The following is a 144179-nucleotide window of genomic DNA, read 5'->3' as shown; positions in this document are numbered from 1 at the left end:
ATGGAAACGCTTGTCCTCATTTTTTATGTATTTGAGCACTGCAGTACTATCTGTCCAGAAAGTTGACTGATCCAGTGGCAGCTCCAACTCTTTTCTCAACGCCTGATCTACACGCACGGCCAGAACAGCAGCTGTAAGCTCCAGACAGGGAATGGTTATCTGCTTTAGAGGGGTGATTCTTGCTTTACCAAGTAAGAAAGAAACATGGACCCTGCTCTTGCTGTTTTCAATCCTGAGGTAAGTGACAGTGCCAAATCCGTCTTGACTAGCATCTGAAAAATTATGCAGCTGCGCCTTGATGGGCTGTCCGAAGTCTTTGGGCTTAATGCATCTCTCAACTTTGAACAATGCCAACCTTTTCAGATCTTCCAGCCATCTTATCCATTGATGGCCAATGTCTGCAGGTATCAATCAATCAATCAAATTTTATTTGTATAGTGCCAAATCATAACCAGAGTTATCTCGAGACACTTTACAGAAAGAGCAGGTCTAGACCGACTCTTTGTTATGTAGGTATGTTGTTATCCCATCCACAACGCCTCCAACAGAGCTCTTGCAACATGACTTTGACTGGCAGCGTTATTGGCGCAAGAAACCCCAGGGGATCATAAACTGAACTAATTATGGACACGTTCCTCGCCTGCTCTGTGGTTGTTCTTTCATCACCATTTTGAATTTAAACGTGTCTGACTCCACACACCATTGTAGCCCAAGAGCTCTTTCTTCTGGAAGCTCATCTCTATCCAGGTACAGTTCTTTCCAATCCTTAGCTCTGTGCTCCTCTTCAATTGTTTGCAGTACTGCCCGGCTATTACTGATCCACTTTGTCAGAGTGAAGCCTGCCTTTTGGCAGATTCCAGTGAGAGCTTGAACCATGGCGACTGCCTCTCCTTTCGAAGGCAGACTCTTTTAACAATCATCAACATAAAAATTTCTTCTGACCACAAATTCTGGTGAGAAGTGAGCATGATTGTCCTCTGCTGTCTTCCTGAGTGCATAACAAGCACAACTTGGGGAGGAGACGGCTCCTAACAAATGAACTGCCATTAGATACTCCTCCGGCTCTTGGCTCACATTGCCTTCAGGCCACCACAAGAAGAGAAGGAAATCTTTATCCTCTTCAGCCACTCTGACCTGGTAAAACATAGATTGAATGTCTCCCATAAACGCCACTGTCTCCTGTCTGAACCTGGTGAGGACTCAAAACAACGAACTAGTGAGGTTTGGGCCTTGTAGAAGCTGACTGTTGAGTGAGGTTCCCTTAAACTCAGCTGAACAGTCAAACACAGCACGCAATGTACCCTTTTTGGGATGACGTACGCCACGGTGAGGAATATACCAGAGCTTTCCATTTTCACCCTCCAGTTGATGTTGAGGCACTTTCTCCGCATAGCCCTTCTTAATAACATCAGTGAGGAAGCTGGTGTATTCCTTGTGAAATAGTTCATCTTTTCTGAACTTTTAATCCTAGCAGCCTTTGTATAACCATAGAGCGATTATTAGGAAGAGTGAGTTGGTCCTTTCTGAAGGGCATTTTCAGGCTGTAATGTCTGTCCTGAAACTGTGCTGACTCATCTACAATCTTTAAGAACCTGATGTCCTCCCTTGACATTGCTGTTTCCTCTGAACTTCTTTCGTTGAAATCATGATTGTACTGGTTGCTCAGCATTTCCTCCAGCTTACAGACAGATATCCTATTAACAGTAGCCACTGTGAACCCCATTTTAGGCCTGCTGCTCTCCCCTACTCGAAAGGGACCATTAACCACCCAGCCAAGTACAGTTAGTACTGCATATGGGCCATCCTCATGGCTGTTAACAACCTCCCAGGGTTCCAATACCTTGGGGGCATTGGTACCAATCAACAGGTCAACGTTAGCATCAATGCAGGGAATCTACACATCAGAGAGGTATGGCCACTTTCGCAATTCTTCCTGTGTGACGATGTTGCTGGTGATCACAGGCATTTTATTTTATGTGAGGACCTCCGGGAGACTGTAGAAGTTATTACTGCCAAGGCCAGCCACCTCCAAACCATTCAGGGCACTAGTAGAGACAACCTTTTCCTGTCCCATAGTGCGTAAAAGGAAACTGGTTTTTCTACCAGTAATGTTCAGCCTTTGCATAAGGTGTTCTGAGCAGAAGGTAGCTGTACTGCCAGGATCGAGGAATGCATAGGTTTGTATTACCTTGTTTCCTGTGATGGATTTAACCTGAGTTGGCAAGATGGACAAAATACTATCTTCCTTTCCGGCCCCTGTATGTCCACAAGTTTCTGAAACAGGTGATTTAACATGTACTGTTTCCTTAGAGTGCTCACTTTCTGTGCTGGCTCCTGACCTTCCAGCGATATGAAGCAGGGTAGGATGATTCTGGCCACAATCTTTTCAAGTTAAGCGCCTGTCGCAATCCTTGCTTCTGTGTCAATTACACAGGCAGCCGAAACACATCCCCTTTTCCTTTAAGAAATTAATTTTGTCCCGATGCTTCTTCCCTTTCAGCTTTGGACACTCTTCCAGTCTGTGAATGGAATCAGAAATGATCTTAACTTGGCGTTCGATAAATGAGACCAGATCTTTAAAGCAAGCTCTGCGATTATACCTCTCCAGTACCTCGTGTGCTTTTGTTCTCCATTTTTCTCTGTATTTAAATGGCAACTTTGTCATGATTGCTCTCATGTTAGTTGGCATGTCCAGCTCTTGCATATATTGAAGTTCCTCCATTACGTTGCAACAACCTCTCAGAAATAGAGAAAAGGCTTGAAGGGCTCTCACATCCTCTGCTCTCACCGCAGACCAGGCCAGAGCCTTCTCTATATAAGCTGCAGCAATCCTGTACTCGTTCCCAAAGTGCTCCTGAAGAAGCTCTTTAGCCAGTTGATAACCTCTGTCAGGAATCATGTGCTGACAACTCCTAACCAGTTCTCTAGGCTGACCTCTTGTAAACTGCTCCAAAAAATAGAGGCAGTCCGCTTTGTTAGCCTTTGATTCCACGCTGTGCTCAAAAGCTCTGATGAAGGTCCCCATCGAATACTGGAATGTCTTGAGACGGTATAGGGACATTAAGCGTTGTTGTTGAAACAGAGCTGCTGTTATTTCATTCTGTCGGTGCCTTAATGATCTATAGGACTCCTTGCACTGGTACAGCATATACATGTTGTTGCTCAACTGATGCTATACTGCGCTGTTCCATGCGTTTGATGCCTTTTGTCCTCAGGGTGTGTATTCAATGCACTTGAGTCCTTATGAGGTGCAGAGAGGCTGCTTGCGGCAGGATTGAGTACTTTAAAACTTTTTTGTTCCTCATTTTCTTTGCAAATAAGAATTCATTCCTTTAAAGCTGCCGCTCGAGCAAGAAGTGCGGCCTTTTCTGCCTCTGTTTTAATGCGGGCTGAGGCTGTAGTTTTACCACTGCATGTACTTTTTTACTTTTGACAGATTGTGTCTCATAAACATTTCCCCCTTCAACAGATGCAGCAGCGGCCGCCTTTGCGGCAGCAGCCCCATCTGATTTACCGTTCATTATGTCCTCGTTCATAGTTAATTTTCACAGCGAAGCGCACGTCCGAAATGAAAGCAACGAGAAAATGTTCAGCTTTATTTCACGGATCATCAATGTTATTTGGCAACCAATGCACTGGGATTACGCTCGCAAAGTTGTGTGCACACCATTTTTAATATGGCCATAAAGCTGGTAGCGCTACACATACCTTTCAAAGCTGTGGGCGCCGTGATGTCCTGATGAATGAATCAGCTGATGATCGGTGTATTTCCAAACGTCCTTCAGGCAGGCAGACAAAGGCAGGAAATCCACTTCTAGCATTGTATCTTCCTCTGTGAGACGATGGCTTCCTTTCCAGACTAAACTAACTGAAGCAGAGTTCTTCGACTTAAATGTAGGGACTTGATCTTTCAACATAACAAAAGACCTAAGCCACTAGGGGGCTGTTACCGGGAAATTCTAGTTGACGCGTCGTCTGTGGCGTTTCCAATGAGATGAATCCAAACGTCCAGTCGTGCTCACACGTATTTATTTTGTGCTGCAATAATCCCGTTAAAACGATACACTTTCATTACCCTACAGTACACACACTTATATTGTTAATAACTTGTATGCAAACAACAAAAGGCTCAGAGTTAGGACACTAAACAGCGGGCAATAAACTGTGTGCCTCTCCCGGTAAGCAGCACACCTGTCGAGTAATCAACTCTTCTTCTAATTATGTCTTACATGAGCCATTGTCTATATGCGCCACCTACTGTGGCGACCAGGGACAACATGCTACAACACAGACACAAAAAATGGCTCTAACATGTCCTGAAAATATCGAAAGTCTTTGTAGCTTTTTGGTTCTTCACATTTTCAATTAAGGTGCCATACTGTTTGAGTTCAACCAAATAACGATGAAAACAGGGTTTGGAGCCAGTGTAGAGGTCTTCACGGGTCAAAAATTTCATGCCCGAACCCTAAGAGACCTGTAATTGTGCGCTACGGAACCGAAACGGACCCACCTATTATTTGAAAGTTGGGAACCGGACCCGTGAAGAACCGAGAAATGCTGGACCCGGACCCATCTGTTATTTGAAAGCTGGGGTCCAAGATCCATTCGGGTATTACACATAATGTTGAACAGACCTGGAACCGAGGATTTTAGAACAAAGCCCGACCCGGACCCGTTTGACCACGTTATACGTGGACCCAAACCAGTCCGGGTCCTGGGGTTCCGGTAGAACCGTGAAGACCTCTAATTTGAGTGCAAAGCGTTTAAATTCTACAAATTGTGTTTGAATTATGCATAGCGACTGCCCTCTACAGGTTGAAACCCAGCTACTGCAATTGAATGTTTCTATTGGCTGATCATGCTCGCCTGTGACGTATGTGGTCGCTGCTTTCGTCACCAAACCATATAAAACATCCATCACCTGATTCAGCAAACTGTGGGGAGTCAAGTGGTCTGAGAGAATTGCGCAGATTGATTATATTGAGTAGTTAGATTGTGCTGTTAGCATAGGTTATTTTGGTGTTAATTTCAGAGGTGTGAGTTTATAGTATTTAATTAGTAAGTTAGCAGTTTATGTAGTAGTTACTTAGGTTGTTAGATTTTTCCAATTTTAGCTAGCTTGTAACTTTAGTTGTAGGTTAGCTTGAGCTCGTAGTGTTTTTTTTTTTTTTTTTGTTACCTACCTGTTAGCTAGTGGCCAGAATGGGTCGGCAGTGTTACTTCCCCGGCTGCAATAGCACCTCTGGATTGCACTTTTTTCCAGCAGACTTCGAAATGAGGCGCCGTTGTGCATGTATTGGGCCTACCGGACCGTGAACTCCCGCCCAGAGTTGGGTTGTGCAACCGTCACTTTTCCAGAGAGTGTTTCTCCAATCTCATGGAGGTGGATATGGGTTTTTCTAAAGTGGATATGCAGAAAGCCGATGCTGTGCCCAGTGGTGTAGTGCAGGGTATACGTGGGTATACGGCGTATACCCACTTTTTTTCAGTCAGCATTGCGTATACCCACTTCTCAATCCCCTCTGATGCGCAACATTCATGTATGCAAGCCAAATTGCCCAATTATCTTTCATAGGATGGTGGCATGCATGACCCACCCTAAGCTGTCTCTCATTGGCCAGTACTCATTATGCAGGTCTGATGAGCCAATCAGAGGCAGAGTAGGGCGGGTGGTACCAAATTTCCTCGCGAATCTACACCAGCCAGCAGCTCAGCTAATCTTAGCGATGCTAGCAGCTCAGTTAGCCCAGACTCTGGGAGCGCGCTCGGTCCGTCCCCCACCCCAGTCGCAGAGGATGCCCATGCCGCCTCTTCACCCACAGCTAAGGATGCCGGTACAACGACTGATGAAGACGTCAACTACGGTGGGTGGGCGCTTTCTTATTGCTGAAGCTTAAAAATCAAGATTACTGGGGTGACTTTCTACATTTGAATAGCTTGTGGTCTTTGTTTACCTTGTTACATTTAGGCTATAGCCTGTCAATCAATCACGTTTGTTGTTTTTCTGTAGACATCAATAATGACTGGCCAGACCTGTGGACTGCCAAGCTAAAAGACGATTTTAAGTCAAAGAACCCCTGGTTGGGATCCAAAAACAAAAAACTGGGTAAGTTTAAGTAGATTGTTAGTTTGGGTAGCTTCTGAAACAGCGGACACAGAGAAATATTGTGTGTGCGTGTGTGTGTGTGTGTATGTTTTGGGGGGGTAATGCACACACTCTGGATACAGTAGTTACATTATTTGTTTATGGACAGGATGTCTGGTCTGTAGCAGTGTCTCCATTGGGATCAACAAAGAGCAAGGAGTATCACTTTTAAGAGAGTGGATGAACTTTGAAATTCAAGTGTCATGCCAGGAAAGCAGAACAACAAGTCTGTCAGTGATGAGAAATAAGGTGAGGAAACATGCTTTGTCCAAGGCACACAATCAAGCTGTGGAGGTGGCAGAACGACAAAAAGAAGCAGCCATTCAAAATGCAATGGAGGTTATGACTGAGTCCTACATGAAGGAAACCGAAGCGGTGTTTTGTACAGCCTACCATTAGGCAAAAAAACCCAGACCATTTTCTGATCATGAGAGCCTCATTGAACTGCGGGAACTGAATGGTGTAAAGATGGGCTGAATACTCCGTTCACGTTACAGTGCAACACAAATAATACAACATGTTGCCAGTGAGATGAGTAAAATTGTCAATAGCATAATAGCATCATCAAGTAAGTTAGCTGTCCTAATTTATGAGGCCTCTTCTTCAAGTCACAAAGCTGTGATGAGTTTCTGTTAAAGCGTCAATTGAAGAAGAAAGAAAGAAGCTAGAAAATCAGAGAGCAGATGGTATAGTACAGGGTTTACTCACCTGTTTAACTAATGCAGGTGTAACCAAGTTAGGTCTAGAGGAGGAGCTCTGCCTGACTGATTATTATGGAGATGACCAACAACGCCACCTTGGGACTCTCACCCAAAGAACATTCGATGGGTAACACCTGACCCCCCCCTTTAACATGAGGGTTCCCCTTTTGTAAGAACCATAACCCAAAGAAAAATACACAGGCACGTTTGACAAATGAATACAAAGGCGTGGTTTACAAATATAAATTCAATCTTTATTTTCTTTCAGCAAAAAATATTAGTTTAAAACACAATTATATTTAATCTAGCCAATAAATAACATCAGGCCATGCAAACAGTCTATTCAGGGGGAAGCAATGCTGCCAGAAAGGGGCGCAGCTGTACCAGCACCGGAACCCCTGCAATTCCAGTGCCCCTTTGTTTATCTCATCTAAATAAGGAAAAACAAGAAACACTACAATGGGCAAACTAAAAGAAGAAAGAACCAAGGCACACAACTAATGAGATACAACAGAAGAAGAAAGCCCTGATACAACAGGTCCGGCGCCGATACCCCTACTGCCCCTTGCCACAACGTGAAGACTACTGAGCAGGTTAGATCTAAGCAGCACACGAGCAACCGCGTCAACAGAATAATACTGAGCAAAATATAACTGAAGACAAAGCAATGCTTTAACTCATGGAAACAAAAATGTTGAATTAAAGGCAACAAAAACCTTAACTAAAGGCAACAAAAACTTTAACTAAAGGCAACAAGAGCTTTAACTAAAGGCAACAACAGCTTTAACTAAAGGCAACAAAAGCTGCAACTAAAGGCAACAAAAGCTTTAACTAAAGGCAACAAAAGGCAAGACAACAGTGGCCGTCTGCAACCAAAAGAAAATAGAACATGTTAATACTTTGACTGACCAACATGACACCAAAATTATAATTAATATAAACAAAAATAAACAATAAGGGGTTACCTCGGCTGTCCGCAGCGCTACAGCGGCATCGCTCCCTAGGCTCGCCACCCCGACATTTCACAACACCCCCGCTCACCGACACAGCAACCAGTCAACCGCCGGCCTGGAATAAAGTTAAAATCACAATCTACACAAATACAGACAGCATGAAACTCAGCACGGCCCATACCTGCCCTGGAAACGGAAGTACTGCAGAGGGTGAGGGGAGCAAAGACAGCGTATTTTATCCCCAGAAACTGAGTGAAAAGCCACAGGTGATTGGTTCCCCCCTTAACCTGACACACTCCGGGGCGCACCCTACCAATCAGCCGGTTACATCCTACCCCCCCTTATTTTATTCAGCAACCCGCTGATAAAGCACACATACAGAGTCAGACTATGACCATGGTCGAAAGATATCTGTAACCAGACTGCCAGAACCCAATACCTGAGAGGTCGTAGCCCTACTTGCCTCACCCCGCACCGGTTGTGGGAGACGATGGACGTTGGAGTGCTGTCCTGCTGTTTTCCTGGCTGACTTTCGTGGGACAGCTACACTGGTGCTAGGCCCTCCCTGTGGTGGGGTGTGAAGAGCAGATTCCGTTACTGCAACTGGGGGCCGCCTTACTGGTGTACTCCGGGAAGGTGTACGACGAACCGGAGTTGGCTGTGGGTGCACTGGTGCCTTTAGAACCACCCAAAGTCCATCATCACCCCCAGTCTCCTCATCATCGCCGTCCTCATCCTCCTCACTCCTTGCCCCAATTGCCACTTCCGGTAAGCTTAGCTGTCGAACCTGAATGTATCCAGGAGAAAGGGTTCGGGCCAGCTTCAACATTGCCTTTAGTTAAAGTTTTTGTTGCCTTTAGTTAAGGTTTTTGTTGCCTTTAATTGAACATCTTTGTTTCCATGAGTTAAAGCGTTGCTTTGTCTTCAGTTATATTTTGCTCAGTATTATTCTGTTGACGTGGTTGCTCGTGTGCTGCTTAGATCTGACCTGCTCAGTAGTCTTCACGTTGTGGCAAGGGGCAGTAGGGGTATCGGCGCCAGACCTGTTGTATCAGGGCTTTCTTCTTCTGTTGTATCTCATTAGTTGTGTGCCTTGGTTCTTTCTTCTTTTAGTTTGCCCATTGTAGTGTTTCTTGTTTTTCCTTATTTAGATGAGATAAACAAAGGGGCACTGGAATTGCAGGGGTTCCGGTGCTGGTACAGCTGCGCTCCCTTCTGGCAGCATTGCTTCCCCCTGAATAGACTGTTTGCATGGCCTGATGTTATTTATTGGCTAGATTAAATATAATTGTGTTTTAAACTAATATTTTTTGCTGAAAGAAAATAAAGATTGAATTTATATTTGTAAACCACGCCTTTGCATTCATTTGTCAAACGTGCCTGTATATTTTTCTTTGGGTTATGGTTCTTACAAAAGGGGAACCCTCATGTTAAAGGGGGGGGTCAGGTGTTATCCACCGAAAGTTCTTTGGGTGAGAGTTCCAAGGTGGCGTTGTTGGTCATCTCCATAATAATCAGTCAGGCAGAGCTCCTCCTCTAGACCTAACTCGGTTACAATTTTCTGGCATTAAGTTGGCAGGTGCAGAGGGTGAGGGGAGCAGGGTATTTTATCCCCAGAAACTGAGTGAAAAGCCACAGGTGATTGGTTCCCCCCTTAACCTGACACACTCCGGAGCGCACCCTACCAATCAGCCAGTTACACAGGCTTTACAGAAGAGTGGCTTCAGGAAAACTGGGTAACATTTGTATCTGATAGAGCCAGTGTCATGTTAGGAAAGAAGTCAGGAGTAGCAACCAGGTTGACCTTGAGATTCCCAAGGCTTTTTCTATGGCACTGTATGAACCATAGACTTGAACTTGCTGCGTCAGATGCAGTTGATGAGGTAACAGGGGTCAATCACTTTAAAGCTTTTATGCAGATGCTATATTCTCTGTATAGTATGTCAAACAAAAATGAATGTGAACTCAAAGATGCAGCAGCTGAAGTAGGCTCACAACTTCTTCGCATTGGCAGAGTCTTGGATGTACACTGGGTGGCCAGTAGCTTTCGGACTGTTCGCGCTGTTTGGACATCCCTGGGAGCTCTTGTGCAGCACTTTAAGAATGATTGTTCTGATGAGACGAGGTCCACCAAAGAAAAGCAAATGTACAGAGGCTTACTAGACCGTGTTCAAAGTCCTGAATTTATTTGTGACCTTGGGCTTATGTATGACACTCTCCATGAACTAAGTGTCCTGTCACAGGAGCTTCAAGCTCGTTCCATAACTCTCCTCAGAGCAGAGCATGTGCTGAAACGCACAATTAGACTGATACAGTCATTCAAAGAGAGTCCAGGTGAGAAATATGGTGAGGCTTTAGAAGCAAAAGAGACTGGGGAGTATCGGTCTATAACCCTGAAAACAAATGCAAAACTGAAGTCAATCAATCCAGGCCAGTTCTTACAAAGCCTTGTGAACAATCTTGAGCAACGCTTGTCTTTCGAAGATGAAACCATCGAGGACTTCAGCATCCTTGATCAGAGTAAATGGCCATCAAAGCCCAGCATCTGCCATGGTGAAGGAGAAGTTAAACGACTGTTCAAGCGATTTAACTTGTGTACAGACCAAGCACTGAATGGGATGCGGGACCTACTGGAAGAGCCCACTAGTGAGCCCAAGGATCTAAAACCACTCATTAACTGCATAAGAAACATTCCCTGTCAGCACAGCAGAGTGTGAGAGGAACTTTATCCTTATGAACAAGATAAGCACAGATAAGAGGGCTGTCCTACTGGTCTCAAACATATCAAACTTGGTGATGATTAATATCAACGGACCCCCTACTTCCATGTTTGATCCTAGAAATTATACAAGGACCTGGTTGAAGAGCCACTGTGATGCTTCTTCTGTGCGTTCTAGACAGTGCATTGTGAAATCCCCCGCAGAAAGAAAGTCTGTCTGGAATATACTGTAGTATGAGCACTTATTTAGAAACCCAGCACTGGGTTGAGAGAGTCACTGTAGTTGTCATGGATATGTTGTAAATGCATATATTTTTGCACATTGTTAATTAGATATTGTTGTTTTGTAACATATTGTTTTGAATATATTGTTGAAATATTTGAATGATTATATTCAATATTTGTGGTGATATTTATATATATATATATCTAAAGATGTATGCTAAAATAGTGTTCAGCTGTTGAAAAACAAATAATTTATTTCAGTTATAAGACTGTGCACTTTTGAGTTTATCTAATTGGTTTTGATGTCTGGAATAGGATGATTTGTGTTTTTTTTATTTAAGGTGAAACATGAACAAGGATGCCCAAATTCAGTTTTAATAAGTTTTTTATTTAAAAAATAAACAAATCTCTGAAAGACCATGTTTGCCTCTGAATATATTTTATATTCATTTATTATTCTGTGTAGGACCAGTAATATCTGCAAACTGCTCCTGGTCAAGTAATTATAATAGTGGCAGACTCTGGCCTACACTATCTGTTGCAAATCAGCTGTTCCAAGAGTGTTTACAAAAGAAACTACTGGCCTGTATGGACTACTGGCAAGGTGAGAGAATAGTTGTCCAATTTTCAGGTGTGGATGGAGTAAGGAATGAGGAACAGTTCACTCAAAATGCATAATTATGTAGTTGTCTCTCACTAGTCTGTGGGGCAGTATTGGGTCAGTAATTTCATTATTTCATAATCCTTATTCCCTGAGGTCAAGCAGCAGAAATTATATGACAATGTGCAAATACTACTGGACCATTTTTGGGTAAACTAAATGGAGTAGTCTTACATGTCACTGTTTATAAAACCGGGGCGTCTAGCCTTTGCTGAATTGGCTGCTCAAAAACAGGGCATGAATTAAGAGTATACCCACTTCTCCAGGGACCACTACACCAATGGCTGTGCCTGACGTTCTCCCAGTGCTGACAACAGGACGACCGTCACAGCAGCTACACCTGCCGCCGACGGTGTACCAGATTAACTGGTGTCGGTCACAGATGTGTGTGGGCGTGGCTTATGAGTCTGTTGTATACAAACGAGGAAATAAATTACTCTACTCCTTCGCTGCTATATTTCATTAATTAATCAGTGTCTTTCGAGACATTGTGTGAACGCGTCAAAATAACTCAAACTCAATACATCTAAAGCAGAGGTACTCAATTAAACTTGAAAGAGGGCCAGTTAGAGATTTTTTTTCTCAGTCAAAGCACGACATCATAATGTCTAACCTGCGTTATGATTCAGTACCGTACATTTATACATTTTGAACGTCTGAAGACTGGTGAACATGAAGCCTAACAGGAGAAGCAAAGGTGAGCCATAATGGGCAGCATTGCATATGATGTGCCTCTCCACGTTTCTGTCATGTCATTTAAACAATGTCATTAAAATCCTAATGATCTTTTCAAATGTATCGAACCGATGAGTATTAAATGTATTATAATAAAATTGATAAAACTGTCAAGACTGCACATCCTTTTCAATTGATCAGATTTTTTTAGATGTGACAGTTTTGGAACTTAGCCAGTTGATTGGTTGGTATAAGCCTACTTTTAATAGCATTTCAGCTGGTGCTCCCACGTTTTACTTTGTGTTGCTAGCTGCTGCTCATTGGACATGAAGTTAAATGTAAAGTCCTCTCTCTGTGCACAGCTACTCAGGCCACAACTCCTAACAGGAGTGTGTCGTGTGACAAGGGCACTCTCATGGCAATCCCTGAGGTTCCAAGGGCAAGCTCCACCCCAGTCAAAAGACCAAGGTGTGAGGTGTCAGCTGATGACTCAAGCTATCAGCTAGATGGCACAGACACCACCATTACAAGGTAAAGGATTAGTTCACAACACTACTGCTGTTTCTGCCATGGTTTACAGTGTCAGCCATTATTGTTGCATTATTATATTCTATTATATAGGACTGTGCTGTATCATTATCAATGTAAAATTACAATACAAGTTCAAATTTTACTTTGACATGCAGTTTTGCATGTTATCAAGACTACGGACGATAGTTTACTGATGTTTGCATGCAATTAAGTTTATTTTATAGACATACAGTACTGTGCAAAAGTTTTTGGCATGTGTGAAAAAATGCTGTAAACTAAGAATGCTTTCAAAAAAATAAATAATGATTGTTTATTTTTATCAATTTACAAAATGATAAGTGAGCGAACAAAAGAAAAGTCTAAATCAAATCAATATTTGGTGTTACAACCCTTTGCTTTCAAACCTGCATCAATTCTTCCAGGTACACTTGCACACAGTTGCTGAAGGAACTCGGCTGGTAGGTTGTTCCAAACATCTTGGAGAACTAACCACAGATCTTCTGTGGATGTAGGCTTCCTCAAATCCTTCTGTCTCTTCAAGTAATCCCAGACAGACTCCATGATGTTGAGATCAGGGCTCTGTGGGGGCCATACCATCACTTCCAGGACTTCTTGTTCTTCTTCACGCTGAAGATAGTTCTTAATGACATTGGCTGTATGTTTGGGGTTGTTGTCCTGCTGCAGAATACATTTGGGGCCAATCATACGCCTCCCTGATGGTATTGCATGATGGATAAGTATCTGCCTGTATTTCTCAGCATTGAGGACACCATTAATCCTGACCAAATCTCCAACTCCATTTGCAGAAATGCAGCCCCAAACTTGTAAGGAACCACCACCATGCTTCACTATAGCCTGCAGAAACTCATTATTGTACCGCTCTCCAGCCCTTCGGCGAACAAACTAATTTTGACTCATCAGTCCAGAGCACCTGCTGCCATTTCTCTGCACCCCAGTTCCTATGTTTTCGTGCATAGTTGAGTCGCTTGGCCTTGTTTCCATGTCGGAGGCTTTTTGGCTGCAGCTCTTCCATGAAGACCACTTCTGGCCAGACTTCTCTGGACAGTAGATGGGTGTACCTGGGTCCCACTGGTTTCTGCCAGTTCTAAGCTGATGGCACTGCTGGACATCTTCCAATTTTGAAGGGAAATAAGCTTGATGTGTTTTTCATCTGCTGCACTAAGTTACCTTGGCCGACCACTGCGTCTACAATCCTCAACGTTGCCCGTTTCTTTGTGCTTCTTCAAAAGAGCTTGAACAGCACATCTTAAACCCCAGTGTGCTTTGAAATCTTTGTCTGGGAGAGACCTTGCTGATGTAGTAGAACTACCTTGTGTCTTGTTGCTGTGCTCAGTCTCGCCATGGTGTCTGACCTGTGACATGGAACTGTCTTCCACAACCTCACCTTGGTAGCAGAGTTTGGCTGTTCCTCAGCCAGTTTTAAGCCTCCTACACAGCTGTTTCTGTTTCAGTTAATGACTGTGTTTCAACCTATATGTGAAATTGATGATCATTAGCACCTGATTGGTATAATGGGTTGATCATTCAATCCTACAAAATCCCTGACTTTGTGCAAGTGTACCTATAAGAATTGATGCAGGTTTGAAGGCAAAGGGTTGTAACACCAAATATTGATTTGATTTAGACTTTTCTTTTGTTCGCTCACTTATCATTTTGTAAATTGATAAAAATAAACAATCATTATTTATTTTTTTGAAAGCATTCTTAGTTTACAGCATTTTTTCACACCTGCCTAAAACGTTTGGGCAGTACTGTATATATATTGAATTGAGTCCATCAACAGTAAGGGCAATAAATATTCCATAACAAAGTTGCTGTTACCCTTCAAATACTACTGAAATATATTATGATTAAATTGCAACAGCTAATACAATAGATTTTACATTTTCAACACAGTAACCCAACAGCAAAATTAAGTTTTACGTGCCATTCCCCAAGAGGAAAAACCTTCGACTTTGGCTCATGTCTAGTTTATTTACTCAACTTTTTGTTAAAAGTAGGTGCATTTTCACTCTAATAATGTATGATTAAAAATGTTTTATCTGTCTTTCCATGTTTCTCTTCTTCATAGTATCTCAAATGACTCGCCACCTCATACAATGACCAAGTACATTGTCTATGAAGACAATATAATAGAGCTGTTCAGAAAATGTCCTATTTGCACCCAGAGCTGTGACATCTCTCAAACTCTCTAACCCTAACAGAAACCAGGAAGACGTCATCAGAGACACCATAGCTGGTGGAGATGTGACAGTGGTGACATGCGTGCTGACTCACCAGGTGATAATTTACTTTGATGAGTATGTATGGTGATTATTGTCAGCTAAGGCATAGAAAGAAATTTAAAAATATACACAGTATATATAGTTCTCTCTTATATTTTAACGACATTCTGCCAAGTATGGGAGCTATACTATGATTGATCTCAAAGCGAACAAGATCATGAACATTCAACTAGTCCAGGTAAAACACTGATACACTGAAAAACTGTTGGAAATAGGAATTCATATTCTTTTGTGTAAACTGTGAAGAGCCCATGTCTATTTTCTGTTGTATCGGCAGAGCAATGAAGTTGGAAACAGTTTACAGATGGAGAAGGAGGGCTTTGAGCGAAGTCTATCTCCCATGGAGCCTAAAGGAGTCCCAATCAAGGCCATTGTCACCGACAGACATACAGGGGTACAGAAGTTCTTGCAGGAACAAAGACCAGACATTACCCACTACTTTGACCCTTGGCATATGGGAAAGGGTATGTATTTGAATTGAAACATAATAACAAAAAATACATAGATTTCCTTTTACAATTTGTGTTTGTAAATTTTCTGTTTTGTGCCCAGGGATTGGGGAAAAAAATGGACGTGTTGGCAAAAAACAGGAGAACTCAGGATGTTGCCTTGTGGGGCAAGAGTGTGGTAAACCGCCTTTACTGGTTGGCATCAATCTCAGCATCAGGACCCATGTCACCCATGTGTTTCTGAAGGAGCGTATTGAAGCCCAAATTGCGCCGGCGCTGGGGGTCGCCATATTGAATATGCCAGAGCTGGCTAATCCAGGGGCGGGCAAAGAGGCGGAGCGCGAATGCACGGGGACCTTTGGCTGAGGATTATGGGTGGGCCACTTGAATCATTGCTGCCGAAACCACACGCCCATTTAGCTTGAAGCTACAACCTCAACCTGCCAAATGTCTGTGTGAGTTGGTTTGGCTGGGGTGGACTGAGGTGGAAAGGCCTGCTACCCTTTTTCTCCAACTCCCTGCGAGGAAGGCTCCAGACAACCTCCTTATCCATGTGGGCAGCAATGACATGGGGGAGGTCAGCAGTGTCATGCTGATCAACCTAATGAAGGAGGACCTCCAACATCTTCATGCTCAGCACCCTGACATGAAAATGATCTTCTCTGTACTGACACAACGATGCAGGTGGAGGCAATGCACGGAAATTTCTCAACAGTGTTATGACTACATTTGTTAGGGAATTAAATGGTAATATAATTGAGCACCCTCACATTAGACATGACAGTCCTGGGCTATATTTGAAAGATGGAGTTCATTACACACCTAGGGGTAATGATACCTTGAATAAAGTCAGTTACTATATGAAAATGAGAGTATACATTATTCATGGTCATCTTAAAGGTGCAGTAATTTCAGACATTAATACAATTAAATTCCTATATGATATGTTAGATATAAATAGTTGTCACATAGAATTATTGAAAGAGTGGAACGTTCGCCTCCTTTTATGCATTTTTTTTAATGCATTTTTATTTTTTTATGCATTTTTATTCATCTCCTTTCATGCATGTGTTTGTTATGGTTGTATGGTAAACATTTCATTAAATACTAGCAGGTCGTATTGCTAATATAGATACAAAAAAGGAGATCAGTATGATGATGTTAATTAGTCATGTTTTTGTTTACTTCAGGTTGTGCTCTATGCAGCGCTACAAAATCAACTGGAATTCTCACAGAAAAAAGACTGTCCATATCTGAGGAGTGGGTGTCTTTTAAGATCCAGTCCTCAGGCTCAAACGAAAACAGACCAACAGCTCTGGCCACCTTGAGGAACAAGATTCAACGACATGAAACATCCAGGGCACACGAAATAGCTCAGGAGCTCACTCAAAAGGGTACACAGGACCTACTCGGAAATATGGTGAGAGCTGTGTCAGAGAGTGTGACAGTTGAGACAGATGCTGTATTCAGAACAGCATACTATCTTGCTAAGATGAACTGACCTTTCAGTGACCATGACAATCTGCCTGAGCTTCAGGAAAAAAATGGTGTCAACATGGGCACTAGTCTGCACTCAAGGTACACAACAACACACAGCTAAAGAGATGAAAAAAAAATTGTTCACAGTATTGTGTCTTCTTCGAGCAAGTTGTCTGTTCTTATTGATAAGGCTACATCTCTCAGCCACAAATCTGCCATGATTGTCAACGTGAAAGCCTCTGTAGATGGAGCTACTCCCGAATTTCTGTTTATGGAGCTCGTTGAGCTGGAAAGCCAAAGAGCAGAGGGTATAGAGGAAGCTTTGTTGAACTGTTTGGACACTGCAGGCTTCAGTGAAGAGTGGCTTCAAAATAACTGGGTCTCATTTGTTTCTGATGGAGCCAGTGTCATGCTAGGCAAGAGATCTGGTGTGGCAACCAGGCTGACTGCAAGTTACCCTCCCACCGTTAAGAACTGGCTGTATCAAATGCTGTGGATGAGGTTCAGGCAGTTAACCACTTCATAGTGTTCATGGAGAAGATCCACAATCTCTACAGTCAGTCCACTAAAAATTAACGGGAACTTAGGGAACAGCACAAGAAGTGGGCACACAAGTCTTGAGTGTTAAGTGTACGATGGGTGGCCAGCAGCTTCCGTTCTGTAAAGGCTGTCTGGAGGTCATATGAAGCACTCAACAGACACTTTGAAAATGCAGCAGGAGACCAAACAAGATCAAACAAAGATAGGCAAACTTACAGAGGCCTGGCACGTCATTTGCAAAGCAGCAAATTTCTGTGTGACCTTGGACTCATGTATGATGCACTGTCTGAACTTGCAAACCTTTCGCAGCAACTCCAGGCCACTTCAATTACTCTTCTGAGAGCAGACCAGCTTCTGAAGCGCACCATCCGAGTTCTGGCATCATTCAAAGACTCTCCAGGAGAGAAATCAGAGGAAGCTTTGAAAGCACATGCTTTGGGACATTTTGGATCATTTTCCCCGGAGTCAAATGCAAAGCTCACATCAATCAATGCAAAGCAGTTCCTACAAAATCTATCAACAACATCGAGAAGCGCCTCTCATTGGAGGGTGAAATCTTCATGATCTCAGTGTTCTGGACACAAGCAACTGGCCATTATCACCCTGCATAAGGCATGGTGAGTCACAAGTTAAACGACGGCGGTTCAATCTTTCTGACAAGCAAGCAGTTAATGGTATGAGAGATTTCCTTGAGCACCCAGATAGTGAGCCTGAAAGCCTAAAACCACTCATACAATGCATACAGACCATCCCATGCAGCACTGCTGAGTGTGAAAGGGGTTACAGTCTCATGAACAATATATGCACGGACAAGAGATCTACACTGTTGTTGTCTAATGTAAGTCATTTGATGATGATCAGCATCAATGGGCCCCCTGTAAGTCTTTTTTAACCAAGGAAGTATGTCACAACATGGCTGAGAAGCCACCACTCTGCCACACAAACAAGGAGGAAATGCACACCTCAGAAGCCTGAGTACAAACATATTTGGAAAGTTTTGTAGACTACCAGGCATTTAAGCTGATACACCACATTGCCTTGACAATGGTTTTGGAAGTTAAATGAACATACTGTTTAAAAATGTGTAATTGTTCTTGTGAAGCTGGACCACTTTTTTGTGTCCATTGAGTGTTTGTGTCAGAACTGCCGGAATGTTCATTGTTAATTAGCGGTGGGACAAAATATCTAGTATATGTTATTTAATAAATTGACATGTTGATAACGCATAACCAGTATTTCAGAATGCTTTAAATTATGTGTGGATGCATACTGTATGCAAATGAGCGTGGTGGTGCTTATGAGGGGTCGCTTCGGGATGGGTGTGTACAAATCTGGGAGGGGAAAAACCAGAGTATACCCATTACAATAAATTAGACTACACCACTGGGCATAGGGTAGGGTAGGAATGTAGCATAAGGCACTGCACAGCAGAAATTTGTGCATGGGGCGTGGGTGGATGGAGTCAGTTGGTAAGGTGTCTGAGATGGAAGGTGGTAAGACTGTAGACCCTCCAATGGCCCTGCATAATCCACTACCGAATTTACACCCTGTGAGTAGTAAGCAGGCTGACCTAATGTAAGTGAACAGTTTTGTAGGTTTCTTTTCCCTAGTCGATCGCCTGACTGATTCTCTGGGTTGCTCGTTGGGGGTCTACTATTACTACTCAAAATCAGGAGGAGATCTTCCTCTGGCTGTGTCATTACCTGCCCTTCTTCTCTAGGTGCAGCTATGTTCCTGTTTCTTGTTTGGGAAGTTTCCTTTGAAAACTTAAAAGTAAGTGTCCTTCCATCCGTCTTTTGCCCCTCCCCAGAGGATGCCTGTAGCCAATAGTATGTCCTCAGCTGATCACTGTCATCAGAGTCTGTCTCACGGTTACATCTCCCATCTGGGGTCTCTCTGGACCTTTGTTTCTCTTTCCCTCTTAGTGGTACCCTGAACAGCTTGTGGTGGCGGGTCTGCTGGCAGGTCATTAACCAAGTGAAGTAGGTTCCGATGTAGGGTTCTGGTGAGTTGAGGGTTCGGAGTACTTCTGGACACACTCAATACACAGAACCATCGTTCATTCTCTCCTCAACAACATAGACAGTCTCCTCATAGTATGACCACAGTTTTCCTGGCCCACCTCTTTCCTTTAAGTTGCGGACCAACACCCAATCACCAGGTTGCAGAATCACTCCTCTTAAATGACCGTCATAGTAGCTCTTCCCACGGGCACTTGACTGTTTGCTGTTGTCAGATGCGAGCTCGTAAGCTTCAGCCATTCTCTTGGCCCACTTCTCAGCGTACTCGCAGGGGGAGTTTGTCTCATCTTGTGATGGAAGACCGAAGAGCAGGTCGATAGGGAGCTGGGGGTGACGACCATAGAGGAGATAAAATGGACATGCACAACTTGCGGCAGATGTTCCTTCCATTGCTCCTTCTCCTTTTCCTCTAGTATCCTCAACATCTTTAGCAGAGTCCTATTGAACCATTCAACATCGTTTCTGGCCTGATCAAGTACCTTTTCAACTCCTGAGTGGCCCATATTGTCATGGAGATGGTCCAGGGCAAGTTTTCTGTATTTTGGTGGTAAGATTAGCTGGGATCTTTGGCTTGTCTTTCTGGAAAGTAACCCATTTCCCCACTCATGCATCAACCTCTTTGTGGGACCACTCATCTCCCGTCTAACCTCATCAGTCACCACCTGGTGGCATTCTTTTAGTCAAGTTGCACATATCACTTCCCCAGTCAGCTCCTCTGTACAGCTGGCTATTTACTTGCTGATGTCAAGGGGGCAGCGTGAGAGGGTGTCCACATCAATGTTTGCCCTGCCTGTTGAATCTGAAATCCACCAGTTCTCCAACCCACTTATAGCCAGCAGCATTTAGCTTTGCCGTGCTCATTATGTAGGTTAGAGGTTGGGGTCAGTATATATTGAAAAGTGGGGGGCATATCACTACCCCCGGAACTTTTCGCACTATGCCCACTTACCGCCTACAGATTATGACCTCTACCTTCCCCACCTCCTCAACGACCCCCTCCCCTCACACCACAGCAACAACCCTCTCTATCATAGAGAGAGATGTTAACAGGATTTTTAAGAGACAGAACCCACGCAAAGCAGCTGGACCAGACTCTGTTTCCCCCTCCACCCTGAAGCACTGTGCCGATCAGCTGTCTCCAGTGTTCAGACATTTTCAATACCTCACTAGAGACCTGCCATGTGTCAGCCTGCTTAAAGGCCTCCACCATCATTCCTGTCCCCAAAAAGGCAAGGACCACAGAACTTAATAACTACAGACCTATCGCCCTGACCTCTGTGGTAATTAAGTCCCTTGAGCACCTGCTGCTCTCACACCTTAAGGACACCCCTCCTGGACCCCCTGCAGTTCGCCTACAGTCAACATGGCCCTCCACTTCATCCTCCAGCATCTGGACTCAGCAGGAACCTATGCCAGGATCCTGTTTGTGGATTTCAGCTCTGCTTTCAATACGGCTCTGCTTCAGGACAAGCTCTTCCAGCTGAACGTGCCCGACTCCACCTGCAGGTGGATCACAGACTTCCTGTCTGACAGGAGGCAGCACGTGAAGCTGGGGAAACACGTCTCTGACTCCAGGACCATCAGCACTGGCTCCCCTCAAGGCTGCGTTCTTTCCCCTCTGCTATTCTCCCTTACACCAACAGCTGCACCTCCAGCCATCAGTCCATCAAGCTCCTGAAGCTCGCGGACGACACCACCCTCATGGACTCATCTCTGGTGGGGACGAGTCTGTCTACAGGTGGGAGATTGACCATCTGGTGACCTGGTTGGGTGAGAACAACCTGGAGCTTAATGCTCTGAAGACAGCGGAGATGGTTGTGGACTGTAGAAAGAAAGCAGCCACACCCACCCCCATCATTATGCTAATGTTAGTCCCTCTCAGCTTGATCAGTTTGTTGATAATACTGCAGGTTTGCTGAGAAGTACTCTAGACTCGATTGCCCCCTTAAAAAAGAAGATTATCAAACGACAGAGGCTAGCTCATGGTATGACTCAGAAACTCGTAACTTGAAGCAAATGTTGCGTAAATTTGAAAGAATGTGGCGATCCACCAAAACAGAAGAGTCTCATTTAATCTGGCAAAATAGTCTTAATGAATACAGGAAGGCCCTACGGCATGCTCGAGGTGTCTACTACTCCTCTTTCATAGAAGAAAATAAAAACAATCCCAGGTACCTTTTCAGCACTGTCGCCAGGCTGACAGAGAGTCACAGCTCCACTGAGCCAAGTATTCCTATGGCCCTCAGCAGTGATGATTTCATGAGCTTCTTTAATGACAAAATCCTAAAGATTAGAGACAAAATTTGTAACCTCCTGCCGTTAACTGGTGCAGATGTATCTTTGGAAACTGCTCAAAAACCTGATGTTTACCTTGACTGTTTTTCTCCAATTGACCTTCCTGAGCTAAATTCTCTGATATCTTCGTCTAAACCATCAACCTGTCTTTTAGACCCGATTCCTCCCAAGCTGCTTAAGGAAGTCTTTCCCTCAATTAGCACTTCTTTACTAGATATGATCAATATGTCTTTATCGACTGGCTATGTACCCCAGTCTTTTAAACTAGCTGTGATTAAGCCACTTCTTAAAAAGCCTAACCTAGATTCAGGCACCTTAGCTAACTATAGACCTATATCTAACCTTCCTTTTATTTCAAATATCCTTGAGAAAGCAGTCACTAATCAATTATGTGACTTTCTTCATAACAACAGTTTATTTGAGGACTTTCAGTCAGGATTTAGAGTCCACCATAGCACTGAGACAGCACTTGTGCAAGAGAGGCCCAACATGAATCACCATGAGTAGCACTTAGCAATATTCGGCACATTGGCAAGGAAAAACTTCCATTCAACAGGCAGTAACCTCGAGCAGAACCAGACTCATGTTGAACAGCCGTCTGCCTCGACTGGATGGGCCGAAAATGGGATAGAAGGAGATGCAGGATAGAGACAGGCAAAGAGAGAAACAACAACATATGTTCTTGTTACAACAACAACATATGTCCTTGTTACATGAACAACAACAGACACATACTTATGGTTACAATGCCAATAATAGTGGTAGACTAGTGTGAAGATAGCAAAATAAATAAATTAGCGAGAGAAGCAGAGTAATGATAAAGGCTGTAGTAATCGTAATTGTAACAGTTGAAGTCAACAGGTCTACTATTAGCATTAGCAGCAACAATAATGATACTATGGGGAAGACTGATGTTAGTAGTTGTTGCAGTCGAGCAGATCCACAGCAGCAGGTGGTCTGCAGCAACGATCTCCAGGAACCTTCAAGACAAGGGAGCACAAGAACTCCCGGGAAGAAATATGGTTAGTAATGTTAATGGGACCAGAAGATACAGAGTTAATGAGCTGCATTAATATGACAGAGAGAGAGGGCTCTGTTGTACAGTGCATAAGCATGCCTAATTGGCCGGAGTGAGGAAGAGTCCTGCGGAAAAGTTGGAAATGTGTCAGATGAAAAGGAAACAAGCTGAGGGCAGAGAGCCAGAGTTGGGGGAGGGGATCTCCAGCAGGTGGTGGCACAAGTCTGCCACTTGTGACACACTTTAACTAATTAGGCAGAGACCTGACAATGGGGAAAAAACGTGCCAAAGCCCAGCAAGGGAGGGGTTCAGAGTATATAAGACCGAGCGGCTAACCTGTGGGTAGTCTCATCCGGATGGACTGGGGTTTATTTGTTTGTATTTATATGGGAATAAACTCTTTTTGCATCAGATTCTGCCAGTCTCTAGAGTTTGCTTGTTTGAGTTTTTTGAAGACTTTGATTATATTTTTAAGAGTTTTTCAACCATGTTTTATTATCTATTGGAGATTGAAATTCAATTGCTGACAAGAGGGTTCAAGGAACTTTTTTGCCACAACATTTGGCAAGCCAGTCCAGGAGTTGTGCAGACGTTTGGGGCAGAACCTGGTGGTGTCCTGCATTTTAGCACAATTGGCCAACAAACAAACAGAGGTTAGCAAGTTATTTCTGCATAATTTGGACTCTTTTTTGTATTTTAAATTCCTTACGTTGCAATGGAAGCAGTGGGAGATCTTTGATTGAAATCATATTCCTTGTTGTATCACTTGAATGGTCAGTTAAACTACAGGACAGGCTTTTATGGCCCTGAGCAGACTGTGTTTTGGCTGTAGTGGATAAGGTTTTATATTTGTATGTTTGTGGCCTAACTCTTCATAACTAACCAGCATCTGTTGGTACTCAATCTGTTGTTTGTCTGTATTAGCTTCATCTGTGTCAGCTGTGTTTAATGGTGACAGTACAGGCACCTGGACAACAGGAGCTACTGGCTCCTGTTTACGTTTCTTAACTATCTCATCAATAGTGTCTTCCAAAAACAATAACTGTGACACACTACTATCTTCAAGTTCAAGCAAAGTTTTGCAGCACATGAATTCAGCGATATGAATTCAGCAATATACTCAAAACAATGTTCCTCGTCACTCTGATCTAACCTAGACTGGTCCAGCTCTGGTGTGACATCAATGTTGTTTGCCGGTTGTGAAGCTTATTCTTGATTACCCAAACCAGTGATTTCCTGTTATGGGCATCCATGATGTTCACTTTGTTGTCAGCTGTGACGTGTTGAACAAGCCGCTTTGACCACCTAGTGCTGTGCCCTCCAGGCCAGGATCCCCGTCTGCCCTGCGCTTTGGTCACCTGCTGCCTCTGAGCTGCTCACTCGTGGTCCCCTGGTTGTGGCCACACGTCACACTGCCTTTGTCTGGTTCATAGATGAAGGGCTCAGCTTGCCTGAATGGTGCTGCTGATCACGGACGAGCCTCCAAATCTGTAACACCTCCCGGACACGGGTCAGTGTTAATAGGTTAAGTATCCTAAAAAAGAAGGCATACGTGCTGCTGTTCAGTATGGCTGCTCATATGAGAATGTTTATTTAACAAAGATTCACATTATTTATTCAGTGCAATATCAGTAAGTCTATTTTCTGTTTAGTGTATACATAACATAAAGCCACATTTCTTTAAGAAAATAAACAATAGAAATATACACAAGCCTAACTGTTACCAAAATCAATGAATCAGTTACTTCCTAATGTGTACCAAATTATGATTGTACAACATGCATATCTGTATTATATGTACATTCTATACTTATGACATTACCTTAATCTCTTAATGTACATCTACATTAATGTATAAATGTAAACCCTTTCAGTTTACAGTATTACAGAGAGACTAGACAACTGCTACTGGGTTAGAATCAATTTGGCATCAAATCAGGGGCATGCCCATTCATGTTTAATTAATGTCAGAGACAACTAACAGAGGCAAATTAGCTCATCTATAAATGTGAACAACACACATTTTTATCACACACTAATTTCATTAACTTTAAGGTTTAGGGCGGTCTCTCTTCTTCCGCAGCAGCTGCATCAAGGTGTTCAGGCTGAGAGGGAAAGCGCGTGGCGTAGAGAAGATGCGGAGGATCAAGATTTAGGAGAGTAGGATCGAGATTCAGGAGAGCAGACGGACAATAGACTCTCGGTTATCCTTCCGAACGCCATTGCAAGTAAGTAGAACTTTGAACTAAAGATAACTTGAATGGTGACGCTTGGACTGTGGCACTGTTATTTTAATCATCGTGTTGGTGGCGTCACGGTTTGGGTAAAAAATAAAATGGTAAAGGACCCAGGTGCAGATATATACTTAGATATATGATTTAAGTAATGGAGTCATTTGCCATTTGGTTACGAAGCACAATGCCAGATCCATGCAGTGTAGTGTTGTTAGAGCTAGTTGGCTAACCTTAGCATGCTCGCTAACGTTATGACAACCAAAATACCATCTGAGTGTGTATGTCAGTGCTGTCAGTCTGTCTTGACAAATAACTTTGCCAGCTAACATGATACTAACTTAGGTACTACGACAAAGTACCTTGATTTTGGACAACATGATACCGGTCAACATGGGCCGGTCAATGAACACATCTCCCCAGTGAAAAGTAAACAGAGCCGGTGAGTTTCGAGATGGAGCATGCTCAGTTTTGTGTGTCTTTGGCGAAAACCCTGGATGCTCGTTCACGCGTGAGTGTCCGCGCAAGCACGTACAAGAAAGTTGACTGCAGTTCACTCAACAGTTGACCATGTCACTAGGAATGAGGATTTTTGGAAACATTATTAAACATTTAACATTATTTTTATTGGTTTTTTAACACTGTGAAAAAGAAACAATATACACTGAACAAACAAATTTAAGGCAACACTTTTGTTTTTGCTCCCATTTTTCAAATATTGTTCACAAATTTGTCTAAATCTGTGTTAGTGAGCACTTCTCCTTTGCTGAGATAATCCATCCACCTCACAGGTGTGGCATATCAAGATGCTGATTAGACAGCATGATTATTGCACAGGTGTGCCTTAGGCTGGCCACAATAAAAGGCCACTCTAAAATGTGCAGTTTTATCACACAGCACAATGCCACAGATGTCGCAAGTTTTGAGGGAGCGTGCAATTGGCATGCTGACTGCAGGAATGTCCACCAGAGCTGTTGCCCGTGAATTGAATGTTCATTTCTCTACCATAAGCCGTCTCCAAAGGCGTTTCAGAGAATTTGGCAGTGCATCCAACCGGCCTCACAACCGCAGACCACGTGTAACCACACCAGCCCAGGACCTCCACATCCAGCATCTTCACCTCCAAGATCGTCTGAGACCAACCACCCAGACAGCTGCTGCAACAATCGGTTTGCATAACCAAAGAATTTCTGCACAAACTGTCAGAAACCGTCTCAGGGAAGCTCATGCTTATCCGGGTCTCGACCTGACTGCAGTTCGTCGTCGTAACCGACTTGAGTGGGCAAATTCTTACATTCAATGGCGTCTGGCACTTTGGTGAGGTGTTCTCTTCACGGATGAATCCCGGTTTTCACTGTACAGGGTGGCGACGAGGACATGTGAACCGACGCGTGTTGTCGGGGTAAAGAGTTTTCCTGTGTTTGCCTCGTGGGAGCCCCGAGCTAACGCTAATGCTAGCTGCAAGTGTCCCGCCAGCGTTTTTCCGACTGAGGGGAGAGGAGGGGACCGGGGACCAGCGACACCGGCCAAAATCAAAAACGGAGTGCCATAACCGGGAGCCTAAAGTAAGATGGCTGGAGTTATCGGCTCAATTGGCCCCTTTGATGAGAGTGTTGAGCAATGGAGCTCATACACGGACGGTTTGACTATTTTGTCGCAGCAAATGGAATAGTTGATGGCAAGATCGTACCCACTTTTCTGAGTGTGATTGGCCCAAAGACTTTTACCCTGCTTCAAAACATCCGACAGCCAGAGAAACCAGGGAGTAAACCGTATAAAGAAATTGTGGACATTCTGACCAAACATCTCTCCCCCAAACCTCTGGTAATCGCCGAAAGATTCAGATTTCACCGACGACATCAGGAAGAGGGTGAGTCTGTCACTATGTTCATGGCAGCTTTACGTAGACTGGCTGAACACTGTGAGTTTGGTGAAACTCTAAGTGATGCGTTAAGGGACAGGCTTGTATGTGGACTGAAAAACGAAGCAGCACAAAAAAGATTGCTTACAGAAAGTGATTTGACTCTTGAAAAGGCCATTAATATAAGTGTGTCGATTGAAATGGCATCTAAAGAAGCCCAGCAGCTGCATGTTAGGGCGACAGTTCACAAACTCAGCGACAACCAAGATGTGCAAGGGCCATGTTTCCGCTGTGGTAAATCTGGCCATCTTGCATCTGCATGGCGCCATAATGTGTCGTGTGTGGTTAAAGGCAATCCGTCTCAACTGGCAAGAGGTGAGAAAAATGTCAGTGACAGTGATCAAATGACAGTTCTACACAGCTTCAGACGATACTGGAAAAGCATAAATAGGTCTTTTGTGATGAACTGGGCTGCATGGAAAATATTACAGTGAAGCTACATGTCAAACCTGATACTAAACCTGTGTTTTTGAAAGCGAGACCAGTACTGTACGCCATCAGATCGAAGGTGAAAGCTGATTTGGAGGCTTTGGTCAAAAATGGAGTCTTGGAGCCTGTAACGACTAGTGAGTGGGCTACACCCATAGTTCCGGTGCAAAAGAAAAACGGTGGAATCCGGACATGTGGGGACTTTAAGGTAACCGTCAACCCTGCCTTAATAGCAGAACAGTACCCACTTCCTCTGATCGACGACTTATTTGCTGGGTTGAGTGGAGGTCAAAAATTCAGCAAAATAGATCTCAATCAGGCATACCTGCAAATGCAGGTCGATGAACAGTCACGTGAGATGCTGACTATCAACACACACAAAGGGCTTTTCAGATACTGCAGACTGCCTTTTGGTATCACTTCTGCCCCAGCTCTGTTTCAGCGAGCTATGGACCAGATCCTTAGTGGTCTAGCAGGAGTGCAGTGCTATTTAGATGACATCTTGTGTACAGGAGCAACCGATGAAGATCACCTGCGTAACCTGGATGCTACTCTTCAAAGATTGAGAGAGTATGGGCTAAGAGTTCGCAAAGACAAATGCGACTTCTTTCACCCATCTGTGGAATACCTCGGACATGTGATTGATGCTAGGACTTCATACAGCACCATCCAAAATCACAGCCATCGTGGAGGCACCTCCACCTCAAAACATCAGCCAGCTGCGATCCTTTTTAGGATTTTTGAACTATTATGGACATTTTATTCCTAATCTAGCATCAATCAATCAATCAAATTTTATTTGTATAGCGCCAAATCATAACCAGGGTTATCTCGAGACACTTTACAGAAAGAGCAGGTCTAGACCGACTCTTTGTTAAGTTATTTAAAGAGAGGCCCAACATCAATCCACCATGAGTAGCACTTAGCAATTCGGAACATTGGCAAGGAAAAACTTCCTTTTAACAGGCAGAAACCTCGAGCAGAACCAGACTCATGCTGAACAGCCATCTGCCTCGACTGGATGGGCCGAAAATGGGATAGAAGGAGATGCAGGATAGAGACAGGTAAAGAGAGAAACAACAACATATGTTCTTGTTACCACAACAACATATGTCCTTGTTACATGAACAACAACAGACACATACTTATGGTTGCAATGCCAATAATAGTGGTAGACTAGGGTGAAGATTGGCTAAATAAATAAATAAATAAATAAATTAGCGAGAGAAGCAGAGTAATGATAAAGGCTGAGGTAATCGTAATTGTAACAGTTGAAGTCAACAGGTCTACTATTAGCATTAGCAGCAACAATAATGATACTATGGGGAAGGCTGATGTTAGTAGTTGTTGCAGTCGAGCAGGTCCACAGCAGCAGGTGGTCTGCAGCAACGATCCTCAGGAACCTTCAAGACAAGGGAGCACAAGAACTCCCGGGAAGATATGTGGTTAGTAATGTTAATGGACCAGAAGATACAGAGTTAATGAGCTGCATTAAAATGACAGAGAGAGAGAGAGAGAGTCAGAGAGTCAGAGAGAGAGAGAGAGAGAAGCTTGGTGTGTCAGATCCCCCCGGCAGTCTAAACCTATAGCAGCATAACTATGGGCTAGTCCAAGCCTGAACCAGCCCTAACTATAAGCTTTATCAAAGAGGAAAGTTTTAAGTCTACTCTTAAAAGAAGAGAGGGTGTCTGCCTCCCGGACCTTGACTGGTAGATTGTTCCAGAGGAGGGGGGCCTGGTAATTGAAGGCTCTACCTCCAACACTACTCTGCAGCATCACTGCTACAGCCACTAGCAGCATCACTGCTACAGCCACTGCACGAGCTGTTATGCCAGGACAAGACATGGAAATGGACAGCCAGCTGTTAAGAGGCTTTTGAGAAAGCCAAGGGCGCGTTGACTACATCAGAGGTGCTGACTCACTTCAACCCATCACTCCCAATTCAGCTCGCTTGTGATGCGTCCCCATATGGAGTGGGGGCAGTAATATCTCATATACTGCCAAATGATGAGGAAAAGCTGATCGCTTTCCCCTCGAGAACCTTGAACAAGGCAGAGTCTAACTATGCTCAATTGGAAAGAGAGGCACTGAGCATTGTTTTTGGGGTGAGGAAATTTCACCAGTACTTGTATGGGAGGAAGTTCACACTCCTAACGGATCATCGACCTCTCACGACCATCCTGGGACCACACACTGGGATATCATCTCTTGCTGCATCAAGACTGCAGAGGTGGGCTTTGCTACTATCTGCTCACACTTACGACATCAAATATTGTAAGTCAGACTTCCACTGCAACGCTGACGGGTTGTCCAGACTCCCTGTCCTAGTCACGAGGCCCGATTCAAAAACTGTTTCAGCTGTGCAGATCAAAAAAGTGACTCGCAACGACCCAGAGCTGTCAGAGGTCATGGACATTATTGTCAAAGGCCGACCTGCTGGTGATGCGGTGCGCCTGAAACCTTACATGGGAAGGAGGTTGGAGCTTTCTGTTCAGTCGGGATGCCTGCTATGGGGGAGGCGTGTGATAATTCCACTGTCACTTTGAGCAAAAATGTTGCAAAAGCTTCATGCAGGACATAGTGGAATAGTCAAGATGAAGGAAATAGCGAGAAGCTATTTTTGGTGGCCAGGCATGGACAAACAAATCGAGGAAATGGCTACATCTTGTTCAGCTTGTCACAAAACCAGAAACAACCCGCCATTAGCTCCCCTTCATCCGTGGGAATTTCCCAAAGAACCATGGCAGCGTGTCCACATTGACTTCGCAGGGCCAGTGGAAGACAGAATGTTCTTGGTTGCTATTGATGCACACAGCAAATGGCCTGAGGTGGCTATAATGAGATCTACCACCACAGAAAGGACCATCGAAAAGCTAGGAGAGATGTTCTGTCGGTTTGGATCTCCTGTTCAACTAATCTCTGACAATGGACCCCAGCTTGTGTCGCAGGAAATGTCTGTATTTCTACAAGCAAATGGTGTGCAGCATGTCACCTCAGCTCCTTATCATCCTGCCACAAACGGCCTTGCTGAAAGGTTTGTTCAGACTCTGAAACGTGCCCTGAAGGCATCACAAGGACATGGGACATTACATCAAAGACTACATAATTTTCTGCTGAACTACAGAAACACTCCTCACAGCACTACAAAGACATCTCCTGCAAACCTAATGCTCAAGAGAGACCTGCGCACGACCTTCGACCTGTTGAAGCCTTCAGCAGTAAAAGACACGGTTCGAGGCCAACAGGAAAAACAGATACTACGCAGAGAACTCAGACTGGGCCAGTCTCCTACACCATCCAGACGGGTGACAGTGTCTGGCGGAGACATGCGGATCAGCTCCTGTCTGCGTCACCAGTGTCAGCAGAGCTGTCTGCTGAAGATAGGACAGATGGACGACCCTTCAGTTCCTCTCCACACCCAAGTAAGACATCCAGAGCCAGAGACATCTGTCCCAGCTGCAAATGTGACTCCAGATGAAACTGAGACACATGTGCAGTTGAACCCTAAAGACAGTTTGCCTTCAGTGGACAATAAGACTGATGCTCCTGCAGAGCGCAGGTATCCTGAAAGAGAGCGGCGACCCCCTGCACGCTTGAGTCTTTAGAATAGTTCATCAACTATCCCAAACCATCAGGGGCAGAATAATCCCCTTGGGATCAGTTGAGGGATAGAGGCAGTCTACCCTCATCCCTGAGTTAGAGTTCAAAACATATGCCTGTGATGTGTGTTTGAAAGAAAAAAAGAATGGGGGAAAATGCTTAGTTGTGACATGAGTTGATTATATTAAGTCATGTGTTGAAATAATATTGGATACCAGAAATAATGTTTATGTTTATGTTCTTTAAAAGGGAGCTAATTTTTTCTGTTGTTTTCCTAAAAGGACATCTGTTGTAAGAAGGTAGGAGATGTTATGTATTTGCAGCTACTAGGGTCGTAAGGGACTCAGGGAATTATGGGTAATGCGGTTGTTGTCATGTATCCTCCTGGAGCAGTGGGAACACGGCTGTATGTCCGGTGTGAACCACAATAAAAAGTTTACCGTTCACCTGCGTCTGTATCATTGTTAATGACAGTGAAGACATAACACCATTCATCCACAACCATCACCTCATGTTGCAGCATGATAATGCACGGCCCCATGTTGCAAGGATCTGTACATAATTCCTGGAAGCTGAAAACATCCCAGTTCTTGCATGGCCAGCATCCTCACCGGACGTGTCACCCACTGAGCATGTTTGGGATGCTCTGGATCGGCGTATACGACAGCGTGTTCCAGTTCCTGCCAACATCCAGCAACTTCGCACAGCCATTGAAAAGGAGTGGACCAACTTCCCACAGGCCATAATCAACAACCTGATCAACTCTATGCGAAGGAGATGTGTTGCACTGCGTGAGGCACATGGTGGTCACACCAGATACTGACTGGTTTTCTGACCCCCCCGGACCCCCCAATACAGTAAAACTGCACATTTTAGAGTGGCCTTTTATTGTGGCCAGCCTAAGGCACACCTGCGCAATAATCATGCTGTCTAATCAGCATCTTGATATGCCACACCTGTGAGGTGGATGGATTATCACGGCAAAGGAGAAGTGCTCACTAACACAGATTTAGACACATTTGTGAACAATATTTGAGAGAAATAGGCCTTTTGTGTACATAGAAAAAGTCTTAGATCTTTGAGTTCAGCTCATGAAGAATGGGAGCAAAAACAAAAGTGTTGCATTTATATTTTTATTTAGTATATATATAGAATGTAAAAAAAGTGGTAAACACAGAACATTCAGGGGAAGAAATAAAAAAGGTGTTAAGTGTAGAACACACAACAAAAGAAAGGAACGATAAATAATAATCAAATAAAAATAAAAATAATATAAAAAGGATATATATACATATGCATACATATTCACACATAAATAATAATAAAAATATATACAGATATAAGGTACCCATGCGATATATATCAAATTGAATACATAAAATGAGTAGATATTAAAAATAGATTATACCAATGCATTTATAAGAGGCTGAGTGTTTTGGGTGCTGTGTTTCTAGTTTCCACAAATTTACTTAACTTCCCTCTGATCATATAGGTTAATTTCTCCAAGGCAAGGCAAGACAACATCTCTCATAGACACATCAAAGGTGTAGGACCATCCATACTTTTCCACTTCAGTGCTATCACTCTCCTAGCCTGAAGCAAGCACATGTCAATCAGGGGAGCAGCCTTAAGGCCTGTTGTGAAGTTATGGTAAAATGGTAAATGGTAAATGGACTGTACTTATATAGCGCTTTTCTAGTCTTTGCGACCACTCAAAGCTGCTTTTACACTACATATCACATTCACCTATTCACACACTGATGGCAGAGGCTGCTACGTAAAGTGCCCAACTGTCAATCAGATATCACATTCATACCCGTTGGCTATGCCACCGGGAGCAATTCGGGGTTCAGTGTCTTGCCCAAAGACATTTCGACATGTAGCCTGAGGGATCTGTGGATCGAACCTCCGACCTTCCGATTGAAAGACGACCGACTCTATCACTGAGCCACAGCCGCAGTTATCAGGATCAATACCTAATATACAGAGTTTTGCCTCAAGGGGGATTTTTACAGCAGTTATACAGGAGACTAAGTTGACTATGTCCCCCCAGAACAATTGAATTTGAATTTGAAGTTTCACAGGTGGCAGATATGTTCTAAAAAGCCATTTATATTAAATCATCTCTCCATGCATTAAGTCTCAAAAGGGAATTGTGCTTTGACTTGGACCGCAACATGATATGAATTACCGGCGGCTGACCTTGAGTGTAGTCAGGGTAGTATGGCTGACATTGATGGTTCCACTAAGGAGTTGATCTGTGATCTTATAAAGCTCCTCAACTGCAGATATTTAAAGAGGTGAGTTCTGAGGATGGCGTGTCTATGAACCAGCTAGTCAAACTGCATTAGTTTTACCTCTATATATAAGTCTGCTATTTTACTTATGCCCTTGTCAACCCATTGTTTGAATCCACCATCAGCTTTACCAGGGACAAAGTTGGCATTACCCCATATTGGAGAGAACAGTGAGAATTTGGGTGTATCCCCTATATAAGCATGTGCCTCATGCCAAACAGACAGGGCATTTTTAACAAAGGGGTTTTTGTCTTCAGTTTTTTTACATGAGCAGAGTAAAGATACAACTGGAGGGGTAGATCTGATGTTGCAGTGCGTTCAAAATCTAGCCTTGCTAGAGGGTCAGAGGAGGAAAAGCAGAACATTGCTGTGCGCAGCACCGCCGCCCAGTAATACAACTGGAAGTTAGGTGCCTGAAGGCCCACTCCATCATAACTATTACAAAGGACCACATCGCTGACATAATAAGAATAAGAATGTTTCCATGTGCTCTGCCAATCAAGTAGAGAAAGTTCCATGACCTCCGGTCAATGAAACACGTCATGCCTGTCGAGTGTCATCACTTCTTTGACAGTTTGCCACATTAATAGGCATCACTCAAGAACCCAGCAAAGAAGAGCTGGAGGGAGAAGTGAGGAGCACACGCCTCCTCAGCATTATGTTTAGTTATGTTATGTTATGTTTAGTTAGTTTGTTAGTTATGCTTTATTGTTGACACAGTTTAAGGTTTAAAATTGCTTAAGTCACAAAGGCATGTTCAGAAATTTGCCTAAGTCATTTATTTCTTCTTATGTTACATAATTGACAGACATTGTCATAAACTTTGAGTAAAATTATTATTAAATATATATTTATTTGTATATTTATATAATATTGTATAATATATTTATACATAAATAAATAATAGATTATTAATTAATTAATTAATTATTTAGAAATGAATAAATAATACATAATTAATTCATTAATTATTTATAAATAAATAAATAGTTCAGTTTTTTGTTTTCTGTAAAACTTTAAAAAATGACTTAGGCCATTATTTTAAGAGGCTGTCGATATAAAGCTCGAGAACAGCTTTCTAAGTTTGCAAAAAAAATGTTTGTGAAAGCGGGAGAGGGATTGATTGGAATAGATAGAGAAATTTAGGAATGATAGACATTTTAAGAATAGTAACACGGCCTAACATGGAGATGGGCATTAACATCCACCTATTCAAGGATTCAGTTACAGACTATACTAAGGGATCATAGTTAAGGGGGACAATATCCTCAAATTCTGGCACAATTTTAATTCCCAGGTACATAAAACCCTCCTGTGTAACTGAGAAGGGGGGAGTATCTCCAGGTTTTGTCTCTCTTCTTTGTTCAAAAATAGTATGGTGGATTTGGAGTTATTAACCCTATAACCTGAAATTCTCCAAAGGATTTGATTAGACCAACACGTGTTTGGATAGATTTTACCAGATTGGACAAAAGAATAACAACATCAACCGTGAAAAGCGAGATGACATGCTCTGAATCCCCAATTTTTATACCCCAAATTTTGGGATGCTGCCAGACAGCCACTGGCTTAGTGGTTCGATAGCAAATACAGGAGATAGTGGGCAGCCCTGTTGTGTGCCTCTGTGTAGGCTAAAGGATTGGGATATCAGATTGTTAGTTAATATCTCAACTAACGGATCTGTATACAGGAGCTTCAACCACTTACGATATTTTCCACCTAAGCCAAACCTTGCCAAAACTTCCATCAATCCTTTCAAAAGCCTTTTCGGCGTCAATCAACAAGTCTGCATTATCATTAGCATTACGCCTTTCATGTAATATATTCAATACTCTACATACATTATGGAATGCTTGACGCCCTGCAACAAAACCATTCTGAACGTGGACCATACTTCTCTAGCCGTCATGCAAAGGTCTTACACAGTATTTTGGGGCCAATTCATTCTTATCTTGTCTGTCATAGTTGGGATATCTAACTTGCAGTTGTGTATTTTATGGGTATTCGGATGATAAAGGGATTTGTAAAATGTTAAAAGGAGGAGTTTATTTCAACCGAATCAGATGTGTAGTTCCATTTTGTCATTTGATTATATTTATTGCTCTATCTGACTGCATTTTTTAAATTCTCCATGCGAGCAGCTTGCCAGATTTTTCACCTTGGTCATAGTAAGACTGGTTCAAACAGAGGAGATTTGCAGCTGTTTTACTAGTGGTGAGCTCATTGTACCTAGCTCTCAGCAAAAGTAAATTCTTTATAGTGGGTCTTTGACTTGGAACTTGTATAACTTATCATTGCATCTATAATGTAAGCCTTAAATGCCTCCCATCGTACGGCTGCACAATGGGAGGCATTTAAGGCCTCCCTTTGTTCACCCTGAATTAGTCATCGATACTGTCACAAAGAAATTCGATACATTTTGGGTCTCGAAGCCATTTTGTCTAGAGGCGCCACTGGGGGGGGAGCAAGCCTTGGTATATCAAGGGTTAATGAAATGGGAGCACGATCAGATAACACTAACTGTCATAATCACAGTCATGCACACATGGTAATAACCTCCGGGAGATTAGAAAGTAATCAATACGAGATAATGTCTTATAAGTACTTGAATAACATGAAAATTCCAGAAATTTCTGTTTAGATATCGATTTTTACAGACTCCAATTAAGTTGAGATCATTAATAGAATGGAGCAAGACCAAGAAGATGAGAACCATCAACGCCTGAGGAGTGGTCATGCAATGGGTCCAGCACAGTTAGAGTTTCCACCTATTATGTATTGTCCAGAAGTAGAGGATACAGTAAGAAATAGATTTCTAAGTTGGTTCGCTAATATTCTTCATTGTAAAATATTGTATCTGCCTGCCGGGTCAGTTACTTCATGGCTAAGCCGAAATTATTTGTGGATCAAAATAAGGACCCTTCTGGCTTGGGAAGCAAATGGGGCTGCAAAAACTTGCCCAGGCCATCTTTTTTTTATTTGAATAATGTCAATCAAATGTGTTTCCTGCAGAAAGATGATCTGAGACTGAAGTAGTCCAATTCTGCCTGGCGCATGTTTTAGTTTCACAATCTTATTCAATCCTCTGACATTCTAGGATGTGATCTTAATCTCTGATCCTCCTGCCATTTTGCACAAAGCCAAATATGTAATACAGCACCCTAAGAAAATAAACACTTCTGTTCTTTTTATCAAAGAAAAGCAAAACAAAGTAAAGGGGGAAAAAAAAGAACAATAATCCCCTATGCACGGGAAACAAAGGAAATTCCACATAGACTTCCCCACTGAAATACATGAATGTGAACCGCTTGGTAACCATAAACTCTGGTTGTTCTACATGCCAGATCCTTGAAGTGAGGAGCTGGGAAACGTGGCTTGAAGAGTCTCATTCTCCTGCGGCCTCCTAAATTTATTAAGTATTTAGACCACTTTGCCAATCTTTTGGGAACATAACGTACCGCAACACAGACAGCAAGGCAGACAGTCAAAAGGAACGGACAATGGACTCAATGACTAGTATCCACAAGAAATCATCCACAAACGCAAACAGCTAGGAAGGTAAGAGAGCAGTAATATCAGTGGACAAATTATACATTGACGGATAGTTATTCAAAGATAATGGCATTATCCCCTGGCTCTTCTAACCGCCCCGATCAATAAAGTTATTGCTGTTGTTATTGTTATATTTGACCTTTCTAGTTCTCTAGTTAGGCTCAAAACTGTTTACTAGTAAACTAGTAAGAGCCAAAATGTCAACTAGTAAGAGTAAAGTGAGAAAAAAACTAAAACAAAAAGAGAGTGTTTTTGACCCAACTTAATAGTGGAAGACATTGGCCCTCATTTATCAAACGAACGTACGGCAGAAAACCGTGCGTACAACCATTTCCACGCAAGCTTCGGTATTTATCAATTTGGACGTGAGCGGAAGCTACGATCAGATCTCACGTCAGGTCTGAGCTCGTGTACGCAAATCTGAGTCTGTGGATTTGCGGTGCAGCACAGCAAAATCTGGCTGAGTCTGAAAGTAATTATTAAACAAACCTCAGCTGTCATCTAAGCATACGCAGCCACATATTCAGAACAGATCAAAGCGGATTCTTAAAACGAATAAAACAAAATGATTATTTTTTAAAAGCCCACGTTTTTAGTGATACCACTTTTTTTGTAAAATAAAAAAAATATGATAGGCTAAATAGCCTAAACATGACAACTAATTATTCAACATTAAAATTTGAAATAATAAATACAAGCAGAAATCCGTGTTTGCAAATTAACTCAAAATAGCCTTTGGTAAAATTGTGCAATTGTTTTTGAGCGCAGGTTCAACAGTGCGCACACGCGCACGGGTCACAGTGGAGCGCTGCTTCGGGTTGCTCAAGGGCAGGTGGCTCTGTCTTGGACCAGCGGGGGGAACGCTGCTGTATACCCCAGAGAAAGTGTGCAACATTATTTTGGCCTGTTCAGGTTTGCACAACATTGCATTAGTAAATGGAGTGCCTTTTGATGTGCCGGCGCACCCAGAGGAGCCAATGCCCAGGGAACCGTGGCAGCACAGCCTCCACTGGGGGCTATACGGAGGAGACAGGACCTCATTAATCGCTTTTAAAATGTAAAGTATACCTCAAACTTTTGCAAACGCGCTGCAGTATTTAATCAGTAATGTGATGAAGTATCCTAGGTGAAATTGGCTAAAGGCATACTAATCACAGACAATGGACAACATTTAGTCATTTAAACATTTTATTAAGGCTTTTTTAGGGTTTCGTTAATTTCTTTTAATGTGTTATTTATTGCCTCAAGTGTGCCGACAACTGAGGCAGCGCAGCACGGGGGGCAGAGGGCACGCGCTCGTTCTCGGCAGCCTGACTCTGTGGGTCTGGCTCAGTGGGACCGCTCTGGGGAGGAGACCTGGCCGACATAATGCTGATGCCTGGCTCTGAAACATTTAGACATACAATAGAAATGTATACCCATGTAACATGTGTAAGCCTAATTATTTGTAAGAAATTTGTAAGTTATTGAAAATTTAATCAAACCTCACCCGGAGTCCATTCCTGTACGGCAACGATGTTGACTGCCTCCGTTATCCTCTTTTATGAGCTCCTTTAATTCCAGTTTTCAGACTGCCAAAAAGCACATCTTTGTTTTGCTCCACCTCAGATGTGAGGATGCCGATTAACATCTCGGAAAAGTTTCTTTCTTGCCAGTGTTTCTTCTCTCCATGTTTGACCTCAGTGGGCGAGGCCTCCGAACCAGGAATATTTAAGGGCGTAACATGTTAATGACGATCAAATTCAGCCGCCGCATTTATCAAGACCCAGTCATTCGTACGCTGGGATTGGTCAGATACGAACGTTTCATAAATCACACGTGTGTCCTGTCATAAGACCAATTCTGCGCTCAGATCTGCACCCCTTTTCACGCAAGATTGATAAATGAGGGCCAATGTGTCTCAATAGTTTACTGGTTACCAACAAAACTGCTTAATTGTCGGCATGTGTGTACAACTAGTTGAACTAGTGACATGATAAAACTTCACTAGTTAACATGTATGATAGTTGCAACACTACACTAGTTAACTAGTCACATGCAGATGTAGAATTATCGTTTAGGTTGAAAAAAAGACTTAGATTAGATTCAATCTAATTAAATCTGGCAAGGAAATTCAGACAATAAGAGAAACACATACTGAGATACAAGTGAACAAATCACAGAAACACATTCAGAATAAATTCATCGTTCAGTCCTTTAGGAGCAGTGTTTGGAGAGTGTGAATCCAGTGTGCTTCACGCTGTTTAAGAAGTTTGTCATGGTCACCCCCTCTGAGAGAAAGGATGACTTGTTCGATCCCATGTATTTTGCAGTGAGAGCTTTCAAAGCCAAGCTGTGCCTTTGGGTGAGTCAGATGCAGCCAGGAAACTTGGGTTACTTTTAATGCTGCTAAATAATGACAAGCCACGTCTCCTCCACTCTATTCTCAACTTTTGCTGATGAACTGAGCGGACCTGGCAGAGTTCACACAGCTATTTGCCAACTTTGGAGCTCAGAAATTTAAATTTGAACAGTTCAGTAATCTGTTTGTAATTGACGTGGAAAGAGCACCTGTAAACATCCAAATGGAGCTGACAGAATTCTGAAACAATGCCCCAAGCTCCACCTACAAGCTTCTTGAATGCTTTGCATGTTTGGAAGCACATACCTGTGTAAGCAACTGATGCACACCTACGCTCCATCCTGAGAGTGTCCACAGCTCAGAACCAGACCCCAAACATGAACGAACCTGCAGCCAAGAAAAGATGCTAAGCATCTGGCTCAGGCAAATGGGCATAAGAGAAGAGTGCACTTAAATATATTTTTTCTTTTTGCACCTTTTCTTGTAATCACAAGGTAGGCTGCTTATGGTTGAAATATTTGCACATTTTCACCAGATTGATCACATTTTAAATATTCTTATTTTCTTGATGGTGTTGTGAATAAAAAAACGAATATTTATAGTTTTTTGGGCTGTTTTTGATGCATGTGAAATCTAAGAACTGGGTGTGCCAAATGTATTTTATACAACATGTGAGTAGGTCAGATTGCTGTACACCTCCACAAATATTTAACAATACATAATTCTCCACTCCACTACAACATCATAACAGAGTAAAGTGCCAAATTACATTTATTTTCTCTACAACACTAAGAAGTAGTGATACACGGGTCAAACCTCAAATACCAAGTAGGTTATGTGACAAAACAGTGGTAGGGTAAAAGTTAACAAGTCTTAATTTAATAGCAGATCATCCTACTACTGTGTGCAGGGGAGTAAGAGACACACTGGCAGCTTTTCTGCTCCAGCGCCACGCACGGCGTACAGTGCTACTATTGTGCTGCTATAGTGCATAAAATGAGTGACTTGCAGGACGGTATGGGTGAAGGAGGTAACCTAGTTGAATTACGTACTTATGCGTTGTGCAGCTTCTCAAAAACATGACCAAATATTACTTGTGCTCTCCAACATAGCCAACACAGTAAAAAATATAACCATACATTACTCAGGATTGCCACTTTGGGCTGGACATGAAGCTGAGTTTTCTTGAGGAAATTAAGCAAGGAGCTGTTTCATTGCACTTTTTACAATATGGCTAACGTTAGTCTCCCACGATGTTCGCTGGGGTCACAGTCAGGTCAGCAGCTTTTTGCTGTTTAGTTGGCAGGTGTTTCATGATGGCGGATGTTGTTTTTTGAGGAAATATAAAATATAAATATATTCAAAATTATCAAATATCATAATTAGTCACTAAAAGTCTACATTTGGAACAAACATGTTATAAAGACTATAACTAAATGTATTCTGCATCTGACTTTTGGGTCAATCAATGGTGGAGCCACGGGTGTGCCAGGGTGTGCACACCCGTGGCTCCACCATTGATACGTAGGCCTCTAGGGATTTTCTTGTTTCGCCAGTATTCGCACAAAGTTGAGCCGTGCATAGTCAGGCGTGCTTCTTTCAAATGCAGTCTCTCCAGCTTAATTTTTAGATCCTCAGAGGACTCCACGCTCTCCATTTGGACAGCAGGGAATAAAATCCTTTCCGAGTCCTCATTGGAAAATTCAAATGTCACTGCACAGTTATGCGTAAGTGCATTGATTTCTTGAAAGGAGCTCATGGTGAGAATTGGAAAACAGTCTTGTTTATTTAAGCAAGCAGAGTGCTGAAGACAAAAGGCAGGTACGCTGTGATACAATGTTGAAAAATGCTTCACACATCCGTTTCAAAACAGGCGCATAGAGGAACCGGTAAAACAAAAAATTGCAAACTCCTGCACACCGTCTAACTTGCAGAAATAATATTTAATTGCAACATTTCAGTACTAGACCTTCATCAGGCAAACAATTTGTCAAAAAGGGCAGGACAATTTTAATAGGGAGTGGCTTCAAGCCTGCAACCAATCCAACTCATCCTATCAGGTCAGAGTCAATCAACACAAAAATTAGAGTCATCTACCAAAACAGAGGTAATGTATCCTAATTTGTATTTGAATACATTAAAGGGACGTTGAGGGTCCTCAAGGTAAATATAGAAAACAAACATTGTAATCGTAGTAAAAGGACAGCTGAAATCAGAAATGTAAACAGCCTATACCATACAGTAAGAAAATGGTAAATTATAATTTAGGTTGAAAAAAAAAAAGAGTCAGAATTAATGTTTTTATATTGTAAGAACCCTATCCGGCCTGTGATATACACTGCCTAAGATACACAAATCTATGACCAACCCTCCAGGCTAGTGGCAGAGACAGACTCCCTTTGGTCTCCAATGTCTGCGTTTGTGGACTTTTTCATAAAACCCTATGTCCAAACATCACCCCATGAATGGGGATTGGAGGCTTTAGAGAACACACACTTATCTGAGATCATTAAATGGTACAGATACATTGATGACATCTTTTGCATTTTTGGCTGACCGCCGGGTCAGCCCTGCACATGGGTCTGTATGTGAGTGAGTAAGTGAGTGAGTGATGGTACTTTAAGAGCCATAGACATGACAGAGTCAACTGTTACAATTACGATTACCTCAGCCTTTATCATTACTCTGCTTCTCTCGCTAATTTATTTATTTATTTATTTATTTAGCCAATCTTCACACTAGTCTACCACTATTATTGGCATTGCAACCATAAGTATGTGTCTGTTGTTGTTCATGTAACAAGGACATATGTTGTTGTGGTAACAAGAACATATGTTGTTGTTTCTCTCTTTGCCTGTCTCTATCCTGCATCTCCTTCTATCCCATTTTCGGCCCATCCAGTCGAGGCAGATGGCTGTTCAACATGAGTCTGGTTCTGCTCGAGGTTTCTGCCTGTTAAAAGGAAGTTTTTCCTTGCCAATGTGCCGAATTGCTAAGTGCTACTCATGGTGGATTGATGTTGGGCCTCTCTTTAAATAACTTAACAAAGAGTCGGTCTAGACCTGCTCTTTCTGTAAAGTGTCTCGAGATAACCCTGGTTATGATTTGGCGCTATACAAATAAAATTTGATTGATTGATTGATTGATTGATTGATTGAGAGTACATGGCTCTGCGGAATAGGCGTGGCTGCTCCATGTCCACAGCGCGCATATCCAGGGGTAGCTTCTGGTCCTTGTTTTAAAGGTTTCCGTGGGTTGGTCTTAACACAAAACAATCTTATTTACATGACAAACGGCACGTTAATTAACACAGCGAAAACGACCGTATGAGCCGAGACGGAGAGCGCGCGAGGGGGAGAGAGGGAGAGATCGCACCCAAGTTATGTCTGTAACATGATGTTATTTATTTATTTGTACTAACATATATACTTATGGCCTGCGGGAGACTTATGACTACATTTTTATTTCAAAGAAAATTAAGCAGGAACCGCAAGAAGGAGCCTGTGAGTGACTCTATCGATCAAATAACTTCCTTGAAAATGAAGAATTCCAGATTGGGCTTTTATTTTGAAAAAGCAGTGTTTGCCCATCTTTACTCTTCATGCCTGTGACTTTTACTATAAAGGAAGAGAAGTTAATATTGCTGTCAGAGATCAATAGGACTCATCACAATTCAGCCACATACTAGGTTTTGACCTAGTCTTGTTAATAGAAGCCCTGAAGAGCTGGCAGACTTTGTTACTCTGTTGAACACTTTCGACAGTAACCTAGAGTTCACATTAACTACAGTGACAAAAGGGTAACTTTTTTTGGAAATGTGGGTTAAAAAAGACAATGACTCCTTTATCACCACACTGTACCAGAAGGACTCTGACAAAAACACCATGTTGCTGGCCATTAGTTTTCACCCCACTCCTCTTAAAAAGGGCCTCCCTATCAGTCAATTTTACCGACTGAGGAGGATCTGTCACTACACGGAGGACCATAAAGAAAAGGCTGTGGAAATGAAAGATAGATTTGAACAGCGAGGATACTCAGAAGAACCATGGATTGACTATATGTATGAACTAGCCCTCAAAAAATGAGCATGGATCTACTAAAAAAGAGTGCCTAAAGGGAAAAGAAATTCTCTGACTTGCATTACTGAACACTTGAACCCACTCAAGAACCAACAGGTCTGTTTTTAATAAACACTGGCACATCCTAAAGTCTGACCACAAACTTTCGACTATCTTTAAAGATCCTCCGTTATTTGTAAATAAAAGAGGCAAGAACATTAAGGATCACGTTGTCCGCACCAATTTCCAACACACGGAGAAATCCAGTCAACACACATAAACACACCTTCATCCCCTTTCACATGGAAACTACCGCTGTGGTAGCTGTGCTCAATGTAACAATACAATGAAGACTGATGATTTGTCTCATCCACACAGTCAAAAAATTCCCCATTAACAGCGTCATCACATGTTCATCAACCTTACGTCATCTACCTGATCCGCTGTCCCTGTGGTCTCATCTATGTGGGAAAAACTACGAGAAAACTAAAATAAAGGTCAGTGAGCACAAAGGACCATATGTAGAAATGACAAGAGACTACCCCATTGCGGTACATTTTAATGACACACACCATGACATCTCGTCACTCCGTTTCTAGGGGATCGAACAAGTCAGCCTTTCTCTTCAACCTAAATGATCATTTACCCTTTTCTTACTGTAAAGCCTAGGCTGTTTACATTTCTAATTTCAGCTGCCCTTTTTTGACAGTTTTTTCGATTGACTATGATTACTGTTTGTTTTCTATATTTACCCTGAGGACCCTTAACATCAGTTAAATTTGAATGTTGAATATACAAATTAGGATACATTACCACTGTTTTGCGTAGATGACTCTGTGTTATCTTTACACTCAGCAATGACAAGGATTCATTATTTAATTTTTGTGTTGATTGACTCTGACCTGATAGGATGAGTTGGATTGGTTGCAGGCTTGCAGCCACTCCCAATTAAAGCTGTCCTGCCCTTTTTGACACATTTTTTGCCCGATGAAGGTCTAGTACCGAAATGTTGCAAACAAATATTATTTCTGCAAGTTAGACGGTGTGCATTTTTTTGTTTGACCTGTTCCTCTCCTACACACCTATTTTGAAACGGATGTGCGAAGCATTTTTCAACAACTTAAAGTGACATAAAAAGTTGATGTGCTAATGTTACTAAAACATTGGAAACTTAACTTTTATTTGCTTTATTTCTAAATGGCACAAAAATGAGATAGCCTCAACTATTTTTTTTTGTTGAAAAGTATAATGGTATGCCATTTCCCAACATGGGGCATGATGGGTTAAGGCAGAATGAAAACAAAGGTTGCCTTTTAATAATTATGGACATGATGACAAAAGGCTGAGCAGGTTGTAGTGTGGCCGTTCTTTGTGACAACAGAGGACAGACTGCAAGATGTATTCCAAAAGTTAAAATCAACAATAGTAAAATGGAAACTGCAAGCCACTTTTGCAAAGAAATAAAACAATTGTATCTTAAATTTCAGTTCTCTCACTTTTCTTTCAACTTAACAAGATGCTCCCAGATTGCATTGCAGTTTACAGTATGAGACTGGGTGACATTAAGACAGTTGAATACTGTTCAGATTTTCACATGAATCATGGGTTTTAAACTTATGGAAAGGCTTCCAACATGGTAAAAAGCACAAGAATAAAGCTTAGTTGCTCACAACATGGACATTCTTTCCTAAGATACACAAAGAACATGCAATACTAATCACATCAATGCGTTGCCCGAGTTACTTGCATAGACCCACCAATAAAACTGTAATTTAAAATGAATATTCAGGGGCGCTGGTTTGGCTCGGTTGGTAGAGCAGGCGTCCCATGTATAGAGGCTACAGTCCTCGTCGCACTGATCGCAGGTTCGACTCCCGGTCTGCCGATCCATTTGGTGCATGTCATCCCCCACTCTCTGCTCCCCACATTTCCTGTCTGTCTTCAGCTATCCTATGAATAAAGGCAAAAAAAGCCAAAAAAATAATCTAAAAAAATAAATGAATATTCAGTATACAAGAAACACTGCATGTCTGATTTGAAATATTAACAAATATCTGGTTCTAAAACAATTTAAGTTTTCAGCAAAATGTTATCTGTCAAGCTATAAAATATATAACTTGAAGTTAACAGAACCCCCCCCCCCCCCCCCCGATTAAGATTATACTGAATTCCTTGAAATTCTGCAAAGTCCTTTAATGCATCTCACTTTGAAATATACTACTTTTGCTCAGAGTATTTGAAGTGAAACATATCATTTTCTGCCTCTTTTCAATGACTGCACTTGGGGACTTCGCACCCCAAAGCACAAAGCTCAAAATGCGGTGTTGTTGCCCCTATCTTGTTAATGTGATAAAATAACCCCACACAAAAACAAAATAAATTTTTTGACAAGATCAATAAGGTTGCAAGAAAGTGTTTATTTGTTAAGTTTACAGTAAATCAGAGCTATTCAGAGAACTGCACCCATTCCTACTTGAAGCACTAACATGGCATCCCTCATAATTGATATGCTGCCAGTTAAAACACTTGGGATGTGTGCAGGCAACACATCGCTACGGTGATTGGAAAGGAACTAATATATTTTAGGAAACTATTCTAATTGTAGCTGATGGTTAAAATGTTTCGACCTCAACATGTGTCTTGTCTTACATCATTTTTTACAATGAGAGAGGGACTTTTACCTAACAAGAAGATACCCTGTGTGACCCAAACACCTGTTGCGTCACACTGGCTTATTTCTTATTTTTCAAAATGATCTTATTTTTCAAAATAAGAGCTTTACTAATTTAGAACTACAGAATACATAAAGCTTCATTAAACATAATTGATGTGATTAATACCTTTATACATGACACAAGACGTGTGCCAAAGGTCAGTTCACATTAAGGATTAGAAATGACAGTGGGCTTTAAAGCTGTAGTGGTTCAATACATTACCACTGAGAAGCTGCCAAAAACTGTCTAATACAAGATAAAAAGAAAAAAACATTAAAAAACCATAACAGAAATATCTCTAACAAAAATGAAAACGTAATTTTTTCAATATTTCAACAGAGCAAATTGAACCCTGCATACACACACATTGTATACATATATATATATACACATAAATATACATATACTGTATGTATGTGTATATCTATATATATACACACACATATCTATATATATACATATACTGTATATATATGTGTATATATATATATGCCTGCTTCGCTCAAGGTTTCTGCAATTTAAAAGGAAGCTTTTCCTTGCCACTGTTGCCAAATGTTGCAAAGTACTGCTCATGGGAGATTCACGTTGGGTCCCTCTCTCTAAATAATACAACAAAGACTATGGTCTAGACCGGCATTTTTGTAAAGTGTCTTGAGATAACTTTGGCTATGATTTGGTGCTATATAAATAATAATCGATTGATTCCTCAAACCATTTCTGCATTGTAGCAGGGCACATTATCCTCCTGAAGGAGGCCACTGCCGTTAGGGAATACTGTTTTCATGAAGTGGTGTGCTTGGTCTGCAACAATGTATAGATAGGTGCTACGTTTCAGCAACATCCACACAAATGGCAGGACCCAAGGTTTGTCAGCAGAACATTGTTCAAAACATCACACTGCCTCTGCCGGCTTGCCTTCTTCCCATAGTGCATCCTGGTGCTATGGCTTCACCAAGTAAGCAACCTACCTTACCCGGCCATTCACATGATGTAAAAGACAACGTGATTCATCAGACCAGGCTTCCTCTATTGCTCTGTGGTCAAGTTCTGATGCTCACGTGGACATTGTAGACGCTTTCGGCATATGCATAGGCATATTTCGGATATGGATAAGCATGGCCACCCTTACTGGTCTGCGGCTATGCAGCCCAACATGCAACAATCTGCGATGCACGGTGTGTTCTGACACCTTTCAATCAGAACCAGCATGAACTTTTTCAGCAATTTGAGCTAAAGTAGCTCTTCTGTTGTATTGGACCACATGGGCCAGCCTTAGCTTCCCTTGCGCATCAAAGAGCCTTGTTGACCCTAACCATGTTCCAGGTTCACCAGTTTTCTTTCCTTGGACCACGTTTGATAGCTATTGACCATTGCAGAGCGGGAACACCCCATAAGAGCAGCAGTTTTTGAGATGTGCTGACCCAGTTGTTGCTATCACTATTTGTCCCTTGTTAAAGTTACTCACATTCTTATTTATTTCTCATTTTTTCTGTTTCCAACACATCAACTTCAAGGACAAAATGTTTACTTTCTGCCTAACATATCCCATCCACAGCAAGGTGCCATTGTAATGAGATAATCAATGTTATTCACTTCACTTATAAGTGGTCATGTTATGGCTATTGGTGTATATATATTTACACACACACAGAGGAAAAAACAAACCAAAAAAAATTTATCAGCAGGGAAAACAAAAGCAAGCAGTAAATAAGCAGTATTTTCTCCTTTTTGTACTACACATAAGCTATATTAATAGGTATTTGCAAATATTAATGCAAGTTATTAGTTATTGTCCCACACTGGGACATGTGTGTGGCAGAAGATTTAAACATGCACTGTTTCAGTGGTCCCTCTAAGCCTTTACAGGAAAATAGGGCAACAACACTCAGCACATGGAAAGACAGACCATATCACTTCCTTACACTGCAGTATCCACATTAGGAACCTCTTTAACGAGGATGGATCCGTTAGTTTTAGGGTATAATTTTTGTATGGAGTATTTTGAAATATAATTTAATAAAATGTTCTGTTGTTTTTCCCTTATGTTTCCCTACGAGTAAATCTACAGTCCTGTTAGAAATTATACTCATGATTAGCACTATAGCCAATCTGACTGTTGGTATATATTTAATGCTACGATATTTCCTGCAGCATTTTAAACTACAGCTGTAGATGGAAAGCTGTGTTATTGCAGAAATAGCCCTGCAGCCTTGAAGCTAAAAAAGCTTATAACTGTATATTTATGTGTACCTGCAATGTTCTTACTGTTAAAGCATTCACACTGGCTATAAGCAGGCTAGAATAAGACCATAACGTAATCAAAGAATTAGCAGTATTTTAGCGTTATTGCTGTAGCTAGCTTACAGCGATTGCAAGCTGTCAGCATTAGTACTAGCAGTACTACAACAGTACTCCAGAAGGATAGGCAAACAATATACCAACAGATGTTACAGGTTACTACAAGCTGTAACTGCCTATCGGACATTACTTGTAATACAAAATGTACTATGAGCATGTTAATACTCAAAGCTATTGGACATTATGATTTGGATGAACATGGTCTATCAGCTCTAGGAAGTGGCTGTGTAGTGAGAGAGCAGGCTTAGAGGGAGCACTGATCAATTCACTGGTGTCACATCAGTATGTCCAGGTCGTCGCTGTGGTCGTCCTCCTCCGTCACTCGCAGCGACAGCACCTCCTCATTTAGAAACAGTCCACTCAGACGCTCCTTGCGGGCCTGTCGCTGCTCTTTCAACTGCCGCTTCCGGAGTGCTTTCTGCTGAAGCTTACGTTGTTTCGAACGTTTCTGAAAAAAGATAGTAGTTGTAGTAATATAATACAGCAAAAATGAAATACAATGAATGAGTTACAGTATGTGATAGGGTTAGAAAAAGTGTTCCCAAGGCAAATGTTCTCTTAGAAGTTCAAAAGTAAAAAGAGTAATTGTATTTGCCTGGCACATAAAATCACCCATAATATAGATATTGTCTCTATTTTCACACAAACATGTCCATGTGTCTTACTTTAGAGTCTCGAATACGTTCTGCAGCACTGGAAAGGTTGCCGTCACTGTAAGCTCTGCTAATGTTGGCAACACTGCTTCCACTACAGACGGATGCTGTACCACCTGGAATGTAAGGAAATGAGTATTGAGTTCAGGAAGATCTTAAACATTTAAACTGAGCTGAAAATCGGACCTGGAGTTAGAATTTCTTAACATTTGAAAAACAAAAGAACCTTTCAGACACTGTTCAATGAAGACAGTAGAGGTTACATTGCCTCATGGCCGCAGATTTCTCTATGACACTATTACTGCTAGCCAACCAGGTAGCATCTTACCTGCTACAGAGTTCGAGGCTGTAGAGCCAGTAGAGGAGCTAGCAGAGCTGACCATGCTGGCATTACTGCTGCTGGCTCCACTTATGCCGCCCGTGCTGGCACTGCTGTGACTGCTCCTTTTCCAGCCCTCTCTGGTGCTGCTGGCCCGCTGCCTTGGGCTGTGCTCTCTGATGTAGTTACGCACCTGATGACATCACACAGGTCAAAAGCATGTACTTTCCACATGCTTGATCACCATCGTTCTTTCCCTGTTTTGATAGTGTATTAGCAAGAATACACTGCAATACACAACAGGTGATTTAAGATCATTAACTAAATATGTTAATATGTTAATATGTCCTTTAAACCTGCAAAACAATGGGACCCATGTCGATTTAGCTATCCTACTACCCATTCCCTGAAAGTTGAATATGCAGTTGTACTGGACACATTTTTCAACTTTCATTGGAAAATTCAATAGCAGAACAGCTATAAGATACTTCTTTTTTACATAATGGCTTCAAATAAGCATAATACCTTTATGTTTAAAGTCAATCTGCATTTTCGGTGTAAAGTGTATTACAAATACACTTAAAAAGTGTGAAAAATAAAATAAAACCTTGGCAAAAAGGCAGCCAATTAAAATCTTTGCTTCCATCACAGTAATCCAGGTTTGTTCTTTAGATGTTGCACGGTTACAATTTTATATCGTTAAGATTTTGCAGTTTGTGCTCAGGTTTCTACCTCTTAAATATTTAAAAGACAAAAGTCTTACTTTATCGTCACTATTTTAATTGTTAATGACAATCTTAAAGTTGCTTGACTCCAACTGCTATAATTAATATTATCAGTCTTCCCCATTATCACCATTATTGTTGCTAATGGCTATAATAAACCTGTTGACTTTCAACTGTTACAATTATTAGTATCTATATTTTTGTCTTTTACCATTTCTAAGCTGTTCTTGCTAATATTATGTCATATTTGCTCAAACTGTCACTTTAAATGCAGTAGTACATGAGAGAGATAATCTGTATAAAAAAAACATGATGGCATTTGCAAGAATCCAATGCTCCGAAAACACAACAACCAATCAGAGCTGAGCAGTCTCTCAGGCTGCTGTCAATCACACGCTGCGCAGCACCACTCCTACATGCATGCTCACACGGTCAAGCTCAATTTTATTCAGTCTTCACAGCGGCATTTCCGCTCCAGTGAGAATGTGCAGCAAAAGGATTAAAAAGCGATGCTGAGTTAGACAGTTCTGCTCGACAGGTAATTACCCTAGCCTCATTTCTGCTGTAATTGTTTTCAAAAAATGTTTCCAAATTGCTAAGATTTGTGCGGTTACTGTGAAGTTGTGTTACATTGGTGTTGCAGTCAGACTAATATTAGCTTGTTCCTAATGTGGCTGCTGTTCAGCGTTGTTTCATGGTGGTGTGGCTGAAAATATCTCTGTGAAGTGTCCAGGCGGTGTTACCGTTTCAGACTTTCTCCTGATAGTTCTGTGTGCCTGTGCTCTCACGGCTAAATGTGCTCAACATCAGTGAGTTACTGCTTAGTTGGCGCTGTTTTTTCCACAGTCTCTGTTAGCAAACTAAGTGCTGGTGGTTTTGCCAAATAGAATTTGCTGTAGATTACCGTTCAAAGTGATTTCCGCTGGTTTGATGTGTATCTGCTTCGATTGTGTTGGTTGTGTAATACGGCTGCGGTTGTTGTCATTTCATGTTTTTACTGTTGTGTCCGCCATATTGTATATCTGGCTTCTTTAGTTGCTGTGATTACTAGCCTGCGCGTGCATGACAGGCTACTCTGCGGGGAGGGCTTTGGAGAAATTTGAAGCCAAGTCCACTCTCTTCTCCATCTTACCTACTGCAGCTTTAAGTCTGTATAATCTGTTGTTGTTGTAGTTGATGTAACAAGAACATATGTTGTTGTTGCTCTCTTTGCCTGTCTCTATCCTGCATCTCCCTCTATCCCACTTTTTGGCCCATCCAGTCGAGGTAGATTCAACTTGAGTCTGGTTCTGCTCGAGGTTTCTGCCTGTTAAAAGGAAGTTTTACCTTGCCACTGCTGCCAAATGTTGTTAAGTACTGCTCATGGTGGGTTCATGTTGGGTCTCTCTCTAAACAATATTTAAAAAGAGAGTATGTCTAGACCTGCTCTTTTTGTGAAGTGTCTTGAGATGACTTTGGCTATGATTTGGCGCTATATAAATAAAATTTGATTGATTGATTGACTATAATAACATCTAAGTTATTAATATATTCACATATATTTTATCTCACAGCAATTACATGTCCCAGGTCTGTTATCCACTTGTACTTTTTTGTCAAGTCTGGTTTGTGGTCTTTTAATTTGAGCTAAAGATAACACCTATCTTTCTAAACATTTATTAAAATACTTGAAATAATATTAACCCTATTTCTCAAGATTATTTCTATTTAGACATTTTATTTCTACTTTATTCTACACCTGATTATGGAATGTACTCTCAAACTACTTTAATTGACTATTTCTGCTCAGGCTCTTCCCTACCTCGGGAAAAAAATATCCGTCAGAGCACTCTGTGTATGGAGCAGATAGGAGACATCACTTGATACCTCAGTCAAATAACAAACCATGGAAGTCACATTGCTTGAAACCACATTCGGTGCAATACAGGAAAGACATCCATCTCTTTCTGTGTTTCCCTGCAGAGCATGTGTGATTCTTGTGTTCAAGTTCATTAACTTAATAATGGGATGCCAAATATGCTTAAGAAACTTTATGAAGTAAAGTCTCTATATGGGAAACACTATATAATACTGTATAACATGAAATACAACTAATACTACCTATAACTACTACTATTGCAACAAATGGCAAACTCACAGTATGGATCATATGGTTTGACTCATCGACATCTGGTCATCTGGTCTGTTCTTACATTTGTAGAGTGGATTACCAAGGCTGCTTTTTGCATCACTTAATTGCTGTTCTAAGGTCCCGATCACACAGAGCGCGTTTTGCATGTTGTAAAACGTGCAGCGCGGTTAAGGCAACCACCAAATCATTAGCTGTCATTAACCTAACCGTTATTTTGTGAACTGACAGAAGGCCCACCCCTACATTCTTCCGATTGGACAATGAGAAAAAACACCAACAACGTTGGGCGCTTTTCTGCTTGGAGTTTGTTGAGTTCTGTCATCTGTATGTATGATTTATTCCATTATTCCTTTATTCCATTCCATTATTCCGCTGTTGTATAGCATGTATCGGTTGAGACCATGAAGGAGAAAGTAAGAAAAAAGAGGGCGACTACTGAATGTACAGTACCATGCTACGATGGGTGTTTGGGTGAATTAAACACACATCGTAGCATGGGTTTATTACAATTTGTACGGTTCATTGAACATCCTTGTGTCCTATTATACGTTGGCCAACATAACATTGCAGAGCTGCCGATGCCCTTCGACATGTGGATGCAGATTTTCAACAACTACTTGCTTGTAATTAATTTAACGGGGAAAGCTTGGCCGTAAGCTGGCAAGAGGGCTACTTTACTACATGCCAGATACAGGTGACACTTTCCCTCCGCTGTCGCTGCATTAGAGAGACACTTTACACCCAAGTTAACGTTGTTGTAGAATGACATAGCTTCAGAAAACGGACACAAGCTCCCCATTAGACTATTGCACAGTATGTGTTCGCACTGCTTAACCTTGCTTCAAAATGTGGATTTGATGATTAAACGGACAAAATTATCTGTGACCAACTGATAGAACATATCAGTCCATCTTCGGGGAAAGGCTAATGCTCGCACCGGATTTGACACTGGATGAACCAGTTACAACTGCAACATAATTCCATGCATTCCAAGAGGTCCTCGCACTGCATGCAGTGCTCGGGCCCTAATTAAAGCCGGTGATGAACGGGCACTCGCACCTTTATGCCAGTTGGGTTGTGTTGCGTCTGCGGGGTGTGCTGCAACCATGGGGTGAGCTTCAGCCACGCAGTGTGCATGAAGCAAAGGATGTGCTGCAGCGACAGACTGCAGGCTTATATGTTGATCTGTTCAGGCTGAGACTGTCATCATTCATGTGAAATTTGGAGCTGATTGAACATTGTATATGAGAATTACTACTGGGTCTTACCAGTAGGTGGTGCTATGAGTATGAGTGAAATTAATATTTAGATCTGTTCAGGCTGGGACTGGCACAAGACTTTTGAAATTTGGAGGAGATAAGACAATGTATATGAGACCTACTACTGCCTCTTTCCATTAGGTGGCGCTATGATTATGCCTGATATTTATATTCAGGTGTGATCAGGGCAGCACCCTCATCCAACCTGTCAAACTTGGAGCAGATTGAACAATGTATATGGGAGTTGATACAATCTGTCACCAGTGGGTGGCGCTATAGCTCTGACAAAGAAATTTGTATGTAGACGTGTTCCGGGCAGGACTGTTATCCAGCACATCATGGCAAAGCTTGCATTCGCTGTGCCACCCAGGACACGCATGTAGTTGTGTTCATGCTGGGAGTCTTATCATACATTGAAATATGTAAAACATTGAACGTTGTATATGGGAGTTACACTGATTTTCTGTTTTTGGCATTTTGCCCAAAAAACATCAAACTTTGACCCCCAGCCAGGGCCACACCTCTTGACGAAAACTCAAGCCTTTAAAAACTTTGAGTCTTCACTGTGTTGTCAATAGGCTGACCGAGTTTTAAGAGGATAGGTCCTAGTCCCTAGCAGGAGTTTGTCAAGGTAAGGACCCTGTGAATATGAATAATTAGGCCAAAAATGACCATAAAATACAAAATGGCTGACTTACTGTTGGGGTTAGGGTATGTCCATAATAGACTTTTCTGTAGGTCCATGATACATTTGTGTACAAAATTTGGTGCAAGTAGGTGAACCCTGCTGGAGGGGCTGAACTTTAGGGGGCGCTAGGGAGCCATTTTGCCACGCCCTTTAAAAGCACCACTCCACCGATCAAGCCAAAACAACGCCCCGTTTTGGGGCATGTTAAAGCCGCCAAATAATGCGATTACTTTATGCAAAACTATTCCTTGCATTCCAATAGTACTCACTCCATTCAGTGCTCGGGCCCCAACAAGTGGAATCTGCTGTTCAACAGGCTAAAATGATTGCAGCAGATGAAAGTGTTACAGTGCAAGCAGTAGAGCCACATTCATATACCTCCAAAAAGAAATACAAACAGTAGTCGCCCAAATAAGTCTCCAAATTCCATCACTACATAATTTTGTAGAGGTGTGGTTCTGACAAACATGTGGCTAATTTTCCTGCAGCCAAGGCAATTTGCAAATCCTGTCATAAAGTTGGACATTTTGCCCAAGTTTGTCACTCACTTAAAACCAGTGATGAACGTGAGGTAGAGCTGCCTGAACTGACAGTGCTTTACCCAAGCACCAGAGTCACTTTTGTGCAAAATTAATGTCAGTACACATTTCCTTTGCCAATGAGCTTGAACTAGTTGTGGATACAGGCTCTGCAGTGTCTATTTTGCCCCAGCTATGACAAGTGCTTCAGTGACACACTGCTGCTTCCACCTGCTAGCCAGTACAGTCAACAGTGTGCAACACGAGACAACGTAAGCTGGGAAATGGGGATGGATAATGCCAACAAACGGCACCCACAACAACACCAACACAAACTACACACAAGAATAAAAAACAAAAACAAGTTTTATCTAGTGAAGCCTGTCTGACCAAACAAGAATGTGATCAACGTCAGGTGGAGTCAACATCGGCAGGGCATGCGAATCATGGAGACCTTCGATTGCTTTTGGGGATCAAGACAGACCCGCTTATTGTTGTCATAGAAACAAAACCTGCATGCAGGTTCTCCACCGGTTGCAGCGTTTTTTCTCTCACAGCACAGGTGCTTCACCCAGCTCTCTCCAGCCGCCCTGCCCTGCCTGGTTAATGTTCGCTAATGCTTTTGATTATTTGCTGGTTCGCCGGCGTAATTTGCCGCTTGGCTACGAAGCACAATGCCGGAGTCATGCAGTGTATTTATGTTAGAGCTAGTTGCCTAACCTTAGCATGCTCGCTAATGTTATGACTACCAAAATACTATTGGAGTTTGTATGTCAGTGTTGTCAGTCAAGCTACCGTTAGCTTGTCTGCTATCGCAGACGATTTGCCAGTTAGGCAACGTAGCAAAACACCGTCGAGTAGATAACATCAGCTAAATCACGCAGACTCCCGGGGCTGATCTGGCTGGTAGTTGAGTAATTTGCCGTTTGGTTACAAAGCACACTACCAGATCCATGCATTGCAGTTATGTTAGAGCTAGTGGCTAACCTTAGCATGCTCGCTAACGTTATGACAACCAAAATACTATCTGAGTGTGTATGTCAGTGCTGTCAGTCTAGCTTGACAAATAACTTCGCCACCTAACATGATGAACTTAGGTATTATGACAAACAGTGTTGATTTTGGACAACATGGTGCAGGTCAACATGATGCCGGACAATATGCCGGATGCCGGATGCCTTTGTTTTGACTATGATGTCACCTACAGACCAGGTTCCCAGAACTACACTGCCGATTGCCTCTCACGTCTCCCATTGCCTGCGCCTGACTCCACCCAAGATGCAGAACCTGTGATGGTGGCACAAATTTCCGCTACACTGTGGCTGATTTCGACAATGCCTGCTCCACTTGTCCTAAACTGTCAGCCCTGCGCTCACAAGTGGAAAGTGGTTGGCCCGCCTCCATTAAAGCGATAATTGATATACTGGCTCCATACTACAAGATCAGTTATCTCAGTCAAAGATAACTACATCCTCAGAGGCCTGAGACTCATTGCCCCACTCTCCCTGCGGCAAGCCCTGATCACACTTGCTCATGAGAGTCATCAAGGGGTCGTCCGCACAAAGCAACACCTGTGGGACCTGGATTGGTGGCCAAAAATAGACTCAGAAGTTCAGTCTTGCATAGCTTCATGTATACAGTGCCAGTCTACTGATAAAACAGCCAGAACTCCCCTGCCCCTCTGCAACCTGTCCCTCTGCCTGATGGGCCATGGAAGAAACTTGGTCTTGTTATTGTTGGACCTTTTGACACAGCTGTTCCTGCCTGCAGATATGCCATTACCCTGACAGACTATTATTCCAAGTGGCCTGAGCTTGCGTTTTCACATACTCCTACCACTGCTGATGTTATTCACTTCCTGTTGTTTACATTTTTAAAGTGCCCTCTGTAAAGCTGTCTTATTTGTATTATTCTGTGCTAATTTTACCACGGAAATGTTGATATGTTTGACTACAGTCTTGCCTTATTGTGGAACAGTTAAATTTTTTTCATCTGTTCTTAATGGTGTCACTGTCATAAAGCAAGTATCGGTTGAGACTGTGAAGGAGAGAGTAAGAAAAGAGATGGCGACTACTGAATGTACAGTACCATGCTACGATGGGTGAATTAAACGGTTCATTGAACATCCTTGTGTCCTTTTATACGCATGCCAGCATAAGAGAGCAGAAGTTTTTTCAACTTGAGGCACATGAATATCCAACTTCAACAATTCCGCTGCTTATGTGTTGTAGAAGCTCCATTTGACTGCAACTCTGTGTCGAGATTTAGGGAAGTTGATGTTTTCACACATAAACTCCAGAAAATGACATGACAAGGACATGTTCCAGAGTTGCCCTTTCACACATGTACCACACTGTTAAGTCTAAAACAAAGGTGTTTGGTCAAAAATAAAGGACAATATTTCATTGTCAGCATAGACGCAAGGATAAAAGGCCTCAATCGTCCAAAGGGGATCTGTTTGAAGCAGTGTTGGGATTCACTGCATCTCCAATATTGGCATGTGTTCATTTATGGACTTTAAACTGCCTCTTCAAAATGACAGCTGACAGACACGTCTGTAAAACCGGAAGACCTCCATTGTTCTTGGTTCAGAAGCTCAGAGTTTATAAGCTCAGAAACTCTTAACTGCCTTCCAAGAAGCAGCCTGGTTGAGCAACAGGATCGTTGGCCTAACAAGCTGCAACACAGCACAGCAATGGCTTTCTTTCCATGTTCTGGTACTGTAACATCTGTGCAAAGCTAGAATAACTGACAGTCCCAAGCTAAGCAGGAATGTTTAATGTATTGTTGTTGTAGTTGTAGTTGAGGTTACTTATGATTACACAAAGACATAGTCTGCATGCTAAATTAACCTCTCTCTTTTCTGACCCGGCACTCTTCAGACTTAGACACATACAATATTTTGGATTGACCTTCTGACCAGACTAAACAGCGAGGTTCTTTTTCTGGGTCTAGACCCTTCCTATGTGCTCAATGCAAGTTGGTTGAGACAAAGGACATTGTCAAAGCCAACATATGGTTAAGATATGAGGGAATGAGCTCACATCAACCATCTTGAAAGCACAGAATGGCTGTGATCAAGCAGCAAATTTACCTGTTGAAGGTACAAACCTGGAGGGGAATGAAGTGCACCTGACACTCCTGGAAAAGCGGATAAATGAGGCAATCAGAGTCATGTCAGCCTGGGAGCGATGGTTACTCATGGAAGCAAGGAAGGATTTTGACGACCAGATTTCATGAGCTTCTTTAATGACAAAATCCTAAAGATTAGAGACAAAATTTGTAACCTCCTGCCGTTAACTGGTGCAGATGTATCTTTGGAAACTGCTCAAAAACCTGATGTTTACCTTGACTGTTTTTCTCCAATTGACCTTCCTGAGCTAAATTCTCTGATATCTTCGTCTAAACCATCAACCTGTCTTTTAGACCCGATTCCAACCAAGCTGCTTAAGGAAGTCTTTCCCTCAATTAGCACTTCTTTACTAGATATGATCAATATGTCTTTATCGACTGGCTATGTACCCCAGTCTTTTAAACTAGCTGTAATTAAGCCACTTCTTAAAAAGCCTACCCTAGATTCAGGCACCTTAGCTAACTATAGACCTATATCTAACCTTCCTTTTATCTCAAAGATCCTTGAGAAAGCAGTCGCTAATCAATTATGTGACTTTCTTCATAACAACAGTTTATTTGAGGACTTTCAGTCAGGATTTAGAGTCCACCATAGCACTGAGACAGCACTTGTGCGAGTTTCAAATGATCTACTTACTGCTTCAGACAGAGGACTTCTCTCTGTACTCGTCCTGTTAGATCTTAGTGCCGCTTTCGACACGATAGACCATCACATCCTGTTACAGAGACTAGAACATTTAATTGGCATTACAGGATCTGCACTAAGTTGGTTTAAATCTTATTTATCAGATCGATCTCAGTTTGTTAATGTTCATGATGTGTCCTCTATGCACACCAAAGTTAGTCATGGAGTTCCACAAGGTTCTGTGCTCAGACCGATTCTTTTTACCTTATATATGCTTCCTCTGGGTAATATCATGAGGAAACACTGCATTAATTTTCATTGTTATGCAGATGATACTCAATTATACTTATCTATGAAGCCAGACGAAACCAATCAGCTATCTAAACTAGAAGCATGCCTTAGGACATAAAGATCTGGATGACTAGAAACTTTCTGCTACTTAATTCAGACAAAACTGAAGTTATTGTGCTCGGCCCAAAACACCTTAGAGACTCTTTCTCTAATGATATAGCTGCCCTAGATGGCATCAGTCTGGCATCCAGCACTACTGTTAGGAATCTGGGAGTTCTATTTGATCAGGATATGTCCTTCATCTCCCACATAAAACAAATATCAAGGACAGCCTTCTTTCACCTTCGCAACATAGCAAAAATCAGACGCATCTTGTCTCAAAACGATGCAGAAAAACTAGTCCATGCATTCGTTACTTCCAGGTTGGATTATTGTAACTCGTTACTATCAGGCTGCCCTAATAAGTCACTAAAAACTCTGCAGCTGGTACAAAATGCTGCAGCACGTGTGCTGACAAGAACTAGGAAGAGAGATCACACCTCTCCTGTATTAGCCTCTCTGCACTGGCTTCCTGTAAAATCTAGAATAGAATTTAAAATCCTTCTTCTTACTTACAAAGCTCTTAATGGTCAGGCACCAACATATCTTAAAGAGCTCATAGTGCCATATTACCCCTCTAGAACATTGCGCTCCCAGGATGCAGGCCTGCTTGTGGTACCTAAAGTGTCTAAGAGTAGTGTTGGAGGTAGAGCCTTCAATTACCAGGCCCCCCTCTTCTGGAACAATCTACCAGTCAAGGTCCGGGAGGCAGACACCCTCTCTTCTTTTAAGAGTAGACTTAAAACTTTCCTCTTTGATAAAGGTTATAGTTAGGGCTGGCTCAGGCTTGGACTAGCCCATAGTTATGCTGCTATAGGTTTAGACTGCCGGGGGGATCTGACACACCAAGCTTCTCTCTCTCTCTCTCTCTCTCTCTGACTCTCTGACTCTCTCTCTCTGACTCTCTCTTTCTCTCTCTCTCTCTCTCTCTGTCATATTAATGCAGCTCATTAACTCTGTATCTTCTGGTCCCATTAACATTACTAACCACATATCTTCCCGGGAGTTCTTGTGCTCCCTTGTCTTGAAGGTTCCTGGGGATCGTTGCTGCAGACCACCTGCTGCTGTGGACCTGCTCGACTGCAACAACTACTAACATCAGCCTTCCCCATAGTATCATTATTGTTGCTGCTAATGCTAATAGTAGACCTGTTGACTTCAACTGTTACAATTACGATTACCTCAGCCTTTATCATTACTCTGCTTCTCTCGCTAATTTATTTATTTATTTAGCCAATCTTCACCCTAGTCTACTTATTGGCATTGTAACCATAAGTATGTGTCTGTTGTTGTTCATGTAACAAGGACATATGTTGTTGTGGTAACAAGAACATATGTTGTTGTTGCTCTCTTTGCCTGTCTCTATCCTGCATCTCCTTCTATCCCATTTTCGGCCCATCCAGTCGAGGCAGATGGCTGTTCAACATGAGTCTGGTTCTGCTCCGAGGTTTCTGCCTGTTAAAAGGAAGTTTTTCCTTGCCAATGTGCCGAATTGCTAAGTGCTACTCATGGTGGATTGATGTTGGGCCTCTCTTTAAATAACTTAACAAAGAGTCGGTCTAGACCTGCTCTTTCTGTAAAGTGTCTCGAGATAACCCTGGTTATGATTTGGCGCTATACAAATAAAATTTGATTGATTGATTGATTGATTGATAAAGGACCTGAAAGAAACTGACAACAGACTATGGAAATAGAGCAACCATTGCCATAGAAATCCTTGATGAGCTTGATAAAATACCTCTTTTGAAGGGAAACCAGCCAAGGAAAGTCATCAAACTCATACAGTCTGTGGAAAAAGCCCTGTCAGATCTCACAGACCTTGGAAACTCTGAAAAATAACCCACCAGAAAGTTACCAGACTTCATCAAAAGAGACTGGCTAGTCTTTATGGTTGGACCAAGCGTCAATGTCACATCAGACAACCACGTTGAATGCTCCTAGCATTCCTTCAAAATCAGAAAGACATTCTTGGAAGGCTTGAACAGCTAAGGACTGTGGACAAGATGGAAAAACCAGACCTCCCAGAAAAGAAATATGAAAAAAATGCCTCCAAAGAACTACAAAGAAAGGAGATACAGCTGATGTTTGTGTTGTGTGCGGCGAGGAAAGGCACAAAGACAAAATCTTTTTCTGTAGAAAGTTCAGAGGGCTGAAGCTACTTGAAAAGAAAGCTGCATTGAAAGAACTGGGAGCCTGCGAAAAGATATCTTGGATGTCATGATGATGATGGTGGATACTGCAGAGACACCTGTGCAGAAACAAAGACTGTAACAGAAAACATCTCAGACCATCACTTTCGCTTCCCAAAAGGAGAAATCTAAAAGGGGAGCTGAGGAAGAGAGTGGAAAAGTCATGAGTAGGAAGAGCAAGCTAACAGAAACAGGAAGAGTTCTTGTCTGAACTTTCCTCAGAGCTTGCAGACAGATGCAGAAAAGCCTTCACCAATAGCATCTGCAAAACTGCACAGATAATCAGCATGGACCATTCTGAGCTTCTGGAGAAAGGTGGCTCAAAGGAAATTCCTGTCATTATGATGCTGCTGAGGTCACTGCCAATGCAGATCAGAAGGTTGGGACTCTGACTGACCTTGCAATCCAGCCTGTTATAACTAAGCTGTACATCATCATATCGGCACCACATTTTATGTGCTTGATAAATGTCCCGGCCTGAACACATCTATAGTTAAAATGTATGAAATAGTGAAAGCCACCTACTGGCTACAGGAAGTCACTGTAGGGCGGCTGTGACTCAGTGGTAGAGTCGGTCGTCCTTCAATCGGAAGGTCGGAGGTTCGATCCCCAGCTCCGTCAGGCTACATGTCGAAGTGTCCTTGGGCAAGACACTGAACCCCAAATTGCTCCCGGTGGCATAGCCAACGGGTATGAATGTGTTATCTGATTGACAGTTGGGCACTTTACGTAGCAGCCTCTGCCATCAGTGTGTGAATGGGTGAATGTGATATGTAGTGTAAAAGCAGCTTTGAGTGGTCGCAAAGACTAGAAAAGCGCTATATAAGTACAGTCCATTTACCATTTACCATTTACCGTGGCTATATTTTCATGTACAATTCCAATCAGGTTGGTTGTAGCCCATTCATTTTTTTTTTTTTTTTACTTTATTGCCATTGACAACAGGCAATTAACATCACAGAATAAAATTACCTTGAGATTGGGCTTCACTGGACATACTTGCACATGGCAACAAAAATAAAACACTGTACAGTGATAAAGCACAAACGCATCTATCCAGAACATACTGTATATACAAGTACAGAAAAACTCATACATATTCATACATACATGCACATTGTGCACCCACACAAGCATATATACACACACACACACACACACCCGGGACCCGGACGGGTTCAGGTCCATGTATTATCGGGTCCGGGTCGGGCTTTGTTCTATAATCCTCGGTTCCGGGTCTGTTCAACATTATGTGGAATACCTGAATTGATCCGGGAAGACCCGGCCGTGATTAGAAAGTGTTCATGATTAAAGTGCTGTGTGTGTCTGTGTGTGTATTTTAACTTGCAACAATGTGTCATTCGCATGAGAACGTGCGGGAATTAAAGTGGAAAAAACATAAGAAAAAGCAACAACGAGTTGAGTGACGTTTCACGTGACTGCAGGTTCAGGGAAAAGTTGAAGCCAAAGCGAGCAATGATGGACACCTTCCTCGCTGATGTGGACAAAAAAACAAAAAGAAAATGAATATAAAGAGGTAAAACCTTGTTTATATAAATTGTGGACAAAGACGAGAAGAAATTATGCGCAGTTACGTGTAACACGTGTGTGGCTTCTAAACGAGCCGCGCGTTTGTCATCTATCTGAATGACAGCAAGTGGACTTTTAATGTGAGATAACTAGTGGATTCATATATATATATATATATATATATACATATCTCTTTTTTTATCAACACTACATGGATAGCAGGAAACCTGGATGTGTTCTATGAACTTTCTTGGCGGAGGATGCACAGGGGAGAAGGCTGCGTCACACAGGTAGGACAGAAAGTTTTGTTTTGACAGCTGACTAATGGTAACTTGTTAATATTAATAAGCTGTGAAGTTGGTGCTGATCGGGTCTGGTGGTCGGGTCCTAGATAACTCCGTTTGGGCCCCAGCTTTCAAATAACAGACGGGTCCGGGCCCGGCATTTCTCGGTTCTTCACGGGTCCGGGTCCCAACTTTCAAATAATACATGGGTCTGGTTCGGTTCCGGATCGCACAATAACGGGTCTCTTAGGGTTCGGGGGATGAGACTTTATCCAACTGGTGGTAATCATTTTCTTTGCAACCATCAACAAATTAGAAATGCTGGTCTCAACTCTGGTTTGTCAGGTTTTCAACCTGATTCTAGGTCTCCTATTTTGCCAGATAAATTGTGATATTCATTTTTCTAACCACTTAAATGTGGATTGTGGTACTAGGACAGGGAGGGATTGAAAAAGGAAGAGTATTCTTGGTAAAATATTCATTCTCACCGACTCTATCCTGCCAAAAATTGAAAGGGGCAGCACCTCCCATCTTTTTAGCTCCTTATTAATTTCTTTTAACAGTTTTACGTGATTTGAGGACAATAATTGTGAAGGATGATCAACACCAAGATATCTTTCCCAATGCGATCTGGGCAGAGGAGGGTGACTGTTCCTTCGGGGGAATCACTAAGTGTCGGTGCATCTCGTCCAGCTTGCGGTGCGGTCGCTGCTCTGTGTGCAGGTTTTTTACTCCCGCCTTGTAATTAAGTTCCATCCATTGTATTTAGAATTCGAGTTATCTTCCTAACATGGATTATTTTTAACTCCACAAAATAAATAAGCTTGTGCTGAGGTCACTCAGCTCCGTTGAAAAGTGCCTTGACATCTGTGCTCGATAGCACCACTGGGTCTCTCCCTGGACTCCCCCTGGCGTCGGTCCATCTGCGGCGGGACAGCTCCCTCTCCATCTGCTACCGCTCGTCCACCCGAACCTGGATGTCAAGCTCCTGAAGCACCGGTAGAGCATCAGTGAGGGTCGGGTAGGTCCATAAATATTTTTAGTAGGGCTGTCAAAGTTAACGCGTTAATAACACACTAACGCACATTCCCTTTAACGGCAATGTTAAAGCGCGATTGACGCACACACGTTCTATTAGCATGACCCTCCGCCCGCACAGGTCCCGCGGCACAATGTATGTAGCCGCTACATACATTGTGCCTCGGGACCTGGGAGCTGCAGCGGGGTTTTTTTGTTTGGCTGTGAGTGATCGGTGGGCCCTTTCTATTTGTAGATTCACTTTGGGCATTGGTTGAAGAACTTCTTGAATCAGCTCTTTCACAAAAGCCTTCACATCTTTTCCCTCACTGCAGGTCTTCACACCGGGCTGTCAGGTCAATCTCCCTCTGCAGCAGATACAGGATTGCTCTCTCATGTGTCCTCTCGGTGTCCTCTGCAGCACTAACGCGGGCCTCCACCTCCGTTGTTCTTTTCTGTAGTTTTGTCATTTCGCCTTTGAAATCTTGCATTGAAGATTCCAGCTTTGTTAGCGTGAGTCTGGTCTGGTTATGGCCTTCTAAATTTTCTTTTCTCTTTTTCTCCAGTTCGGCTAGTATTTTGGATTCACCGTGGTTGCTAGCATTATCTTCGCCACTTACGGCAGTTTGAGGTTGGTGATTCAAGTTTTTGTTTTTATCCTTCAAGTTCTCATGTTTACTTGAGCTTTTACCTCTGCTTGACGACGCCATTCTTGTTTTGTGAGTTAAAACCCAGTAATTGGTAGTTTTATTAGGTTAGATTAGGTAAGTTATTAGCAAGACGGACGGAGCTAAACTTTTAGGCTTTTGCCTCAAACATGGTGCCACCGAAAGTCCCCCCTTCAGATTTGGTCCCAAACATCCCAATACCTTTGCCATGCTCCATTTGAAACTCAGAAGTGTACATCTCTTTCTGTTGCCATGGCAATGCATCATTTGCCATTAAGGGAAATTATTTAGGGGCTTAATATACTTGTACAGCCATGAAACTGGGTAGACTTGTCCCCAGTGAGAAAAAGGAAAGATTTATATAGGTTTTGTTAGTGGGCATGGCTAAACGACTCAGTGGTGCCCCCTACAATTTTTCAAAAATTCAGCCCCTGCAGGATGTTTAACCTACATTTATGAAATACACATATGTACCATGTGTAGACCTACAATAAAGCCGCTTAGACCCAAATTGTAAAACCAACAGGAAGTACAGCATTTTAATGTTTGTCAAAAAATAGTGGAATTTTAAATAGTGGAATAGTGAAAGTGAGCCTCCCCTGAAAGAACATAAAAGCAGCTAAGGGCATGAACCAAGTCCTAGGAGGGACATACCTGCAACATATCTCTGACAAAAGACACATCGCAAGCATTTTTACAGGCAGGTGATAGGACGACTCTGCAAGCACAGCGATCAGTTCACTATGTGTTCTAGTAAGGGGTTGCACTACTTATAATTTCAGACTGAAATGAAAACCTTGCAATATTGATGCTAAACAATTTATCGTGGAACCCTTGTTACTACCCACCTGCTTGAGTTTCTCGTCGGTCAAACAGTTGAGCTCTATGATGAACTCACTGTCAGTTGGAGAGATCTGAGCACAGGGGTCAATAATCTTGATTATGTCCAGCTGCTCTCTCAGGCCCATCTCTGTGCTGACCTTCCGACTTAGGTATTCAATGTACTCCACCTGGATGTGGAAACACAGACATGTAGTTTAAATTTTTGTTTCTTTTATTGGTTCTTGCTACCTGTACTGACTAAAGGTGGATAAGAAGTCCTTGACTGAGTAAATTTGGTGGTTTTCACTGTTAGACTAATTGAAGCAAAGAAGCTTTAGCTGGAAATGGCTGGTGCTTTCTATTGCTGAGAAAGGTCCATCGTAAATTCTTGGATTGGAAAAAAGCTATATAAGCATTGCCCAAAATTTCTATGGTACTAAAATCATCGATATATGGAAATGTATAGTTGGGTATAGTCTTTAAGCTATGAAACTCAATGTTATGCTTTCTTAAAACATTTCCAAGTGGTAGCATATTTTGACTAAAAAGGGGCTGGACTTAAAATAGAACTTTGTGGTAGGCCAGCAGTGTTTTTGTTTTTTCTGAGGAGAAATCACCCAGGGACAAAGAACTTCTGGCTAGTCACATAGGATCTAAACTAACTTGAAAACATTCCTCAGAGACTCCAGTTTTCAACTATGAAGTAGGATTTCATGGTCAATGCTATCAAAAGTTGCACTAGGGAACTATGACAGAAAGTTTTAGTTTTTTTAATCAGTTTTAATAAGTATTTCAAAGTTTAGACCTTAGTAAGTACACATTTTTAGGGTTAGGATTCGGTTTTTACCTGTTCATCGTTGGTCATTGCACTCCAAGGCAACTCATCCAGGTTGCGATGAGGGTGGGTCTTAGGCTTCCTCTTGGAAAACAGACAAGGGGAACTTGGAACACTTGGGATTATGTCAGAAAGGACATCGCTGCTGCTGGCAATGTCACTTCCTGGCAACTGGGAGGACAGCAGTAAGACAAACAAAGAATGAGATGGACAACCTAGCAACTAATCACAGTTAAACCTACAATCACTGTTTGATGTACACAAAGAATTAAGTTATCATGATTATGTCTGAAAGACCATTAATACATATCAGCAGTGTTTCAGAAAATCTCTTATAGACTAGATACTAGGCCTGCTAACAACCAACCTGCCACTCAAATTCGCTATCTGACCAGTCCCAATATGTGCTGATGGAGGAGGAGACATCACTGCAAACACTACCCTCTGGAAACAGGTCCAGAGATGTTAGTTCTTGATCATCCAAAAGAGAGTAACAGTCGTCCTGATCTCCCACAGACACAGAAGAGAAGAGCTCCTCACTGCACTCTGAGCTGGCAATGCTGGTCCCACAGGAAGTAAGGTTCCACCTGGGGAGCACAATGAGCGTTAGCGTTCTATGAGTAATTTCTGGAAAAAAACATTTTTTTTCTTTGCCCTTGAAATTTATAGAATTTTAACCAACATACAAATACAAACATACAAACTATGGAAAATACAATACACAAATACAACACTCACAACAGGGGATCACAATCCCAAAAAAAGGTAGGCTGTTTTTTTAAAGCCTAGTAAACACACACAAGGAAGATGAGTTTGTCCTTAAGGGCTGTTCTTATACAGAAGAAATCTTTCCCACTTTGAGTGGTACTGATCTATCCTACCTAGCAGTGAGTAAGAGAACCGTTCATATGCTCCCACCCTGGCAAGTAAATTAAACCACTCAGAGACTGATGGAGTGTGAGCTGACTTCCATTGTTGGACAAGCAGCCTTCTACCTAGCATTATAGCTGTCTGGACCCATTCAGTATAGGTTGAACAAGCTATGCCTTTCAGAATGGACGGGTGTCCCAGCAAGAATAGTCAAATGCAAAAGGGGACTGCCTGACCAATGATTCTCTGGATGCAGTCATGAACTGCTCTCCAGAAGTCCTGTACTTTGGGGCAATGCCATAGAACATGAGTATGTCCAGAAAAATTTACAGCACCTGGTGTGCCCTTTAAGCCTAACCCTATATAATCTAGAGGATGCCCAGTAAATTCTATTAATAATTTTGAATTGGATTAACCTGGTGCGAATATCTTTTGACATGTGCAGTATTTTGACTGACGCAAAACATCAACCCACTCTGTATTTGTAAATGTTGTTCAAAGGCCTTTTTCCCAAGGCCTTGATAGTGTTGTATTTTTGTAGCAGTCTCGAATAGTACATTGAAACTTCATGACCCTTGCCGTAGCTTGAGATAATTAAAGAAGCTGTATCTGCATTTTGAGGGGCAGATGAAGTTTTAAAAACTGATTTCAATAAACTATGGATTTGCATATACCGCCAGTGCTGTTGTTTATGCAGCTTAAATTTGGTTTGTAGGTTTCATAGGTACCTCAACGAGCAAAAGGCTTAAGTTCCTCTCCTATGAAAAGGTCGCCAAGCACTACAATATCCCTCTGTACCCATTCCTTCTAATAAAGTGGAGTTTTGCCAACACGTAGGCCAGGATTATACCATATACTAGAAGTCAGGTTCAAGAAGGGGTCACAATTAAGAATCTTTGCATTCTTTTTCCAAACTCCCTTAAGGCGTGACAGTACCAGATGAGACTGAGCACTTGGGGGAAGAGGGGCAGACAGGTAAGCGAGCGAGGGAAGAGCGGGGCAAGTGCATGCTTCCACACTGAACCATGGGGGTGCCCGCTTCGGTTCTCACAATTCAAATTGAGTTCTTGAAATTGCATTTCAGTTTACTGAGACACGCATCTGAAGATGAGGAAGATGAGGAAAAGCAATCAAGTGCAGATTCAGAGCACTCCTTTTTGGCCAATCAGCACAGATATTTAAGATCATTTCCTTTACGACATCGAACCTCTGGTAGCTACCAGAACTAATGATGGTTAGTTTCTCTCATAAAATTAGATTTTATGAAGCAATTTTATGCACTCTGGGCACCTTATTTACATTCAAAGTAATAATTGAAAATTGAAAAAAATGTGTATCTCAACTGCTATCATTAAACATTTATTGACCAAGTTGAAAAAAAAAGAAATTTAGTTGTTACCATCAGTTTATTGTAACATTAAAATGTTTTTTCTTCATTTATAGCAAATAATTAATGCATTGTAGTGCACATTTTATCATCTCTTTCTCTATTTCTCTCCATTAGTTGTGCTGTCTCTTTTCTTATTCTCCCTCCATTACATGTTGCTGTCTCTCTATTCCTCCCTTTCTCCATCAAATGCCAATGTCTGACTTTCTTGATGTACTTATCACATAAAGCGCTGTAGGATTCATTAAACAGCAGAATTTACTATCACAAAAAGAGATAAGCATGTTAAATCATGAATCAACAGTTATTGAGAAGGTACTACAGAGGCCAACTTCTTACCTTTCCCTCTAAAAGATCGAGTTTGAGTTTGAGAAATGGGAATGTTGACGATAATAGTTAGATGCAGAGGCGGACAGTGTTCGGGGTAATGCGTTACAAAGTAATCTGTTAGAGTACTCAGATTACTTTTTTGTTGCAACAAGTAACGTAACATGTTACTTTTGCAAGTCAAGTAATCCATTACTTACTTTTTCATCAAAAGTAATTGGTTACTGACACAAAGGCCGCATTTCCCTTTGCTGTTTGTCGCCACAAAAAAGAAAATCACTGAAGCACTGTTTCTGTTTCTCTCCTACTTCTTGGCAGGTAGCTGTCAATGCACATGCGTTGCTAGCTACCTCAACGAGCGAAATGGCAGAGGGGACATCATTTACTTGGTGGAAATATTCTCATTATTTAGAAATTTTGGGTGGAGGGACAAGAGCAACATCATGGTGAAATGTAAGTTGTGTCTGGAGGATAAGTGCTCGTCAGCTGTGAAGAGCTTGACTTCTGAAATAGCATCTGCAGCTGCTATCTGCAGCTCCGCAACACTGGTGACTAAGAGCCTGTGTTGTATTGTGATCAGTAAAACAGCTTTGCCTAATACTATCTGCCTTCTTGCCCTGATGCGCCCATCACTCTGGAACAGGGTAAATCTGGACTCATCAGACCACATGACCTTTTTCCATTGCTCCAGAGTCCAGCGTCTATGTTCCCTAGCAAACTGAAGCCTTTTTTTCCGAGTAGCCTCACGAATAACTAATAACTAATAATTGCCACAGTTTGTCAGGTTGGGGAACTGTGTGTCTGGGACAATCATGAGCAGCACGGGGGCTCCACAGGGGACTGTCCTGGCTCCATTCCTGTTCACATTGTATACCGCGGACCTCAAATACAACTCTGAGTCCTGCCACATCCAGACTGGAGTCACAAAAACTGCCTCCTACTGAACACCTCAAAGACAAAGGAGATGATAATAGATTTCCGCAGGTCCAAGCCCCCTCTTCAGCCAGTGAACACTTGTGGGGTGGACATCGAGGTGGTGCCAACCTATAAATATCTAGGCGTACACCTGGATAACAAGTTGGACTGGTCCCTTAACACAGACACACTCTACAAAAGGGGCAGAGCCGTCTCTTTTTCTGAAGGAGGCTCAGATCTCTAGACATCTGCAGTAAGATGCTGCAGATGTTTTATCAGTCTGTGGTGGCAAGTGTTCTGTTTTATGCTGCAGTCTGCTGGGGAGGCAGTATAATTTGCCATTTGTGAAAAACTCCTACAGAAAATGATAAAAGATAAACAATGATGCTCCTCTACGTTAATGGATGCAATAGATGCAGCATTTTCCTCAAAAATGTGTATTTTAAATTCTGAAAGCAAAGTATTGAACATGAAACATAACTCAACTTAGGGGTGGGCAATATGACCTCAAATTTAAATCACTGTATTTTTTTTTTTCTCTTTGCAATAGCGGTATTATATCGCAGTATTACAATATGAAAAAGGGGTACTCTAATTAAAAAATGATTGCAGGTCTTTTTGCTCTCGTCAATGTAAGGGAACAGAGCTTAGAAGACAAAAACATTTTTTTTCAAGAAACTAATATGTTCATTAGTGCACAATATGAATGAAGATGAGGTAAAGGCCTGCGTCGTACGTTTTGGGAGGAATAGCCTGCCCTGTTTTGAGCTATGAGTGAACTGAGCAACCTGAGTCTGAGCAAGAAGAATATTTGGAGAAGTAATCTAAGACTTTCCCTTTAATATCCTCACTCAGCGGTTTTTGTCCTCTAATGGCATCAAGATATCTGAATATAGAAAATGGAGGACAGGCTTCACAGAGGAGATGTGACATATTCCTCCCCTGATAGTAGGGATGCACCATATTGGGAAAATCATGATGATTTTGACTTTATTACCCCACAACACAAGCCACAGCTGACATACCATTCCATCTTAGTTTTGTTTATATCCTGCATAATTCTAAGCATATAAAAGCTTCATTGAACACACGAGGGGGCTTGGCTGGCTATGATATAAAGACAGGTCATTTAATTCTCCCCAAATATATTGAGGCTGCACTTGCAGCTTGGGGGGCCCCCTAGTGGCTGCGGGGCCCTATGCATCTGCATAGTCCACATATAGCAAGAAACGGCTCTGAGTCACAATCCCTTGAGTTCTTTTCGCATTGTGCGTGTGGAAATGCTCTTACTTTCACTATTAAACATAGCCGTGACTTCTACTGTTGATTTTTTACGATTTGATTTCACCAAACAAGTTCTCCAATCATGATCAATCAGGATTTTTTTCCAATCACATTTCTTCCTTGAAGATGATGGTTCACCACTATCCTTCCAGATTTTAATAATGCGCTGGACAGTTTTTAACCCAATTTTAGTAGTTTCAGCAATCTCTTTCGTTTTTTTCTTTGCTTGATGCAGGCCAACAATTTCACCCTTCTGAAACAGAGTAACATCTTTTCCACGACCACAGGATATGTCTCTCGACATGGTTGTTACTCACTGCATCAGTTAGGGTTAAATAACTTGTTGCCAGCTGAAACTTATTAATCACTGCAGTAATTATTCAATGGAAGGCTCTTACGTATTTGCTTAGTCACCAGGTGGTGACTTTTTTTTTGCGTCTGTCATTCCAGTCATAAGGCTACAGAGTTAAAGATTATGGGCCGTAAACTAGGCTGCAATGACAGTAAGGTCAATAAATTCAAAGGTAGACGTACAGTAGGCTACACACCATCCTGACAATATAACCAAACAAAGGGGTCATTTTAAATTTTTGGTAACGCAAAAGTAATTTAACGCGTTACTTTTCTCAGTAGGTAACGAAAACTCTTTCAAAATAAAAATTCAATTGCTTGAATTAATATTGAAAAGGTGGAAAAGTGAAGTAGTCCATTACATTGAGATGCATGAAAATGCATCGTGAATCGTATTGTTAACATTAACAGTGAGACATGGTTATCTGGGGAGGGAAAGTTATAATAAATATACTTTTCTTTTTTTGTTTTTGCTGATCCAAAATAACCGACCTGATCCGATACATGACTCAAAACCTTGATATGATCTGAACCGTGTGTTTTGTGATCCATTGTCCCCCTAGTATTGTGTTTTCCCCCATCAGAGACAAGTTCCATTTTGCACATGTATACACTGCTCAAAAAAAATTAAGGGAACACTTAATCGTCACAGTATAACAGTCAGTTAAACTTCTGGGATATCAATCTATCCATTTAGGAAGCACAAGTGATTGTGAATCAATTTAACCTGCTGTGGTGCAAATTAAAGAGACAACAGGTGCAATGGAGAGGCAAAAGCAAGACAACCCCCAAAAAGGGAATGGTTTTGCATGTGGTGGCCACAGACAGTTGCTCTCTCCTGATACCTTCTGACTGATTCTTCTTTAGTTTTGTGTTCTGCTAGTGTCCTTGTCACTACACAGGACAATTTGAGTATTTTTTCCAGAGTAACCATTATTTTTCTCTGGAGGAGTCATATTAAATCATTTTGGAGTATAATTGTCAGGTTCAGAGGCAATAGTTGGAACAAAAATACTGAATACATTTTATTGGAGTAAACTGCATAACCACGCCCACTAATGTTCCTTAAGTTTCGTTTCTGCTGCCATGAGACTTCTCTCACAACTGAAAGACGAGCAGACGGAGGAATAACTGAAGTGATTTACACGACACAAGTTCATGCGCGATAAAATGCCGGGTAAGTTTTATTCTACTACTATATGAAACTGTTGAGCTACATTACAGCTATTTAGGTGAATACTGCAGTAAGCCTACACTGTAATTATCGTCAGATGCTAATGCTAGCTTATAGCTAATATAGCGTTACATCATGTTAAATGGTTTATGGGAAGTATTAACGCCAGTTTAAAACACATTCAATTCTCAACAAAGTAGTACTGGCTTTTACAAGTATCTAACGGACTTTACTAAGAGCAGGGACTCTGAGCAGAGCGCTTTAGACAGACAGTATTTTGCGGTCAAAGAGTAATCGGCGCAATGCGTGTGTTTTACTGTTTGACAGGGTGGTTGCCATCATTTAGGTTTCCAGGGCAAAATATGCAAGCTGTTGGTAACTTAACTCACCAGACAAACAAAAAACAACAACCAGTAAGTATTTTAAGTGGCTGGTGAAATTTGAATATTCACTAGCTGAAGGAGAACATAAAAACTACATTTTGCCCCCTTGGTGGTGCAGCACGTGTTTTACTCTGAGTTGAGTAGTGCACTTGGCTGAACACTTTAAGTGGCGTGAGTGTGAGGGAGTAAGGCGGATTTAGGTATTGGCGTAATGGGCGGCATCTTGACAGGGGGCGGCATGACAAGCGCACGCAAAGGGGGAAAAAAAAACATTTGCGCGAATGCCCGGTGCTCGTTAACGCTCTGGCTACAGATCCGGTCTGGTAATGGAACAAACGTTACACCCGCAGTGCACCACGGATGTGTGCTGACAGGAAGGATACAGTAAGGTTTAGTTTCCCAAAGTTACAGTTATCAGGCTGATCACACACTGGTTAAACACACATTTGAACATGTTAGAAATGGTAGAAGACAAAACGTATAATTAACGCATCTGCAGCCCACAGGTCTGTTTGTATTTATTTAATTCAGAAACCGCTCTCTGCTTTTTCATGGAGGATCAGAGTCGCTGAACCAAAAGTGATAGAAGCAGGGGTAGATCCAGTCTTTTTTCACTGAGGTGGCCGACCTGGGGCACTGACTTATGCAGGGGGATATTTTTTCCCCCTTCCTATCTTCACTAATCATATGTAGCCAGCTTTGACTGCTAACATTAAAGTCAGCAGTAAATGTTAAAGCTCCTGTGAGGAGTTTTTTCTCTGGTTTTGAAACAGATACTCTATATGTGCTATACAAGCAAACCAGACCATCAGAAACAAGATTGATTATTTCTATAAAGTTCTTCTTAATGTGTACTACTGGTGCATGCTGCCTTTGTTTACATTTTCCAGGGCAGAAATGTAAAGTGAGTGATATATATGACTGTTAAAAAGTTTGTATCACTCCCCTAGGGCACAAATTGAGCTTATTTTTTGCATTTATTTTGTATTTTTAATTTTATAACATCAAGAATGTAATGTGTTTTACTATGATATTAATGTTAGTGGTTACAGTGGTAATGTACATTGGAATTGGAGTTGTTTTATAGCCTATATTTTAACTTAACAGTTATAATACTAAATTGCCGCGTATTTGTGATGATGCACTTGAAATGATTTATTTCTTGTCATCAAGGATGCACGCTGTACGAGTAAAATACAGAGATCATCAGAAGTACATTTGTTATGATGGGCAGTTGACCTTCAAACCCTTTCTGGATTGCGGTGAGTGAAAAATGTTACTGATTTCACATATTAATCTATTGATGGACATACTTGGGATTTTAATTGCTTTGCTATAATTGTTTGACCGGCAGCCACCACAGACTGCATACAACAGGAATTAGCTTGGAAAGGAGCACTAAATTAGTTTTGGGGTTACTATGTTCAATTACAGATGTCTTCTTGATTTCCTTCTTGTTTTTACAACAGAGTCATCAGTGAGCTTGTGCTATCATATTTCCTCTTAACAGTTGCCAAGAAACTTGGAATTAAAAGTCTATGATTAAACAAACACTGAAGTTGACGAGGAGGTGTTTGAGTTCCTTCTAAAAAAACAAGACCTTGGTGTGCTGGAGATTTGTTTACCCCATGGTCCAAATCCTGATAGTGAGTTGTTTTATTAGCTTAAAGCTTTATATTCATCCATACAGTGCTGGCTTGACTGACATGTTCTGAATACTTAAGACAAGCAGATATGCATATATATGATAAACTGTTGTTCACACCAGCTAAATGCTAACATTATTTTATAGATTCATTTAGCTCCCCTACAAACAGCTCCTTTGCAAGCTCCAGTGGAGACAATGAGGGGGAGTCTGATGACACGATTATATTGCAGCCGAGTCCTTCTACAAGAGATAGAGCTGAGGATACAAGTCTGGCTCAAGTAGGCTCTGCAGATTTCCTTATAAGCTTTCATGAAGATTAAGCAAATGCCAAAATTTTTATTGAAACTAACTACTATTAAAACTATTTATTAGTGGAAGATGTTGCAATGTACTAATAAATATATATCTCCTACTTAGATGATTGAAGACATTCTGAAGAACAAACCTGGGGGAGAGAGAATCATGAATGAGTATGCTCGGGCAAAAAGTCTAACAGATAGCAGAAGACGTGATTTGGTGAAGATTTTGGTTGCACATATGACAAGTGAACATGGGTAAGTTGTCAATTAATCAATGCATACCTTTCCCCCTAATACTTATTTTCGGCTTGACCTTATACAATACAACATCCCTCTTCTGACAAATGGTGTAATTTATACCAATAATATTGTGTGTTTGTGTGTGTAGGACAAGTCCTTCAAGGCGTGTTAAAGAGGACTACGCAAAGGGTATCACTACCTTCTTCCCAAACCTTGCTGATCCCTGGAGCAAGCGTGGCTATGTAAGTACACTAAAAACTAAGTTGAACCTAATTCACTGGCCCCTTTACAGGGGCTCTCAAACCTTTACATGTTTTTTGTTTACAATGTACATTTTTTTCATGTTTGGATGATTATTAGTCAAACTAAAGATGTGTCAGCATTACTGTATGCCTGCCATCTCTCCTAAGCTCAGCTCTGGTTGTAATAAAGCCCAGTTTAGTTTTGATCTGCAATCTGCTAAGGGACAGGCTTGTAGACCTTGAATGAGCAATTCTTCATCTATGTGCAAATACCATAAAACTTTAATAGCCCAGGCTTTTATTTACTTTGCTCTATAAACCTACACTGCCTTTATTTGGGACAGGCATCTATACTAGACGGGCCTTTAATCATTTTTAATACAAAACTGCAAAGATGGAAAACTCTAAAAATATTGATTTAGACCAGTAAGAATGTTAAAATTATACATCTATACTATCACTAATACGATCCTGCTGCCTGACAGTGCGTCAAACGTGCTGCACTGGAGAGAGACTCCTGTTTTAGTAAGGACTTAGGGGTGCTACGCATACTTTATGTCCCTTAAGAGATGGAAAAAAACACGTTTGTTATCATAGTTTTTTAAACTTTACTACATCCATATGAAGCGACATGAGCTGCAGAGTCCTCCCCTACTCTCCTGTCACTCTAAGCGGTGGATAACACACTCCCACTCACGCACCGCAACACCATACAAACATCATAAACACACACACTTACTGATTAGTTGGTTTTGCTAGGTTTTTAGCCATAAACATGGACTGGGGAAGCAGCAAGGACACTTTGGAGACAGAAATGTGGTTTGAAGTCGAGGACTTATCGCCAGAGTCTCCTGTAGACAACAGTTCAGAACTGTATCAGGTTAAACCACTAGCACAGATGTAGCATTTATTCATTGGTTTTCAGCTGAAAAAAAGTGGTCTGGGGGTTTTGTTGCTGTTTAAGGATAGAGAGGTTTAAAACCTCTTAATACTCTTTTTAGGAGCATTACTACAATGCAGAAGATGGGAGTGGATATCTGGCATGGAGACTAAAATTTGTCCAGAAGGTAGCATCAGAAGGACAAAAGAAGACTATCCGTCAGTCACTAACGGGTATGTGGTTTTTCATTGTGTTTAGACTTTAAGTTTCTTATGACACCTTACACATGTATTAAATGTTTTTTAGTCATATACTTTTTAATTATCTGTTGCTACAAATTCTGCTTCTTTGGACACAATGTCATATACTTGTATAAAGCAGACATACCCAGTAATCAGTAAAAGTTCTTCCACTCTAACAGGTGGTCCAAAAGCTGATCGAGACCCCTTCAGAGATGAAAACTGGCTAGCCACAGAAGGCATGTGCAGTGAGGCCATTGCTCTGATGAAGCATACAGCTGATGAAGCAATTGTCAAGGAGAAGATGAAGCAGACCTTCACTTATCGCCAAAAGATGGTTCATGACCCAGTGAAGTCCTGAAATATTCACAGCATTTCCAAGATTCCTAGACATAGCAGGAATGGTATGTGGATCCACAACTGTCTTACCATGACTACATGTTCTACATCAACCTAAGATTAAGATAAAATCTTATGATAGTGCCACACCGTAATATTAACTGTTCTTTCTTGACTTGTTCCATTTTGTCTGCAGATTGAGCAGGATTTCAGACTGATGTTCGGTGATGTCACCTCTACAAAGTTCCTGGAGAAGTGGCCAACTGTCTACAAGCAGAAAGTCCTTGAACAAAGCCATGGCCTCACACAGACGGGTGAACTTCAAGATCTGCTTCAAAATGCTGAGTCCACAACAGAAGTGGAAAATGGTACGCTTAAATAAAAGTATTATACTAATGCAAGTGAAAATTGTTTTTTGAAAGCAAAAGGAATGACCGTTAGCTTTGACTGAATATTTTTTCAAATGTGAACATTTGTGTCATCCGTTTTGGTTCTTGTACACCTCCTGCCCCCTTCACCTCATGGCCGCAAGAGACCGGGAAAGATCTCAGCCAGAGAAGCCTGTGACCATCTAGTGAAGTTCATTAAGGTGAGGTTACAGTTACATAAAATTAAAACTAAGATTACTGCTCTGTCTCCATTCCTTATCATGTTAAACCTTTTATTAGTAAAAGTAAATTTTATCAGAAATCGTGGTAAGATCATGTTTATTAATGTATTTTAAAGACATTTTGTCAAACTGTTTGCAAACTGTGACTTAATAGCAGACTAATTACAGTTCTTGTGTAGAGTCTGCGACCAGCATCCAGGGGCATCTGGACTGCATCAAGGAAAGGCTTCAACCCTATCTGCTTGCCGTGGGGACCCAAAGGAGTATGATTCACAATTACTTCATTGTGATTGACAAACATGCAATACCATGTAAGTCACCAGACTCTCTTGCCTGTTTTGATGAGCTTTTCAAAGCTGACTTTGTCTTCGGTACCTCATACAACCAGGATCTGGTTAATGTGTACAACTTCCTGCAAACCACCATATATGAAATAGATGTTGGTACTACTAAGGTAAAACCTAGGGTCGCAGAGTTGAGGGCTCGGGTGCTGCATTGAGTTGATGCTGAGACTTGATTTGGAGCTTAATGCTGATTGAGTGGATACCGAGATGTTCTGTTTTATTTGCAAAAGCCCTCAGGTAAATGCTAATTCCCTGACAAAACACTTAAAATTGATCCACGGACTTTGTTCAGGAAAGAAACTTCGCCTTAAATGCGGTCAGGCTGGTTGTTCACAAATTTATGGCACCTTTTCTGGGTTTAGAAAGCATCTGAATAAAGCACATGAACGTTGTTCTGATCCTGGTGAAGGCCCCTCTACAACTGAAGATGTATCAGAAAGTCATTTTGATGACTTGTCATCAAGAAGTTCCCCCTCAGACTCAGTCCTTCTAAATAAGAGTCTTGATGACAGTTGTGCTGCAACAGTAGCCGAACTTAAAGTGGCAGGTGTAGGTGAAACAACCATTAACTCTTTGGTAATTTCCATGGAAGAAATTGTTGACGACATTTACAATCAGGCAAAAGAATCTGTGAAAAAAAGACTGTCTTTACAGGAGCCTATGAAAAGTGACATGGAGTGTGAAATTGATAAGTGTTTTGAAAAAATGGAAAATCCTTTTGGAGTATTAAGTTTTAAGTATTAACAGCATGGTGGTCAGGCAGGCGAGTGGTGCATTGAGGTGAATGGAAGAAGAAGACCTGAGAGTGCAGGTGGGTATGTTGATGTGCAGGAGTTCAGAGAGATACAGAGGATTTGTGTTGAGGATGGCCTTAAAAGTGAGGAGCAGAATCTTGAAATTGATGCGATATTTGACCGGTAGCCAGTGAAGCTGCTGAAGGACAGGAGTGATGTGATTAATGGAGGGGGTTCTGGTGATGATGCGAGCGGCAGAGTTCTGGACCAGTTGAAATTTATGGAGGGACTTGAGAGAGAGTCTGAAGAGAAGGGAACTGAAGTAATCAATGTGGGATTTAACCAGGGTGTGAACGAGAATGGAGGTGCTGTTGGGTGTGAGGGATGAGCGGAGGCGATTAATTTTATTGGTTAATGTTAGATGGAAGTATGCAGACCGAGTGACATTACTGATGTGAGCTTGGAATGATAGTGTGCTGTCTAGGATAAGACCCAGACTCTTAACCTGAGGGGAGGGAGAAACTGAGGAGTTATCAATGGTAAGGGAAAAGCGGTCAGATTTTGTTAGGGTGAATTTGGTGCCAATGAGCTCGGTTGTATCACTGCTTAGGTTTTATTTTAAGGTAAAACTTATGTCGAAAGACAGGGCTGTCAGCCCAGCTGAGGCCGCAGCCGGCATGCACCCAAGTGAACAACTTGACTGCGTGAGTCAAAACTCCAAACTACCTAAGTTGAGTTGCCTGTTCTTGTTGACAATGTTTTCGCCCTGCTTTGAACTGGTAGGCACTGCGCTTTCTATTCTTTATTTCAATTCTGCTCCAAAAATCTGCAAGCTTGCCTGCCTACCTCTATCCCTGTGACATGATTGGCTGTTCATTGTTGTCTTCTTCTTCTTCTCCTCTTTCATGGCGGTTGGTAACTAGTATTTGAGGCGCATTAGCGCCCCCTTTTCTGGTGTTTGGGTGGTGTAATTAAAGGTTTAAATATATCAAACTTTTATTGAACATCTGTTATTTTTCTAATGAGATAAATTATATTGCAACAAATTATCGTTATTGTTTTTTCGCCAACCCTAGTTCAATCGCAAGCTGTATGTTTGGAAAATGTGTAAAACAGAACCAAAGGTTGGTTGTCCTCCGTCGTTTGATGATAATTGTGGATGTTGGAAAGAAAATAATAATTGTTTTTACAACTAACCTTTGTAAATACCTTACTTGCAATTTCGAACACACACACAACACAACACAACACACCACACCACACACACACACACACACACACACACACACACACACACACACACACACACACACACACACACACACACACACACACACACACACACACAAATACTCTTTCTTTACTTGCCTGTTACTATGGAAGCGGTGCAGATGATCTGTTCTGTGACAAGATGAGAGCTGACAGCCAAAGTCACTGACATCCAGAGTTCCCACATCACTGAGGTTGGCTCTTTGGGACAGTAGAGGGAAAGGCTCCTCCGGAGCTAAAAACTTCTCATACAGAGATTCAGACATAGCTGAAAGTACCTGACATAAAAAAAAGAGGCAAAGATTAGACATCCATTACAGTGCAGTAGGGATTTAACAGTACCTCTCAAGACAGTTGAAAATGGACACATAAGGGACGATTCAAATTCGTAAGCTAAAACATACATTGCAAAACCATTTTTTAAACAGCAGAGGGTGCCATCTGCCTTTGACTTTATATATACCAGGGGTACTCCATTAAACTTGAAAGAGGTCCCGTTAGAGATTTTTTTTCTCAGGCAAAGGTCCGGAACATCATAATGTCTGACCTGCGTTGTCATTCAGTACCATACATTTATACATTTTGAACATCTGTCAAATCAAATAAAGAAAATACAATTAAGATAAACAGTTTTTACACCAACGCTAATAACTATTACACAGAGCTCTCATAATTTAACAATAATAATAATGAATACTTCAATATTGGTAAGGAAATATAGTGTGTGTTTGTATGTTGGGGGGTCTGGGGGGTCTCCCCCAGGAAATTTTGAGTGTCAAAACCTTTATTTCCTGTATTTTTGGTTTATTTTATTCCCCAGTTTGTGATGGAAGTTCTTTATTTGTAAATGAAAACAAATAATAATTTTTCTTTTTTTTTCTAACTTTATTGAACTGGGAGCTGTAAACTGAATTGCCCGTATGGGATAAATAAAGTTTCCTGAACTGAACTGAACTGAACTAATGTCTGGTACTACTGGTTGTATAATGTTGTCCATGCAGAAATCAAATGAAAGACAGAGACAGCTTTACCTCTTCACTTAAGCTGCTATCTCTCTGCCTCCTGACAGAATGATCAAGATTTGACCATAATAAGGGGATTAACTTTATATTTTAATTTATGTTTGCCAAATTTTATTTTATGTTTTGCCGAAAAAGCAGCTGCAGTTAGACTTTTTCTCATGGTGAGTCATAGTGAGTTTTAAAACAGGCAATGACTATGAAATAAATAACATTTAAATGCACTGTACACTGACGGACTGCTGGAGAGAGCGAGAGGAAGGGGGAGAGAGGGCACATACCGGAACATATGAGAACAGAACTGCGGAAATATCAGGAAAACTAGTCATGATGATGAAGCCTGATGTAGCTCTGTGTAACTCTCAGGTTTATGAGTGAAGAGTTTGAACTAAACTGCAGCCTGGAGTCTCTGTTAACGGAGACAAACGGAGTGACAGTGTCAGACAATGTACGCGTTCAATAATCGCCACAGTCACGGAACATATACGAGTCTGTCCAGTCTTAGAAGCTCGGTTTTCTCTACTGCTCTCATTTTAGAGCACGCCATGTCTACTTTTCCCTAACTCACTAATTTTCTCCCACTGTGTCTCTGTAACTCTCTTGTCGGCTGGCTCTTCAGTCTGTATCTGTATTCTCACACACCCACCGGGTCAGTCACAATGTGAGTGACAGATTTGATTGGCTGAGTAGCATCACGTGTGATGATTTTCAACAAATTCATTGATCTGCGAGTTTCTTGGACCCCCAAATCACTACCGCAAAGACAAAAAAGCTGCGCAGGTTAAAATTGATGCGCTTGTCAAAACTATCCGGACCCAACTGCCATCGTCTCCGGACCCGGACCGCGGTCCGCCATTTGGGGACCGCTGATATATACAGTATACATACACTAATCTAATGGAATCCAATACACCATCTTAGCCGTAAGATTTGCTTTTATGTTTCCTGTAATGTACGGGCTTTTTTCTAAGCTATCATAGAGGTGTTAATCCAATGATATTTCAGCATCAATGTCATAATTGGTGGGGCTGTACTGAGCCGCATTAGTGCTGTTGTATTGAATTGCATTAGATTGTACAGGTGTACCTAATGAAGTGGCCGGTGCTTAGTTGTCATTAGCTGAGAGAGAGGAGAGCAAAATGAAACGAGCAGTTTAACAGTAAAAAAAAACAAAACAGGAAAAACAAAGCCTTGTTGTATATCTCTGCTCGTGGGACATCAGTTCCGTCTGAGCGGATATTCTCTGCGGCGGGTATCATAGTCAGCAGAGTGCGCACCAGACTAACCCCACAGCATGTCGACATGCTGCTATTTCTTCACCAAAACCAGTAGACAAACTGATTGATTTAATGTTTAAGCACGCACATTTAAGCACGAGGCACAGCCACGTAACTCTTTAATTACTTAAAACTCCAGACACACCGTCAGGATCGGACAGGATCTTATGTTTATTAGAGTTCTGTGTGCTGATTTCATGAACGATTCATAATATATATATATATATATATATATATATATATATATATATATATATATATTATGTTAGCTATCTAGCTATCTTTTGGAGTGTCTTAGTAGCATAGTTTAAAGTAAAAAAAAAAAAATGTAATTCATTTTTCTCACACTGGTGCTCTGCAGGCCCTCATACAGCCTCCGCCTAAAACGACTCAGTCAGTTGCCTCATACCAAAGCGGCAACCTCCAGTTTTGAAAAATGAAGCCAGTGTGTAAGTGGAAAAAACTGCAGTTCCTCGAGTGGCCACTTGAGGCTGGCTCCAGAAAACAAGAAATAACATTACAGTTGATAGGGAAAATGCCCATTTTTTACAACAGAAATATGTTTACAGCCTGTTACAAAAAAACTGTTTTGTTAATTTACCGTTCAAGTTAACTGTACGAAGAGTGAATTTTTTTATAACACATTTGTTTTAATTATATTAAGCCTTAAATCATAGGAGCTGGGTCACTTGAGTGACAAGTGGATACTGCTGGCTGCAGGGGTTCTGTTCAAAAAAAATCTGTGCCACGTGTCCTCGTGAAGCTTTCAATGTTCCAGACAACTGGGTGAAATAACGGTCAAATATTACCTGCATTTATTTAGCTTAAAAACAATTGATAGGCAGGCTATATCAAGCGTGTAGAATTGGGTAGGGAAATTACTGAATTGTCCCTACAATAATTTTGTCCAAGAATTAATATATGATACAGCTAACTGTTGTGATCACTGTAAACAAGGACTCACGTCTACAGTTCAGGAGCCAATTTCACCAGCTGGCCGGGAAAAAAAAGTCTCATCTCTTACGTCCGGTGTCGCTACGACTGACTTCTTGATTGGAATTTACAACGAGTGCAGTAAGCCCAACTGACACGATCATAGCAGCGCCCAGTCTTATGATGCACGTCCACAACACTTGAAAAGCAGTGACTGTTATCAATCAACACGTCTCCACTCGCTAAAACATAATAATCAAGCATGTCATGGTCCGATGTACATTTATCATCTCTCCCTCTGTCTGTTCTGAAATGCCCTACTGTCACAAAATCTGAGCTCAATCAGCACCTGCAGGGCGGGGACAGCACCGCGTTTCTGTCCGACACATGCTGCAGCTGAGGAGAGAGCTGTTCAATTAATTCAAACAGGACTTGTTTGGCAAAACGAAACCTTTCAATCAACTTACTGTCCGATCACAGATGACTCTCTCTCGTCAAAAACAACGAGACGCACTGCCATTGTCTCTCTAAGTAAGACGCAACATTACACCCAGGCGTACGCCCAGCTGGTGCACTCGGCTTCAATAACTTCACTAGAATATTACTGCTCATGCTGTGTCATTACATTTTCCATATGGTGATTATATATTGAATATGCTTTTGGCATATGAAAGATGGACAGTGACATAATATAGCAAAATATTTTTCTTTCCTTCCTCCTGTAATTAATGCTATGAGAGATGTGTGTGTATACATGTATTGTTGTTTATATTGGACTATGTCACTGGATAAACTAAAAAAGCAATAAATAGAGTTGTAAAAAAAAAACTTCACTAAACTGAAATTAATAGGCATACAGCGGCATAATGTCTCGTGCTCAAATGACCACTTTCTTCACCACGTCCGCGTTGTCCATATGCATGTGTACTCCCTCTCTCTCCCTGAGGGAGTGCAGTTCGTTAAACAAATATTAATGAATATGAATTGGGATATATTTGACTGAAATCTCTGATGAGGACTTTCCAGAAATTCAAGCCTCCTCAGGTATCTCGTGCGCTTGTGGCATCAATGAGAGGGCCTGGTGCTGCTGACTCGTCCTTGCCGGTAATTCCTTTGCCAAAAGGACCAATAATTACACGCTTTTACACTACCTGTCACATTCACACATTCACATACTCATTCACATGCTGATGGAAAAGGCCCAAGCGCTGTTGGGATTGGTTGGGAGCAATTTGGTTATTAAGAAAAATATTATTACTAATAATTAGGACTATTGATATTAATAAAAAAAATATAAATCAAAATGACTATGATGAAGGGAACCACCCTGGGATCAGGGAATAATAAACAAAAAGACAAAAATCTGTCTCAGTGTTACACTAATTAAATATCAATATTGTTATTAAATAATCAATATTTTCATTTAAAAGTAAAAAGGAAGGTATGAAAGCACTGACCTTCGCAACCAGCTATACAATGTAAATACACAATTAATCACAAAGAACTGCTCTTTAAATTATAAATAGAAGTTATTAAACAAAGCAGCACCAATCACAATTAATAACACTTAATTCAACAAATAACCTAACCTAACTAAAAGCAGCTAGCTACAAAGCATAAAGCAGAGGCGTGTGTGTGAGAGTACAGGATGGCGGTTCTACCACAAAGGTTGTGTTTTCAAAATGGCGGAGTAAGCCCTCGTGAATTGAACAAAGAAATTGTGTGTGGTCGTGCCTGGTAAACTCAACAAGATGGCAATGATAAAGCTAAGCTTTGTCCTGCACGCGATCTGTACCCTCAAAGGTGTGTGTTGGATACCGCAGCGGGTGTGTGTGAGTGCGTATGTGTGTAGGTTAGTACAAAGGGAGGAGAAAGACAAAACAAAGCACTTCCTACTGGCCCCGGTAAGACAAAGTATCTGTAACTGGATTTTTAACTGATAATGGCAGCTTACTGATCTTTACTGCGGAGCTTAGTTGAACAACACAGCAGCGTCATGAAACACATGAGCAGGACATGGCGGTCCACAATCACTAAAACAAAAAGCAGCAAATTCACAATAAACAATTACACACTTTCTAAAGCTTTCTCTGCCCAGACATAAGCCTCTCACTTGAGATCACTCTCGGTAGTGATCAGCATGTGTTTAGTCCAATGTTTGGCGCAATCTTTTGCGTGATCCTCTGCTGGATCACATGATTATAAACTCTGGTAAACTGTTCATAGATCACACTCTGGATCATCTCTCTCGCCTGCGCTGTCTCTCCCTCTTGTCGGTTCTGGATCGTCCCGTATTAAAAACAGTCACCTTACTGAAGAAAAATAGAATGCCACCCGCCAGAGTGGCTAGTAAGAGTGATTGAGTTACCTGCCACTGCCCAATTCTACACGCATTTGGTGGATGTTACTGTCAAGCACTGCATACAAAGGGTTGATATGGATCTGATTAGGGCCACATGATTAACTGAAATAAAATCACAGCTTGAGTCATACTTCTACGCAATCTCATTTCTAAATGACAACGATTCTGCCACATTTTCATTCGGGACATCAGCTGCATCAAAACAAGCTCTCCCCCTTTGTTCCTCAACAAATGACAACACGGCGTTATACCACGTGAGGCAGAGCGGCAGTAACTGGCCAAAACAAACCCATGTGAGAGCGAGTCTGAGACACCGGGGCAGTGTGACACATGTGACTCACATGACAGTGTGAGAAAAGTTCATTGAGGAAACCTTACATTGCCTTAGTGTCCTTACTATGGACAAATAAAACGACAAAATGAATCTAGAAGATGGTGGTGAGAACGAGCTAAGGAATCTGACCATCCAATAAGATGTGACTGTGCACTTTCTTGTTTTTGACATGTTTGGAGTAGGCTACTTTTATCGGTCCCGATTCCCGTCCTGGCAGAGACAAGTTACGGGTCCATTGTTTACACCAGGGATCAGCTTATGGAACTCCGACACAGCGGCGTGGCTGGTGAGAGACCTGAAATCCCACAAGGAGCTAAGAAGGAAATACAGGGGCTGCAGAGCCGGTAGGAGGCGATGGCTAAGGAACTGCGGAGGGTCCGTGAACTGTGCTGCTGTCAACGGGAGTACACTCACTTATAAGCCACTCTGTGTAACTGCGCCTTGATCATCCTGCCGACACTATCTCTGATGTCAGCAGCTCCGTTCCGTGGTGGCTAATAGGTGATTTCCAAATGTGACTGTCACCGGGCTTCTCATGCTGATTAAACATACATTTGAAAGCCGTTAGAAACGGTAGATGAAATGCCGTATTTAACACGACTGCAGCCCACAGGTCTGTCTGTTTGTATGTATTTTATACAAAGAAACGTGTCGCTCCACCTGAACTCTTTTATGCTAATGTCGGGGTTGGTGGACCAAGAGTGGTAAAAGTAGGGAGGAGGATTTATTTTGTTTGAAGATAACAGAGTTAAAACTCCCAAATAGCAGAACGCATTTTTTCTTGTTAATTGTATGAGCATTATGGCACACTGCCATATAGGCTATACTTTCCTGTTTTTTTTACATCACAATAAATAAACTATACAACCTCAAGATTAAAAAGGATATTTCTTTATAAATATGAGAAAATTGTATTGTGAGTAAATTGTATCGTGATCCCAGTATAGGGATTTGTATCGAATCGTGAGTTGAGTTTATCGTTACATCGCTAGCCGGGACATCGAAGATGATGTTCCCTTCAGTGGACTCTTTAGATTCCAACAATGTGGAGATTAGAGCCTTGGGAACAGTTCTCCAAATCATCGACTTTGTCCATCAGGTAGGAGCTGTCTTTCTCAAGCTGTTGAACCCGAGTGACATACTCCTGCATATTTTCCCCATTAGCACCAACACGCTGCTCTAGCAGATTAACTTGTGCACCCAAAGTGCTCGAGGAGTTCTGTATGTTGCTCAGAGCACCATTAATTGGATCTACTCATAGATCAAGTCATAAAAAGATGGACAGTTCAATCCCCACTACTCCAGACAGCATTTTGTAGTGTCCTCAGGAAGGATACTGAGCCACAAACTGCTACCAGAGGCATAGCCTCATAGGCTAGAGATGGGTATCGTTAGGATTTTTTCGATACCAACATTGCAATGTCTTTAGTAGGGTGTCTGATAATGCGCCTCTGGAAGCTGGGTTGTAAGTGGGGTTAAGGGCTGTGTCACTTTTCCCAAAAATCAGGTTTGAAAGAATTCAACATGATAAGGATTTTTTTTAAATTATATCGACACCCCCGCCCCCCCCCCCCCCCGCCCAATAAACTTCTTGGCAAAGACAACTACTAAATATTGGGTACGTAGTATGAGTGTGGAAGAGCTGTAGTAGGTAACATTATTAAAACTAACTTTGTGTCATATTTGCTCAAACTGTCACTTTAAACATGCAGTAGTACATGAGAGAGAGAATCTGTGAAGCAATCACGTTCCTCTGGCTCCTCCTACTGGTCCTAAGGGCATTCGTAAGAAACACAACAACCAATCAGAGCCGAGCAGTCTCTCAGGCTCAACACCACTACTCCACGCATGCTCACACGGTCAAGCGCAATTTCTTCAGTGTGCGCAGCGTCAGCCGCTTTGTGTCATCAAAGGCTTAAAAACAACCACCATGAATGAAAAAAACTGCCCATCCCTCCAACTGCCAACTAGGCTTACACTACAAAGACGGTTAAACCAAAGAAGAGAAATGAGGAAAAGCAAGCTAAAAAGAAAGAGTTGGACTGAGACAGAAATGAAACCAGAGTAAACATAGGAGCGGCATTTCCGAGGTGGAGAGAGCTAAGGGACCTGAGAGGATTAAAAAGCGATGCTGAACAGTCCTGCTCGACAGGTAATTACTTAGGTAATGACCTTCTCCTGATTGTTCTGTGTGCCTGTGCTCTCAAGGCTAAAAATCTGTGAGATACTGCTTAGCTGGCGCTGTTAGCAAACTAATAGCTGGTGGTTTTGCTAAATAGAATTAGCTGTAGATTACTGTTCACAGCAAAAACACTGATTTCCGCTGGTTTGACGTGTATCTGCTTCGATAGCGTTGGTGGTTTAAGACAACAACTGTGGTTGTTGTCATTTCAAGTTTTTACAAAGTGTATATCTGGCTCCTTCAGTTGCTGTGGTTACTAGTCTGCGCGCGTATGATAGCCTCCTCTGTGGGGAGGACTTTGGAGGACTGAGCTCCTCCTGAATCTATATTTACGCTGTAGGCCGGATCATTTAGCATTTAATACATTTGACATTTCTAACTGCAATTCCGGCATTATGCGGATGTGGTGGTGCCGCTGTATCATAATCAGTTCAGTTTTAAGGCAATGCTTTGATATTTTGTGTTTCTTTAAACATGTGAATTGTTTCTTTTGCATCTAAGCACGTCCAGTTTCTTATTAAAATTTCCTTAACGTAACATCCGACCAGTGTAACGTTTCCAGCTTCACCATTACGTCTCGAAATATAAAAATAAGCAGTTACTTTTCAAAGCGAGTTTATGAGCATGAGAATTGCAGACATCATCTGATCATTACTGGTAGTTAAAAAATATTACTTTGTCACTGACAGGATACAGTGGATTTGTCAGCTCTGTAACTAGTATACAAGCACAAGAAATGGGAGGGACCAGTGATGGCGAGGCCTCAAGACGAGGGTATCTAGTTTCCAAATCATTCCTTTTGCATGATTTGTTGTTTTGTCATGGTTAAGACACCCCTGTGTAACGGATTAAAGGCGATCAATTTCCTTACGCATGATTTGTTGTTTTGTTAGGGTTAAGACACCCCTGTGTAACGGATTAAAGGCAAGGCACTTGGATGTGTGTTGCAAGGTGGCCATAGAGGGACCAGACCAGGAGGCCTTGGACTACAAGGAGTGCATGAAGAGGTTTTATAAAACGACAAACAGGATACTGAAATGATTTGCCTCTGGTTTTGACCTATGTAGATGAAAACTATTTTATTTTATTTTTATTTTAAACTACTTTGATTTTAACTGTGTAAATGAACACATTAGCTGTTATGCTGTTATGTACCAAATTTAAATTTGAACAGTGCATATTTAAAGAGAGAATTGTCCTTTCTTTAATTATGCAACTTTTTTATGTAGGCCTGAAATAAAACTCTTTGATGTGCATTGTTTTTGGATATGCATTGGCTCTTAAAGTATGATTCAAGTGTCTTTAATGGTCTTGTGTTAAAAAAGAAAAAAAAATCGTAATATTGAATCGCATTTCTTAAAGAATCACAATACATATCAAATCGGCACCCAAGTATCTGGATAGCATCGAATTGGGAGGTCCCTGTCAATTCACAGCCCTAGTACGTAGTGGTATACAGCGCTTCTGAGGTGCGTTTGTGTTAACATGATCAGTTCTGTAGCACGATCTTTACTGGAAGCATAGCTCGGTTTTGGGAACAGCTAGGTGCATGGGAGTGGGGTGGTAGAGCGAGTGAGAGAGAACGGAAGTGTGTGTGCACCATAGACTGTATAAAAAGATGGACGACATGACAGCTCCCTAAAAGTGAAGCCAAAACATTCCGGGCGCCCCCTAAGCCTGATAACTTTTTCTCAAACATGGTTTCTGTCATTATAGCTACTTACTGTCATGCTGATTTACGTCCAAGTGTTCATTTTCCTGACAAGTTAATTTTTAATTAGTTACTTGATGCTGATGAACTTTCCATACCTGTGAACGTTAACCTCAGACCAACACAGAGAAGGTGTTCTGCTGTTAAACACGCCGGCGTGCAGGATCCTTGCTGTTTTTTCGGTAAGTTAAGTGTGTGTTTGGGTTAGCTGAAGTGGCTAAGGCCGCTTCACTCGCCGACCTCTACTGTGCAGTCTCTGGCTCCATATAATGTCACCATCGCAAGATGGCAGCGCCTATCACAGGGGCTATTTTGGCATCAGTTTCGTACAATGGGAGCAGATGGAGACGCGTTGTCTATCTATACAGTCGGTGTGCATGAGTTACGTGAAGTGTTGGGGACCGGAGCAGCTGAAGATCAGAGAAAAGAGTGATTGGTAGCTGTATTCAACAAAACTAATGTACAGTTTAGGCTGTGTTAGTGCATAATAAAGCCTGGAACTCCTCAAGACTCAAGCTGCGTTCCCGTGTCTTGCCTGCTGCATGCTGCTGGTGTATTAAAGTGACAGGAGTCAGCCCCAAAGCTAGCTACAGCTTTGGCCCCAGAGCAAAACAACATTAAGTCTCCCCTGTGCTTTCTGGTTAACAACGGCTTGGCTCGTTAGTTTCCTCCATTGGTTCGTTGCAGCCATTGATTATCGCCATCTGTTGGAATACAAGGCACACTACTTTAAAGGTGATAGCATTCTGGGACTCTGGAAAACAGATTACTAATTTGTTCATGGGCTAGCATTATCTGCTGTGCTTCAATTTTGAATTTGATGACATAATTACAGTATCGACCTACTAATATTTTACCAGGTTCGAACAATATATCGAATTTCGATCAAAAAGTGACAGCCCTGCAGTAACAACAGTTAACGTAAACATTAAATGTAGTAACAGTAACAATCACAAGCAATAGAAAAATAGTTTTATGGCTGTAAATGTTAAATGGACTGTACTTGTGTAGCGTTTTCCTAGTCTTTGCTACCATTCAAAGCTGCTTTTACACTACGTCACATTCGCCCATTCACACACTGATGGCAGAGGCTGCTGTCAATCAGTTATCACGTTCATGCCCGTTGGCTATGCCACCGGGAGCAATTTGGGGTTCAGTGTCTTGCCCAAGAACACTTCGACATGTAGCCTGACGGAGCTGGGGATCGAGCCTCCGACTTTCCGATTGAAAGACGACCGACTCTACCACTGAGCCACAGCCGCCCCAATAAAAGTAATTTAGATTTAATATGTACAGGAATGAATGAACAGGCAGCTGCTCAACTATATACAATAATTAATACAGGTAAATAATATATTCATCACTCACTTCACTTTACCTGGCTGTTTGCCATGGTAGTTTGGGGTCTTTGTTTTACAGGTGTCGGGGGTTGGTTTTGCCAGAAAACGATCTTTTTACATTAGAAACGGGACCTTCGTTAACACACAGCAAAAACAACTGTATGAGCCGGGACGGAGAGAGGACAGAGAGAGAGAGAGAGATTGCACTTGAGTTACATCCATAACCTGTTATTATTAATTCATGTTTAACATAATGTAGGTTATGGCATACTTGAGACTTAAGACTACGTTTTTTTATAAAGTAAATAAAGCAGGAACCGCGTAAAGGAGCCTTGTGAATGACTTTATCCACCAAACAACTTCCTAGAAATTTAAAACATTAAAAAAAAAAAATAATGCCCCAGAAACACTTGACTTGAACACACGGCTGCTGTGTTAGCGGTTCGTGTTGATAAAATGCTGAAGGAGGAGCTTTCATTTCAGTTGGAAAATTCTATTCTTTGGATGGACAGCATGACGGCACTAAAGTACATCCTGAGTGAGACACTTTTGTGGCAAATCGAGTGGCTATCAAAAGGGGAGCTACAGACATCTCACAGTGGAGATAAGTGAATTCAAAGAACAATCCAGCTGATGATGCTTGCAGAGGATTGTCCTCAGACCGCTTTTTGACCTCTAAGCAATGGATCACGGGCCCAGACTCTTCTAGGCAGAAGAGGACTGGCCAAAGGGAATCTTAGATCCTAATCCAGTTTCCAGTTTCAAAGGATCAACTTGTTTCTAAACTAATTTTAATCTTGAGTTTGATCGTAGCTTTCCAACGATGTGACACATGAGTGGCAACATAAAGTTATCATCGTAGCTGCAGGGCAAATGTTGTAGTAATCGCGATAACGGCCTGCCGGCGGGCCGTAGAGTGGTAACAGGTTTTAACATAGTATAAGGAAACTATGTTACCAACAGTAACTTACGTTAGCTGCTATGCTAAAACCACATTCAACAGGCTATCACGCTTGGTAGGCCTATACAGTAAAGCAACATAACTTCAGACGAAGGAGGTAAAAATAGACTCCTGTGCTCGTTTGTGCAGCCAACAACAGCGCAACTGCCGTGCTTTGCCCGTACCTTCGCCATGTTTATTTTACCGGAGCAGCGTTTGCGAGAGGAAAAAAATAGCGCCCGCGAGGAAGTTTCAGGGGGCAGACCAAACATTTATCTGGGGCGGGGTCACCGACCTGGAGGAGGTGTTATTGCCCTTCTTGACGTCATGTAGGGAAAAGCTGCAATCGGGCTGTTTCAGCACACATTTTCTGAAAAGTGGAGCAAGCAAGAGAGGGAGAGGATACACTTTTCTCATTTCGGGGGGGTTTGTAGACAGGCAGGGGGCGCATATTATTGTTAGAAAACCATTCCAAAGTGAATTTTGCATAATATGGGACCTTTAAAAGAAAAACACAATGTCTGCACATGTTGTTTACAGGATGATTGATGAAAGGGCATTAAAACGAAAGGCAGTGAGCTGATACATAGTTTCGTTTTGACAGACAAGTCCATTTTGAATTAATTGAAGCGCTCACGCCTCAGCGACGGCACGTGTTGGACAGAAATGGCACTGTCCCCTCCCTGCAGGTGCTGATTAAGGGCAGATTTTATGCCAATGGGGCCTTTCAAAACACAGGGGGGGACATGATAAATGTACATTGGACAAGATGTGTTCATCATTATTGATTGCAGCAGTGATCAATTTTCCTGTCGATAGCTTTTGTTTGTGTGTGTGTTGATCAGTTTTGCTGTGAGAACATTTTTATGTTCTGCATTCAACTCTATGAGTTTCCTTATATCACTATTCGTAAAATTAGATTTTCTTTACTTTTGTTTGTTATCCATATCTTCTGTAGAAAAACTCGTGGACACGCAGCTATGCCGTCAGTTATGCTTGGTGCATAAATCAAAATTAAGAAGTCGGTCGTAGCTAAGTCAGACGTAAGAGAAAATACCTATTTTTTACGCCTAACTGGTGCACTCAACTCCTGGTGATGAGCCGCCGGCATCAGGCAATGACATTGTATTGTTGTGGTCTCATGCCCATGCCCATTCTCCATCGTTAAACGAGGGAAAATGACAAGAAAAAAACTGCAGAATGCCACAGGGCTGTCAAGCTTATTGTAAAATATTTACTTAATTACAGTGGAGGCCAGTTGGTTTACGCTAGTAAGTGATAACTCACCTACCTGTGAATTGGAATTGCTGTGACAGCCAGAATACTATTTTTGTACTGCTTATGAGTGTAACTGTACACTTACTGTAAATGTTAGGCTAACTATTGTTACTGTAGGAAGATGACCACAGCCCTTAACCCCAGTTACAACCCAGCCTCCAGAGGCACATTATCAGACACCCTAATAAAGAAATAATGGAGCATAGTATCGATAAGTATAGGAATCGATAAAATGTATTATTATTATTATTTATGATGTTAAACTATGCGGTCCACAGATCACCTTCATGCTGAACCATGGGGGGTGATCACTGTACAGATCACGGCCACATGTATGAAATTAATTGACAAAGACATCTTCTCCATTAATTTTAGTTAGTTTTGTAAACACACACTTTAGTTTCAGATAGTTTTCGTTTTTTTGGAAAGCCTTGTTTTTATAATCATTTCAGTTGATGAAAATGTTTTAATTGACAATTAAGTTTTAATTAACGATAATAACCTTGGTGCTCATTGTACACTTATTATTGATACATGAACCCCATACAACCCCACTTCAAAAAACCCAAACTATGCCTTTATGAGGGCTTTAGTTTAATTAAAACTTTAAGAATGGACAGTCACTTTTAAAGGCAAAGATTTAATTTATCCAATACTAGCAAATAATAACTGATGTATTTGACGTTACATTTTATACACATTTGCGTATCTGCTGGTGACTGTAGTGATGCTATTTCAGATAAATGAAAAGTCAACTATGATCATTTTTTCTTGCTACTAATAGTGTTACGATTTTGATTTTGATAGTGTTACGATTTTGATTTTTGACGCTTGATCTATGACGCTTGATGTCATCCACGTGAAGTATCCAACCATCATAATTAATTGAGGTTTCTCTTGACAACAGACAGTATTACGATAATCCGAGCGGCCTGTGACTGGAAAACAACTCAGGCGAACATGTCAAATTAGCCGGTTGCTACAGCTCAAACTGTCCACGTAGTGTTGACAAAGCCTCAAAACGACAACTAACTACTATTTTCCCCAGAATTTTAAAGCTAAACAATATATTAACATGGAAAAGGTATAACTTAATAACTATCTACAGTAAACCACCAACCTTTTGTTGTTCAAAGGATGATCATTTCTACATTCTCCATTTGCAAATCCTGCTGTCTGTAACGCCGATGACGATGGAAGCTGTCACCGCGAGACTACGGGGATCAAGGCGAGCGTCTTGTGACAGGAAGACGGAAGTCGTCAAAGTAAACTAGCCAAGTAGCATAAAAGACAGCACCAACGTTTGTACTTGAAATTATCTTCTTGCTAGCTACTTCACTTACAAATACAGCATTTGAGCGTATGGTGAATTATGTCCTCAAGTCAAGCAAAGGACTCAAGCTTTTGGGGAGGCAGGATGCCATCAGAAATGGAGTCAATGGCGAAAAACCTGAAGGATGTGGACCAGGAGATGTTCAGAAAAATAATTAAAGGTAAAAATGCTTTTAGTTAGTTGACTTAAACGTTAGCTATTATACTCTAAAACAGAGACCCACTTCGGTAAAGTTGGCAATATATTCACAGATTCGACCTTTTTGGATCAATAACTCAATGATGAAACATGACTTATACTAAAACAACACCTCTTTCCAACCGTAGTAAGGTAGACCGAGCTACAACTTGATTTTTATCTGAACAAGCCGTATTCGGAGCTGGAAAGCTTACATTCGCCTTTACACGCAAACCCTTTCTTTGTGTTTTTGACGGATTGCAATACCAACCTAGGTGCATACCTCCACCTACCGTACCTAAATGATAGTATTAATAACAAAAAAAAACTATATTCTATTAAACAACCTAGTGCTTTTTAAGAAATATATTATCCCTTGGTGAGTTTCCCACACCCCATCTGCAGCCATTCCCAGAATACCTATCAAATTCCATTCATGTCCAGCTTCTCTCACCCTTTGTTTTAGGTGTACCCTTTCATTTTCTATTGAGCCTATGTTACAGTGTATATTTGTGAATTTACTTTTCCCAATATAAATAATGTCTTAGTGTGATCTTAATCTTGATAATCTTACCTCATCTCTTATATTTCTCCCTTTTACATTCTGTGTTCTGTCTTTTTTACTTTGTAGTATGTTCTATCCTCATCCCACTTCTTCTGCCAAAGTTCAGATATTTTCTTTTTGATTATCGCTTTCCCTTCCCCTTTTCCGAATGGAATGTGGTTATATGCCTCATATTTATTTACCCTTTAGCCACCCTATCTGCAAATTAATTTCCCTTTTATTCCCACATGCACAGGTATCAAACAAAATTCAACAACAATTCCCAACATCTGTATTCTAAATAAAGATTGAAATATTTCAAACATCCAGTCTTCCCTGACCGACTTCATAGTCTGCAAACTCAGTAGAACTGCTGCAGAGTCTATACACAATACTATTCTGTCTGGTCTCACATCTTCTAACCACTGAAGACCAATGATTGCTGCCTTCATCTCAGTATAAAATAGAGCCCTACCGATACTGGATTTTTGGGGCCGATGCCGATTCCAATATTAGGAAGTAAAAAAAATCCGATATCGATATATATTGGCCGAGATAATAGTAGTTAGTTAGTTAAACTTGTGTTTATTGTAGGTATTATATGGTTATAATTGACAGATATGTTCAATATGCATCTGAAATTAAAATAATAAAATTCCAAATCTGAAAAATTTGTCACATTTGCATGACATACAAAAATTAAATTAAATTGTTTCTGTAGAAACCTAAATAGCACCAAAATAAATAATCAAATTAAATAGAAGGGAGTTTAACACTGAAACACACATGTAGGAACAAAAAATGATTACTTGTTTTTAATCCCACTTTCACACAGTGCTGCTACAGATAAAAGTCACTAAATACAGACCAGCACATTTGACATACTGATACTGTTAATAATAGTAATAAAAGAGCAGGATAATGAGCAGGATTTTCCTTATTAAATATTCCCTCTTAATCAACATCATAATCCAGGAGTGTGAGATGGTGTCTGTATCTACAACAGTCCGCAGGTCGGGACCAATGACAGATAGACAACGCGTCTCCATCTGCTCCCATTGTACGAAATTGATGCCAAAATAGCCCCTGTGATAGGCCCTGCCATCTTGCGATGGTGACGTCATATGGAGCCAGAGACTGCGCAGTAGAGATCGGCGAGTGAAGCGGCCTTAGCCACTTCTGCTAACCCAAACACACACTTAACTTACAGAAAAAACAGCAAGGATCCTGCACGCCGGCGTGTTTAACAGCAGAACACCTTCTCTGTGTTGGTCTGAGGTTAACGTTCACAGGTATGGAAACTTCAATGACTGTAGTGATTGTTTTAGTTACGTTTCCACCTGCGGATCGTCCTCTACTCTGCTGACCGGAACGGATTGTCTGCAGGAGCAGAATTTGTCAACAGAGCTGTCAATCATCATTTTGACGGCATCAAATAACTAATTAAAAATAAACTTGTCAGAAAAAAGGACACCTGGGCGTAAATCAGCATGATAAGAACAAACTATAGCAAGCCTTCTTTTTTAACATGAGTTTGTTTTTCACAATGTTTCGTTGTGTATGGGAAAGAAAGATAGTGCTTTCCTTTGCACTTGCGTCTACTGCTCTGCTCAGCTGTGACGCGCACTCTGACACTCTGACTCTGAAAATCGGCTGACCAATAAATTGGTCGGGCTCTAATATTTTTATCACTAAGAAATTCCCCAGATTGTATAAAAGCAAATTTCCCCAAAATAGTTGTTGTAGCATAACCAACAGGAGACCATTCATTTGTGATTTCAGTAACACTACACTTCATCAGGGTAAAGTTAATGAATATTTTTCTCGTATCTCTTTTGCACATTGCAGTTTGTAGACGGCCCCTAAGCACTCCCCTTACAGCCGTTGTACATAAAGGCCAATGAAAGTTATCCAGCTCAGAGGACGGCTTGCTCTGATGAAAATCAGGTTGTAGCTCACTGTCTATCTTATTACGGTTGGAAAGAGATGTTTTTGTATGTTTCGTGATTGAGTTATTGATCCAAAAAGAGCAAATCTGTGAATATTTTCATGGAAGTATCGGAACCTTCAATATCACTCATTACAGCCCTGTTCATATATCTGTATAGCATCTCAAGCTATTGAAATGCATTTTATATGCATGTGATGCATGTGATATAAATTCAATTAAAGTTAAATAATGGGGCACCAAAAACGTCTCCTGCTAGATATTTTTTTTGATGCCAGAGTGAAACAGGTTCTATCTGCATGAGACTGTTAATCTGCCCAATGTCTCTGCATAAAACCCAGCCCCAGAGGCTCTGAACAAGTTACGTTACTAGAATTAGATACATGAGTTAAAAGTGCCTGTGAATTATTCTGTGTCCAGCTATGGTCAGTTCCCTGGAGGGAAAGGACTGCAGAGCGTTGATGAAGTCCATAGCAGTGAGCAGTACGATTCCACAGGAGCGGCTAAGTCACATCATAGCTGGGATGTACAGAGTGCTGTCTGAGGCTATCCGCATCCCCTCATCATCACTAAAACAGGATGTAAGGTGGTGTTTAACACTAAAAATCATATATTATTTGTTAGTCACTTGACTGCATTTGCTATCGCTTAAAGGAAGGCCTTTTCCTCAAGACATATTTTGACATGTCATACCAGGAAAGCAATAATACCCTTAATAATAATGCATATGATTCACATATTTCAGTTTTTGGACCATTGTATTGCTTACCCACTGTCATAGCTTTGTAATAATCTAGATCAGTGGTTTTCAAAGTGTAACTGCGAGTTCACACCGAATATTCGCCTCACGTTATTTGCGCGAGTTTTGACCGCCGGATCCAAATTTGCCTTTAAATAACAGGTGAATATTCGCCCTTCGCTTCAGGAATGGAGGAAAGGAAGCGGAGCTTATCTCCATGGTTACCAACGGCGTTTCATTTCTTTCGGCTATCAGCCATGTCCGACATCCCTACTCTCACCACATTATACCTGCTGTGGAAGTCCGAGACGGGTCGAAAACCAGACGCTGTCGTGCGTGGGTTCATGACACCATCCGGAGGCGAACACAGCTGGGTGAATACCACTGCCTTCTCCAGGAACTCCATCTGGATGACTCCTGCTTCCAGGGTATTTGAGGCTGACCGGGGCCCAGTTTGATGATCTGCTTGCCAGGGTCAGTGGCAGGATTTCATGGATGAACACCAACGACAGGCGTTCCATCCCGGCTGTGGAGTGCCTGACCATCGGTCTCCGGTGAGTGGTATTTTAATAACAATAATTAATAATAAAAACGTGTGTCAGAATCAATACATTAATCTGGGTAGATTTTGCATGGATATAGTTGAAACAAACTAATCAAAAGGATGCCGAAACAAATTGAAAATGGCTACTTTACTGTTAGGTGATTACTGTAGCACAAATTTGAGCAAATTTAGAGATGACACACACATCAGAAGGTAGGCTTCATCCACTACAGATGAAACTGTGCTTTCTTCAATCTTTGTTTATTAAGTACTGCAAATAATGTTGAGATTTTTTAAGTAAAATTACCTCTTTATCCACCACAATAAAGTGACAGTAGAAACATTCAGTGAGCACATCATGAGTAACAGCTGTGGGACCATATCAATGAAACGCTACTATTTATAGATTTTGTTTAGGTTACCACCTAGAGTATCTTCACTACAACTTAGTCAAATTTATTCTTTTCTATGCTGCAGATATCTTGCCACCAGAGACTCATTCCGGACCATTGCTGCCAGCTTCCGTGTTGGGATCTCCACTGTGGCCAAGATTGTCCCTGATGTTGCCACTGCCATTTGGGACTGCCTTGTGGAAGACTTCATGTCTGTGCCCACCTCACAGGAGTGGAGGTCAATTGCAGAGAAGTTTGAGGAGCGGTGGAATTTTCCTCTCTGCTGTGGAGCGCTGGATGGGAAACATGAGGTCCTCAAAGCCCCTCCTAACTCTGGATCCCAGTTCTATAACTACAAGGGAACATTCTCGCTGGTTCTGCTTGCTGTTGTGGATGCCCAATACTGTTTTCGGGTGATCGACGTCAGGGGCTATGGTAGAACCAGTGATGGTGGGATTCTGGCCAACTCTGCTTTTGGTCAGGGGCTTCGGTCTGGCACCCTCCAACTACCAGCAGACCTGCCACTACCAGGAGCTGAGCACAGAGGACCCCAGCCGTGCGTCTTTGTGACAGATGAGGCATTTCCACTCTGGAAAAACCTCATGAGGCCTTATCCTTGGCGCAGCCTGCCAAGAGAGCGCCGGATCTTTAATTACCGCCTGTCCCGAGCTCGGCTGGTTGTGGAGAGTGCCTTTGGCATCCTCTCCTCCCAGTGGAGGATGTACAGGCGTGTGATTGAGGTCCACCCAGAAGTCGCAGAGAAGTGTGCGAAGGCTACCTTTGTTCTCCATAACTTCCTGCAGATGACTGCGCAGACAACAGCAGTGATGGGGCGCAGCCATGTTGGTGAGGTGGAGCCACAGCCAGGTCTGGGGAGACTTGCTGCCACAACTCAGCAAGAGAGGCCATCAGGGTACGGGAGACCTTCACAACCTTCTTTTCAACAGAGGGAGCTGCTCCATGAGAAGACAGCATGTGGTGCACAACCGCAACTAACGGCTCTTTTAAGAGCCACCCATATATCTTGACTGAGCAAAATGCCTTCAAGAAAGATTTATGTATTGTATATTTTTTGAAATAAAGAAACACTATTCATTCACATTAGGGAATAAAGTGCTTACTTTTGCTAACAGTTTAACGAAATTGACTGTTAAAAACAAGTTGAAAGACTATTACAAAAACAATTCAAATTCAAGGTTTCAGCCACAAGATGTCATTATTGCAATCTTGCATCAGATGTCAACAAATATTACCTTTCAGTTAGAGTTAGGAGATATAGCATCAAAAAATAATATTGCATAATTTTAAGGCTATATATACACAATATATAGCCTATTTTGATTATATATATACGCTATATATATATATATATGCTCAGTTTAACTCTTTGATGCATACAATCACACCAGTATGATGATTCTGGTAATCCCAGCAATATGTCTGCATTAAAATAGTGTTCATATTATCACAAGGTTTCTAATGAAAAAAGGGGACATTACAACCAAGTTAAATTATAAATACATTTATTACAAAACTTAAGTCATATATTACCAGTATATAATATTATTGAAGTACAAATATGATAATATGATATAATTTGTTATAATGTAAACATTCAGAAATTATAGTCAAACTAAGTTCAATCTGTGGTACATACCAAGGGGCCTTCTCTCCACTGAGGGTCCAGCACTCTGCCTCGCTGCCTTCCGATGGCAGGTCTCCCTGGTCTATAGTATTGAAAATACATTTTGAGAGAGGGGGGCACAAGGAAAACAAAAAGACAATTGAGAAATATATAAAGGGCCATCAGCAGAAATGTCTGGCACAAAACTATCAATGAAACTTTAGGTCACGTGTCTCTATACACACAGCAACATGCCTCAATTTGCATTAGTATGTTTTGAACATTACTTTGCATTGGTTGCATATTATAGTTAAAAACAGTAGCTCAAGCATTTAACAAACTCACCCTCGTCGTACATTTTAAATCATGGTATAATCTAGTTTTTGAGTGTGTCACTGTGACTGTGTGTGTCTTCACTTGTCTACCAACCTCCTGACTCGGTCTCCAGCCCTGCTGCTACCTCTCTACCCTCGTCTCCCTCTCCTCGTGGTGGAGGGAGACTCTGGTTCCTGTCTTCCTCGACTCCCCGCCCCATGTTATCAGATGTTTCCCTTGGGGTAACAAAGGGGTCGAGGAAAGACAGGACCGCAGCGTATTTCCACCGCTTAACTGCCCCTGCTGCTGAACCGCTCCGCCTCTCTCCTTCTTTTCTCCTCTCTTTTAAATAGGTGTCCCTGAGGCCCTTCCACTTTTTGCGGCATATCTCCTCTATCAAAAACACACACACACACCTTAACATCAACTGTCTGATCTTGAGAGCCGAGAAAGTAAATTTTTTTCAACTCACGCGAATTCGCGTCGCGTCATTCGCGCTGCCCGAAGCGAATTTGCGTCTACTCGCGTCATTGCATTGACTTTGTATTGAATCTCGCCACAGATTCGCGTCTATTCGCGTTCGGTGTGAACGCACAGTCACAGAACGCACAGCGCGCCTCCCCTGGAGGGCACCAGAGGACTTCAGGGGAGGCGCAGTGTGAGAAATAATAAACCAGAAAAACTTCTAGGTATACCAATCTTATTAATTCATAGTCATTTGACTTCTACATCCTACATAAATACAAAATTTATGTACAATTAAGAAATAAGTCTTTAAGTCGGTTGCAAAGTTGTCTTCTTCTACTGTTTCCGGCCGACTGCACTCATTTTGGCGTCACTGCCACCCCAGTTTATGGCCAGAAATCAAACTACCATTGGCTTACTTTGAGACTCATGTTTGGTGTAGTTGCAGCAGCCGGTGAAGATTGCAAATTAGATGCTGCCATGACTCTTACATGTCGTGCATGTTCGTCTGACGCTATGCTCACATCTCTACAAAAAAGGGTATAAGAGTGCTCGTGAAGGGGAGTGAGCTCGGATTTTCATTATTGACCATGACCAAAAGCAAGTAGCCTCCCGGTCAAGGCTGTAAATGGATGAGGATGATCTGCGTTTATTTATTTTCTAAAGTGCATCCCCGCATCAACCACTTTTCACCATTTTCAGCTTAGCTAATGAATCGTGGAGGCTCACTTTGAAATACTTTGAAAACCCCTGCTCTAGATGGATCAGAGAGATGATTAACCTATTAATGTCCACTGTGGAATTTTATGATTTTTAGAATTTTCACAAAAAAACCTGTAAACCAATCGGTTAGGAATATCAGATCTTCTTAATTCTTCATACACACATAGACCAGACTCTTACAATGTATATTCAAAAATAATTTTGATAATGCATTGCTTTTTCTTTGTCCAATAATCATATTTTGCCGAAATTAGTGGCATTTTCTCGAGTATTCTATGGTTTTTCTATGAGGTTTGCAATATGAACAAATGACAAATAGTTTTAATCTCAAATTTCTCCCAACTAAATGTTAATGACACTCATTTATACACACATACACATATCTGTTTTTCTCAGGCACACATGCCAAGGCACACACACACACACACACACACACACACACACACACACGCACACACTACTACTGCTACTTCTTCTACTTCTAGTACTACTTTGACAGCTACCAGAAATTTGGTTAACATGTTACACAAAGCACTGACATCTGTACAAAAAGTACCTTAGATTTTACTCATATCAAATGGTTGGTATCATTGGATTCTGAACAACTTAAATTTGAATTATAATAATTGAATAATAATATAACCATTGATTCGGTGTATCAGATATTGAGCATGCCAAATGAATGTTAAACTTATTTTTTATTTTTCTATTTTTTAAATCAACTTTGTCTACCAATTAAGTATTAATTTTGTTTTGTGTAGCCATGTGTATTAAGGCTTCAGTTTCCACAGCAAAGTTTGTATTTCCACCTCTAACAAACTTTCTCAATGAAATTCAAATTCAAAAACACCTACAATAATTTAAAAAAAAAACAATAACAGAAACGTGACATTAAAAAAAAAGGAGCTACAGGAAGCCAAAGCAAATGCATTAACAGCAAATATGATGCAGATTTAAAAAAAAAAAAAGCAAAGGTAAGCACAAACAAACATAGAAAACAAATGCAACAGAAAACTGCTGCATATCCAGTCATAACAACAGAAATACTTCAGGCCAGAGTGCAGTGTTTCTGAGGGCAAGAGTCTCAGTGACAACTGGGCAAACGACACCCAACCTTTCAAATTAATTCCTCCATAGAATGTGGGCCTGGACCACTTCTATCTTTAAATAACTGGATATGCAGCTTTTTTTTATGTTTCCTTTGTTATTTGGGTTTGTGTGTTTTTCACTTCTGTATTCTTTCTAAATAGGCTTTATTTACGAATTTGTTGCATGATTATCCTAATAAAAATCATCATTAATGTTATTAGTAAGACTTGTGCTTTTCTTACAATGACATGTCAAAATGGTCTTGGATACACCTTTTTAGGGTGTCGGGGGCAACAAATGCTAATTGCTTCCTCTTCATAAGCATTTAATTGCACATTTTAAAATCATTTTTAAAGTTAGCTGGGAAAGAAAATTAACATTGTTTTTGTGCCACTGTTTAGGCCTTCAAAGAAGATCTTAGAGAACTGAGGCAAGGATCATCTTTTTATCACATCCTCAATGTTCTGACGCATCGTCACTCCTGCTTATACAACGAAAATGTCGAACTTCACCTGCTGACTGACTGATGTCATATCTGTTATGTTTTGTCAATTAGGATACCTGAAGACCTTATTGCAGATTTCTCCAGTGTGGTTTTTGGCAATCGGTATGTTGGCTTAAAATTTGTTTTGGGTTGCCTGACAAACCGTGCTTCACATAAACACACAACACTGTTCCTTCCTGCCAGCTCCTCCATTTGCACAGACATTGTCGTCGACGTCTTGTCTTAAACAGGCTGTGTACAAGGCAGATTATCATTGCTCTGTCACACCTCTTTGCATTTGCAGGCGTACAGCTCTAGAGGTAGCAACCTCCCGGAATGATCCTCACCTCCCCACAGTAGAAGACTTTAAGTGGAGAGTGGATGTTGCCATTTCTACCAGGTAAAGAAGAAAAACTCCATCTAAAAGATGTATGTAGTTTTTAGAAATTAATTATTAACGTGACAATGTTGAAAATGTTACAGACATGTAATAACTTATTAACTCGTGATTTAACTTAAAATTAATATTAACAAAGTCCATGTCATTCTGTGTCTCCTCTGTTACTATAGCTCTTTAGCCAGGGCCCTGCAGCCTTCTGTTCTACTGCAGATGAAACTATCAGATGGGCGCTTTCACTGCTTTGAGGTATAAACAGTTGTTCCTGATTCTATCTGCAGTTTTACATGCTCCTCAAGATCCTCCTGAATCCATATAACAATAACATTTCCTTCTAAATATTTGCCTGTCCAAGTCCAATTGTCCCATTTAAACACAAGTATTAAAGACTTTTGTGACTACATTTTTTCATTCAAAATTACAGAACAGACAGTGGAGAGCAACACGGTTTGCAATAGCCCCTCCGCACTTAAACTACTGCAGTTTTGGGAGTTATCTTCTTTGAGTGAAGTTTCTTTTTGAAAGTATCATCGACTCTTAAAGCTGTTAAAAGAGAGGAGGTAAATTTTTCCCTGTCTTTATCCATATACAGGTTTTGCCCACTAAGTTTTTACAATGTTACTTAAAATATATTATATTTAAATATAGGTTTTAATAAATCTTAAATTATCAGCTACAGTACATCCAGGTTTTGTATTTAAATAGTTGTCTGTAAGCGCCCAGGCATAGTTATTTTATACAAATTGCTATTGTGACTTGTGTACTGCAGAGTAAGTAAGTTTACCTTGAACCTGTGGGTAGGAAGAAGTTGGTCCTAAGCTATGGGCTTACGTAGGACAGTTTCAGTTGTTACATCATAGGATCACCGTTAATAATTGAAGTAATCATCATTTAGAACATTTATAACTTAATTGGTTTGCAACTGACTTGGAATCTACACAGGCAATGTATTTGAAACATATTTTTGACACACATTTTTTGTATATTTCCTCTGGGTATACCAGTCCTATTAATTCATTCTCATTTGACTTTTACATCCAAAATAAATACAGAGTTTATGCACAATAAAGAAATACACACTGCCACCCCTATTTATGGCCAGGAATAGCAACTACCATTGGCTAACTTTGAGACTCATCTTTGCTGTAGTTGCAGCCAATGTAGATTGCAAAATAGATGCTGCCGTGACGCTTACGTTCGTCTAACGCTACAGTGTCGGTGTAGATTCCCAGTAAGTTAAAAATGAGCGAGAAACTCGACATCAAAATTATATACAGTATTTTACACATACAGTAATTGCCGAATGGATGCTGCTTTATGCTAATGAAGACAGGAAAAGGAGGGAGGACTTCAACTATGGCTGTTGTTTTTTTTCTATTACAGTGGTAACAAAATTTTGACAGAATTACAAGATGACTTAAGAGTATCTTGTGCTGAAATCCCAAGAAAAACGCAAACAGAAGAGAAGTAAAAATTGGACTCATAGTCATTAGACCTGAGATTGACCTTTGCAAGTCAGAGGTCAAGCTCAGGCATGGACACCTTGTCTGTTTTACAATGTCGGTTTAATATTTGTTTTCTTCTTCAGATGTCTGTGTCTAGGTTCCAGGAGCTTCGTTACAATGCTGCATTTATTCTCAAAGAGATGAACGACCTGGAGAAGAGGAGCATTTTCCAAATCCAAGACTGATGCACTTAAACTGTTCTTTCTTCTTAGTTTTTGAGTTTAAGTGGATTTTTTTTGTTGCACTTAAGTTGGCTCAGTGTAATAATTACAAATACAATATTATAAATGATGATAAACTGCTTGTCAGGATTTATATGATTGTGTTAGCATTTAACATTCCTGACTGTTGACAGAATACCAGATGAGACAAATTGGCCTGCTGGCTGCACCATGAGGTACCCTAATGGCCATGCTGAATCCAAAAAGAGAGTTTCCTGTATCACAACCTATAGTAAACAGGCTGCATTAATCTTTTTATCCCTGGCTTGTTAATTGCACATGTAAGCATTATTCAATTCAGTGGTTGTTCGGAGATTTGGAGACTTCTGCTAAACCTCCATTGTGCCAGGATACATGTCTGACAACTCAAAAAAATACTTATGGAGTTTTGGCTCACACATTTATGTTCCCTTCGAGATTAATTTATTGACTTGAGCATTGGTGGGTTAGGGTTAGGTTAACCCTAACCCTTAGCTCCTCAGCTCCTCATCAAAAAATGAATTTGTCTAATAACTTGGTGTATGTTGTAAACCAAATCATTATTCATTTTATATATATTTATATATTATATAAATTAATAATTTTCCCGAATTGCCCCTCTGGGGATCAATAAGGATTGTCATATCTTAATACCTGCAAAACTTATTGCACTCCCATTATCTCCAGTGAAACTTTGTGGTTACCACAGTTTACCAAATGTAAGCATGCTATGACAACAAAGTATGACAGTTGTCAGTGTAAAGATGACACCTACTCCGCATCAAATGTTGGCCATGTCTTGTGAGCATTTGAGCACCAAAGCTGTGGTCAAAGCACTCCTTTGCCTAAACCCGACAGTGTTGCTTTAATAAAGATGTAGACCCAAGACTAGAAAAATAAGGATAATAATCAGAAAAATATTGAGGAGGCATTTATAATCTGTCACATTTTTAATGCCAAGATCATTCATTTTACTGTAAAATTTAAAAAACAAACTATTTAAATGTCATTTAATATCAATAAGTCATTGGGGAACTTTTGGCTGCAAATACTTAAATCATTCATTCATGAAAAAGTTTTGTTACTATTATCCCCCATCCCTTCATAAAATAATGGATCTGATCATTTTTTCATTAAATGAACAGAGGTACATGTCATGTCATGTCATGACTTTTTGTCTTGTTCAGAAAACCATTAAACAGTATCTGTTCCATGAAATGGAAAATCCCACACTGCAGTTCTGCAGCATCACTTGTAGTGTATCGGGACAAATAATTGCACTCCATCTGCTACAGTTTGCTTTCTTGCTGTGTGTTAGGAAGATGATGAAAACTGCTGGTCCATACACCATGAACAAAGTCAAGATATTCTGTGCTAGTACACCTGGCCAGACTGCATTGTTGGCCTACTTAGAAACATGCATAACAACATTTTAAAGTGTAAAGGGACCACAGGATCTCTGACTAGTTTATGTGTTTGTGTTCAGTGTGTTTGCATTCTTGCATAATACTCTTCTTGTTAGTGTCCTTGTTTGTATATACACCAGTGTGTCTGTTTTTACATGCGTCTGCTGTGGTGTATATGTAGTGTTGTGTCTGTGTGTGGGATTGAGTTCACAGGCTAGACCGGCTGACCTATATAACTACCACCACTACCACTGACATGGACATCAGCCGACTCACTAGCCTTAATTTCCATTCACATTTACAGAAAAAAAACCCTTTAGTAAACAGGTTTTATTCTGAGGTGGTGAGATTAAGTGCTTCAGGTAGTGCAATACCATGTAGTCTAGTATCAGAACTATTTGAACCAATCCTTACACAGTCATTACACTCTGACCTTAACCTACTTCTACTCTTCTAATTTGATTAAGTCAGTATAACTATTGTTGAAAACTAGCCCACTCTGCCCAAAATTCACAATTATAAGATGATGGTAAACTATCATGTAGCTTACTAGTGCAAGTAAAGAAGGGATACAAAAATAAAAGACACAGTAGTCAAGATAAAATTTGCTACTGGTCATAACAGACTAAGTTAGGCTTTTGAGACAGCACATATTAATTTACTGAATTGATCAATGTTTTTTATGTTTTTCCTATTAATTATACCTTTAGGGCACTGGTTTAGCTCAGCGGTTAGATCGGCGGCCATGTACAGAGGCTACAGTCCTTGATGCAGCAGCCTGGGTTCAACTCCCTCCCTTGGCCCCCTGCCGTGTGCCATCCCCCACCCCCTGCCCTGTCTCAAACACTATCCACTGTCCTCTCATTAAAGGCATGAAAGGCCCAAAATAAAAAAAAAACGAAATTTAACCTTTAATTTGTCAGAGGAAGAAAGTTATTTTTTTCTTAATCTAAAAGCTCTTTCATACTTACTTACATAATGCTACAAGCATCAGGCCATGTCTCTGCAGTCATCAAGAAAATGTACTTGTAAGATGCATACAGTATATCATAATATGTTGCCAAAACCATACAATACTTATTAATGGGAATTTTGTACATTAGTACTTTTTAGGTGAAACTTGATTATATTGATGATTATATTACGCTATTATACAGTCTTACTTACTTACTTACTACAATATTTCAGTCAACCTGATTGTATTTAATTGTAGTTATCAAAAATAGAGATTTCTGTGTTAATTTAAGTTTAAGTCTTTAACTTTAATAAGTTTATATCTTACATGGGTTTGTTCCCTCATGTTGCCTTGGCATTTTGTAATTACATGGTCCCTTTTCAGATCAGAAGTTTTGTAAGCAATGAACATGTTTACCTGCCCTATACCTGGTATATTGTTGCAGACAACAAAGTGGAGGCATGAGTGGTAAGCGATTTTGCTGATGGAATCAATGACAGATGTCCACCTAATGAATTAGTCAAATTTTTAGAAGATTTCTGGGACATGAATGACTTAGTCCACACATGAAACTGCACTGTATGCCCCCTGTGTATTAGGAGTGTTCCTGTACACAATAAAGAGGAAACGCATTAAAAATAAATATTAAACATGGCTTACTATGTACAACTTATTCAAATGTCCTGCCAATGCTTATTATTTTCATGGGAATTCTCCGGTTGTACCGTCAGTAGGCTACCAACTGGTTTTCCTCCACCTGGGCAACAATCCTGACCCGCCGGTGTTTACCGGAGTCCCGCATGCAGGTCAGACATGCTCTTACCCCCAGGCCCATCTCCGAAACTATTACATGGCAGATTGTTTTGTAACAGTTTTTCCAAACTCGTCCAATGAGAACCGTTGGTGGGCATCACATGATACAGCTTTTACATAACTGTTTTTTTTTCTCCTGTGCTCCATTGAGAATATTATCGGTACTTGCTGGACTAGAAGATAACTGGCAGTCTAGTCAGTTAGTCCCAGCTGCATGAGCAAACGTGAATGGCAGTTCTGCTATTGACCAAATAGGCACAGCAGAGGCTATGTAAGTGGATAGACTTCAAAGAACCTACTAAATATGGGGACAGAGATTGAATGTATGCTGCAACTTGCAGCCGAGGCTTTCCAGTCGAAAAACTTTGACCTGGCAGCGGATATCTACGAGTGTCAGCTGGCGGGTCTAGGAGATCCAGGGAGCCGGTGGAAGCTGATGATAAAGCGGGCTGACGCGCTCGCATTCGGTGGTAAATTCCCCGAAGCTTTTGGTGTTTACCGACAAGCCTCTGAGATAGAGAGACTAAATCCACTTCACCTGGCAAACCTCTTGGAGTACCTGTCGGATAATATCAGGAGGCAACACAGTGGTGCGAGTCAAAACAAGGGCCTGGGGACAGGAGAAGCGGCAGGGGCGGTGTTAGCACCTGGATGCCAGGGTGTTGGTGCTACAGGTTGCGGGTACAAGGACTTCTCCTGCCGGATATGCCGTAGCTTTCTGTTCGAGCCAGTGACTCTGCCGTGCGGCCACTGCTTCTGTAAAAAGTGTCTGGAGAGGGAGAGCAAGGAAAGGGAGCAGCCGGTTATGTGTAAGGAGTACAGGGACAGCTCCAGAGTAGCCGGCGTCCAAAGATACAGGGTCAATGTGGTCCTCAGCAACCTGTTGGCCAAATGGTTCCCGATCCCCCACAAGGCCGCCCAGCTGCGGCGAGAGGGCAATGGTTTGTATGCCGAGAAGCAGATGGAAGCAGCGCTGGAGAAATATAACCATGCGATATTGATAGGTAGGACATTGAACCATATATTGTCTTATGTCTTATTGTATTAGTCATAATTCAGTGACGAACTTAAACATTTTTACAACCTCTCGCTGCTTAAAAAAACAGACATGAGGCAGGGCTTCATTTTGTTTCTTCTTTCATTTTATGTGTTCTCTGGTTACTCATTGGTATAAGTTTTTGCTAGCTACAAACATTCTACTTTGTCAGGTCACTTGTCATGAGGCTATGAAAACGGACATAGCAATGACATGGTTTTATAAGTGTGTCACATAGCCTAGTCTGTTTAACAGTGTCATGCTTTCTGTTAGTTCTGGCTGCTATGCATCTGAGATGACAACCATGTGTTGGATAATTGCGTTGTGTAGGCTGGGCTAGTGAACCAAACATTGCGTAAGAACGTAATCCGCCTCCCTTAGATGCCTCATTGTGTAACGCCTTACAATGATTCAGTCAAATGTGGGTCAAGGGTGTTATTGCAGGTCACCGCTAGGGACACTGATGCTCACAGCAGTACCAGATGTTTTCGGCTAAATTGATGTGGTCAGCTGTTGTCGGCAGACACGAATCATCATTAGCCACATCCGTATCATACAGTCATTAGTTAGGGTAGCCTGGATTAAAGTTTACCTCTTAAATTATCACAGTACAGCATACATACATTGTACACATTGAATGACAATGTAGGCTATATTTGTTTCTATGACTGATAACTTTGAAATGTAATCTGCTGAATAAGCAGGATAAAGTAATTTGAATTTTCGTAAACCAATATATAACAGACTCTGTGGCCCCATGTCTATAGAAGACTACTGAAAGAGATCTTTTATGATTAAGAGGTTTGTCCCAAATTTGACTTAACTGTATTGTGTTCTGTAGTCACTCAACATGTAAGTTTAGAGTTTCTTGTTGACACCAACATCTGACTATAATTGACCAATGTAGCTACTACAACAGTAAGTTGTAGTGGATTGTCCAGGGCTGTTTCCAGGTCTTGATGTCTACTAGGTTGTTAAAGTGATTCTGTCTGATAAGAAAATATATTTTGATAAATAATGATTAACAAAGAATGACATAGCCCTAACTGTCGTATTGTGGAAGAACCAGCTTCAAAATGCAATAATTTGCAGAACTGGCCTGTTAGTTGATCTTTAATCCTGGTGAAAGGAAGATCATTCAGACTAATTTTTTGGTTGTTTAATAAAGGTACTACAAACATCTTAATGGCAAATTTGTGGCAAGTTTGTGAGAGGAATTTGAGCAAAGCAATGAAGTAGCACTTGTTGTAATTAGAGAATGTTTCATGTAAATTACCCTGTTTATCAATGAGAGTTATAATAGGCTCAGGGCTGTGTTTTTTGTCAAAGTATTTTGCAGTAAGTACTAGGCTAAACAATGGTTCTGTAGTACTTTTGATTTATTTTGTACAATACTCAGGGCATGTGGTACACCTCCATTTCTGCTTTGATTTTTTGATTCACATACTTTGTCTGTGTAAAAGTCAGGGAAATATTTTCATCTGACTCTTATAGGGTGAAACTGTGAAACTCTAAACCTAGAATGTGGGTGACCCTGATTTTGCTGCATGGTTTTGTAAATCAACACTTTTGTTTTGTTATGTGGAAACTGATCCATTTTAAACATTCATACTCTCATACAACTTGAAAACTTAAATCACCAGTTATTTTAGCTATTATATCACATAAAGAAATAAACATGTGGTGGGCAAGGGATTCTTTTAAAATTCTGTGGCATGTTGTAGAGGTCTTCACGGGTCCAAAATTTCGTGCCCGAACCCTAAGAGACCCGTTATTGTGCGATCCGGAACCGAACCAGACCCGTCTATTGTAACGCCAAGAAAGTTCACAAAACACATCCAGTTTTCCTGGTATCCATGTAGTGTTGATAAAAACAGAGATATGAATCCACTAGTTATCTCAGATTAAAGCATAAATGCGCAGTTACAAGTAACACGTGTGTGGCTTCTAAACGAGCCGCGCGTTTGTCATCCGTCTGAATGACAGCAAGTGGACTTTTAATGTGAGATAACTAGTGGATTAATATCTCTTTTTTTTTTATCAACACTACATGGATAGCAGGAAACCTGGATGTGTTTTATGAACTTTCTTGGCGGAGGATGGATTATATGCACGGACAGGCACAGGGGAGAAGGCTGTGTCACACAAGTAGGACAAAAAGGTTTGTTTTGACAGCTGACTAATGGTAACTTGTTAATATTAATAAGCTGTGAAGTTGGTGCTGATCGGGTCTGTTTCGTCCGGCCGGGGTCGGGTCCGACATAACTCCGTTCGGGCCCCAGCTTTCAAATAACAGACGGGTCCGGTCCGGCATTTCTCGGTTCTTCACGGGTCCGGGTCCCAACTTTCAAATAATAGACGGGTCCGGTCCGGTTCGGTTCCGGATCGCACAATAAAGGGTCTCTTAGGGTTCGGGCACGACATTTTGGAACCGTGAAGACCTCTAGTATGTTGTGAAACAGTTGATAAGGGTCATTAATCTTCCTAAGGTTCAAGCTGAAGGAAAAAGTTTGGTCAATAGTTTTGTTCAATAATTGATCAGATTGATGTAGTAGTATTTTACAACTATTATCATGATAGATGAATTGCTTAAGTATTTAAATCACTAAATCCCTCCTCTTCTCCATAGCACCCATGGACCATATACTGTTCAGTAATCGCTCACAGATTCACTCCAGTCTTAAACACTATGAAAAGGCTCTCAGAGACGCTGAGATGGCCTGCAGACTCTTGCCTCACTGGTCCAAGGTATGGCAGACAAACTGCGACTTTACATTATATAAATATTTAATGAATATATGTAAAGAACCTTTTACGTAAGTTAAATGTAAAAAGTTCCCATGTAGATGTAAGATAAATAATATATTTCCACATTCCTGCAGGGTCATGTTCGTAAGGCCCAGGCTCTAGTGTCGATGGGCAGGACAGAGGAAGCTCTGAGAGAATATCTGGTCTGTCTGTCCATAGAGCCTGACTGTAGACTGGCTAAGACTGAAGCTCACAAGGTAAATCCAATATTAATATTTTATTGGGCACCCAGTGATGAAAGTAAGAATGAAATAGATATTTATTCCATCGGTCAGCTTTCAAAAGACCCTATTTCTATGTATCTAGACCACTTGGTAAAAAAGAAAAAAAGAAGCACCTTTGTGCACAGTTATGTACATTTTAATACTTGAAGCTGGAGCACTTAGTAAAAAGCAACTGCACTGGAAATTATGAAAGCAATTATAGTTTAAAGTAAACTATACACTGGAATAATAGATGAGATGATGGTAAATATACACAAGGGAAACCTGATCAGAATGACTGAGATGTTTTTTTAATAATGAACTTAGCTTTAATGAGCACCACTGTCTCATAATACAGTAAGATAACACTATAGGACACTATAAATCCAAAAGAAAATTGTAGTGCAAGGTTGCGCAAAAATTGCAGTACAAAAAAGGGTTAAGCAAAAATAACAACTCAAATATAAGTGAAATATAAGCTATAAAGTGAATATCAATTAAATGCAAGGGGACAGTGCCTAATAGAATTAATACTGTAAAACTAGCTATTTACAAAAGTAAGCTGAGCAGCGATAATATAAAGTAATAAAAACATTTATTGCACAACATGATGAATGTAAAGATAGCGCATGATATTTAGCAAAATCATACATGATGTTAATAAAAAGTAATATTGCACAACATAGTGCATTGTGTGCCCTACTTTAAAGAATAGACGACAAACAGCATTGGCATTCGGAATTCAAATATTACTATAAATTCACATGGAATTATAACAATACAGAATAATACCAACATTGTCTGTTGTCTTCTCTCAGCTTCTTAGTGACTTCCTGGCTCCTGTTACAGATGAAGTCCCTGAACAGATCTCAGACTACTCAAATATACTTTCTTTGCGAGCACACATGAAAAGCATTAACACTCCCTCTCAGGTGAGAGCTGCTTCACCACTGGCAGAATGCAGTATGAAATAAGCATGACAATGAGTGGAGTTGGTTTTATTATCCTCTTTTTTCTCAGACCCGTGGCCCCAGCCAGTTGTCATCACAGTCAATCCCTGCTTCTGCTCCTACTGCACCTGAGGGGTCAGATGACAGTGAAGACAAAGGTCAGGAAAAGCCTGAGCTCCAGAGGCTGGATCACTGCTTCCTTCTCAAACGGAAATGGAGGAGCACAGAGGTGGAAGGGGGAGGACAACAGAGAAGGGACGATCAGAAGAGGTTCAAGTCTGGTGAGCTGTGATAGTTTGTGGACCATCATGCATGTAGCTAAGCATTAATGAACACTCTTTCCCTTAGCAGCATACAGTATGTGTCTCATCTTTTTATTTGTTTTTTTATAACCCCTTTGTTCAGAGCAAGAAGAGGTTACTGGTTCTTTGAGTCCAGGGGTTGGTGAGGTCTTTGACCCATCAGATCTCGAGTGTTCTCTTTGTATGAGGTGAGATTTGCTTAACAGCTTGATTCAGAGCTTCAACATTTATTAACAGACATAGACAATGTGATAATTCAGTAAACAGTTGTGTAACGTTGTGATAATTTGAGAGCCTATGTCTGCAGCCAACACTGTACTTTCCATAATACATTTTTATTAGCTGATAATTTAAATTCAGTTGTGTGTTAATGAACAGTTAATAATTTCAGTAATTGTCAGGCTTTAAGAGTCATACAAAATGCTCAAGATTCTCAAATGTAATGCTTTTTTGTCAAATGCCCTAGTACAGTGGTTCCCAACCTTTTTCCCTGGGAGCCCCCCCTGCTTGTATCTAAGAAAGGCTGAGCCCCCCTAGCCTGCAAATAAGTACACAAAAACAATAAAGTGATTCAATCCAAATCTTTATTGGCAAAAATTGACACCCATCAGCCAATAGTTCTTTGTCGTTTTAGTTTCATCAGTTATCTTTAGTTATTATCTATATGGATGAATATTTTTTTTTTAAATAGTTTTAAATATAACAGTTTTTTGATTATCAAGTAAGTGCTTTTTTAATGATTTTATTGAACGTGCAAATCTAATCTTGACAATCAGTGCAGACAAAGCCTCGCGCACCCCCAGCGATCTTTGGCCCCAGGTTGGGAATCACTGCTCTAGTAATCTGAATAGTTTGGGCTTTTGGCTGGACAAAAAAATGAAGATATATTTAAAGACATCCACTTTGGCTCTGTTGAATTATGGAGGATTCTTTTCACTAAAAATTCCTATATCAAATCATAAGTCAAAAAACATAAGTAGTAGATAAACGGATAATGAAAAAAACCATCGGTTTCTGTTGTATATTGCTGTTTCCATGGTTTTGCAGGGTTGTTTGTGTGTTTCCCGTCCAGACTTTTCTATGAACCAGTGACAACGCCATGTGGTCACACTTTCTGTCTTCAGTGTCTAAAAAGATGTCTGGACCACAACCCAAAATGTCCTCTCTGTAAAGAGGAGCTGTCTGAGGTACATGGCATAATTATCCCCTATAGGTCTAGCATGCATCAGTCCATAAGGTACATTCAGTAAGATCTAAACTGAAACCAGTAGATATGCACTGATCCTATTGTTTCTTTTCTGATACCAATCTAAAATCTGTATTTCTTACTTTGGAACTCATTGGGGTCATCCTTATGTTACTTGACTTTGGAGATTGCTCTTCATGCCTGAAAGAATGCTGGATATTATAAATACTTGGAAACTCTTTAATTTGGATGATTATGTCATGGCTGTCCCCCAATCACAAAATAAGATAACCACTGGGGCCAATATGGATCTGTTGATGGAATTGGTGCATCCCTTAAATCCAGAATCAAGTAAAGAATAAGATTATGTTATGGGAAAATGATAGACAAACCTTAACTGGGATGTAAATGAAAACAGTGTTAGCCAAACTTACTAGCTCCATGTTCCACAATATACATATTACTTATGTAGTCTGTGTTTGTATGTCTCTTCAGTACCTGGTCCAGAGGCAGTACTGTAAGACAGTATTAATGGAAAACCTGATATCTAAGTATCTTCCATCTGAGCTAACAGAGAGGCAGAAAATCCACCAGGAAGAGATGGCTCAGCTCTCAAAGTAGGTGCATGTCCTCCTCTGGTCTCCTTCACCGTTCTTTATGCCCTATTTAGTCAATATTCTCTTGTATTTTCTCATGAGTTATGATTTGTGTCTGACATAACACTCTCTATGTGAACATCCTCCTCTGTCTATGACCTACACTGAATTGTTAGCCTATGTCACTATAGGCATCAAATAATCACTTTCCTGGAGACTGGAACAAACTCCAAGAAATTAAACACACTGGAGTCAAACTAGTTTAGCCAACGGTTTAAGAGCTTTTCATTCATTTTGGTTTAAATGTTGAGATTGATAGTTATTTCTTGACTGTAAAGACCAAAATCAAATTTTATTTCCTTATGTTATGTTTTTTTTTAAGTAGAACAAATTCTCCTTTCTTCTTGTCTCTCTCCAGTCTTAACAAGAATGTGCCTATATTTGTATGCACCATGGCCTTCCCCACGGTGCCCTGTCCTCTCCACATCTTCGAGCCCTGCTACAGACTGATGATCCGGCGATGCATGGAGACGGGAACCAACTGCTTTGGCATGTGTCTGGAAGACAACCTCAAGGGGTTAGTGCTGGGATAGCACTTGGTTATGTGTCATAGTATATAAGTGACTGATCTTGTATTTAAGAAATGTATCATTTCTTCTTTTGTTTCTAGGTTTGCAGACTACGGTTGCCTGTTGGAGATCCGCAATGTCAAATTCTTCTCTGATGGCCGTTCAGTTGTGGACACTATTGGCAGACGGAGGTTTAAAGTCATTCAGCATAGCGAGAGGGATGGATACAATACAGCTGATATAGAATACCTAGAGGATGTTAAGGTATTAGGGGGGGCATGGACTAAGCCAGAGAGCAATGGTGGGATACATATGTGATGACATGATGGAAAAGTACTACAAGATGTTATAGCTATCATTCTGTGTGTGTGTAGGTGGAGGGTGTGGCAGAGCTTGAGCTGCAGTCTCTTCACGATGCGGTGTATGACCAAGCCCTAGTGTGGGTCAACTCCCTGAAGACCGAGCAGAAGGAACGCATTGAAGGACACTTTGGTCCAATGCCTGGGAAAGACTCTGTGCTTCAGGTACACACACATTCAAAGTCACACGTATACTGTACTTTTTTTTTAATCCCTCGAGCAAAAATGATGGATTTAACTATTTAATATCAGCATCTTCTACAAACATGTTTTTTACAAGTTGTCAGCTAACCCAAATGAAGACACTGAGGCAGAAAGAGGTCTCAAATTAACAAACACGCACGAGATGAAGGAGGAGCACTGCCAGGTGCATCATGAGTTGCCATGATGACATTCACGCAAGTTGGATCAGCCTGTGATTTCAATTTTTTACTCAGATTTTGGGTGTGATTTTGAATCCAACCCTCAATGAGCTGAAGATTTTGGTTTCCATCATTTCGTTCTCAACAAACATCTTACTGTACATCAGTAAAGATTTTCAACTTGAATTATACGTTCATCAAGATCTGATGTTGGATTTAAGTGTTCCCTTAATTGTTTTGAGCAGTATATGAACGACAAATTTCTTGTCTCATAGTGGCTTAAATGATTATGTAAGTGAGCAGTGCATCACAGTCACCAACGTTTATTTTTTTTGCAAGATGTGTTGGCCTGGATTTGATCCTAAGTAACTGGGCATGCACATTCTTCTTTTTTTCTTTTCTCTGGAGAATGTTCAAAACTGCTCCCTTTCTGAACCTTCTTGCTAACATCACACAGCCCATAAAGCACCCTATTTATGATTTTTGTATAAACAATAAAATGCTAAAATGAAAAAATTTACAAAATTACAAAACAAAAAGTTGTTTCTGACACGTTGATGTCGTAACCATATTTTAGCCAGGTTGAAAAAGGGTGAAATGAGGTCTTTTGACCTGTTTTCAACCAAATGTCAACGTTGAAATCCGGGTTGGTGCACACTGGGAATACGGGACCCAGTATATCCTGTATTTTCGTGCACACTCAGCTCTAATGCATAAGCTACATCTTCACATGCTTGGAATGACATGAGAAATATTAAAAACAGTTTCTTTCCTTAGGCAGTCACCCTGATGAATACTTGACTTAGGTTACGTTCAGACTGCAGGCGAATGTGGACCAAATTCGTTTAATGACAGTGAACAGTATAAATCACATGGAATCTCAGCTTTTCAAATTTGATTTGGGCCACTTTTATATGTTGTCCTAAATCAGATACAGGTCTCATTTTTTACAATACGGAATTCAGGTGACTTTTACCTCACTCTCCATCGACATTCATCACAATTTTGTTGGCGGGAGTCATACTGTAACTATAAACATAGAAGACGGCTCCGACTCTGCGTCGACACACACCTCTGTACCAGGGTTTATGTATGTACCGGCTTTTCGCCAGTATCACGTGTAGTTGTCCAGCAGATAAAGATATCAACGGACAAAATGTCCAGTGGGAAAATATGCCAAATTAATAAATAATAAATGAATTAGCGATGGCGTATTGAATAGGCTATTGCAGTGGTTCCCAAACCATCTCTGCAGGACCCCCTTTGGTAGATGAAAATATTATCAAGCCCCCCACCCCTCACCATACCCATCGTCACATAAACACACATCCATATACATCTGCTGTCGAATTCGCTGGCCTCCACGGCACCTCAATTTATACATAAAATGTAAGAGCTGAGTTCCATGGCACCCATGTTTGTTTACGTACGACAGTGTGCTGTGTATTGACTTATTGTTCTTTTGCGCATGTGGGTCAGTTCATGGCCGTGACCAGTTCACACTGCAATCTGTTATTGGCCACATTTTAAAAACAATATGAACAGCCAAAGAAAAAACTGGATCTTAACAATAAATCGGAATTGACTAAGGCTTGCAGTGTGAACGTAGCCTTATTCTTAATCAGTTAAGAATGAGAGGCAAGTGGTTCACAGCCGTATCGACGGCATCACGCAGGTACAGGGAGTGTAGGCTGTCCTTCAATGGCCCTGCTCACATTTGGTATTAACATGTGATCGGATCACAGTTGGACTGCCTCAGATACAGGTGTGAACACTAAACAATAGCATAATTTTTTTTGTCAGTTGATATTTTTATAGGCCAGTGAAGGGGATTATTTATATAGAGTGTTTATTTATATAGAGTGGGGAAGTGAGATCCGATCATAAGTGGTCAAAATTCAACTCATGTTTAAATGTTTTCATCCGCAATACAGTTTTGATGAAATAATACAATTTGTAAAGCACAAGCAACCTGCCAAGACACTAAAAACTCTTACGTGACATTTACACAGTTTTGTCTACTCATGATATACAGAAATATCATTTCATGTTCTGTAGGGCAGCACTTTTTCTGCATGAATTTATTTCCAACCCTCCCCACTCCACTCCTCACCATGCCCATAGACACATAAACATACATCCATTTACACTAACACATGCTGACTGTTGCTTCATCACTCATAGATGAAACCACAATAGCAACTATAGTGTGCAGCTTTTCACATGAAGCTACTCTACACACTTTATAAGAGGCGAGTTGAGCATTTGATTGGCACAGATGTAACTTTAGTAAAGCTCCTCTGTTTAGCTATGTGCGCATGTGCAATAGTCACATCGCAGGACGTGCGGTAGTGAAGCAAAATAAGTTATACATGTAAAGCTGCTACTTTATTGCTGATTGGTTCAAATGGTTGAAATTTTCTGTTTTTCTACAACTTCTCAACAGGAAAAGTCTGATATCATGTTAGTGCAGCTCATCATCAGAGCACACAGAGACCTGACTGCAGCAGTCTGTGTGTCACCTGTCTGTAAACTGTAAACAATCATCTGACGTTTGGGGATCACTGCTCTAGGGCGACATCGTGGACGCAGAATTTCACATTTACTCTTTGTGCTGTGTCCACAACATGAAAATTCTTATCTGTGTTGATCTTCCATGATCAGTAAGGCCAGTGCGTCTGGGGCACACCCCAACATGGACAAAGGTGCGAGGGCCCCTTCAACAGTGCAGCTCTAATTTGTTTTGTAATTAAGAACCTCTCACTGTGTCTCCTCCTCTCTCTTACTCCTTCAGACCAGTCCTAATGGCCCCTCATGGTGTTGGTGGTTATTAGCAGTTCTTCCGTTGGAAGGCCGAGCCCAGCTGCCATTCCTGGCCCTAACCTCTCTGAAAGATCGCTTAAGTGGCATACGTAAGGTGCTGCTCTTCATGGCCCAAAGTAGGCATCGATGACTTTCAACAAGCATCTATCCACCTGGAAAATGCAGTAAACCACCTGCAGCAGAATCATCCACATCCAAAGCAGCAGCTGACCTGATGCTCTTCCTTGATGCACAAAGAACTGATTTTGAAGTTGTCGCACCTTACATGTTGTAGCATCGTTTTATTCAGGGGGCAGTCCTGAGCTCTATATGCACTTCAATAGCAGACTTTAACTTCACAAAACATCAACAAATATAATATATACCTGAATAAACAGATACTACACCATCCATGCCAAATTACTCTTCTCATCATCCGAAAAAAAAATCAACCATGCAGACCTGCACACATCAGCTAGATTTGGAAAGGAAGAAAATCTGGTTTCTTAAAGGCAGAATGAGTGGGATTTGTCTGTCCCTCCTCCCCAGTTTAACAACATAAGCTGCTACATACATACTTTTCTGGTTGATGCCCAGAAGACTTGAACACAGCAAAATAACAATAAAATATTGGCAAAGTTCAGGGTCTCTGCAGATATAGAAAACCATACTTCTCGTGATGATTGAGAGGGATTATTTTTCTATTTATCTATGCATGTTTTTCAGAAAGCCCTGCTCATTCTGCCTCATTCTTAAGATTAACGACATTACCAAAAACTATTGATTAGCTTTGGGTTGAAATAGAATCATAAACTACCATTAAACCTTTAATGTCACTGTAACAATGCTGATGTGCACATGCTAGCTATATGTTTTTGTCTAAATTTTACACATTTACAGCAAGATGCTGTTCCACTAATATGTTTAATTTGCTCAGGTTGCACTGGTGCCTTTCTGGCTCTTCCATTTTTGTGGGTCCATGGTCTTCCTCTTGTTTACATGCTGCACTTGGAATTAGACTCCAAAAAACAAACAAACTTTGCTGTTTGATGGGAGTATTTTCACCTAAACTGGCTGTTTAAAGAAAAGAAGAAGCAACTTTCCTGTGTCACACTCATAAAAAATCCATCTACTGCATGGAGCATGCAGCTTTCATTCATTCACCCAAGGTCCCTGAAATGTCCTTAAATGTAGCAGCAGACCAAACTTTAAATTTGCCTTTTGGTGTTAATACACTCACAAGTGAGTAAATAATGTTAATGATATTGAATATATATTATTGCAGTGATTGAAACTTTCATCCAGGAATGGTAACACCCACCAATGAGTTAATTGTATTCCCATGAGTATGTGTAGTGTAGTGTACATATTAAAGATATGTGTTTACTATTTTACTACCTATACTATAACTTAAACAATGATAATTTTTCATCATCATACAGCTGAATAAGACTGATCATGTCCATCGTGATATTTAAGGCTTTTGTTCTTTTTTATTTGTTGGGTTTTGTGTTTCCGTGATTTATTTTTGTATTATTTATATATGCATTAACATTGTTTACTTTGCTAAGCTGCTCACTTTCCAAATGCCTTTCTTAACAAAATATTCTTAACAAAACATTCAACCCCAACATCAATCAATCAGTGATCAAGTTTAGCTCACTGGCAACCCAAATCTATGTAGTATTTTTATTGGCCTATCACAATCAAAACTATGTTGACTTATACCTATTTAGATTCCCAGGCTTTCACATCCTTTTTTTATAGCTGTGATACTTCTAATGCTTACAGGCATAGAGAGACCCTGTCTGTAATACAGTGAGCAACATATGGATTTCTAGTACTGTTTTGTTTTAAGTTTATTTATTTAGTATTTATTCTGACTTCTTTTGCACTTCCACTTTGAGTAAGGGAAAGAAACATTGCAGACAGGCCTCAAGATGTGTAGTTTCACCATCGTAAGAGTCACTGTACTTGACTTTTTGGATCACAAAATAAATTAAAATTTCTGGTGCTAACAGTTCTAAGTGGAAAACAGTCCCTAATTTTATCCATTCACATGAAGTTGATTGATGTGTGCTATGGGCAGAGGCCAATGCCTTCTATCCAAAAGACAACGTGGGACAGTTTTACACATTAAGTAGCATGTACCAGTCTTCTTTTAAGATTTTTGTATACACTTTTATGAAAATGTATCAATTTAAATAATTTTAACAGTATAAAAAAGACTTATGGAGTTAAAAATAACTGTGAGAACACCAACAAACATGTTTCTGAGAAATTATGTTTGATTAATACAGAGGCCTTGTTGATGTCTGTGACCGTTTGTACTTGGCCAAAGCTAATCTCTTAAAATACATGAGATTGCTGAGTGTTGCCTTCAAACTATTGTTTTATATACAATACATGTGTTTAATTTATCATGTTTCTATGTCAATAGGTTTTTTGTATTTTATATATTGCTTCACTTAATCTGTTTTTGTCTGTTGTTTAATATTTTCTAATAATTTTAGTTGAAGCATGACACCTAACTGTATTTTTGCTTAAAACTGATACTGTTACTGTAAAGTGCCTTAAGTCTGACTTATTCTATTTCAACATTGGCATGTAAACAGCAATGGTGACTATAATAATGTTTTGTGCAACAACCTTGGGTTCCATAAATAACATCTGGAGAAATTTGCATTTTTTTTAAACAAATGTGGTAGAAGTACTGAATTGTTGATTCATTCAATCCAAATACTCACCCAAAACAGCAGCAACTGACAGTATTTGAATTTCTTGGTGAAACTGATCAGATAAGATAAGATAATCCTTTATAGATCCCCAGGAGGGGAAATTCAGGTGTTACAGCAGTCCCAAGACAAAGTAGCAAGTCATTTTATTACTATTATTATTGCTATTATTAGTATTGTTTAATATGTAGTAATGATCAATAATATTTTAAGTCAACATATACTTCTGCCTATGCCGTGTATCAAACCTCAAAAAGGCACTCTTCCCTCACCCGATCGTTGGTTTCATCCAAAAGTCACAGCAAACATGCAAGCAACAGGTAGCAGTGTGCTGCTGAAGTGGTTAGTAGAGCATCAACCCATTTTTGAAACATGGAAACATGACATGCTATACATACTTTTGCACTAGCTAAAGATATAAGCCATCCCTCATTAAGGTGGTTTAGCCCTCTGGGCTTTCATTAGCTATGACCTGTGATAACAAAGCTTCATGTTTAATATTGACAAGGAGAGCTCAGAGCTGCATGAAATATAGTGCAGTGAGTAGGCTGATAATTTTGTACCATCATTAGTATATCAAAGGTAATAGATAGCAAAACACTAAATTCCTTGGGATATTTTCCGGTAAGGATGCAGAGAAAAATCTTCCTACTCTAAATAAAGGGCAGAAAGCCTCTGTGGTTGATAATGTTCAGTTCAGTTATTTTTAGTGATTTAATTTTTAGTTGTAGGCCATTTTACTTCATAAAAATATTTAAGTAGCAGGTAAAGGATCCACAAAGAAAAAGAAGTAATACTTCACAGTGTAGAGGTACAGTGTTACAAGCAAAAGTCCTGCATTCAAATCTTTATTGAAATAATAGTATAATGGTGTTAGCATCAAACTATGGTATATTATATTACCAGCTGTTATGGTTTTACAGCTGGTAAAGATGGAGTTTCCTCACATAGCCCAATACATTCTTAATGAAATGTAATTTGTTTTCATATTTTATATTATTAATCAGTATTGAAAAGTAGCTTGTCAGATATATGTAATGTATTTGAGTAAAAATTACAATATTTCCAGCTGAGATTTTAGACCTATCAAGGCACGATTTAATGATGTTCTTAGGATGTTAAAGTTTCTGACCTGTGAAAGTGAATAGCCTAATGATGATTATTTATTTAAGTATTTATGATTATGATTATGATGATGAAAACAACATGATGATGATAGTTATAGATAAAAACAGTACAGGTTTGGATTATAATTTTGACAGAATACTGTGTAACACTTTAACTGTGTCAGTTAGCCTCAGTTCTCATAGTAATGTAAAGAATGAAGGAATTTGAAATAAATAAAGCTACAAAAGCATTGGCATGAGGATTATATGAAGAATTTAACATGATTTAATTAAGATTTTTCTCAGACTTTCAGACTGAAAGAGAAATAATTATCCTAATGTCTTAATATATACAGTATGTTTCAAAATGCAGAAAATTGCGACATTCTTTCCTTTTTCTATGAAAGACACCCATGTAACCACTCTGACTGTGCCCCATTGCCTATGTCTGCACCAGTTAAGAATTCAACCACTGACCTTTTGAAGAAGTGACCAGGGTTGCCAGGTCTGTGTGACAAAACCAGCCCAATGGCTAATCAAAACTAGCCCCAAAACAGCCCAATGGCCAGTAAAAACAGCCCAATACTAGAACTCAAAATATACCCCTGCCAAACAATATACCCAGCGTTTAAAGACCAACAGCATTACTATCATTGCCAAATGCATTATAAAATACACAGACTGATTAAACTCAGACTATCATAGAAGACGGCGAGGGTAGGATGTTATCAAAACTGGCATCCATCATGGACAAGCTCTCTCACCCCCTGCATGAGACTGTGGGGGTCTTAAGCTGCTCCTTCATGTGTGTGTATATATTTATAAGCACGTGTATGCATGCATGTATTCTGAATGTATATTTTTTCTGTGCAATTATTTTTACACAAGTAAAAGGGTGTAAATAATGTCTATATATTTTATTATTATTATTTTTATTATTACTTCTTTATTTCTTATTATTATCATTGCTATTGTTTGTATATATAACTGTTTTTTGAGCTGTGTAACAACTTAATGTCCCCCAAGGGGGAATTCAATAAAGATTATTTATCTTAAATCGGCTAATTCACAACATTTTAATAAGATCCTCACAAAACATATGTGTAAATAAAATAAGTACTTAATGAATTTAAATGATTTCAGCTTACCTGTTTGACTTGTAGAAGGTTGACTGCCAGCACTATTTAAAATTTTCAATGTCTTTTGTTTAGATTATTTGAGATCCCTCACCCTCTTATTCCTTGTCATACATGTCTGTATCGAACAAGGTCAACATCTCTTGTGTTGGCACGAACTGGTGGCAGCAGATTCCATGCCTCTGCATAAAGGGTCGAATGCGAAGGATGTTCTTCAGAAGGTCCTTGTCTTTTGCCAGCTGGAAGTGCAATCTGAGATCTTCATACTGGTTGAGCACCGATTCAGGCACGCACTGACAGCTAGCCACCTTGTGTCTGACAGTTTGAGGATTTTTAGTGGAGCTTCTCTAAATTTGATCGTTTCATAGAGTTGCTTGTAGTTTTGCCGGCAGAGAGTACTGAGTGAAACACATGCATTGCATACGAGGAGCACAGCTGAATTGAGTGACATACACATTTCACAAAAACAACGTTGGGGTTGTGCTCTCGAAATTTTGTGACAAGGGAATGGTTCTTGCCACACATAGTATTACATCAGCCGGTTGCCAGCCGGGTGCATCTTTTTGGACACAGCTTGGATTTGTGCAAAAACTTCAGCAATGCATTTGTTATTGAATTGGCATCTCCACCGTCTAAATTAATGATATCAGCAAAAGTAGACACAATGCACTGTTGTGTTTGGCTGTAGTATCGTATTACAACAGCAAGTTGTTTTTGCATGCCCACGTCGGTGCTCTCATCAATAATTAAAGAATACAGTTCTTCCCCTATATCCTTTAGAAGCTCATGCTGCATGTCTGGGCTGATTACCTGTTGTATGAGTGTAGAGCATTTTGTCCTGTGCAGTTTGTGGATCACCAGGGAGAGCTTGTTGGTGAAATTGCACAGTCGCACACAGTCACAATCAGTCAAAATGCTTGAATGACAAGCAATGTGCGCTGCCAATTTAAGCTCGGCTACCTTGACAGAGCGGTCCATTCTCATTGTGGTTATGCCACTGTCAAACAATGTTTGCAGTCGATAAGTCGAGAAGGGAGCAGCATTTCGAATGTGTTTCTGCATTTTGCTGTGGCTTTGCAGATCACTGTAGTGCGCACGAATCTCAGTTTTACAAAACCGACAAAAAGCTTTAGTATCATCCTCAGCCACACGTTCTATCCATTCTTTTATTTTGTCTTCATTTTCCCAGGTTTTTCCCGTATTTTGCCCACTTACCGGGCGTTATGTTCATTTGCTAGCTTGAATAGCTTGACTGCACACAGGCCGTATACAAATGTATTACGAACGTATACGGACTGTGTGCAGTTCAAGTTTGCAAACTGTGTCGGGCAAAGTAGGGTTTGTGGGTTTGTTATGTGGACACACATGTTCCATGTCCATAGTGTGTAGTGCTGAATGATCTGGAGTCCGTTTGGTAGGATCTGGGTTTAAATAAAATATTTAATCTAAAAATAATGCTAAAGATATTGGATTTATAATTATAGATAGCCTATTATTTATGTAATTCATGCATGAAAAATAGGTCTTCCCAACCAGCGGACAAATATTCCCACCCACGGCAACACTTCAAAATTCGCCCAATCAGTGGGAAAACCGCAGACGTGACAACCCTGGAAGTGACTACCTCTGTCGTCCTACTTAAGAACTTTCACAGATAGGAAAACCACAGAATCAGAAAGCATATATTCCGGCTCTCACCAGTGGGTGGCACTATACTAATGTAAAAAACATTCTGTTCAGGGTGGGACTCTTATGAAGCACATGAAATTTGGTGCAGATATGACAAAGTACAGCCAAGTTATCACAGCCTAAATGTCATGGTGAGGCATCATGGCGAAGGTTATCTTCGTCGTGCTGCCAGGGTCACGCCCTCGGTTGAAAGCCACTCCTGTCAGCTAAGAACAGGAAACTGAGGCTACAATCTGCACGGGCTCACCAAAATTGGATAATATAAGATTGGAAAAACGTTGCCTGGGCTGATGAGTCTCGATTTCTGCTGCGACATTTGGATGGTAGGGTCCGAATTTGGTATCAACAACATGAAAGCATGGATCCATCCTGCTTTGTATCAACTGTTCAGGCTGATGGTGGTGGTGTAATGGTGTGGGGGCTATTTTATTGACACACTTTGAGGACTTAGGAACAATTGAGCATGATTTAAATGTCTCAGCCTACCTGAGTATTGTCGCTGACTATGTCCATCCCTTAATGAGCACATGGTCCCCATCTTCTAATGGCTACTTCCAGTAGGATAACGCGCCAGCTCAAAAAGCTCAAATAATCTCAAACTGGTTTCTTGAACACAACAATGAGTTTATACTCAAATGGCCTCCACAGTCACCAGACCTTAATCCAACAGAGCACCTTTGGGATGTGGTGGAACGGGAGATTTGCATCATGGATGTGCAGCCAACAAATCTGCAGCAACTGTGTGATGCATCTCATAGATATATACACGTAGATGCGTCTACTCTGCCGCCATGTTGGAGAGGTGTGCTCCGCCGACTTATCTCATGTAAACACACGGTTGAGACAACAAAAATGCCAAGTTTTGTGCAGCTTTTGCATGTGTAAATAAAAGAAATGCCAAAACTAAGCAACAAGGAATAATGTGTCACATAAGAGAAGATGGTTTGCAATATTTTACTATTACGTTACATTACTTTAACATTAAATATTAAGATTATATTATTATATAAACACAGTATTTTAAAACCATTGTTATTTACTATATAATATATATTATGATATATATATATATATATAAATATAAGATCATAATGTAATTCTAATTAATATAATATATTTAATATGTCATTATATACATTTAATTATATGAATAACATTCACTGTATTGTTTTGTAGTGAAGACTTTCATTCAGCTTTCCATGAACGTCATATTTAACTGCTGTATCAGAAAATTCAGCCTCATGTTTGGCTGCTTTGTTCTTCGCCCAATAAATGCAATGTTTGTATATAGATGTAGTCCTAAATTTTTAAAGTTTAAACAAAAAAATCTATACGTAAACAAAGTAAGCATGGAATAAGTTAACCTGGCTGTAGGTGAAAAGATGTAGGTAATTACTGCTGTGGTTATTCATACTCATTTTCTCTCTCACCGAACATCAACATTTAATTTCGTACATAATTTGTGATTTAAAGAAGCATTAATTCCCAAATTTGTAAACAAAATTACAACATCGTAACTATTATTCATGGTACAAGAAAAAACAAAATAACGATGGGCAAGTGTATTTTAAATAGCCGTTATAAGATTATCTGTATATATATATACATATATATACTCTGTATATAAGATAAAGTATTTTGGTATAAAAACCTGCATTTTTAATTTACCCAAGTAGCCTGGATCATAAATACGTGTCTGACGTTTGTGACAAAACAAACTTGAAAATCGCTTCACAATTTAGCGACATTTTAATTCTGGAAAGACCTCCTGCCGTCACAGGTATATATCTATGATACCCTTTCTTCACACTGGAAGTGTGGCGTGTGCGTGACATCTTCATTTTCATTTTAAATACATCAAAACAAACTAGAGTATTCACACTGCCAGCATGGCACGCGCTGCTCACGCGCTGCTCACGCGCTGCTCACGCGCTGCTCACGCGCTGCTCACGCGCCAAAGATCTAGAGAATGCTCGCCTATTTTTACTGCGTGCCATGCGTGGTTCTCGGCCAAAATACCCTGTGAAAATGAAATGTGATGAGTCCTGTTGATACCTGACAGCAATGTTAATGGTGCGTTCCATTTACCTCGGAAGTCAGGAATTCAGAACTGGGAATGGCGTCACATCTGAGTTGACCGCGTCCCAGTACAACAAGTTGGCAAAAAAGTTGGACGCCTCCAGTAAAACAGTTATTGCCTGAAACAGAAACAAGGGTGAGTGATCTTCAAAATAAAAAGGGAAACACGAGACATGATACATGAGGGAACAAAAAATGTAACTTAACTAAGGTGCAGACATGACAGGAATACAGACAACTACAGAACAAATATGAGGTCCACAACATGTCCACAGATAGAAGTTGGACAGTTCTGTGAAGTACGGCTGATTTAATGAGACACGAATAAGACAGAAGTGAAAATAAACAGGTAATACTACAGCTTCCATTTATTGTTGATGTACGGAGATTATGAGGTCAGGGTGGTGAGGTTCCTCCGACTGTCTGAGTGTCCGACCTCAGGGGGCGTTCCAGTTGAAATTTCCAACTGGGAACTCGGAAATTCCGACTTCCAAGTTCAAATGGAACGCACAATAACTGCTTCCTGTAGTAAAAGTCACAGGCATGAAGAGTAAAGAAGGGCAAACACTGCTTTTTCAAAGTAAAAGCCCAATCTGGAATTCTGACTCCCCTCGTTTGTACACAATACTTTTATTTTGAAATGTTTCCCGGGCTGTGTTTTTTTTTTTTACTTTAACTGTTCCAGAAAGTTTTTTGATAGATAAAGTCACTCACAGGCTCCTTATTGCAATTCCTGCTTAATATTCTTTGAAATAAAAATGTAGTCATAAGTCTCCCGCAGGCCATAAGTATTTATTACTAACTATTATGTTAGTTAAAGAAAATAATAACATCATCATGTTACGGACGTAATTCGGGTGCGATCTCTCTGTCTGTCTCCCTAGCGCTTGTTAATAAAGGTCAATTTTTAATGTAAATAAGATTGTTTTATGCACAACAGCAAGGTAAAGTAAAGAGTGACTTTCAACGTATAGTTTTATTATTAGCCTAATTATCATTTACAATGGAGCTGACGCCTCTTCATTCTTGCATATATCCTGTATATTATAAAATCAAATGACTTTTATAAAACTAACATATTCAAATTATTTATGGCCTTTATTAAGATAAAACTCATGTAGAAAGACAGGGCTGGCTGGATCAGCCCAGCTGAAGCCAAGATGAGCGAGGCCTGCGCAGAATCAATTGCCAAGCACACTGCATGACAGTTAGATTGTTGTCTGACTGAAAACCAGACTGCACAAGGCTCTGAAGTCTCACGGGAGCAAGGCGGTCACAGTTTTCAGGGCCAGGCGCCGCAGTTGCTCTCCGCCGGAGGGAGATCTAAGATAGCAGAGTGAGAGGAAACTTTTTTGCAGGCTCAGCGTTAAGTTAAAATGTGAGTCCTTCAATTGTGATTATTTTAACAATCCCATATTGCTGTAGTAGGTAATATTATTAAAACTACCCTTTTCTCATATTTGCTCAAACTGTCACTTTAAACATGTATAGTACATGAGAGAGAGAATCTGTGTAAAAAAAAAAATCATGTTCCTCTGGCTCCTCCTACTGCTCCTGATGGCATTTGTAAGAATCCAACGCTCCCAAAACACTACAACCAATCAGAACTAAGCAGTCTCTCAGGCTGCTGTCAATCACACGCTGTGCTGCACCACTACTCCATGCAAGCTCACACAGTCAAGCTCAATTTCTTCAGTGTGCACAGCGTCAGCTGTTTTGTGTCCATAAAGTCCATAAAACCAAGAATGAAAAAAACTGCCCATCCCTCCAACTGCCAACTGGGCTTAAACCACAGGACTGTCAAACCGAAGAAGAGAAATGAGGAAAAGCAAGCTAAAAAGAAAGAGTTGGACTGAGACAGAAATGAAACCAGAGTAAACATAGGAGCGGCATTTCCGAGGTGGAGAGAGCTAAGGGACCTGAGAGGATTTAAAAGCGATGCTGAACAGTCCTGCTCGACAGGTAATTACCCCAACTTAATTTCTGCTGTATTTGTTTTACATTGCTAAGATGTCTGCAGTTACTGTGACGTTGTGTTACGGTGGTGTTGCAGTCGGGCTTGTTCTCAATGTGGCTGCTGTTCAGCGTCGTTTCGTGGTGGAGTGGCTGAAAATATCTCTGTGAAGTGTCCAGGCAGGATAGTTCTGTGTGCCTGTGCTCTCACAGCTAAATGTGCTCAACATCAGTGAGTTACTGCTCAGTTGGCTCTGTTTTTTCCACAGTCTCTGTTAGCAAACTAATAGCTGGTGGTTTTGCTAAATAGAATTAGCTGTAGATTACTGTTCACAGCAAAAACACTGATTTCCACTGGTTTGATGCGTGTCTGCTTTGATAGTGTTGGCGGTGTAAGACAATGACTGTGGTTGTTGTCATTTCATGTTATTACAAAGTGTATATCTGGCTCCTTCAGTTGCTGTGGTTACTAGCCTGTGCACGCATGATAGCCTCCTCTGTGGGGAGGGCTTTGGAGGTAGGACTGTGTGCCGCAGAGAGTGAGGGGGAGGGACCTGGAGGTTGTAATCTTTCAAATTTTGAAGCAAAGTGCGCTCTCTTCTCCATCTTCCCTCCTGCAGCCTTCATTTCGATAGTGTAGTACAAAATACTTGGGATACTTAGTTAATAAGTACTTTTTCAAGTTTGGCTGCGCAATTCGAGTTCTGTGAATTACTTGCATGACTGACCACGACTACAACCTGAAAGTCCTCCGTGAGGCGTGCGACGATAGCGACATTGAAGATATTGACGTGGATTAGAGCAACCCAAAGGATAAGAGATCAAATCTGAGCCACACGCCAATTAAATGTCCTAAAAAGCTGAAAGGTGTGAGTGACCAACAGGCTGATGAGAGTGCCAGCACAGCCATTCTCCACACCATTCAAGTCCTAACCAGAAAGATGGATGACCAGACTGGGCTGTTAAAGACATAGCTGTCCTTCAAAAAAAAGTTGGCGATATTGAGGGTTTTATTATCTCTGGTAGGAAAATTAACAAACTGTGTAAATCCAGTCAGGTGGGAGGAGAGGGTAACATGATTGAAGTCTCCTGATATTATTAAAAGTGCCTCAGGATGTTTAGTCTGTATCCTGGCAACTATTTCATGGAGAACTTCACATGGAACTTCAGCAGTTGCCTTGGGTGGGTTGTACAAAAGTATTGCTGTGATATGACTGAATTCTCTTGGTACATACACTGAACAAAAATATAAACGCAACACTTTTGTTTTTGCTCCCATTTCATGAGCTGAACTCAAAGATCTAAGACTTTTTCTATGTACACAAAAGGCCTATTTCTCTCAAATATTGTTCACAAATTTGTCTAAATCTGTGAACATTATTTCACCATAGTGAGCACTTCTCCTTTGCCGAGACAATCCATCCACCTCACAGGTGTGGCATATCAAGATGCTGATTAGACAGCATGATTATTGCACAGGCGTGCCTTAGGCCGGCCACAATAAAAGGCCACTCTAAAATGTGCAGTTTTATCACACAGCACAATGCCACAGATGTCGCAAGTTTTGAGGGAGCGTGCAATTGGCATGCTGACTGCAGGAATGTCCACCAGAGCTGTTGCCCGTGAATTGAATGTTCATTTCTCTACCATAAGCCGTCTCCAAAGGCGTTTTAGAGAAATTGGCAGTGCATCCAACCAGCCTCACAACTGCAGACCACGTGTAACCACACCAGCCCAGGACCTCCACATCCAGCATCTTCACCTCCAAGATCATCTGAGACCAACCACCCAGACAGCTGCTACAACAACAATCGGTTTGCATAACCAAAGAATTTCTGCACAAACTGTCAGAAAGCATCTCAGGGAAGCTCATCTGCATGCTCGTCGTCCTCATCCGGGTCTGGAGCTGACTGCAGTTCATCGTCGTAACCGACTTTAGTGGGCAAATGCTCACATTCGATGGCGTCTGGCACTTTGGAGAGGTGTTCTCTTCACGGATGAATCCCAGTTTTCACTGTACAGGGCAGATGGCAGACAGCCTGTATGGCGTCGTGTGGGTGAGCAGTTTGCTGATGTCAACGTTGTGAATCGAGTGGCCCATGGTGGCGGTGGGGTTATGGTATGGGCAGGCGTATTTTATGGACAACGAACACAGATGCATTTTATTGATGGAATTTTGAATGCACAGAGATACTGTGACGAGATCCTGAGGCCCATTGTTGTGCCATTCATCCACGACCATCACCTCATGTTGCAGCATGACAATGCACGGCCCCATGTCGCAAGGATCTGTACATAATTCCTGGAAGCTGAAAACATCCCAGTTCTTGCATGGCCAGCATACTCACCGGACATGTCACACATTGAGCATGTTTGGGATGCTCTGGATCAGCGTATACGACAGCGTGTTCCAGTTCCTGCCAACATCCAGCAACTTGGCAGCCATTGAAGAGGAGTGGACCAGCATTCCACAGGCCACAAAAAACAACCTGATCAACTCTATGCGAAGGAGATGTGTTGCACTGCGTGAGGCAATTGGTGGTCACTGTGAAGGAAATTTTTATGTTAACCTGTTTGATCATGTGTTTAAATTTCTTTGATATTATGGAATTAATAATCATAGTATAATCAGCTAAGGTTAATTTTAAGGATATGTATTGTCTACTCCTCCCCAGGGTCTTGTGCATGATTTACTGTTGCTCCTTCTGTCTTAGAGAGATAGTTGGTGGCCTTGTCTGGGCTGAGAGCTCCAGGGCAAGGGGTAAACTCTAGATAGTCAGGCGCTTCATCTAAAGTCATAACAATAACACCTTATTTTGTCTCTGTGAGAGGGAGTTCTTTCTGTGATGTATAAAATACACTGTGAACCTTGATTCTGTGTCAGTCAGCTAGACAGCTGCATGCTGTGTAGTACTGGTCCGACCCAGCTCGAGTTGTTAATTGCTTTTACTCATCTTTTAATATTCTTCAATTAAATGACACCAAAAGACATCTATGTTTCCCTAAGAATTTTATTGGTCTCGTCATCAGAAAATTGCCACCACAGTCACACCAGATACTGACTGGTTTTCTGACCCCCCGGACCCCCCAATACAGTAAAACTGCACATTTTAGAGTGGCCTTTTATTGTGGCCAGCCTCAGGCACACCTGTGCAATAATCATGCTGTCTAATCAGCATCTTGATATGCCACACCTGTGAGGTGGATGGATTATCTCGGCAAAGGAGAAGTGCTCACTAACACAGATTTAGACACATTTGTGAACAATATTTGAGAGAAATAGGCCTTTTGTGTACATAGAAAAAGTCTTAGATCTTTGAGTTCAGCTCATGAAAAATGGGAGCAAAAACAACAGTGTTGCGTTTATATTTTTGTTCAGTGCATACCAACTGCCAATAATTCAATATCTGGACAACACATCTTCTCCTTGAGCAGGATTACACCATCTCTGGTTCACAAATAAAGCCAGACTCCCTCCTTCTCTCTTGCCACTAGCTTTAGCATCTCTGTCTAACCGTATGAGAGTGAAGCCAGGTAGATCCACGCTGGAGTCTGAGATGTTTTCATTCAACCAGGTTTCAGTAAAACACAGAAAAATGCACTCATGGTATACTTTCTGAGTCCTCACCAATATCAATCAATCAATCAATCAATCAAATTTTATTTGTATAGCGCTAAATCATAACCAGAGTTATCTCGAGACACTTCCTCTACCTCCACCTCCTCGAGAAACCTCGAGCAGAACCAGACTCATGTTGAACAGCCATCTGAAGAGACTGGATGGGCCGAAAATGGGATAGAAGGAGATGCAGGATAGAGACAGGCAAAGAGAGCAACAACAACATATGTTCTTGTTACATGAACAACAACAGACACATACTTATGGTTACAATACAGAGTTAATGAGCTGCATTAATATGACAGAGAGAGAGAGAGAGAGAGGGATAGAGAGAGAGAGAGAAAGAGAGAGTCAGAGAGTCAGAGAGAGAGAGAGAGAGAGAGAAGCTTGGTGTGTCAGATCCCCCCGGCAGTCTAAACCTATAGCAGCATAACTATGGGCTAGTCCAAGCCTGAGCCAGCCCTAACTATAAGCTTTATCAAAGAGGAAAGTTTTAAGTCTACTCTTAAAAGAAGAGAGGGTGTCTGCCTCCCGGACCTTGACTGGTAGATTGTTCCAGAGGAGGGGGGCCTGGTAATTGAAGGCTCTACCTCCAACACTACTCTTAGAGACTTTAGGTACCACAAGCAGGCCTGCATCCTGGGAGCGCAATGTTCTAGAGGGGTAATATGGCACTATGAGCTCTTTAAGATATGATGGTGCCTGACCATTAAGAGCTTTGTAAGTAAGAAGAAGGATTTTAAATTCTATTCTAGATTTTACAGGAAGCCAGTGCAGAGAGGCTAATACAGGAGAGATGTGATCTCTCTTCCTAGGTCTTGTCAGCACACGTGCTGCAGCATTTTGTACCAGCTGCAGAGTTTTTAGTGACTTATTAGGGCAGCCTGATAGTAACGAGTTACAATAATCCAACCTGGACGTAACGCATGGACTAGCAATATCTGAAGCCCCCCTCTATCATAGGGTAGGTACAACAGGGAAAGCCGCAATCTTGGACGCCTATTGTTCCATTTGAAATTAGAGAACATTTTCCTGAGTTTGGAAAAAAAAGATTGTAAGAGAGAGAGGGGAATAGACTGAAACAGATACAAAAATTTTGGTAAAATTGACATTTTTAGAATACTAATACGGCCTATCATGGAAATGGGCATGTGCATCCATCTATCCAGGGATTCAGTTACAGACTGTACTATAGGGTCATACTTAATGGGGACAATCTTCTCTATTTCTAGAACAATTTTAACCCCCAAGTATGTAAAACCCTCATTAGAAGCTAGAAAAGGAGTGTCTATCTCTGGGTTTAGCCTTTCTTTGTTATTCAAAAATAGTATGTTGGATTTGGAGTTATTTAACTTGTATCCAGAGAATACCCCAAATGATTTGATAAGATTGAGTAGAGTTGTTATGGATCTTGTTAAATTGGACAGGTATATAATAATATCATCTGCAAACAGTGCGATAGTATATTCTGATTCTCCAGTTATCACACCTGATATCATTGGATGCTGCCAAATAGCCAAGGTAAGTGGTTCAATGACAAACAGAAACATGAGAGGTGACAGGGGGCAGCCCTGTCGTGTGCCTCTGTGTAGGTTAAAAGGATGAGAGATCTGGCTATTTGTTAATATCTCGGCTGCTGGGTTTGAATATAGTAGCTTCACCCCATTTGAGATTTTTCACCCATCCCAAATCTTGCCAAAACCTCCATCAGGTATTTTCACTCAATCCTGTCGAAGGCTTTTTCAACATCCAACGACAGGACTGTGATATCTTTGGCATCATTTCATACAGTATATTCAACAGTCTGCAAGTATTATGAAATGCTTAACGCCCTATGACAAAGCCAGTTTGATCATTGGAAATTAGAGTGGGGACATACTTTTCAAGTCTCTGCTAAAGCCTTACAAAGAATTTTTGTGTCACAACACATTTCAAGACAGGGGGCGATAGGATCCCCTCTCTGTGGGGTGTTTGCCAGGCTTTGGGACCAAGGTTATAAGTGCTGACAGTAAGGATGGAGGAAGGATTAAATGATTCTTCCAACATATCTAATAATGGGGGAAGCAATTTATCTGGGAACAATTTATAAATTTCTACTGGAATACCGTCTGGTCCTGGGGTCTTTCCACTACTCATGCTGCGCACAGCTTCTAATGGTTCTTCTTCAAAAGTCCGGCATTCATCCAGTTCCTCTCTGTCCTGGTGCGTTATTGTTGGGATAACTAATTGGTCTAAGAATTCGGACTGTAGCATTGGGTTGTCCGGATATTCTGATCTATACAGGTTTTGGTAAAAAGTTCTAAAGGTTAAGTTTATTTCACTTGGATCTAAAGTATTGTTTCCATTTGGCTTATTTAAAAGAGTTCATGGTTCTATCTGCTTGCATTTCTTTGATTCTCCAAGCGAGAAGCTTGCCTGCCTTGTCCCTCTGGTCATAGTAAGATTGCCTCAACCAAATAATATTTGCGGCAATTTTGTTTGTGGTGAGCTCGTTGTACTTGGTTCTCATCAAAAGCAGTTCCTTATGTTTTTCTGGACTATCATTTTGATAGAGTTCCTAGCCTGCGGGTGAGAAGTATCAATGCCTGAAGAGCGGTCATGGGACGGCTAGAGCTCTAGGTTCCAGTCCCCGGCGATTACATATTGCCCAGGGTTAGAGGATTATAGTAAGAAATAGATCTAGAAAACATGGCTGTCCTCATAAGGCCCATAAACATTAACCAGTGTGATTTGGGTCTCCAAAATTGTTCCTTGTAGGATAACGTATCTGCCTGCCGGATAAGTGAGTCTGAATGGGATTGAGGAGTGGATAAATGTGATATATCCCCTTGTGTGTGAGTTAAATGGAGCAGTATACACCTGCCCAGACCACCATTTCTTAACCATAATAATCTCAGTCAAATGAAATTCCTGTAAAAATATTATTTGGGATTTAAGTAACCTAATTCTGTTTAGTACCTGTTTAAGCTTCACAATCTTATGCAACCCTCTGACATTCCAGGAAGTGATCTTAAGCTCTGATTTACCTGACATTTAACATAGGAACAAACATATATCGTAGCACCATATAGAAATAAACACTACATCTATGTTTTAGTATTAAGTAAGCAACCCCCATGTATTTCCCCAACTGAAATACATGTAAGTAACCCCTTAGGTAACTATAGACTTCAACTATTCTACATATCTGATCCTCGTAATGAGGAGCAGATTAGCGTGGAGACTCGATGTTTCCCACTCTGCTGCGGGCTCCATGCCAATAACAAATATGATAATAATCAGACTGTTTGAAGAAAAAAAACTTGCTCTCCCATATAATTATAATAAATGCTTAAGTCCCTTTCCCCCTCTTTTTCATCATTGTAACACAAAAGTACATATTATCAATAACAAGCCAAATTGGTTTTCAAGAGATACGAACCAAGAGTTGACATGTCAAAAACAAAACATAATTTTACTTAGCTGTTGATAACAGTAGGCGTGGGTTTTAGACTAGCAGTCATTGTGACAAGGCTTACCCCATGCCTCGATACAGAAACAAAGTGTTTGTTTACCTAGTCCATGTGGCCAGCGTAGTCACGTGACCGGGAGCTGTCCTCTGCTTGAATTTTTCAAAGAGTTCTTTAGCAGGATAAAGTCGACGTAATATTCTGAAGGAAGACATTCTGCCGGTGACTGACTGCAGGTGTTTAGTTATCAGACTAAAGAAGTAGCGGACTCGCTGCCCGCTCGCCGGATGAGAGAGCGGCGAGCCAACACGTAACGGGAAACGTAAAAGAACCGGTCTCTTCATCACTACGGTCCGCTGTAATCTCTCCGGGGAAAGGCCAACAACTCCTGACTCCTGTTAACTGGCCGACGATTAAATAAATAAACACTGCACAGCCTAACAAGCAGCTAAAGCAAGCACAGTATACCTGCTACTTAGTGCTAAAAATATTTCAATACAATAGCACTAGCATTTAACTCACCGAAAAGCTGGAGCTCAGACTTCTTGCACAGCCATAAAGTTCCATAAATCCCACAGAGAGAGATGATTTGTCCAAACTTTGAATGAAAAAATCCCCAAAAGTCTCACAACACAAACAGGTGAAGTTAAGCTCAGTGTCTGTGTCTGTGTTGACGTCTAGCAGACAGCCAGCTGGATCCACCTGTCAATCAAGTGATCCGGCCTTGATATAATTAAAACGAGTGTGAAAATAATAAAAATTCACCCCCCGTACAGTTATCTTGAACAATAAAATTAGCTATTGATAACAAAACTGTTTTTTGTACCAGGCTGTAAACATGTTTATTTCTGCTGTAAAAATGGGCATTTTCCCACCTGCTGTAATGTTATTTCTTGTTTTCTGGAGCAAGCCTCAAGTGGCCACTCGAGGAACTGCAGTTTTTTGCACTTCCGCATTGGCTTCATTTTTCAACGCCGGAGGTTGCCGCTTGGTCTTGCCATGGTGTCTGACCTGTGACATGAAACCGTCTTCCACAACTTCACCTTGATAGCAGAGTTTGGCTGTTCCTCACCCAGTTTTAAGCCTTCAACACAGCTATTTTTTCACTTAATGACTGTGTTTCAACCTACATGTCAAATTGATGATCATTAGCACCTGTTTGGTGTAATTGGTTGATATATAAACCTGACTATACAAATCCCTGACTTTGTGCAAGTGTACCTATAAGAATTGATGCTGCTTGAAAGCAAAGGGTTGTAACACCAAATATGTATTTGATTTAGATTGATTGATTTTTCTTTTGTTCGCTCACTGATCATTTTGTAAATTGCATGGTAATGCAATTTTATTTATATTTTGAAAGCATTCTTAGTTTACAGCATTTTTTCACACCTGCCTAAAACTTTTGCACAGTACTGTATATTCAATCAAATATCATTTTTTATTGCCAATGTGTTAAGGGATAGTAGAAGAACTGATAATTTGAGACCTTCCCCAATTTCCTCCATCGGCCCGAACAACCTGTGGGCTGATTTTTATGTAAAGCACTCGGGACGGTTTTTCCGCGAAACAAGAGGATGTGACGTATCTGTGGGTTCACAAGTATCTCTGCCAAGAGCTCATTCTACACCACTACAGTCAACAGTTTGCAACACGAGACAACGCAAGCTGTGAAATGGAGACGGATAATGTTAACAACTACACCAACACAAACTACACACAAGAATAAAAACCAAAAATATGTTTTAACTAGTGAAGCCTGTCTGACCAAACAGGAATGTGATCGATGTCAGGTGGAAAACTAGAGTCAGCATCGGCAGGGCATGCGAATCATGAAGACCTTCGATTGCTTTTGGGGATCAAAACAGACCCACGACTTATTGTTGTCATAGAAACAAAACCTGCCTGCAGGTTCTCTCACCGGGTGAAGCGTATTTTCTCTCACAGCATAAGTGCTTCATCCCAGCTCTCTCCAGCCGCCCTGCCCTGCCTGGCTAATGTTAGCTGATGCTTGTGATGATTTGCTGGTTCGCCTGCGTAATTTGCCGTTTGATGACGAAGCACAATGCTGGAGTCATGCAGTGTATTTATGTTAGAGCTGGCTGGCTAACCTTAGCATGACTACCAAATTACTATCCAAGTGTGTATGTCAGTGTTGTCAGTCCAGCTTGACAAATAACTTCACCAGCTAACATGACAAACGGTGTTGATTTTGTAAATTATGTAGCAGAACAAAGCAAATGTGAAAAAAGTATAACTACCGATTGTTTTCTATTAGCCAATATCATTGCATTACCTGCCTAGCCTAAGGTTAGCCAGCCAGCTGTAAGCTGGCAACAAGCTACCGTTAGCTTGTCTGCTATCGCAGACGATTTGCCAGTTAGGTCACATATCAAAACACCGTCGAGTAGATAACATCAGCTAAATCACGCAGACTCCCGGGGCTGATCTGGCTGGTAATTGAGTTATTTGCCGTTTGGTTACGAAGCACAATGCCAGATCCATGCAGTGTAGGTATGTTAGAGCTAGGTGGCTAACCTTAGCATGCTCGCTAACGTTATGACAACCAAAGTACTATCCGAGTGTGTATGTCAGTGTTGTCAGTCTAGCTTGACAAATAACTTTGCCAGCTAACATGATATTAACTGAGGTATTATGACAAACAGTGTTGATTTTGGACATGATGCCGGACAATGAACACATCTCGCTAGTGAAAAGTAAACGGAGCCGGTGAGTTCCGACATTGAGCATGCTCAGTTTCGTGTGTCTTCGGCAAAAACCCTGGATGCTTGTTCATGCGTGCAAGTGTCCGTGCGAGCACGTACAAGAAGTTTGACTGCAGTTCCCTCAACGGCCGACCGTGTCGCTAGGAATGAGGATTTTATGAAAGTTACATATAGCACTTTTAACTTTCTCTCTGCTCCGCTTGTACTTTATCACTCTGCCGCTCTCTCTCGCACTAGCTTCACCACTCACTCAATAGTCACTCCATGACACAAGTTACGGTGACAGGAGAGGAGACATCCGTTCAGGTCCAGTTGGGAATACTCAAACTCCATCTTTTAATAGAGGGGAGGGTAAGTAGATCTCTGCAGTAAATTGTTGATTTATGCCGCAACTTTTCCGCAAATTTGATTAATCAATTTGATCATTTCCCCCCACGTGCCAAGTAACTTACGTCACCAAACTGATTTTCTTTAATATTCAAAATATTGATCCGCTGAGGTCTGCAATGTGGAATAAACTGAGGGCATCCTTTACTTTGATGTTGTACAGTAAGATAGTTGGCTTCATAGATGACTGGCAAATGATGTGAGCTTCATAGATAACTGGCAGACATTCTGGGGAAAGCCTGGTCTGATCGGAAGAGACGGCATTCATCCTACTTTGGATGGTGCAGCTCTTTTGTCTCATAATATGGCTAAGTTTGTTAGTCGTAAAACCTGACAAACAAGAGTTGAGACCAGGAGGCAGAGCTGTAGTCCTACACACTCCTCTGAGCTTCCCTGTGAGCAGTTTCCCAGCCACAATGTTAATGTTGTAGAGACTGTGTCTGCCCCCCAACCCAGGCCTTTTATTACAGTTAATTATATATATATACTTATATAAAAAAGGAGTAAATCAAAAAAATTAAAACAACAACCAAAGTTATGCCAAAAAATATGAGAATTAAATGTGGTCTGTTAAATATGAGATCCCTGTCATCTAAAGCTCTATTAGTGAACGATCTGATATCAGATTATCATATTGATTTACTCTCTTTAACTGAGACTTGGCTGTGTCAGGAAGAATATGTCAGCTTAAATGAATCCACTCCTCCCAGTCATCTTAATGCTCATATTCCTCGAGACGCTGGTTGAGGTGGTGGAGTGGCAGCTATCTTCAGTTCTAGTCTTCTAGTCTTCTAATCAACCCTAGACCAAAACTTAGTTTCAGCTCTTTTGAAAGCCTTGTTCTGAGTTTTTCACACAAGATGAAAATGTACTCACAAGATGTTTGTCTGATAGGACTGTAGCTAAATTTAAGGAAACAATCCCAGTTGCTTTTAATTCTTTACCACATCTCTTTACGACAGAAAGCTCTTATGCTAATGTCAACGTAAAAGCCCGATCTTGAATTCTGACTCCCCTCGTTTGTACACAATGCTTTTATTTTGAAGTGTTTCCCGGGCCGTTATTTTTTTTTAAACTTTATTTGGCTCTGAAAGTACCGTCACTCACTCGTTCAGTCAGTCAGTCATATACAGACCCATATGTAGGGCTGATCCAGCAGCATACCGCTTCTAAATCAGTGGCATGTTGGTGGAGAACTACGGCATGCTGCTCCTGTTTCAGAGCTTACAATAAAACTATATCAGATGTAATCAATAAATGCAGCCTAAGATTTGTCATAATTATGCCGGTTAACAAAAAGTTAATGATATGTTGAAGCAACAAGTTAGTCAGGTTTCTGTGATGGACTTCATGTACTTCTAGTGGAGGATCATTCTCGCCCAAGTGAAATATGCAGTTCAGTAACTCAGAAAGATTATCCACCTCCACATCTTCCTTAAGGCCCATTATTTTGATGTTATTCCCTCTGCTGCGCGACTCAAGATCATCCACCCAGTGGGAGTGTGTTTTCCTTTCCCATTACATCCTCCAGAGCGCTTATGCGTTACTCGGCTTTTGCGACCCTGTGCTTCACCGCTTTAAAATTTCTGGATACGTTTTGAATGGCAGAGTTGATCTCTTCAAGTTTAACATTTAACTTCTTGATTGCTTATGAATGTGTTGGTCCAAAATTTCGCCAACATTGGAACTTTCTCAAAAGAAAAGATGGAGCACTTGTTGACACCGAACCAGCCCACTAACCATATTTTGCAGTTAAACTTCCTTCAACTTCCTTGACGTTTGTGCTACGGCTGCAGCTGGATAGACTCGACGGTTAGTGTTAAACTTCGATACAGAATGTTTGATAAACATAGTTGTACATATTTATCAGTTAGTTAGTTCAATAGTATTTGCGTGTTTCGTGATGTGTATGTAGTGTTTATGCCTTTGTTTTGTGCATTAAAATCAAGTTAGGATTGCTGACAGGCGAATAGCCTACAGCGCTCTAGCAAGCGTTAGCATTATTATAAACAGAAAAGCTAACGCTAATGAACAAATGCTATTTTCTAGCTTAATTAACTCAAGAAATTGTCTTCAGGTTGCACATCATATACTACTCAGCTCAGGTAGCATATTATATTGTAAAGTAACATTAATTAAAGGAATGTGTCATTGAAAACGTCTGTTTAAATACATTTATAGGCTAGTTAAATACTCTCTAAATGTTTTCAGTCTGCTTTACCTAACACATATTTAAGCTCAACAGATTGAGTGACACAGAAAAAGTAATTGTCATAGGTGGAAATAAAAATTAATTGCATTGCATTTCATTGCAACATTGCTTTTGTGTATATTTTAGTGTGTATTGTAAAGTAACGTTATACGGATTTATTGGTGGGCATAGCCGAATTGCTAAGTGCTACTCATGGTGGATTCATGTTGGGCCTCTCTTTAAATAACTTAACAAAGAGTCGGTCTAGACCTGCTCTTTCTGTAAAGTGTCTCGAGATAACCCTGGTTATGATTTGGCACTATACAAATAAAATGTGATTGATTGATTGATTGATTGTAACTCAGGTGAATGCAATTAGCCTCTATATTAAATGTACCCTGTGTTTGCAGCTGACACCAAGCCTGGAGATGAGACTCCAGCCTGAATATCCCGATCAGAAGAGAGGAGCCAGAGCCAGAGAGAGAGCTGACCCAGTTGGAGATGCGTCTACAGGAGCAGCAGGCAGCAGCCAGAGAGGAAACCGAGAAAAAGAACAGGTTGACCTTTTGGCTCTGTCGACTGTTCGAGAGAAAGATTTCAATCTTCAGACAAAAAGACATTAAGCCCAATCATCACCTGCTTTGGTTGGATGCAAAAACACTGTTGGGTTTTTGTCTGCTCTTTATTTTATGTATCGTCTTGTTCTTAAAATAAAATGTCTGTTTAAATGTATTGATAAAGTCTAGGTTTTCTCTCATCTGGCAGCTGAATGTCAAGGTAAAACCGACCTCAGCTTTTGGGTCTGTGGTCTTCTGAAAGGGCTATAAACACTTCATGCATGATATAAATCAATTTCTTTTTTATAGAAAAAAAGCAAATATATACGGAGATGCACAGTAGGAATGTTTACATTGCGTTACAGAATTGCATATGTGCATATGTATATGTGTGGACAGAGACTGCCTGATGTCCTGTGACTCCTGTCACTGTTTCAGTGCTCTTCCTCAACAAGGAGAGCGGGCGAATGACCGGCAAAATGTATGTAGCGGAAATACTGCCGGTGGTAACTCGGTTTACATCGACAGTAAAAACAAATAATATTTGTTCCAGAGAACCATCTAGCAGGGCTTTGGGGCTGAATTTGACATTTAAAAGACCCTTTTCTTTATCTATTTCTGCTCACGGAGGTTTGTTTCTGCATGCTATCCACAACATTTTGGCTGCATCGCTTCCTGATTTCTCAAACTGCGGGGCGGGCGGAGGGTCAGAATAATAGAATGCACGTGCGTTAAAATAATTAGTGGCGTTAAAGGGAATGTGCGTTTCATTAACACGTTAACTTTAACAGTCCACTTTATATATTCTGTA

At 40.9% G+C, this 144179-nt stretch overlaps 4 protein-coding genes across 10 annotated transcripts; 3 read left to right on the top strand and 1 right to left on the bottom strand.

The window, feature by feature from the left end:
* Nucleotides 1-45553: 45553 nt before the first annotated feature.
* On the bottom strand, nucleotides 45554-94105 carry fam199x (family with sequence similarity 199, X-linked). Of its 6 annotated transcripts, none has more exons than XM_069670528.1 (10): nucleotides 94036-94095; nucleotides 91933-92007; nucleotides 90726-90829; nucleotides 79639-79817; nucleotides 66372-66591; nucleotides 66017-66175; nucleotides 65196-65357; nucleotides 49201-49384; nucleotides 48885-48988; nucleotides 45554-48667 (listed from the first exon to the last, which is right to left on the bottom strand). In XM_069670528.1, the coding sequence occupies exons 4-10, from the start codon at nucleotides 79803-79805 to the stop codon at nucleotides 48494-48496; spliced, it is 1170 nt and encodes a 389-aa protein (XP_069526629.1). In that variant the 5' UTR covers nucleotides 79806-79817; nucleotides 90726-90829; nucleotides 91933-92007; nucleotides 94036-94095; the 3' UTR covers nucleotides 45554-48493. The 6 variants fall into 6 exon arrangements, with proteins under 6 accessions (XP_069526629.1, XP_069526626.1, XP_069526631.1 ...); XM_069670525.1 differs by having other exon boundaries at nucleotides 90736-90829; XM_069670530.1 differs by having other exon boundaries at nucleotides 66017-66088; nucleotides 90736-90829.
* A 101-nt stretch (nucleotides 94106-94206) lies between these two features.
* Nucleotides 94207-108404, top strand: commd5 (COMM domain containing 5). Its single transcript, XM_069670540.1, has 7 exons — nucleotides 94207-94408; nucleotides 97338-97498; nucleotides 103210-103238; nucleotides 103365-103415; nucleotides 103597-103692; nucleotides 103863-103938; nucleotides 105278-108404. The coding sequence occupies exons 1-7, from the start codon at nucleotides 94288-94290 to the stop codon at nucleotides 105377-105379; spliced, it is 636 nt and encodes a 211-aa protein (XP_069526641.1). The 5' UTR covers nucleotides 94207-94287; the 3' UTR covers nucleotides 105380-108404.
* Nucleotides 98008-99620, top strand: LOC138598449 (uncharacterized). The gene is made up of 2 exons (XM_069670238.1): nucleotides 98008-98210; nucleotides 98678-99620. The coding sequence occupies exons 1-2, from the start codon at nucleotides 98152-98154 to the stop codon at nucleotides 99618-99620; spliced, it is 1002 nt and encodes a 333-aa protein (XP_069526339.1). The 5' UTR covers nucleotides 98008-98151.
* Nucleotides 108405-108750: 346 nt separating the features above from the next.
* LOC138598220 (LON peptidase N-terminal domain and RING finger protein 3-like) lies at nucleotides 108751-124580 on the top strand. Of its 2 annotated transcripts, XM_069669950.1 has the most exons (12): nucleotides 108751-109572; nucleotides 112234-112352; nucleotides 112487-112609; nucleotides 113434-113547; nucleotides 113636-113846; nucleotides 113971-114055; nucleotides 114940-115054; nucleotides 115549-115670; nucleotides 116068-116226; nucleotides 116320-116482; nucleotides 116593-116742; nucleotides 119734-124580. In XM_069669950.1, the coding sequence occupies exons 1-12, from the start codon at nucleotides 108873-108875 to the stop codon at nucleotides 119890-119892; spliced, it is 2220 nt and encodes a 739-aa protein (XP_069526051.1). In that variant the 5' UTR covers nucleotides 108751-108872; the 3' UTR covers nucleotides 119893-124580. The 2 variants fall into 2 exon arrangements, with proteins under 2 accessions (XP_069526051.1, XP_069526052.1); XM_069669951.1 differs by lacking the exon at nucleotides 113434-113547.
* Nucleotides 124581-144179: the final 19599 nt, after the last annotated feature.

The sequence above is a fragment of the Semicossyphus pulcher genome, unplaced genomic scaffold (assembly GCF_022749685.1).
Source record: "Semicossyphus pulcher isolate SPU_LCO1_2020_fin unplaced genomic scaffold, fSemPul1.0.p SCAF_2, whole genome shotgun sequence".
NCBI classification, from domain to species: domain Eukaryota; kingdom Metazoa; phylum Chordata; class Actinopteri; order Labriformes; family Labridae; genus Semicossyphus; species Semicossyphus pulcher.
The sequence above is the reverse complement of the archived record's forward strand: the minus strand, read 5'-3'. Positions and strand labels throughout refer to the sequence as shown.

What these genes read in the sequence shown, in the direction of transcription:
- LOC138598449 (XM_069670238.1), top strand. Translation starts at nt 98,152, where the DNA reads ATGAACACCAACGACAGGCGTTCCATCCCGGCTGTGGAGTGCCTGACC. An exon ending in TGCCTGACCATCGGTCTCCG is followed by an intron (nt 98,211 to 98,677) that starts GTGAGTGGTATT and finishes TCTATGCTGCAG; the next exon opens with ATATCTTGCCACCAGAGACT.
- fam199x (XM_069670525.1), bottom strand. An exon ending in CACCGCTTCCATAGTAACAG is followed by an intron (nt 66,592 to 79,638) that starts GCAAGTAAAGAA and finishes TGTGCTCCCCAG; the next exon opens with GTGGAACCTTACTTCCTGTG. An exon ending in CAATGACCAACGATGAACAG is followed by an intron (nt 65,358 to 66,016) that starts GTAAAAACCGAA and finishes TTCCACATCCAG; the next exon opens with GTGGAGTACATTGAATACCT.
- LOC138598220 (XM_069669950.1), top strand. Translation starts at nt 108,873, where the DNA reads ATGGGGACAGAGATTGAATGTATGCTGCAACTTGCAGCCGAGGCTTTC. An exon ending in CTAAGACTGAAGCTCACAAG is followed by an intron (nt 112,610 to 113,433) that starts GTAAATCCAATA and finishes GTCTTCTCTCAG; the next exon opens with CTTCTTAGTGACTTCCTGGC. An exon ending in GAGATGGCTCAGCTCTCAAA is followed by an intron (nt 115,671 to 116,067) that starts GTAGGTGCATGT and finishes GTCTCTCTCCAG; the next exon opens with TCTTAACAAGAATGTGCCTA.
- commd5 (XM_069670540.1), top strand. Translation starts at nt 94,288, where the DNA reads ATGTCCTCAAGTCAAGCAAAGGACTCAAGCTTTTGGGGAGGCAGGATG. An exon ending in GTTCAGAAAAATAATTAAAG is followed by an intron (nt 94,409 to 97,337) that starts GTAAAAATGCTT and finishes TTCTGTGTCCAG; the next exon opens with CTATGGTCAGTTCCCTGGAG. An exon ending in AGTGTGGTTTTTGGCAATCG is followed by an intron (nt 103,416 to 103,596) that starts GTATGTTGGCTT and finishes TTGCATTTGCAG; the next exon opens with GCGTACAGCTCTAGAGGTAG.